Raw genomic sequence first — 115330 nt, forward strand, 5'->3', positions numbered from 1 at the left:
TTGGCTCAGGTCATGATCTCAGCATTGTGAGATGGAGCCCATGTTGGGCTTAAATTTTCCCTCTCCCCTTCTGTTTGCATCTCCAGAAAAATGATGCAGTTTGATGTCTACTAGAAAATCCCAGTTGACCAAGAGGTGATCTGCGGTGGACGGAGTAAGAAAATGAAGAGGTGTTGGCAGATGCCCAGTGGAGACAGAAGCTGACATGGAAACCACCAACAGCTCTGGCTAGCAAAGGTGCCCCTGCCCCTGTCTGGACCGGCTGCTCTGGTGCCGACTGTACTGCCTGGACTGTCGCCAGCATCAGATGGTCCTTCCCACTCAGTAACCTGGCAAGTGCTGTCTGAGCACCTGCTGTGTGCCTCTCACGGTGTTCTGAGAAACAGACAGTGGGAACAAGAAAGAGAGACCCCTTCTGATGGGCTTACAGGTCAGAGCAAAAGACAACAAACACAGACCAAAGGATGATTTCCATTGGAATCCATAAAAAATGGCACCAAAGAAAGGTAAAATAATTCTTAAATGTGTTATAGTTCCCAAATCCAGAAAATGCCCACTCCACTTTTTGGTAACTCCCATTTTATGGGGCACATAGTCACGAATGTGAGAGTAAGCCTAAGCCTGTTCCAGAGACCTGAGCACAAGACCATACAAGAAAAGCTATGAGCACCATTTGGAAGGAGAAGTTAATGTCCTTATTTAAATCTCAACGATAGAGTTTCACTTGTTAATAGGAAACAATATTAGGATTACCCCAAATCACCATGATTCAACCTCAGACCTGAACAACCTGAACAAAGGAATCCACTCTTAAAAGACAAAATTCTTATTCACTATATCAGAGTAATAACAGTGTATCAGGCACAATACAAGAGGGAGATTCTATTATTATCCTAACGTATTGAGGGGGAAAGTAAAGTACCAAGAGGTGAAGTTCCTTAACCGGTTACACACTAAGTGGCAAAGCTGGGATTAATTAAAAATTAAAAATAAAGCATTTGGGGATGTATTTTCTATATAGCATGGAGTAAACAAAGGGGTTTGTGACCTCTGGATTAGAATGCTGCCATGTTACCTACAGAGAAATTCCCAGCACCACCTAGGGCATTGCTGGCCAAAGTGTCATTCAGGAACTACAAGCATCACATCACCTGGGAGCTTGTTTACAAGTACAGAATCTCGTGTCCCGCCCCAGGTCTTCAGAATCAGAATGAGCATTTTATCAAGATCCTTAGATAACTGAACTTCAACATTTGAGAAGCACAAGACTAGGGAATTTGACAAGTGCCTGACATTCTACTAAAAGGCCATTATAGTTTAGAGCAATTATGGGTATTCCTGTGTTCCACAGTTTGCATTCACTTCCTCGGGTCTCCAGTTGCATTAATAGCATTTATCTCAATTTTTCCACATTATTATGTATCAGTCAGGCTATCATACTTTTCCTTTAGAGTCATGCAAACTCCGTGAAAGCCAATGGAAATTCAAATGGGAATCCTCTTAGATAACTTTTCTCTGGAAAGTGATATTAGTACCAAAACAAAAATATAATTAATACTTACACATTTTAAAGCACAGTTTTCCTGCTCTACAGAGTTCCAGAAATGACATCCTTGGATGCACTGCAAGAGACATAATAAGAGAAAATGGTGACTAGAGAAGGGTGACTTTTTCTTGCCACCTGATTAGTGCCACATAGTAACAAAATGTATCTACCCAGGAACCTGTGGACCTTTGCAATCCTAAGCAGACTTCTCCTATTTCCAGGCAGAGTAGGGCTTGGGGTGACTCACTGCAAGGCAGCGGCGTTGCTGAGCAGAGGTGGCATGGGCAGGCCTAGAACCCAGAGATCACCCAAACTTCAAGGAGTACCCCGTCCCCTGGGTAGCTGGCAGCAGAGAAAGTCCTGGATACCATGGCATCGAGCATATCATGGGTCCTGGCCATGTCCTCGCACAACAAGCAAAACTCAAAACTGGGGACTCAACCAGAAGGCAGCATACCAAAACCGGAAGAAGTCCACAGTTGGAGAAGTGTGTTCATTTTGAGTCACTACACAGTAGTTGAGTAAGTGGATACAGGTGCAAACCAGTAATAAAACCATAAATGTAATTGTTAGGAGAAACACTGGAGACCATCTCATCCAACCCTCTGAGACAACAGGTAATAAAACGAAGTCTCAGAAATATTAAGTAATTTGCCCCAAGCCACACAGCCAAGTAGAATCAAAATCATGGAGTTGGCTTAGTCCTGTGTGTTCCTTCTTCCTAGACACGCTGTGCCTGGGTTCATTTTTTGAATATTCTGTAATTTAGACTTCTTGCTATTTTCAGTTGAACTTCCTCCATCAAGGACAAAGAAATGAGACTCTACTTAGGAATTATTCTTATTGTAATAAAACCTGACCACGGTCCCATTCTTATCAAGGCAAACACTATAAACTTCCTGACAGTGGAAGTGCTTACTCACCGGTTCACTCAGATTGTACGGCGCGCCAACGTCAAGCTGCCGGCCCTGAAGTGAAGAAGGAGATCAGAAACACCAGCTATCAATCTTGTGTCCAGTACAACTACCATAGCTTTTTTTTTAAAAAAAAAAAAAAAAAAGCTTCCTGGAATAGTGTTTTCTAACTATAAAGTACAATGTTTTAAAGTCATTAAATCAGTCATGAAATCTGGTAAAATGTCAATGCACATTATAAGATGGAATGCCTGAGAATTCTGCAGAAATTATCAAGGCAGAGCAGGGGGGCCGTAAGGAGTGGTTAGGGACCATGGACATATTCTCTCACACTGTATGAAGTAAGCCTGTGACTTTAGTCAATTCATCAAGTCAAAGGATTCGGGGGTTAAAGATGAATTATGGTCAGGTTTTGTTTTTTTTTAAGCAGTCTAAGAATAGTGAAAAAATATAAATTCAGAATTTCACATATAGTAAAACATCAGATTACTCTGGTTTTTTTCTCATATTTTCATAAATTTTAAAAACTTTTTGTGCTGGAAGAATATAAAAGAAATAGGAACGAAGGGGGGAAAATCTTATAAATTGTCCATCCTCTCCCGGTTGTTACGTGAGTAGAGTCCTTGATAAACTGAAAGGCTTACAAAGGATGACAATATTGGGTCTATGATGATCAGGTATGTGTCAATAGTGTTCTATGGATAGATCTAATTGTCAGCATCCCTCACTGACTGACTTAGTAATATGAGTAGAAGATAACTAAGTGAATACTCCTAGTACCTCTAATTGGTACTGCTTGGAATATCCCCTGAAAAGTTGCAGGATTTGAAACATTGAATTGAAGAGATGATTAATCCAGCCAGGAGCATGCCGTCTGACCTTGGCTGACCCAGCACTATAAGCAAGATGTGTTCCAGGAGATAATAGAAAATCCAAAGGAGCCCTGGAGGTGTTTAGTTTCATTTTTGTTTTTTAAGATTTACTTATTTATTTCAGAGAGAGAGGGCACAAGCAAGCAGAGGAAGGCACAGAGGGAAAGAATCTTGATGCATACTCCCCACCCAGCAGGGAGCCTGGTGCAGGGCGTGGGGCTGGATCCTATGACCCATGAGATCATGATTCTTGAGATCAGGACCCAAGTGGAAACCAAGAGACAGATGCTTAACCGACTGAGCCATCCAGGCACGCCCCACTCCAGGTGGTTGAAGCCTCTCTTGAGGGCTTCTGAATAGCCCTTGCTTTTCAGAAGGAAGAGAAGATCCGTTGAACACTAAGTTCACTGAGCATTCTCTCCCCTTCAAGGTAAGAGCCATTCATTTCGGCCTTCACTCTGTACTTGGAACAGTCCAGAGGGATAAAAGGTCTTCAATAAGTACATACATAAGGAATAAACCCATGAACTCAAAATGGCCTATTACATAGGAATGCTCCAGAAGCCCTGTCTCTTGAAAGCCTTCTCCAATGGCCTTGCACTCTGGGGTTTCACTTAGGAAGTAATCAGTCACAGGAACCAAAGAACCAAAGTTGCTTTTTCCCCTGCCATTTGATGTGGGAATGAAGATTGCTCTTGCCTCCATTCCCTAATTACATTTGTAGAGAAAGAAGGATGCTTCATGTGTTTTGATTTTTGATAAGAAATACTCAGAGAGTCAGAACTGAATCTTTTAGATTAATTTTGCAGCCATGGGCATAATAATTCTTTGTTTCCAGGATTTCATTCAAAAAAAAAGCTTTTGATTCCCCTTTATATGATTGAACCACAATCATATACAATGAGGTCTAAGAGGGAATTTGCAACTAAATTTTTTCAGATCCCTTCAAAAATCCGTTAGCTCACAAAAACAAAAGAGAGGTTGCTGGGTAGTTTCTGCATTTCATTTTGAACAGCGGGCCAACAGAGCTGTTTCTTGGTGACCATAAAGTCACATTGTAACAGTCCTGAGTCCTTTCATTGGCAGCTCTCAAGACTAAATTTAACGGGCTGAAGAGAGAGCCACCACAGGGCCTTGAGCAAGGTAGCTTCAGGAGTCAGGTCTATGGGTGATGAAGAAGATACTGTCAACCGTCGTCCTCAACATTATTAGAGCTACCATTCAGCGAGTGATCCTATGTTCCGACAGGTTACCAGCTGTTTTACACTAAATCTTATTCAACCTCTCAACGGCACTAGTAGGTATGTATTATTACTAACCCCTTTGTACAGCTGAGACCCAGGGAGGTTTAGTGAATGGCTCAAGAGTTAAAATGTAAAGAAGTCTGAGAGTTGTCTCCAGACCCTGTTCTCTTAACCAAAGTACGATGCTCCCTATGATCTGCACCAAATCCACAGTCCTCCCTTTGCAGTGAGACTCCTCCTCAGTTTACCGTAGCACCACCTCCTCCAATGAGCTGCTTGAAACCCACAATCCCAGGCCTGGATCCTAAATCTTCTTAACCATTTCTGCCACTTGGCACAAGTTTGTCTCTCCCCCCGCCCACCTCAGCCGGAACTGCTTTCATTTCTTTACTTCCTACCCTAGGAAATGAAACAGAGCAGTATGGTCTGCATTTTAGTCCCATATAGGACGCTTGCGCCTGATGTGACATTGAAGTATTCTCATCTGACACATAAGTAAGATAGTATTTAGTGCATAAAGTTCTGTGAGGATTCAACTAAATAATGTACTATTAGAGTACAGTGCCAAGCACTGGGGATCTATTAGTAATATGAGGTGCAAACAACTTTCCCAAACTTATCTCTGCTGAGTGATGCAATAATCTCTTCAGATATATTTCTTGATGAGCATGAGAGCACTGGTTTATCCCACCTTTGCCGACTATGAATGTTTTTATCTTTGCCAATTTGATGAAAGCAAAGTCAGTCATTCTGCAATTCTGTGAGGCTGCATACTTATCAATAGGTGTTAGCCATTTCTGCTTTTTATTTTGTGAAGTAGGGCTTCATGTTCTAAACTTGTTTTATTTTTCTTTAAGATTTTGTTTATTTGACAGAGAGAGTGAGAGTGTACAAGCAGGGGGACCATCAGAAGGAGAGGGAGAAGCAGACTCCCCGCTGAGCAGGGAGCCAGTGAGGGGGTGAAGGCAGCCGCTTAACCAACTGAGCCATCCAGGTGCCCCTAAACTTAATTTAAATACTTTTTTATATATAAGGTTTGGTTAAAATTCTGTTCATCCCATGTAATATTTTTCCCATTTTGGGGGCTTTTTCTTGTGCTCTGTTTATTGTCCAATATTTTAAGTTTCTAAGTAGTTAAATTATTTATAATTTCTTGTAGGGATTCTGTATTTTTGAAACAGTCTTCTTAAGGCATTGCCACTCCAAGACTGTAGAAATATTCACTTCTAATTTATTCCAACGTATCTATGGGGTGAAGTCTTATTTCGTTTTGTTTTGTTTCTGTTGTTTTATCTAAATCGCAGTATTTTTAACAACTCCTGGAATATATGTGAATCTGATAGTATTGTTAAGGAGTTAGGTTTTTTAAAATTTGCCTGAACTTTAAAAAAAAAAAACTTTATTTTTGGGGTGCCTGGGTGGCTCAGTCGGTTAAGCGTTCAACTCTTGGTTTTGATTCAGGTCATGATCTCAGGGTCATGAGACTGAGCTCTCCATTAGGTTCTGCACTCAGTGGGGAGTTTGCTTCCCTCTCTCTCTCTCACCCTCTGCCCCTCTGCCCCTCCTGCTCTTTCTCTCTCAAATAAATAAATAAAATCTTTTTTTAAAAAAAAACATGTGCTCGCTTCGGCAGCACATATACTAAAAAAACAGACTTCATTGTCAGACCCCACACAGGCATAGCCACCCTCATTATCCACATCAGTCACCAGAATGGTAGTTTTTACCAAGGATAGATCTACGTGGACACAATAATAATCCCCTGAAGTCCGTAGTTTACCTTAGGGCTCACTCACAGTTGTATATTCTGTGGGTTTGGACAAATGTATACTGACATGTATCCATCGTGATATTGTACAGAGTATTTTCACCGTTTCTAACAATCCTCTGTGCTCTCCCTATGCATCTCCCCACCACATACAAACCTGCTCCTGGCAACCACTGATCTATCTCTTCATCATCTCCATCGTTGTGCCTTTCCTAAAATGTCATGTGTTTGGACTCATCCAGTATGGGGTCTTTTCAGGTCAGCTTTTTCACTTAGTATATGTCTTTAAGGTTCACTCCATGTCTACTTATGGCTCGAAAGCTCATGTCTTTTCAGCTCTGAATAATAGTTCACTGTCTGGATGTGCCACAGTTTACTTATTCACTCACCTACTGAAGGAAGGTGTTATTATTTTTTTTTAAGATTTTATTTATTTGACAGAGAGAAATCACAAGTAGGCAGAGAGGCAGGCAGAGAGAGAGGAGGAAGCAGGCTCCCCGCGGAGCAGAGAGCCCGATGCGGGGCTCGATCCCAGGACCCTGAGATCATGACCCGAGCCGAAGGCAGAGGCTTTAACCCACTGAGCCACCCAGGCGCCCCGGAAGGTGTTATTTTTTATGGTAAACAAACAGCCCCACTGTGGTTGGAACTGCCGTCTTTGTCATATTCCACACTTCCTTCTGTGCACAGCTTCCCTCCCACCCTGTATTCCCTCTTACTGATCTGCCCACCCCTACGCCAGTAAAAGCTATGCTAATTCCTGGATATTTTGTGGCATTTTTGGATTCTGGTTCTGTTCTATTATCTTGGTATAAAGTTATATATAGATATACAAGAAAGATATTGATGCTTGTTCTTTTTTAAATTTCATTTATTTATTTTTAAAGGTTTTTATTTATTTATTTGACAGAGAGATCACAAGTAGGCAGAGAGGCAGGCAGAGAGAGAGGAGGAAGCAGGCTTCCTGCCAAGCAGAGAGCCCAGGACCCTGAGATCATGACCTGAGCCGAAGGCAGAAGCTTAACCCACTGAGCCACCCAGGTGCCCCTTGTTCTTTTTTTTAAAAAACAGGATAACCTCTGAACTCTAGTTTCTAATGCCTTGCATTGAATTGAACTGATGCTTCTAACAGAACATTTCTCAACTCTAGTTCCTGAGTCGTTGGGACTTGCTACTCACAAAAAAAAAAAAAAAAAAAAAAAGGTTTTATTGCTGAAGAAGATCAGAAAATTATGATTAAACAAAGCCATTAATATGCTGCTGTGCCCTGTGAATCTACACAAAGCTGGCAAGAAGCATTCCCACAAACTATTTGACTGTTGATGTCATTTGTCTCTTTTTCACGAAGGCTGCCACCATACTAGTGTTCTGAAGAACCTTCATTCTTTTTTGTTCTCTGCAGCACAGGCACATATAACTCAAAAATATTAAGTCAGTTACTACATTCAACTAATACCTACAGATCCCTCAAATGATATAAATTGTTCATGCTCAGCATAGAACTATGATCTGTGTACATTAGGACAGCAGTTCTAAACTTTCCTTTGTATAAGACTCTGTGTTTCTTTTTAAAAAGTAAAGATGCCTCAGGGTCAAGAACCACCCAGTGAAATCAAAGATGACCTTCGCAGCGAACGTCCGGGCTTCAAAGAATGGCACACATGAAGAATGCGAACAATATCATAAACTCGAGCACTTTACATATGCTTTCCCTTGATCCATGGCTATATCCACTGTTCATTGACCTAGCTTTTGTCCCTCCAGGCCCTGTGTGGGAGGCCCAGATGGAGAACATTGATGAGAGGCGCTCGGCAAATTGGCAGACCATGTCTGTCCCAGTGGCCACCACATCGGCAGGGCCTGTGTCTGTGGGTGGTGAGCGGAAGGCAGTGCAACAAAGGAACAGAATGTCTGCTCCTACTGCCTGAAACCCAGGAGCCCACACAAAGATAAGACAAAACTAAACATAACTAAAAAATGAAACAAAATAAAACGGAGACTACAGTAATGGAAACAACCAACATCAGCTTTGACAGTAAGGGGAAACTAACAAATTATGGTGGACATTTATAGGATGGGAATATTTTAAATATACTGAAGATCCCATTTCCATAAAAACGTCAGGGTGTAGGAAAAACTTACAAAGTCATGTTAGGTGAAAAAGACAGATGCACAACTGTATGTAAAATTATATACATATTTGAAGAGAAAATGCATTTTTCTTTTTCTTCTCTACTTCTATATCTCATAAATATTTTGCAGCGAATATATATTCTAATCAGGGAAATTTTTAAATTATTCAATAAAGAATACAAATGGGGCGCCTGGGTGGCTCAGTGGGTTGAGCCTCTGCCTTTGGCTCGGGTCATGGTCTCAGGATTCTGGGATCGAGCCCCACAGCCAGCTCTCTGCTCAGCGGGGAGCCTGCTTCCCCCCTCCTCTCTCTCTGCCTGCCTCTCTGCCTACTTGTGGTCTCTGTCAAATTTAAAAAAAAAAAAAAAGAATACATATTATAGTCTTATTTTTCCATGTTTAAGTTTGGATTATGACTCTCAAAGCCTAATGCATACAATCCCACCTTAATGGCAATAAGGTCTTCAACAGTGATTTATATAAAATACCAAACTTTTTAAAAAACCGCTACTATCCATAGAAAGCTTAAGTAGGGGCACCTGGGTGGCTCAGTGGGTTAAAGCCTCTGCCTTCGGCTCAGGTCATGATCTCAGGGTCCTGGGATAGAGCCCCCGCATCGGGCTCTCTGCTCAGCAGGGAGCCTGCTTCCCCCCCCACCTCTCTCTCTGTCTGCCTCTCTGCCTACTTGTGATCTCTGTCTGTAAAACAAATAAATAAAATCTTTAAAAAAAAAAAAAAGAAAAGAAAAGAAAGAAAGCTTAACTAGTGTTTTAATCTGTAATTTAAATTAAGCCAGAAGAGTGTAACACAGATAATTAGCCCTTTTATCCGCCCGGGACTTCTACCCCCAACACTTTAGCATAACAAGGAGTACTTTTATTATTGGAAAAAGTAGGACTATAAGTAGCTCATAAGCTATCAAGCTATTTCCTTTGTCTCTAGATAAGAAGAGTACATCTTTCCGTGGGCTAGAAAATATATATATATATATTTTTTTTTTTACAATTGATTCAGGGGCTATTTGAAGCACAACCACGTCCCAATAACTGAAAGATATGGAACATTTTATAGGGGAAGAATATCCAGAAAACTCATTATTGAAAAAAAAATTACAAATGCACAGGTAGAAGTAAAGGAACTTAAAAACAAGTCTTGCTTTTCAAATAAAACGTTGTTTTATCTGCATCTGCTCCCTTGGGCATCCACCTCCCCATACAGCCCTCCATCCCCACCATAAATGCTACTGCCGTCTGCAACTAGGAGGTATGGCCCTATGGCCAACCCTATTTCTTGCTTCAAGAAAAACAAATGGTTTGGAAATAGACAAGTTTAAATTGATATTTTAAAAACGTGCACAGTTTACCGCATGTAAGCCTCTTTAAGCCAATTCCTATGCCCCCTCCCCCACAGGGAAAAAAAGAAATCTATGAGCAGATAACTTAAAGAAATAAAATAGCCCTCCCTAACTTCTGTAATTAAAAACATTCCTAACTTATTTTGGGGAGAAAAAAAATCTTTCTTGCGGTGCTACCACATCTCATGAGAAAATCATCCACTCATTTTTAACAAGCTGAATTCTACACAATCCAGTTCCTGCAAAGAGAAATATTAGAGCAGCAGAACTTACCAGGTTAGTTACACATGACTTTAGGCAGTAGTTTAAAACTGTACAATGTACCAGAGAAATCCATATGCCGCCAAGAGTCGCAACACTGACAAGTTTCAGAATCAGCCAGCGAATGTTCTTCATTACTTCACCGATGGCGATTTTTAGATGACCATTCTTCTCATTTTCTCCATCCCACTGTATCAAGTTCTTTTAAGTTTCTGTTGAAAGAGTGGCTGGTGGAGGTTGGAGTTTTGGGTGTATTTTTTTTTTTTTTTTTGACATGTGAGAATATCTTTGCCTTTTAAAATAACATTTAAACCATTTACTCTAGACCTTTAAATCCTAGATACCGTGTAATAGTCACATAAGAGCTATTTCATACTGAGTTTCCTTTTACTCAGAAAGCATCTAAAGGTTAGATCCTAGCAGTGAGCTTCGCATGGGAAGTAAACGATGTAGAAAAGGCAAAGTGCATTTCAGCAAGCTTGTGACACTTGGCACCGCCTGAAACTGGAGCTCTTCGGACCGTCCACAGCTTCACTTCTCTGGGCTTGGTTCAGCTCAGCAGGCAACTGGGTTTTTGACCATCTCTGCTGTAGCAGACAGTGGCACCATTATAATGAAGACCCATCCGAAAAACAGTCAAACGATGCTGCAGAGGGGAAAAACAGAACCCTTTGAGACCAATACATCTTTCAAAATTAAAAAGCAAACAAAGCCGAAATTAATAGACAAATACTCCAAGGGTACGTTACAGACAAGGAAGTTTGCTAGAGTACTTTGAGAACTTTGCTACATATTAACCAATATACCGCCTTATCAAGTCTATTGAGACAGAGAGCTGAAACTAGGCACCACAGACCTGAGACATGCGCAAGCGTAGCTGTCTGGAAAAGGAAATATTGTACAAATTTCAATTAGCCTTGCATCCAGATAAAGTTAAGGATTTGAAATCTGCAAGTTACAGAAGTGAGTCATTCTGGAGAGCTACTTTTTAGGTGGCTGAGGATTAACTCTTTCAGGCCAGATAGTTTTGTGTTGGTGTCCTTTTTTATGACTTAAGTATCAAATAAACTTCCATGTGGTCTTAAATAAATTATACTAATGGAACTTCAGCTTTCCTTATTGGAATGAGGTCTCATGTGAGCAATACAGGCATGAGTTTTTTGTGTGTTTTGTTTTGTTTTCTGAGCTGAGCATCTTCTAGCAAATGTTAACGAAACTGGTGTACAACATAAAGACAAATGGTATCGACCCCAAAATCGACCCCTAAAGCTTGGTTTCATGAAAAACTTTCCCCTTGTCCACCTAATCTTTGCTCATTTTCTGTATTTTTAGGATTGTAGGTTAAAGAATAGACAACTCTCCAATTTCTCGGTCAGAGGAATATGGCCATCTTTCTACAAAATATACATTTAAATCAGAGAATAAATGACCTAGCCTACAGGATGAAATTTATCTCCTTTGTTGTGCTACCAATGTCTTTTGCCTTTTTGGCACAAATAATGTATATAACTTCACTAACAAAATGGACTGCTAAGCACTTTCTTGTTGTAGCTTTATTGGTGGAATGTGAAAAAGAAATATCCTTCCAATTTCAAGATATTGTGCTGTTTCTGCTTTTTGGAATTTAACTGGCACATAGTTGCACTCATGAAAAATGCACTGTGTTCTAAGATATTGTTACGGAATTAATTATATCAAAAAATTGGAAACAACCTAACAGACCAATAATATAATACTGGGCCAATGAATTCATGCATTTCCTCCTCATGGTTTCTCCACATGGGCTTGTTTGGACTTCTTCCCAGCATGATGGTCTTCAGGTGATTGGAGAACTTATATGGTGGCTTCAAGCTTTGGAGGAAGTGTTCCAGTGTTAAGCTTAGTCATTGTCCTTAATGACTGAGTTTGAGAAATCACAGTTACTTTTGTTGCATTTTGTTGGTTGCCAGAGTCACAAAACTGCCCTGACTCGAGGACAGGGAAACAGGCCCCACCTCTGGATGTGAAAATAGCAAGGTCTGAGAAGAACAGGTAGGATGGAAGAGACTGTTGCACTACCTTTGGAAATTTCTAATCTGCCACCAAAGAGGCAGTCATCATTTGCATGGTTCTAAAAGGCAGAATTTTTTTTTAAAGATTTTATTTATTCATTTGACAGACAGAGATCACAAGTAGGCAGAGAGGCAGACAGAGAGCAAAAGGAGGAAGCAGGCTCCCTGCTGAGCAGAGAGCCCGTTGAGGGGATCCATCCCAGGACCCTGAGATCATGACCTGAGCCGAAGGCAGAGGCTTTAACCCACTGAGCCACCCAGGCGCCCCAAGGCAGAAATTTTATAATTTTTTTTTAAGTAACCTCTACCCCAACATGAGGCTCGAACTCACAACCCCAAGATCAAAAAGTCACATGCTCTATACCCACTAAGCCAGCCAGGCACCCCTGAAAGGCAGAAATCTTAGTTACCATAGTTTCATTAAATAACACCAGACCTCAAACAATACAATTCAAAGATTAATTACCATGATATATTAACTGTGAGGAATTTCATTAAGAACAAACTTCTCTGCTATTTCTTTATCAGAATGAGCTTTACAATTCATTAGCAACAGTATAGATTGGATATGATCAAATATATCTAAGATTATAGTTATTGAAAATACAGAATGTACATCCTCAGACTCAGTTGAACTCCATCAGTATCATATAACTCCAGGAAAATGAAACTTTATAGTCATCAAAACGAGCCCCAAACAACGCCCTTTTGTACTAGCAGACTAAAGAGGGGCCGTGCCAACCTTCAAGGCCTGAAGAATTTGTCATACAAGCGAATTCTTCCTCATGCACATATCTCTGCCATCATCTCTTACTGCTTATCAGGCCCACTAGAACCTGATCATGGTCTGCCATAGCACATAAACTGAACCTTGAACTTGGCCAAAAGATATATATTGGTCATTGCCAGGGCAATAACTATTTCTCTGGCGGGACATTTGATGGTATCAAGGGGGCAAGAGGGCATTGTCTCTCACTGTCTGTCATGTGCTCTTATCTCTTGCCCTCAGTGTTTCTCATCTTTATGTCTCAGGGATGGGATGATGCTACAGTAGGCAAAGAAGGAAAATATTAAATAATTAGCTTTTGAGTTTCAAGGGCCAAGGTTCCAGCCTAGAGGAATGGAAGCTAAAAGCACAAAGTTCAGTTTCTGGTCTGCAATTTGGTCTCACTACACTATTATTAAGTTAAAATTTTATTTCAGCCTGGAACCTTGGTGGTTGGGGAAATGCAAAAGCGGACTGCTGGACAATCTTCCCCCACGCCCCCAACATTCTTGTTCTCTGCATTCTTTCCCTGAGACTGGAAGATGGAAAAGGCATCCATCAGTGCGTGCCTTCCGCTTGGTATAATGAAAGATAAAAAGCACAATGTAAAGGTATAATTTGGGGTCTTTTTTTGGACTCTTCTCAAGTATTTATTTACCTTGAAGTGCTCCAGGGATTTCATGACTGTTGTTACTGTTACGATTGTGGTTCAGAGCCTTTCCCCTGCGGCGCTTCCACGTCTGGAGCTTTTTCAGAAGCCAGAAGTTCTAGAAGGCAGGTTTTAAGTGGTTGCTTTTTCTTTGTATGAGCTATTGAATAATCACTAAATATCATCTCGGGGCACCTGGGTGGCTCAGTAAGTTAAGTGTCTACCTTCAGCTCAGGTCATGACCCCAGAGTCCTGGGATGGAGCTCCCAGCTCCGTGCAGGAAGCCTGCTTCTCCCTCTGCCTCTGCCTGCCACTCCCCCTGCTTGTACTCACTCTTTCTTAAATAAATAAGTAAATAAATAAACAGCCTAGATTTCTGCAAGGAGAGTTGACCCTTGAACAGCATGAGAGTTGGGGCATGCCAAGCCCGCTGCAGTCAAAAATCTGCATGTGACTTTGAACTCTACAAAAACGTAATTCCCAATAGCCTTCTGTTGACCAGAAGCCTTACCAGTAACACACACAGTTGATGAGCACATATTTTGTATATTATATGTATTATATACTGTATTCTTACGATGAAGTAATCTAGAGAGAAGAACATTTTAAATATCAGCCCAATGAAGAGTTTTTAATGGTTTGAGGGAATTTACACCATAATAGTAGGCAGAAAAACGTGCATAAAACTGTATTATGTATTTGGAGATTGGCTCAACTATGAAAAATAAAACAGAAAAATAAAGGATAGAAATATCAAAGTATTTTTCTCTGAGTGGTGTTTTGGTTTTTTGATTTTTTGTTTGTTTTTTAAGGAAACCTGTTTCTTGATACTTTCTCTGTTCTACATATCGCCTATGAGCTATCCACTACAACAGGAGTGTATCACTTCCACCGCAGTCTTCAGAGGTTTCTTCCTAAGCATTTCACAGCACCCTCCCTTGTCTGCCCTCCTGACTCCCTGTGTCCATGGCCCCCAACTTCTCCCAGGTGAACTCTCAACAGCTGACTCACCTGTGTCACCAAGTTGGGCTCTCAGTCCTACCATTGGCTAGAGTTTAGGGCACCCTCATTCTGTAGATGGGGATCCCGTGAAGTCAACTTTTACTGGATTTCTCCTTAAATTTGTGAATTGCTTCCCATTTATTGAATTTCTGCCCAGAGTCTGGGGTTCCATAAACTTCAGACAGACATCTCTTAGTTTGTATTTTCATAAATAATATGCTCTTGGACTCCTGGTTCCCACCATGCAGTAACTGCTGGCTGGACGTCCTCCAGTCCCAGCCACCAGGCTCCAGGGTTCACATAAGTGTTCAGAGTGCTGACACTCCTAAGGTTTGTCCTGACCCTGCTGTCTAGCTTACCACCACTCCTTCCAGGCACCCAGTGCCTTAACCCTTGTTCTTAATAAAAACATTGCTTTTTATTTAATTCTCTCAAATGTTTGCATTTTTGAAACTTTTAATCTGATTGTAGGTTAAAAGACATTGGGTCTTCCTGGACAGTATTTTCAGTGACTGAGACCAGATACTGGATGACCACTTAGACATTTTACCTAAAGCCAACCATGGAGTGAAACCGCTTTAGAAATAGAGTGCAGAGTTCTTCAAATGCAAAGTCAGGCTCCTAAAATATTTTCTTCTCCCAGCCTCCAGATGTCAAGGAGCCAGAGCCAACAGAAGATTTTCACACTTCTCCTCCCTCAGGAGTGCTGTGACCTTTGTCCTAACTGCAGTTTCTCCTTCCTGTGGGGGTGCAGAGGCCCAGGAGTCACTTATCACAGGCATCACCAATGACCCTGCAGACCTCCCCCAACACTCCACCACCAGCCACCACCCTAGCCACCACCCTCTGGGTCTAGAATTGCTGTAGGCTCAAAACCTTACCCACCCCCTACCTCACCCCCTCCCCGACCTAGGAAATCTGGAACAGAGAAAAGAGCAATTGCCCAAGTACAGATAGTGGGCAGAGGTCTGGGGAAACACCCATGGAGAGTACAGAAGCAGGGAACTGATGGGAGATGGGGGCAGGGGAGGGGGGAACAGAGGTGGAAGGCTGGGACTTTGACCCAGAAGAGCCAAATCCCACAACTTTCTTTTTCTAATAAAGTCACATATTTTAGGAAATATGTGATCATAGTTGTAATTACTAAGTGACGTGAGAAAAACTCCAACATTGGTCTTTTTCCAGATATTGAGAAAATAATAAACCGGGGTGGGGGGGCACTAATTACATCACTTGTATTATTCTGTTTATGACTAAATAGTCAGCACAAAATCAGTTAACTTTGCTTCAGACTTAAAAACATCTTCCCAAGAATACATCAGAGTTCACTCAGAAAAGAGAAGAACAGAAATCTTTAAGATTTCTTTGCTTCAAAAATTATTGCAATGGTAAAAAGAGGTTCCTGGGATAGCAGGAAATGGTTCTTGACCTTCAATGTGCATGGAGAGTTTATGAGGGGGTAGCCTTGGTAATAGGTTCCAGTACCTTTTATTTCTCTTTCCCCCAACACATGTAGCTAAAGTCAAAGCCCTCACCCTTTCTGTCTTCTGGAAATAGTGCAGTAGTTAGAACACATACCAGCTATGCTGATGTCCAGTCCAGGCTCCACCTGCGAGCTAAGTGACCTTGGGAGGTCCTGTGGTCCTCCTATCTCAATGATCCTGTCTGTAAATGCAGATAATGGATTCAATCACAAAATTCTAATATCTACCCAGTAGTAAGTTCTTAATCAATTTCTCCATGTTTAAGAATCTTGTCGCTTAATATACTCAGGTTGTTCCAGTTAAATTAGCCATAATGATTTGTTGAACGAATACTCAACGGTTACTGAGTACCTACTATTCACCAAAGATCCTGTAAGACACTATGAAGACAACAGTGAACCAAACAGATAGAAATCCCTGTCCTTATTTGGATGACGGCCAGAGGTGGACAAAGCAGATGTTCACAGCTCAAACACGTGCTAAGTCATTACATGGTGATAAATTCCAAAGAGAAAAAAGCACAGGTTTGCAGGGATTGAGGGCTAAGTTTGCAAGTTGCTATTTTAGATACTATAGCATTACGTAAACTCTATATAATTTTATTTATTATTAAGTGAGATATAAAATTGTAATTTAATTGGAATGGTGAATGAGCCTTTGCTAATATAAAAGAGGCTATCTACTCACAAATTACAAATATTTGTACAAACATTTTCTTTAACGATATATAATAAAAAATGTTTCTCAATCTCTTCACCTATTTTCAATGAGAGTATTTTGATCACTTATGAGTAAAGATTACAGCTGAGAGCAAAGTGCTTTCTTGAAGCTCTTCATGGCTATTCTGCTGATAGACACACTATTTAAACTCAGAGAGGATGAAGAACTAGCAAACATGACTTCACATATAGCAAGGATCTACAGTTCCTCCTTAAGTCATCTGACCTGCATTTGCAAATATTATAACCCATATGTCAGACAAAGGGTCCAATTGTGTCCTTTGCTACAAAGAAAAATTTGACAATGCAAAATTATTGCAAAGCCCCTCCAAAATGGGGATTTATAATAATATAATTTTACATTGAGAATAATTGATAGCTATTTAAATTATTGTTATTCTTAAACTGTTATTGAATTTTTAAATTATTATTTAAATATTTAAATTAAAATTATTGAATTTTAAAATGTTTTCATTATTATTAAAACATAATTTATTACATATTACTAATTGTAACAACAATATATACTTAAGTATTAAATGTGTTAAATAGTATAATTTAGTAGTAGTGAAAATACATTTAACAATGTAATTTAAAATCATATAGTATTTACTTTCCTATTTTAAAGACTGGCTTTAGAGAAGGAGGTTAGTTCAAACCACCGGCCTCAGAATGTTGGTAGCCGACCGCGGAGAGACTGGGCGCGCCGCAACACGACCCAGCAAGCATGTGTGCAGTGCCATTCCCTGCCTGAGAAGAGAGAGGTGAACTGCTTTGGGAGCCTAAATTAGGGTTCCTGTTTAAAAGCTAATCATTAAGGAAAAGAGAGTCTGCAATTAGGGTTTTAAAGATATGCTATTTAAATTTTATATTTATGTATATCAGTTTAATTTCCCTCCCTTGAAAAACACGTATAATTCAGAAGGGTACTGTTTTCTACTGAACATTTTGAATTGACACAATCATAGCTGTTGTAAAACAGACATAAGACACGTCCTCTTAACCCACGCTTAATGAATAGTGTTCATGTACTACACACTGAGAAATGGTTCATGCGTATTATCTCACTCTATTCTCTTAAGACACAATAAAGTAATTATTGGCATTATCTATTTTATAGTTGAGAAAACTGAGGCCTGCAAAGTTTAAAAATTTCTTGGGTTTGCACAGATCGGACAGAGTAGAAGTGGGATAAAAAGCCGTATTTGTCTGACCTTAAAGTCCATAACCTTGACCTTGACCTTAACATTAACATTAAACTGCCTTTAACTAGGTAGAGTTTTCAGTGGACCTCCCTTTGTTTGTTGTTGTTGTTGCTGTTGTTTGGGTGGGTTTTTTGTTTGTTTTTTGTTTTTTTGTTTCCATTCCTCCCTTTGGACTGGAATATCTAACTAGAATCGTTCTAGGAGAGACATATTTTATTTAGCACTCTCAATTTGAATATTAAATAGCCCCCACCCCCTGTCAAAAACAAACAATAACCAAACATAGGAGAGAAACAATCCCTGAACTACGGAGATGGCGTTCCATATCTAATCATTTCTTAATTTTTTAAATTTTAATGAAGTTCTTGGGGGCAATGGCAATGTTTTAAGTCCATTATTATCCATTGGAATCATAATATTCCTTAAATAAATATTTATGCTGTACTAGGTATTTCTCAGAATATATGAAATATGCTACCTATTTTTCAAAGGGGTTACCAATAGCCATCTAAGACTGAATAAGGTTTGGGCAGCATACTAAGCTTTAGTTTGGAAATTAAAATTGTCCTTATGAGCTTGAACTTGGGTTTTCCTATTTAACTAAACATATGTCATTAGGTAAATCAGTTGAACTTATCAGATTGTTCTTCCCTGGTCTCTAGAACTGTGAAAAGTTGATCCAATTAAATCGCTTTAACATGCGTGAAATGACTAGATCTCACTAGTCTATTCTAATCATGAAGACCACCACATTCAGAAGAGCTCCCTGCCCTGTCTGTGGTTTTGAAGCTTCTCCCTGGGAGAACCCCCCATAGCAAAGCAGAATCAATGAGTTAGATGGGGATGATGGCTGTCACTGGACTTAGGCTTTGAGTTTTGAGCTTTGAGCTTTTCATGAGCTCAAATTTTCTTTGTGTCTCCAATTTTGGCTTTAAAATTCCTGCCTGTTTAGCATTTTACTCCATTACATGTTTTAAAATAAAAAGCAATGAAAAATTGAATGAACACTGGGCCCACCTATTTCCAGACTCTTTTGAGATTACGTTTGTGTTTAAGACATTTTCAGTTTCTTAGTCTGATTCTTAGTCAAGACCTTCTAAATAGATACACTATAATAAATGTAAGAAGAAAATAAAATGGTAACAGATAAAAATGAAGCCCTTGCTTCACCAGTACCTTGCAGATGATACAAAAATATTTGTGGGTGATGACTATGGGTATCAAATGGGAAAAGTTTTAATGTCAAAAATTCAAGCTTAAGAACTCCATATTTTCCCTGGTTGTTTATTCCAGCCACAAGGGAAGGATGGGTTCTACTTAAGCCTCAGGAACACAGGGCTGGTATTCACTAGCAAGATTTGTCCCAGATATTAAGCAGTCTTACCCAGCCACAGTGCACTGTCTTCAGGCAAGATGGCTGCGTGTTCTAATATTGCAGGTAGTGCGATTGCATAAAGCATATCAGCTCCTGTAGTCATTACTGTGCTTTTCCAGTTGAATTTTTCCAGAATTCTCACTAAAATATTCACTCCAAAACCCTGGCCCAATTCTTTTCAGGATTCTTCTGAAGAGCCAAGCAATCCACTGCAAGTGATTTATTTCAAGTGCATTACAAGAGAACTGTGATGTCTTCCTTATGAAATCTCCATTCTGAATCTCTACTTCCATATGTTCCTCTAAAAACAGAAGAGTCAGAGTTTCTCAGAGGAACAAGAGGGTCTGTCAGTGAATCTCAAGTGACCCAGCTGGGAGGACTATGGTAAGAGAGCTGTCTCAGTGGTCACCGGGACAAGTGCTGCGCTCATCAGGAGCGGACGCTCTTGTCTAGAGGGACAGGTGCACAGTTTCAGGCTTGGGAGCTGCAGTCCCAGTTCAGACTTGGGACATTTCATCCTGTTCAGATTTTATTGCAGCACTTGGAAAGGTCAACAAGACAGTCTACTGAAACTAATTCTATACCAACACACAGTGTGAAACTCAGTTGCTCCCCCTGCCTAACCCGCTTTGGTGCCTTCAAATTTCCCTTAGGATTATTAAATGAATTAAACAAGGAGGCCATTAGACGGAAGTGGCTCCAACACTTTAGTTACCTAAGTAAGCAATCCCAAGCCTAAGCCTGTAAATTCTTCAAGGTTAAGAAATCAAAACCTAAGGACAACCAATCACAAACAGCCAACGAGGCTGCTCCCAAAGAAGGCAACTGCTTAATCAAATAATTCCCTTGCTTTGCTTGTACACATTCTCTCTAGGAGTCTTTTCCCTAAGTCCTGTTAGCAGAGTGCTCCTTACCACTTCCGGTATGGCACTACCTGATTAGAATCCATATTTACTCAAATAAACTCTTACCTCTTAACAGTTAAATATCTAAAATCCCTAAAATGTATGTGTTTACAAAGATCACCTCAGCCTACCTGTTGAGCTTCTCTCCCTCTGCTATCCTTCTTCTACATCGCCCTCCAATCAGCCACAAGTCCCTCTGGTTTCTTCTCTTTCTGATGGCCCTTCCCTCATCAATCCTTACTGCCTGGAAGACCCACCCCTTTCTCCCCCTGACTTTTCCTTCTCATCCCTCATCTTGCTTTCCCAGACGCAACTTCACTGACCCCTGAAACCAGGTTTGGTATTTTCATCACATGGTCTTGTGGCTCCTTGTGGGTTTTGTTTTTGCCTACAGTTGGCACACTTGTAATTATTTGTTGATTGACTACTCTTTAATTATTTGTATAAAAGCTGTACTCCCTAGTAGATTACAAATCCCTTGAGAATAGGAGCACTTTCCCACTGCTGACTCCTTGAACACGTTGGCCATAGGTTCAACCATGTGGAATGGATGATATTTGAACATCTTGACTTTAAAAAATGTCAGTTTCATATGCTTCAATCCAATAACCTGTTCTATAAATATTTATTCTAAAATATGTTTAAAAATAATAAAATAAAATAAAATAAAAATAAAAATACGTTTAAAAACCATGCATGTGGTTTCAGGCTTTCTTTCTCTCACTCTCTCTCTCTCTCCCCCTCTCTCTCTCCGTGTGTGTGTGTGTGTGTGTGTGTGTATGTGTGAGAGAGAGAGAGAGTAAGAGACAGCAAGAAAGAGGCAGAAACAGAGAGAGACAGAGAGATCAGCTATTAGTATAAATGTTACTAAAACAATCTTTTAAGTTACACTAACTTTTAAAAATTTCATCGGGTTTCACAGAGATTTTGCAAAGTTAGAATGATAATAAATTCCAAAATTGGAACATTTGAAACACAACTTCAGCAGTTTCCTCAGCTGCTTTGATCTTAAGTCCATTTTCTACTCATCTGAGTTTTCTTCCTTCCATGAATTGAGCTCAAGTAGTCATCTCTTGCGCTCCCTGGAGCCTTGTAGGTGGGTTCTGCACGATTTCCTTCTGACCCATGGAAGCACCAGGATCTAGATTTTTGCACTGCCCTCCCCGATTCCCGTTCTGAGCATCAGGATACAGAGTGGTGGCCAGAAGCCCTTCTTTCGAAGTTTTCCCTCCCTGAGACTGATGTAACTGTTGAAACTCATGATTGCTTCTCTCATAGCTCCTCTCCAGAAATGCCTTGCAAATCTCCCTAACATGCAGAACTCTAGAGAACATCTCTGATTCAAGCACAACACAAACATTAGTGGTACTATGATGCTGAGTCTGAGGCATCTGAGTTACGGTCATTCTAAAGCATTTTAAAAAATGCTCCGTTTTAGTCCTTTCGAGATTCACCACCTCAGATACTTTGGATGAGGGGAATATTGAGAAAAGAAATCATTGAGAAGAATGGAAAAAGGCAGTAACAGGGGACACGCCAAGTACTGCATAGAAGTCTGTCACCCGCCCCAAAGGTCCACTATTATACATTCAGTGGTTGGCTCCCCTCAAGTAAGCACTCACGAGCACATCCTGTGGGCCAGCTCTGTGACAGGCAGTGCCCCGCCACACTGGCTTCCTACCTTAGGAAGCCCGAGTCTGGGAAAGTCAGGTAGAAAAAGATGATTTAATGATACTGAGAAAATAGGAACGGGTGCAAAAAAGGCAACCAAAACACCTTGGTATTAACACTTAAAATTAAACCTTTGTTGGAGACACCTGGGTGGCTCTGTCGGTGAAGCGTCTGCCTTTGGCCCAGGTCATGATCCCAGCTCCTGGGATCAAGCCCCAAGGCGGTCTCCCTGCTCAGCGGGGAGCTTCTCTCTCTGCTTCTCTCTCTGCCTGCTGTTCCCCCAGTCCTACTCTCTCTCTCTGTGTCAAATAAATGAATAAAAACTTTAAAAATAAATAAATAAATAAGTAAACAAACAAACCTTTGCTAATTGCCCAAACTTCGGCATACTGGAGAAATAATCACATTTTAAATATAAAGCAAGAGATAGTGGTATGAATCACAAAATAATACCTCACGGCAGACCGCAAAAAAACAAAGATGAAGGAAGAACAAATCCGTGCAAGCAGAAAGGAGCAGGCCCTTCAGGAGGAAGAGTCATGAGAACATCACACCATGTCCATCATCAGGCCTCAGGAGCTGCTCCTGCAGGTCTCGGGCACCCACGAGCCCCCACAGAGCTTAGGGTGAAAAGCTCTCCCAGGTCTCCCAGATCTACTGATGTGAATTTCTGATGAGTGGCAGCTCTGAGGAGCTCATCAGCCTGCTCAAAACGCAGCCACCCCCAAAGGACACAAGCGCTGTGTGGCCTGAAAGGGGAGGCTTTCCCCTCCTTCCCCAAGACGCAGCACTTGGTCATACCTGGGCTGACAACAATAGGAAAGGTAGAACGGATACCAATGACAGTCATGAGAATCCTGCCTCAGGAGCCCAACCACGTCACTCGATGAGATCCACACTATTTTACTCCTTACGACTCAACTCTGCAAACATGTGGTCAAACCCATTTCACAGGTGAGGAACTGAGGCTCAAGCAGGGAGGTGATGGAGCCAGGAGTCAAACCCAGATGTATCTGATGTTAAATCTCCGTACAGGCAAAAGTTGTATCTGAAACTGATGGCTTCTTTACTCTATTAAATCATTTACAAGTTAACTGATTCCATAGTTTATAGACCTGAAAGGAGCCAATCATGGAAACTTTTACATATAAATTGGTTTTCCATGTATTTCCATACCACTCAGCTTCCTTTTTGCTGATAGTCTCCTGCAGGAAAAGCCTGACAGCAAGGATCTATTTACTTAAAAAAAAGAAAAAAAAGTTTGACTGAGGAGCGCCTTGGTGGTTCAGTTGCTTGAGCATCCCATTCTTGATTTGGACTCAGGTCATGGTCTCAGGGTTGTGAGGTTGAGCCCTGCATCGGGCTCCATACCAGCGGGAGTCTGCTCAGAGTCTCTCTCTCCCTCTTCCTCTGCTCCTCCCCCTGCGCTCTCTCTATATATATATTAAATAAATATGTCAAAAAAAAATGCAAAGTGTGCCATTGAGTGGTTTTAGTATATTTACAGAGTTGTGGGTGTTCTGTAAAAGTGGTAATGTGAATCATTACCACTATCCAATCTGAGAACATTTTCATCATCCAACAAAGAAACTCCTATCCTTTATCCCTTCATTCTCCTTCCCTGGAGACCCTTTAGCAACCACTAATCTGTCTCTGTGGATTTGCCTGTTCTGAATATTGCATATAAATGGAATTATGTATGTGGCTTTTTGTGAGGTTTTTTTTTTTTCACTTAGAATACTGTCTTCAACGCTCATCCATTTTGTAGCATGTGTCAGTAGTTCATTCTTTTTTGTTGCTGAATAATATTCCATTTTATGAATATATCACATTCACTTACCCACTCAATAGTTGACAGACTTGGGATTGCTTCCACTTTGGGGTGATTATGAATAATGCTGCTCAAGACTTTGGCTCCATTAACTTTTAATTCATAAGACTCTCCTTTTACCCTCAAGAGGTTATTGTGAACTCCCAGAAGTCTGTGACAAATTACTAGAAACAAAGAAGGCTAAAATCCCTAGGCAAAACAGCAATTTGTGTGTCATACTTAGGGTGATCCTTTCTTCCTGGTCTCCCTGGAACTTCCCCAGTTTAAGGCTGAACATCCTGTGTCTTGGGAAAACTGTTGGTTCCAGGCAAACCGGGACAGCTGGCCTTCCTAGACAGGGACTTAGTTCAGAAGGCAGTTCTAGAAAAGTCTGTCTCCTGAGATGAGTTTTATGGTTTCTGGTGAAAATATAGTTATATTTTTTAAACTGGCTTATGCAGTAATGATCACTTTACATACTTTTATTTCAGAGGAAAACAATTATTCTTTTAATTTCTACACAATGAACAATGTCTGAAAATTTCGCAAATACTAATTTTAAGGGTAAAGCATTTATATATATATAAAATACCTCCCTAAAAGTGAAAAGCCTCATGTCCACAGGGTGGCAGTGTAACACCCATAAACCCAAATAAAACTGATGAAGAGGCTGTTATGTATTAATAAAACCTAATCTTTGCTTGGCACTGTGTGGTTTTATAGGAAACTGAATAAGCCCAGCCAACTACTTGTGAGATCCATGGCTTTGTATTCTGGCTAATGGCCTCCTATGGTTAACCACTGATGTCTCCAAACCACAAGTTTAAGACAAAAAATACAAATTTAATTGAATAGTTCAAAGGCTATTGATTCAAATATTCTTTAGGTTTTTTTTAAATTGCAACTGATAGAATTATAGAATTAGGAGCCTTAGAAATCACAAAATTCAATGTTTTCTGCCTTTTTTCCCGCAACAGGAAAAAAAAACCAACCCAAAAACATTGAATAGGTCACATTTTCAGATACTAGACATGCCCATGGCATTTCATGGAATGAAACTTTACCCCTTTTCCTTCTCTTAAGCAAGGATTTTAAAATTCAGGTGAGTGACAGGAATACTATAAGGATAATATCAAATCTTCTTTATTTTTAAGGTAGTCATTTGCTAGTTTCAATACTTGATTTTTAGAAATAAATTACTCAAAAAAAAAAAAAAAAGAAAGAAAGAAAGAAGAGATCACTTTAACATGCTCTATACCCAGTGTGGACAGACGTATGTTACCATTCTTAAACTGAGCAAACGTGATTCTAGTACAATTTTCCACTGAAGGCTGAACTCCCTTTCAGAATGTTGTCGACAGTTACCTATCTGGGAAATGGGCCCCAAAACAATTACCTTTAATTTCCCTTGGCTTCAGTAGCATAAACCCGATGTTTACAGGCCTGATATTTGTAAATTATGTATATTTCTGCATTCACATTAAAATAGGAACATAGAGGGGCGCCAGGGTGGCTCAGTGAGTCAAGCATCCAACTCTTGATTTTGGCTTAAGTCGAGATTTCAGGGTAAAGAGATCCAGCACCGCCTCCCGCTCTGTGCTCAACGGGGAGTCTGCTTGAGATCCTCCCTCCCTTTCCCTCTGTCCTTCCTCTCCCCTCAAAAAAATAAATTAATCTTATTTTTTTAAAAAAAAGGAATGTAGAAGAAAATGTCTACTTTTTCCTACAAATAGCAACAGCCTTGAAATGTGGAGACTGTTCTATTATTTGCTCACATCATTAAAGGTAAGGGTAAAGAGAAGTGTGGGCTAGTTTCTTTTGCATGAAAGAAAACGACACTTTCAGGTGCCTGGGTGGCTCAGTGGGTTAAGCTTCTGCCTTCGGCTCAGATCGTGATCTCAGGGTCCTGGGCTCAAGTCCCTCATCCGGCTCTCTGCTCAGCAGGGAGCCTGCTTCCCCCTCTTCTCTCTCTCTGCCTGCCTTTCTGCCTACTTGTGATCTCTCTGTCAAATAAATAAGTAAAATCTTTAAAAAAAAGAAAGAAAGAAAGAAAGAAAAAGACACTTTCTCTTTCATGAAAACACCGAAATTACCGAGAAAAACAGTTTTCCTACAACAGTATTCCAGTTTCTAACTGGCACTCTGGGCCAGTGTTCACTTTCTGTTAATAAGGAGGCAGTATAGACTGGAGAGCTGAATAAAGATAAATTAGCAAAGGAGGGAAAAAGAAAAATGCAGTCGAAATATGAGTCTAGTGACATAGATTCACAGACTCCTTCTTTCTGAAGTCAGGTCACAATGTCAATGAAATATAAAGCAGGCCGGTCTCTAGAGGCTCTTTATGCTGGAATCTGTCTCTTTCTAGGAGTCTTTGGTCCTAATCTTAGTTGTTTGTCTTCTGTTTGCCCACGCTGACTCTGTAATTCATCCCGCACTGCTGAAGTTCAGACAGAGAGACAGTGAAAATCTAACCTAAGAGAGAAGAAGATAGCATATGTTTACATACTTATCCTGTTCTAGAACTTTTTTTTTGAGACTCTAAACGCCCCCTTCTATGACTTTTCTAAACACAACCACCAATTAATTGTAATCGAATCGAACAGAGTCATTTTTGTTTGTTTTTAATACTGTTTTAATACTAACAAGTGCCCTCCAGGGCTGCAGTCCACTTGGTTGCGGGGGATCTTTGAGGCATAACACGTAGAGCCGGGACTGTGAAAGCTGCTTTCCTGGAAAAATAAAGTCTTGTCCATGTTGAAGGATACATTGTCTACATCATAGGGCCTGACACACGTGAAGCAATGGGCTGCTCTTTAGCTGACCCAGTTACTCTCTCTTGTACAAGAGGCCAGGGACTTCCTCTTCCAGAGTTTCTCAATAGATCCCGAGGTTTATGGAATAACTTCCTGTTTGACAGAATAGGCAGGACAAGCACTCTTCTGACATGAATGACGCTGTTGAGAGCTGAGTCTTTGAAGTTTCTTACAGGGGTGGCTGCTCACCTTTATGACAGATCTCAAAGGCCCTTTAAGATCAGTTGCCGGCTGCCCACGGCTCTGGAATGCAAAGCCAGCCTTCTGAGCTCATCAAGATTTGTCTCTGGCAACCGCTGTTCCGACCATTAGAGTCTGTGCTGTGTTCAGAGAGACCCTGGGTATCAAACTAGAATGGCCCGAAGGTGTCAGTCCTGACAGCACTCACTGAATGCTTGACTAACAAGGCTAGTCTCCTAATCCTCCCAGCACTGCCAAGCAGACTTTCTTCACAGTTGCGGCTGAAGAAACTGAGGCTGGGACACTCAGGGACCGACCCGGTGCAGAGCGTGAGTGCATTGATTCCAGGCCTGACTCCCCTGTAGCACACGGCTGTCCTGGAGCTCCTCCCACAAGGGATGAAGGCGGCTCATCTGGGAAACACTTGCTTCTCTGCCCCAAGAGGCAGAGTGGCAGAGGGTCACAGGTCCTGCTCTGCAAGTTAGACAGTGGGACTGCAGCCCCAGTCCTAGAACTACGAAGACAGAACACTTACCCTCCATGAAAACAAAATCACTGGGGATTTGGCTGTTGTAGGGTAACTGGGTTTCCCTTATTTACCTTGTTATTGTGGTTAAAAAAAAAAAAAACACTAACATAAAATTTTCCATCTTCAGTGCTTATAAGGGAAGAGTTCAGTAGTGTTATCTGTTGTACAGCAGATCTCTAGAATCTTTTCTTCTTGCAGGACTGAAACTCCATACCCATTAAACAACAATTCCCCCTTTTCTTTTTGCTCTGACCCCTGGCAACCACTATTCTACTTTCTGTTTTCTAAGAGTTTGACTACTTTAGACAACTCATACAGTGGAATCATGCAGCATTTGTCTTTCTGTAGTTGGCTTACTTCACTTAGCATAATGTCCTCAGGGTCCATCTATACTGTAATATGATAGGATTTCCTTCTTTTTAAAGGCTGAATAATATTCCATCGTATTATACCACATTTTAAAAAATTGGGATATAATTGACATATAACATGGTATATAATTGACATATAACAAGGTATACAACATGTTGATTTGATACATTTATACATTGTGGTATGATTTCCACCGTCATGTTAGCTAGTGCCTCTATAATGCACATTTTCTTTATCTAGTCATCTGTCCATGGACACTTAGGCTGCTTCCACCTCTTGGCTATTGTGAATAATGCTGCCATGAACTAGGCGTGCAAATATCTCCTCAAGATCCCATTTTCTATTCTTTTGGATACAGACTTAGCAGCAGGATTGCTGGATGATATGGTAATTCTGCTTTTTTTTTATTTTCTGAAGAAACTCCATACTGCTTTTTATAGCGGCTCCACCATTTTGTATTTCTATCAACAGGGTACAGGTTTCCAATTTCTCCCCATGCTCACCCAAACTTGTTATTTTCTGGTTTTGTTTTGTTTTGTTTTGTTTTTATAGTAGCGATATTATTCTTTATTATGGATATCCCTGACTCTTCTCCTTCTCTAGCCCTGCCCTAAGGCTTTTTCTATTTTACTCATTTCTATGTTGCTTGAATTTTTATAAATCTATTGCTTTTATAATTTTTAAGACAGTAAATATACTTTTAAAAAAATCTGCTTCAAAAAGTTTGCCCAAAACCAACACTGAAGAGGGTTTGGTAGTTTTAAGTATACAGGATGACGTTGAATTGTGGGTTTTCTGAACAGTCTGGGACTTAGATGAAGAGATGCGACTGTGATTCAGATATCCCTCCTGCTGTCATTGATCTTACCTATGGCCAATCCAGTCAGGCTAGCACTGTCGGGAAACCTACAGTCATTTAAGGCACTCATTAGAATACCAAGTGAAAGTCAGAATGGCTTCCTCTGTTAAATAGACAAATATATTCATTAATTGAAAGTAAATAAAAATAAGTATTGTACCATAAAAAGTGAAATTGTAGAACGTGAGCTGTAACCTACTGGAGAGATAAGAGTTCTCACAGACAGAGGGCCATTCTTGGAGAAGCAAGTGTGGTCAATGTGCTAGTGCTGGTCGCATGTTCTGGCAACATGTACCTGACCCCCACATACACCAGCCCCTCACTGATCCCGACACCAGGGTGATTTGGCCATTGGATGAGCCCCAGGTCTGTTGTACAGATTATTTAAAAATAAGAAAGGATAAAAGTTGAGCAATTTATCTTTTAGCATTCTAAAATGGCCCCATGTCAAACCCGCTTATGTCAAATTATTATATGTCCCTCCCACCAGCAAGCTACATGACTTTGACCAAGTCACTTTAACCTCTAGATACTACTTCTTCTTCCAAAAATGGGAAGAGTAGAGTAGATAACTGTGGTACCACTCTGCCCTCTCTCACTACCCACTCCTAGTTTCTCACCCTACATCCCAGCACCTCCTCTCCCATTCCTTCCCTACTCCCAGACCTCCCCCCACCCTACACTTGAATCAAATAGAAAGAATAGCTAGATGCAGACTTATCTTGACTCATGAAAATTGACTGACTACCTCGGAACTGAAAGCCATCAGCACTTAACAGTGTTTGTGAAAATCAAGAAAAGGGCTCCATACATCTGAAAATATTTTTACATCATTGTGTTACATTAAAAGTGACTAATACCTTGGAACTGTATTATACTGTGGAATTGCAGATGCTGTTGTGTGTAGTATCTCACTAAATAGTCCTGATAAGCTTGAGAGGTAGGTTTCATTATATCTCTATTATAGATGAGGAATTCAGCACTGAGAAATAGAGTGATCTGATCAAGAACTCATAATAACTGGCAGATCCAGACCTGCTTAATCAAGACCCTCCAGAATGGGTATGTAGATTTTTACCTCTAATTTTAATTTCTGAGACAATTCTCGTCAGGCCCATATAAATCCATTTTTTTACTTCTTTTTTTTTCTTTTTCCTTTCTTTTCCTTCTTTCTTCCTTTCTTTCTTTTTCTTTTCTTCTTTTCTTTTTCTTTTTTTTTTTTTTTTTGGTACAACATTACCCAAAAAATCCCCTCAGAATTTTAAACAGAATGTTGATGTTTAGCTTCCTGGAAATGTCATTGATGTTTTATGGGGCTTTTTCGGTCTGTTTTTTGGTGTTTTGTTTTTTTTTTTCCTTTCTATTCTCTCACAATGTCATCTCCAGAGAAGGTATTCAAAAAAGTATTTTTGGAGAAGACGGTGGGTGGAAAAGGGCTAGATGGATGGATGGTTGGGTGCACTAACCAAACAACAAATGAGTGACTGAATTAATGAATGAACTTAGAACCATTTGTCTTTTCAATTGTTGATGAGAAAATATTATAACCTTGTTAGAACCATTTATTCATTTATTTAATGAGCACTTTTATCCACTTATTTAGTATTTTCTTACTTCAACTGAGCATTGGTAATTAGAAGTATAGAATTGAAAATTACTCTCCTACTTACACTGGCCCGTCCCCACTTGATATGTCAAGAATTTTGGTTACAAATCAATAGAGATCGATTATCTACCTCTTTAATCTACTGAAAAGTATAACATGACAAACTGTTAAGCGTTTGTATCTATCTATCCAGGACTAAAAGAACTAACCATCCCCAAAACTTTTATTATTTTGACAATGGCAGCTGTTGTTAAGTAACAAGGTTAAGTAACTGGTGCCTGTCCTGACATTTTCCCTACACATTAGACAGGTCAAAAAGTAACTTATCCTAAAATTTTTATTTTTTAATCCTAGAATTTTTAAAAATAAAAATATAAAGGTGGTCCAAAGCAAGTTTTAATTGGGTATATAACAACTTTTGCACAAAGCTGGGTTGAGCAAATAAAAGATTGTGGGGACCTGAGAAAAACAGGCCTAACTAGCTCTTCTTGTACAAAGGAATGGGATCTAAAATGAGTCAAATCTAACACCATAAAGTGATTTCTCAAAGTCCTGATCGCAATTTTACACATGTTAAACCTGATTTTATCTACATTTGGAAATTTTTCTCTATGTGATGGTCAATACAGATGTGATATAATAATTATGCTTGAATAACAACATTCCTGTTGCAAAATCAAGGCTCAGTTTTGGAAGTTCTGAAGAAAGACACATGAAAATGTAACCACGGTTATCTGGTGAGGAAAAGAAATTAAGAAGACAGAAGACATTCTGTGCTATGTTTCTGAAATGTTTTATCTTTTCACAATAATCGCATCTTGCATTTTAAGCAGAAAAAAATAATCTAAAATTTTGTTTACATTTGGCTTCTGGAGTTTATGTGATAAATTATTCCCAGAAGATTTCTAGTCTATATTATAAAGATGTCTACTCATATTCATATCAATCCTTTCTCATTCATTGTGCGTAAAGACATAACCATCTCAATGAATATAAGACTGCAGAGATCAGAGCACAGACACTAGAAGCTGTGTGTTATCGCCATAGTGGAAACATTATTGCCAGCCAAAGTTTTCACAAGGTCACGGTTTCCTTAAACTGGAACTGAAGAAATTAAAGGCCATTATTATCATGAGTTGGAAAGCAATTCTGCAAACCGAGTTATCTATGTAATACAAATTTTTTAAAGATTTTATTTATTTGACAGAGATTACAGAGAGGTGGGGGGGTGGACAGAGAGGTGGGGGGGTGGACAGAGGTGGCGAGGGGAAGCAGGCTCCCTGCTGAGCAGAGAGCCTGCTGTGGGGCTCCGATCCCAGGGCCCTGAGACCATGACCTGAGTCCAAGGCAGAGGCTTAACCCACTGAGCCACTCAGGTGCCCCTATAATAAATTTACTACAGATTACTATTTAACTGTGTGTCTCTGATCGAAGTCTACAATTACATTCTACACAACACACATATTGCAAATTCACAACATTCTGTAAAGCAACAGAGCCTTCAAAATAATGGCTTGAATTAGAAACACTTCTGCATTTAAAGCTCTTACCTGTTTAACTAGTTTCAGAAAAGACCTTGGAACCCATAATAATAACTTGAGTTTATTGCTTAGATAACTGCAGAGAGGAATAAGGTGCACGTTTTTGAAGAGTACAAGAACTAGATTTTATGAATCTACTAATTATTTTAAAATAGTAACATCGGATCATAACTCATTTATCAAACACTGGAAATTAGTTGTGGCACATGAGCAATTTTTCAAATAGCCGAAGTTAACCATTTCAAATGTCTTTTATTTTCAACAACAATCTATGAAAATTGCGTCATTTTCTCACCTAGCTGAGCAGAATATATGGAGCAGAAATTACCTTTGTTCCGGGGGTCAGGGACATCAGTTATCACACTACATGAGACACTTCACAATTACTAAGGTTTTTAGAGGTGGTTTGGCTCCTCTGCGGTCTGTTTTTCCCAGCATGCTTGCAGCCTCCCTTTTCATTTTTTTTTTCTAATACGCCACACCCTAAGAACTTAGTAATAAATGAAAGTAACCAGTGAAACCTGATAAGCAAGCTTGCCTAATCTGTACACTTAATTTTACACTCAAGCCTGAGATGAAAAGACTCTGATAGGAAACTCTGATAAGGACTTCATTCCACTCAAGTGGTTTACCATTACCCCTCAACTCAGTACGCTGCTCTGTGTCAAGTCCAGGCTGTCCCTTGATCTAGGTGGGTGAGATGGTAGGAAAATCGGTCACCACATAATAAAAACAACCCAGTTTAGGTTATTCGTGTGCCTATGACAGCTGCAGTCGCCTAGAGTGGATCTCGATAAACAGGACCCCTCTCGCCCATCCAGCTATAAACAATTCAAGTAATAAAGGAAAAATGGAACCATTGCCAACAGGCGTTGGTTGGAAGTGTGAGACCCAGCCAGGTCTACTGATGAAACTACAGTATTAGGAAGATTTTCCCACTCGATCCTCAACAGCCCTGAACCTAAGCAGACCTGTGGGATAAGGGCTCCCTTCTAAGAAAAGAAGGAAAGAGCTGAGTTGTGCATTCCTAGTGTGTCTTAATTTACCATCCCACTGAGCAGATGTTTACAGCTTTAATTTCAAGTACCACCAGCCTTCCATTGCTTCATCTTGTCCTCCTCTGTCATTACAGATGCCGAGGGCTGAACTAACCCTACTCATCCTGAGGCTGAATCTCATCAGTGTCAAGAGTCCATAAAAAGACCCTTTTTGGTTATTTATTTATACACTATCCCTGTTTTCTTTCCTGCCACAGGCAACAACATGAATATAGTTTATATGTTTTCCTGAGTTTGTACACAACCGCGTGAAAAGTATCGTTGTTGGAGTATATATTTTTAAAACTTTAGATATATGCACATACTCATACTCATGGTCCATTCTGTGACTTACTTTTCTTACTTACCATGTTTTTAAGGCCTGCCTGTGCTATTATATGTACATAAGTTCATTACTTCTAAATGTTACACATTTCTCCAAGATGTGCAATTGTGACACTTCGCTCCTTATTCCCGGAAGTGATGGGCATCCTGATTCCTCCACAACCTCATGCTTGTCCCATTATGGTCCTGACCACATCACTGAGCTGTGGGTACCTAATTTCATCGCATACTGCCAAATCACTGCCTAGAGTGGCTGAGCCAATCTCCATTCCCTCCAGCAATGCAATAGGGTTCCTATTACTGAAAATCCCCACCAAATTTTATTTTATCTTTCTTTTTTTTGCCTTTCTCATGGGTGTAAGCTAGTATCTCATTGATTTAAAATTCACATTTCTGGGGCACCTGGGTGGTTCAGTGGTTTAAGCCTCTGCCTTCAGCTCAGGTCATGGTCTCAGGGTCCTGCTCAGCGGGGAGCCTGCTTCTCCCTCTCTCTCTGCCTGCCTCTCTGCCTACTTTTGATCTCTCTCTGTCAAATAAATAAATAAAATCTTTAAAAAAATAAATAAAATAAAATTCACATTTCTGATTACTGACAGTGTGGACAGCTCTTTATATATGTGTTAGGAACCTGGGTTCCTGTAAGTAGTGTGTCATATCCTTTGCCCGTTTTCTGTATGTTCCCTGGAATTTTCTGAATGATTTGTATATGCAGATGTATGCCAAAAGTTGGTCCCTTGCCTGTTGAAGAGTTGCAAATTATCTTTCTTTAGACTTTCATCTACTTCTAATTTTTATTCAGTATGTCCTTTGCAAAATAGAAATTCTTCTTTTTTTTTTTCAATTAAATTCCTAAATTATTTTGCTTTATGGTACTTTTGTTCTCACATCTAAATGAGCCCATACTTCTTCTTATGACAGTCCAGGGTAAACCAATCACAGGTACTGTTTCCCACACAACCAGGTTGGGAAGATTCATATAACCTATTTTATCAATATAAAAATAGCACCTTTTTGCTTCCAGTTAAAGTTGTTTTGTTTTAGTATTGGGGTGGTATGGGCAGACAGATTTATTAAGGACAGAATATAAATTGAACAAAAACATTCCTCTAATCCTACAGCGACTACAGACCAAATTACTCTGGACAGTAGGTTAACAAATGGGAAGAGAGGAAGTGGGCTGTCAACACCTGCCCAAAACTCACAAATTAAGCCCCTCCTAAATCAAGCCTAAGTCCTTGGGCACCTGGGTGGCTCAGTCAGTTAAGTGTCTGCCTGCAGCTGAGGTCATGATCCCAACGTCCTGGGATCAAGTACAGCATCAGGCTTTCTGCTCCGTAGGGAGTCTCCTTCTCCCTTTTCCCCCTGGCTCCTCCCCACTGCTCATGCTCTCTCTCTCTCTCTGGGTGTGTCAAATAAATAAGTAAAATCTTTAACAGCAACAACAACAACAAAAATCAAGTCTAAACCCAAATCTTGAGGGTGATGGTCCAAAATGATTGTCTATAGATTGACATGGAGTCCCCATGTTCTTTTACTGTGGACCTGCCTTATTGTGGGACTTCTGACACAGAAAAAGGTGTATCCTTAACAGGGGTTTTTGTTTTGTTTTGTTTTATTTAACTTTTTATTTTGAGAGAATTGTGGATTCATACACGATTATAAGGAATAATACCAAGAGATCGGGTATACTCTTTCCCCAGTATTCTCAATGGTAACAACTTGTACAAACAATTACAGTATACTATCATAATAAGCAAGATATTGACATTGACTCTATGTATGTATGTCAGTGTGTTCTCCACATCTCCAATTTTGTCATTTCAAGAATGTTATAGTAATGCATTTTTTCCACCTAATCTGCCACGAATCTGGAGATTCATCCAAGTTGTCCTGTGTCTATTCCCTTTTCTCGCTGAGCAGTATTTCATGGTATGGAAGTTGCACTATTTGTTAAACCGTTCACTCACTGCTAGACATCTGGGTTGTTTCTAGTTTTTGACTATTATGAATAAAGCTAGTATCAACTTCTGCGTGTGGGTATTTATGTGGTCATAAGTCTTTCATTTCTGAGGGAAATATGATCAGTAAGTTGTATAGTAGTGGTATATTTAATACATTAAGAAACTTGCAAAAAGGGATGCCGGGTGGCTCAGTAGGTTAAGCGTCTCCCTTGGGCTCAGGTCATGATCCCAGTGTCCTGGGATGGAGCCCCGAGCTGGGCTCTCTGCTCTGTGGGGAACCTGCTTCTCCCTCTGCCTCCCTCTCCCTCTGCCTCCTCTTCTAAGAAGAGAAAAGGAAAGAAAAGAAAAGAAAGAAAGAAACTTGCAAATGATTTTCCAGACTGGCTGTACCATTTCAAAATCCCACCAGGAATGTATGAGTGATTCAACCTTCCATGTCTTCACCAATATTTGGTGTTTTCACCATTTTTATTTCGCTGTTCTGATAGGTGTATACTGATAATTCATAGTTTAAATTTGCATTTCCCTCATAGCTAATGATGTTGAATATCTTCTCATGTGCTTTTTTATTATCCAAATATTCTCTTTGGTGAATGTTTCTTCATGTCTTTCCCATTTTCTAACTGAAGTATTTAGGTTTTATACTGTTAAATATTACAAGTTCTTTATTCATTCTACATACTAGTCCTGTGTCAGGTATGTGGTTAACTAGAGTTGCTTCTATTCTGTAACAGGGCTCTTCATTCTCTTAGCTAGCTTTTTTTTTTTTTTTTTTTTTTTACCTCAGAACAAAAGGTTTTAATTTTAAAGTAGTTCAACTTTATCAATTTTTCCTTTTAGAGATTGTGCTTTTGCTGCTACATGTAAGAACTTTCTATCTAATCCTGGATTCCAAAGGTTTTCTCTTATATTGTTTCCAAAGATTTCATAGCTTTTATGTTTGACATTTAAGACCATGATCCATTTTGAGTTAATTTTTGTATACGCTGTAAAACTTGGATTGAGGCTCTTTTTTTTTTTTTTTTTTTGGCCTGTGGATGTTCAGCTGCCCTGGCCTCTCCCCTTATTTAGATCCTCTTTGATTTCTTTCACCAGTGTTTTGTAGTTTTCAGCATACAAGTCTTATACATGTTTTAAGAGATTTACCCCACATATTTCATTTTTGAGTGGCTGTAAATGGTATTGTATTTTTAATTTTAACACCTGTATTCACTACTAGTATATGGAAACAATCAGTTTTGTATGTTTATATTGTATTCTGCAATCTTACTTACGTGTTCTAGAAGTTTTGGTAGATTCCTTGGGATTCCTTGGGACTTTCTTACAGAGACAGTCATATCATCTGTAAACAAGAACAGTTTTTTATCTTCCTCTCTGATCTGTATGCCCTTTATTTTCCTTTTTTTGCGGTATGAAATTGGCTGAAGTTTTCAGCATTTTGTTGAATAAAAACAGAAGAGCAGGGAGAGCAGACATTCTTATTTTGTTCCCAGCATCAGTGGGAAAGCATCAGGGTTTCACATTAACTACAATGTTAGCGGAATTTTTTTTGGTAGATGTTCTTTATGAAATTGAGGAACTTTCTATTTCTATTATCCAGAGTAATTTTCATGAGTGACTGCTAAATTTTTTAAATTAATTAATTAATTAATTTTGAGAGAGAGTGAGCCAGACAGAGCAGCGTGGAGGATCAGAGGGAGGGAGAGAATATTTTTTAATTTTTTATTTCTTAGAGAGAGAGTGAGTGAGTGGGGTGGGGGGTTGAGAAGAGCAGGGGGAGAGGGAGAGAGAATCTTAAACGGGCCCCATGCCCAATGTGGAGCCCTCTTTGGGCCCTGACCTCCTGACCCTGGGATCATGACATGAGCCAAATCAAGAGTCAGATGCCTAACCAACCTAGCCACCAGGAGCCCCTGCATTTAAAATAAGTTATTTACTTTTTTGATAGAGACTGGGGCAGAGGGAGAGCAAGAATCATTTATTTTTATTTTTTAGAGAGAAAGTGAGAGCACTGTGGGGTATGGAGGGGGGCAGAGGGAGAGACTCTTAAGCAGGGTCCCTGCTGAGCATGAAGCCGAAGCAGGGCTCGATCTCATGATGCTGGGATCATGACCTGAGCCAAAACCAAGCGTCTGACGCTTAACTGACTGAGCCACCCAGACGCCCTGTAACTGCTGAATTTTGTCAAGTGTCTCCTCTGCATCAGTTAATGAATGGTCTGTAATTCAAAGTCATACTGTTAATGAGGAAGAGAGTCAAGTAAGTTCCAGTCTTCAGGATATGCCTCTGGAATAAAGCCAACTGGGTTTACCTTCAGGTAGGGAGAGAACACACTGGCCAGAAAAAGTTGAATTGACGTTGCTGTTTTTCAAGAACTCCCCTGCTATGGACTGAGAAATACGGACAGGGTAGAAAGGGTAGAAACTGTTTAGCTAATATTTTTACCAAAGTCTGCCAAACTTGTATCCTTCAGGATTTGCTTTGGCAAGTTTTCGGAGGCAGCAGAGTGGCTAAGGGTAGGGAGGGGGCGAGGAGGGCCAGACTGCCTGGCTCTCCATGGCGGTTTGCTAACAAAGTGGCGAGTATCTTGGATTCCTTTTAACCTGACTCTCAATCTCATTCTATGTTCTCTGTTCAAATAAAAATTCCATTAACTAAGAGAATTGTTGTCTAAATAAAGACTTCAGAATCTAACCCATAAAAGGCTCTCTGTTTACTTAGAAATTTCTGTGCTCAGAAAAGATTACTCAACTTCTTAATTTCAAGACTTTTATCTCTCTTTTTTCCAACCTATGATCATCTCCCTGTGGTCTGGAATCACGATTTTTTTTTAGTCATATGACATAAACATTCAGATTTTTATGGAAAATGGAAAACATCCTCTTTGAACAAGCAAAGCCTGTCTCTTAAGCTGAAATTCAACCCTTCACCTATTTAACTAAACGTAGACCATCTCTTGAGACAAAGTTTGTGAAGTTAGAAGATAAAAGGCTTTAGAAAAGAAGAGTGGGTACTAGTTGTTTTTTTTTTTTTTAAGATTTTATTTATTTGACAGAGAGAGATCACAAGCGGGCAGAGAGGCAAGCAGAGAGAGAGAGAGAGGAGGAATCAGGCTCCCTGCAGAGCAGAGAGCCCGATGTGGGACTCAATCCCAGGACCCTGAGATCATGACCTGAGCTGAAGGCAGAGGCTTAACCACTGAGCCACCCAGGTGCCCCAAGTGGGTACTAGTTTTTAATAGGAGTAGTCCCATTTCCTACTCATCATCAGGACTTTTTATTTTAAACTTTGCTGAGTTTCTGCATTCAAGATGTTTATTGGGATACAAATTGGTAAGTTTGTATGGAATTTACAAACTGCTGTGTGAAGACAGGGCTGAAAGGATATTAGGGAAGGCCAGCTACCTGGGCAAAGGTCTTCCTGCTGTAACACTTACCTATTGCCTAAGAGAAACACATCTCCTGCTGAAATGGACTGGGGGCTGCAACGGTCTTTGTTTTCTTCCAACTATAAAGTGGAATCACATGGAGGGATGCAAGGGAAGGAAAGAAGATAAGCATCAGGACCTAATCTCTTAGCAGAAGTTGAGATAAATGGCTCTGACTTTTGAATGGAGAGCCCTCATTTGTCCCAAGCTTCCTGATTTCCCTCCCAGTCCTCACTGTGAGGTGTTCGTGGATGCTCTACTCTCCCCCCATCCACAGCAGATGCCTGTTCTTTGTAACACTCAGCCCTCGGGTCTGAGTACAGGAGAGTCATGTGGGCAGGCCGAAGCATGGGGCCCATTCTCCTTAAAAGTTGTTTTATGGGGCGCCTGGGTGGCTCAGTGGGTTAAGCCGCTGCCTTCGGCTCAGGTCATGATCCCAGGTCCTGGGTTCGAGCCCCGCATCGGGCTTTCTGCTCAACAGGGAGCCTGCTTCCTCCTCTCTCTCTGCCTGCCTCTCTGCCTACTTGTGATTTCTCTCTGTCAAATAAATAAATAAAATCTTTAAAAAAAAAAAAAGTTGTTTTATGTTTTCAGCTTCCAAGAATACTTTCCAGAGATCCCAAGGGATCACCTCCACTTCCCCAACAGCTCACATTAGCATCAAGACAGCATCCTGGATGTCCAAGCAGGAAATATCACAGACTGTCTAGTCTAGCCTGCTCCTTGTAGACAGGAGTAAACTAAAGCCAAGGCAGGCGGGTGGGAAGTGACTTTTACCAGGTCACTAGACCCAGTTCTCCTTGATCCCTGGGCAGGGTCTCCCCCTCATCCCAATATCACAAGGGCATAAAACTTGAGGGCAGGGTTGGGCTGTGCTGAAGACTGGTCAGTTCTCCTTTCTCTTCCTCTCAGCTTTCCCAGCTCTGACCAATTGGTTTGGAGTTCTCAGTGGTCAAAGCCTAAACGTCTAAAGGTTAGTTTCAGCCTCAGTATTGGGAGATCCTGCAGCCCGGTACTCTGGGCTCCCTCCACCTATAATGGCACCCTCTGATGCCTGTTGTCCTCTCCTTGTTAATTCTTTGCTCTCCAAGCAATCTCTCCAGCTCTTTCCCCTGGGTTCTAGGCTCAGATGGAGGCTCCAGGGGGGAAAAGGGAAGGCACTGGAGCATGTTAGCTGAGCCTGAAACTCAGCTGCCAGGTCTGATTTCAACACTCAAGTCAATAATTGTGTCTGTTACAGGTGAGTGGAAGGCCCTCCGCCTTTACCTTGGGGGTTCTGGATAATAGCTATTACAGACATACATAACTCCAGGAGGATATTCCCAGAGTACAAGGACTCTGGCTGGGCAGAAAGGAGCCTCCAAGTTCCCCTCCCTCCCCTCCTCACTCAGGCAAAGGGCCCAAGGTTCTGGGCTGCAGGTGGGAATTGTGAGGACAGCAAAGCTTGGAACTCTCTTCTAGTGCCTACACTTGACTGTTCCCTCCATCTCTGTCGCACACCAAGTTAGAGAGCGTGAAAATGAGCAACTGGTCAGCAATGGGCTCTTTTTTTTTTTTTAAGATACTATTTATTTGAGAGAGAGCACGCTAGAGAGATAGAGCATGCACGGGGGCAAGTGTGCACAAGCATGGGGTGGGGTGGGGGGGCGGGGGGAAGCAGAGGGAAAGGGAGAAGCAGACTCCGAAAGGGCAGAGAGCCCAGTGCCAGGCTCCGGCTCCATCCCAGGACTCTTCGATTCGGACCTGAGCTGAAGGCAGACAATTAACTGACTTAGTCACTCAGGCTCCCCTCAGTGATGGGTTGATGGGTTCTTTAAAGCCTGGGGGATGAAGCTGACCCACCATACCTCTTCTCTCTGCACTTCTCAAACTGCACTGTTTGGTAAAAACAAAATAAAAACTATGCATTTACCTACCTTGTGCCCCACACCACACACAACATAGAAAACAAAAATGGGATTTCAAGTGTGTTGGGAACCAAGGCTCAAATAAATACATTTCTTTGCTTCACAGCTTAGTGGGCTTTGTAAATCTCCCAGTGGAGTAAACATGTTTCCTGGGGACACAATTAGGAAACAGCTGTCCTAGAGCTGTCTTAAGAACTGATTCAAGGAAGTATGCAAACGTTCTTCAAGGACTACTTTTTTAAAACTATGCACATGTATTGCAGGCAACTAGAACCTGAAAATAAGGTTGCCCCTTGAAAGTTACACTATATCAATAAATAGGGAATTGGAAATAGAATTAGGGAACGTGGAGAAGGTCTGATTAAAACATTAGCATATCTAAAGAATAAATGGAAATTAGAGCAAGGCCAATTGAGGAGGCAAGTGTGACCATAATCACACTTTATGTGGGATTATCGACTAATAATCTCTGCCACTGGAAGAGGGTGTTGCCTGCGTAGTCCAGTTGTTTGGTGCTGGTGGCAGAAATACCCACATGGAGGTGACAAAGTCTCTCTCCTTGACCCAACCAAAGTCAGGTTTCTCTGAGCTCCTTTTCCAAGGAGGTCTCATCCTCGGGCTCTCTACTGCCTGCTAAGTCAGTTTAGAGAGAACCCTGTACCATATTGGAACACCATTGATATCTGATCAAATTTCTCATCCTCCACCTTTGATGTACCAGTCTTGACCTGTATTTAGCAGGAATCCTGTTAAGTGAACTTAGCAAGAATCCCCCTATCCTTGATGTCTCCTCTTAACAATTTTCCATCTGTTTGCTGACTGGAAATCCCCAGATATCTTTGCTGTATTCAGAGTGAAGCCCCATCTCTCTCCCCAGTTGCCATAGTCTTGACCCCTGTTGCAATATTCCCAAATAAAGTCTTCCTTACTGTTCGAATAAGTGTGAGAATATTTTTTTTGTTTTGTTTTTACTTTAACAGGGGTGAGGGATGGGAAGGATCCAGTACTCCTACTTGCTGCCTTCAAACGTTAGAACCACTAAAAGGATCAGCCTTGTTTTTCTTTCATGCTTGTCTAACTACCTCGGGTGGTCCCTACCTTCCAAAGTTGTTCTCATGATGAAGAAAATTCCCATCACCATTTTATAGTTCTCGGTATTAATAAATGGGCATTGATGCTGGTTTATATATTTCTGTGATTAAGTTAAGCACAGAGCGGTATCTCCAAGTTCAAGCACATTGACAAAAGTCAAGTTTCTAGGGCTGCAAAAGAGACAACCAGAAGGTGAGATCTGGCCACAGTGAGCTACAGCAAGAATCCATGCTAGAGCTGAGATGACACAGCTACCTAATGAACACCAGCCACCAGAAGTCAATAGGGAGTTAGAGACAGGAAATAATGTGGGTGATACCAACTATTTGGGCTGCTGCACTCAGAATCAAATCCTCTTTCTCTCTCACTGCCTACATCCCAAGACTCCATTATATCTTGTGTTTCTAACCTCTATCTCTCAGATCTACCAATGGCTTTATCCTGACTTGGAAATCTTATTAAAATGCAGATTCTGTTCAGAGGTCCAAGCAGGGGTAGGGACAGGAGTCTGCACTTCTAGCAAGTTCGCAGGTGTTTTGATGCTGCTGGTCCACTGATTCCAGTCCCCCCGCCCCCCGCCTTTGAGCACAAGAGGCAGGTGCCATCATCTTTAGTCTTGGAGTATTGCCACAAACTCCTAATTGGTTTTTCTGCCTCTTTCCAATCCATTCCCCACCCCACAGCCAGTGTGGTCTTCCAAAAATCAAATCTGAACAAGTTCCTCCACTTTTCCTTGTTTCCCATTGCCCTGGGCGCCCTCAGATCCTGCTCTTGCCTCCCACTGCACCTTCAGGCTCCCACTCCTATCTCACGCTCACTGTTCCAGCCCTGGTGAATTAGGCTCAGTTCCTGTGAGTACCGTGTGATCTGTGTTTCTGAACTTTCTCAGAAGTTCTTCTCATTTTACAAACATTATTTTCCTTCTAACTCCCATGTTCATCCCTCCCAACCCCTCCAGGCTTTTGCAATCCAGTTATATACCCTTCTGTTGTGATTCTATAATACCCTGGACTTTCATCATTGTACTTATGAACCTATATAATTGAAGTTTCTATCATTAGATTATGAATGGAGGAGAGAAAGAAGTACCTGTATTTTTCCATTGTGTCTCCATCCCATTGTTTTGCAGTATAGACATGTTTAAAATATATTTATTAATTTGAATTTATTGAATTGAAATGGAAAAAGGAGAGCATTCAGGAAATAGAAGCCTCCCTGGGTTTCAAACTTATATCCCATTTGGTCTTCTTCATAGTCACATCAAAGTTACTGCATGCTAAGGATAAAATTGATTAGGTTATCAAACTGAACCACAGTCTAAAGCTTTCTAACTACTTTAGAATAAAACCAGTCTTGCAGTTCTAAGTTCTGTCTTACCTAAGCAATACAGAGTACATATTTTATATATAAAACAAGGCAGCTCTGACCAGCTGTTCTTTACTTTTACAGAAGAGATAGCAAATGTAAACAAAAATGCAGTAAGATAGGCAAAGTAAGGAAAGACTGGATGGCAAGTGGGGAGACAGGTTAAATGTGAGGCTGCTCTGTGAGGGGCCCTTCCAGAGAGGTTTCACATGATAGCTAAGCAGTTCTTTAATCTTAGTATGTGAGATGCTGTAAATGAGTCTTACCTCATTTAATTATAATTTTTAACAAAATCTCCAAACTTTACATTACATTCTGAGATCTCATAATGTATCCTTTAAAAAATCATAATGGGGGGTGCCTGGGGGCTCAGTCTTTAAGTGTCTGCCTTCGGCTCAAGTCATGATCCTAGGGTCCTGGGATCGAGCCCTGCATCGGGCTCCCTGCTCCACGGGAAGCTTGCTTCTCCCTCTCCCACTCCCCCTGCTTGTGTTCCCTCTCTCGCTGTGTCTCCCTCTGTCAAATAAATAAATAAAATGTTTAAAAAAATTTTTTTAAATAAAAATTCATAATGGAATCTTCCCAAGAGTAAAACAGTGGCTCAGTTGGTTAAGCATATGCCTTCTGCTTGGGTCATGATCCCAGGGTCATGGGATCAAGCCCCCTGTCAGGCTCCCTGCTCAGCGCGAGTCTGCTTCTCCCTCTTCTCCCTGCTCCTGCTCTCTCTCTCACTATCTCTGCCTCTCTATCCAATAAATAAATAAAATCTTAAAAAAAAAAGAGTAAAACAGATACACATGCTTACCATAAAAGTCTATGTTGTTGGAGTATAGCAATGCAATGAGGTTGATTTATATCATTATATACAAAATTATAATTAGCAATCTGTTGTATTTTCATATTTTTTTCACTATGCTTTGCTTTTATTTTTTATTTTTTTTTATTTTATTTTTTTTAAAGATTTTATTTATTTATTTGACAGAGAGAGATCACAAGCAGGCAGAGAGGCAGGTAGAGAGAGAGGAGGAAGCAGGCTCCTTGCTGAGCAGAGAGCCCAATGCGGGGCTCGATCCCAGGACCCTGAGATCATGACCTGAGCCGAAGGCAGCAGCTTAACCCACTGAGCCACCCAGGCGCCCCTGCTTTTATTTTTTAAAGGAAGGAATAGCATAATGAAAGCACTAGGATATAGCTTGCCTTCTTGTTTTCTCATTGTTACCAGATCCTAAATCTCTCCTCTGATATGGCTCGGGACTCTGGTGTAGAATATATTACTTCATTCCCACGAAGGTATTACCTGACATGGAAAAGGTCACCTCTGGGAGCCCACCTGGCTCACTGGATGAATTCCTCACTAGTAAACAATACACTCATTGTCTTTCCTTGGTCCTTGTTCCAGAGCCATGCCTAATGGAGGCCAGCAGCAGCTGCCCAAACTCACCTTCTTGGAAGGAATGAAAAGAAAGAAGAAACAGAGAAAGCTGGAGTTAGGGAGTAATTCAATGTATCAAAGTATCTTTCATGTTTTCTGTGTGAGAATATTGAACATTTTCACAGGTGTGAATTTAATTTTAACACAAATATGATAAACCTATTTATTGAGTACCTCAGACATGCCTAAACTTTAAATATGTATTTTATTTTGTCTCTGTGACAGCCAGGACGATTAGGTATTATACGGCCCAACAAAACTGAGGCCCAGAGAGAATCAGTCGTAGTCAGTGGCTGATCTGGGATTCAGCCTTGGATCAGCCTCATTTCTAAAGCCCTAGCTCTTTCCTCTAAGCTCTGCTGCCTTTGAGAAAGCAAATCACCAAAGACAAACGCATAGTTAAAAAATAAAGACAGAGCTAAAAACGAATATGCAGGCATGAACACAGTCTATCCGAGTATCCAAAGAGCACGTGAACGCCGGGCACTGGACCCCTGCGGGATTGCTGTCCTCGCCGGGAAAGCTCCTCTCCGAACCAGCTGCTGTAACTGTGGCTGCGTGTTACTTAGGAAAACTGCAGAGCGCTGAGCGGAGGGAGCGCGAGAGAACTGCAACCGGATTTAAGATGTCAGTCTGTAAAATATGTATTTAGTTTGTCCAGTTCATTTCCACTGCCACTTCCCCCCTTGTAACTCTTCACTCTTCCAGCTTGCCCTCCCCGCAGCCCTTCTCTACACCCCCAGGAAATCAGATCCTTCGTCCTTCTGTGGCTGCTCGCTGGTTCAAGGATCAAGTTAAGCATCCTTTACGTGGCGTCTCAGGCCCTCCACGTTCAGGCCCCTGCTCTGCGCACAGGCTTCCACTTCTTGCCATCTAACCACCTGTGCTGCGCGCTCCTGACGCCCTGGCCTCTTCCTCCCTCGGCGTCTTCGCACACCGAGGCTGTTCTCCTGTCCCCCGCCTTTAGCTTTCCCAAGTCCCACTCACTCTCCCAGTCTCGGCTTAGAAGCCACTTTTTAAGGAAAGCCTTTCCTGGCTGATTCCTCCCCCGTGGTCTCCTCCCCCGCCATCTAATTAGATCTTCCAGACTGCGCTACCAGTACTTTTCATATCACCAACCGCAGTACACATTATACACTTGCCTGATTATTTTTAACGTCTGCAAGTGTTACAAGGGCTTAGCACTGTGCCTGGCTGCCACACTGCTGGACCTTAGTAACTTCAATGAATGAATGGAGAGACTTGAACTGGATTTTCATTGTCACCATCATCAACCTATCAGGCAATATTTCGCCTCCCACACTGCTGCTATCACCGGTATGCCCGCCCCTGTGGGGTTGGCAAAGCCCTGGTGGAGAGCAGCCCCCACCTCGCGCTCAGGAGCTCGGGGGAGGACCCGGACACAGCGGGGCTCGGGGTAGGTCTCAAGGCCAGGTGTCCTCCTGGCTCCCAGGTTCACATGCATTGGGGGAGGAGCGGCGGAAGAAAAAAGAGAGACTGAAACAGGGAACGCCCCGTACCTAGAGGGGACCGCGGGCGGCGCCTAGTGCGCCTCCGGCCTCAAGGCCAGCAGCCGCCGGGGACCTCGACTTCCTCCTTTCGGGGCCGGCGCGCGGGGCTGGGCGGGGCGGGGCGGGCGACGCCTCCGTCGGGCTGGGCTCCCGGCCGCCCCAATGGGATTCGGTGCGGGGCCGCGGCTGCGCCCAGTCCCGGCGGCGCGCTCGGCCGCGGAGGAGGCTGCCCGGCCGGGGCAGCGGAGGCGCTGCGCTCCGCGAGGGGAGGCCGAGCGTGCCAAGCTGGCGCCGGGCGGGGCCATGGTGGCCGGCTCCCGCGGCCTCCTGGCCCTCCTGTTTGTGGTCTCCGCCCCGCTCCGGCTGCAGGCGGGCGAGCTGGGTGAGTGGAGGGCGGGCGGCGGGGCAGGGCGGGCTGGGCCTGGAGGGACCCGGCGCGGGAGGAAATGGGTCACCGCCTGATCCCCGCGGGGTCCTGCTCTTTCTGGCGGACGGCGGCTCGAGTATAAAACAAGTTACAAAATTCCGATCGTTCCCCCACCCAACTCCTTCCTTCCCCGCTCGACCAGAGAAGCAACTTGACACCTCCCGCGTCCCCTCTGCTTTCCCCGCAGCCGGGCTGACTCTGCTTCCAGACTTCCTGACTCCGCCGGCCCCGTGAGAAGTGACATGGCCCCGGGGGTCGCGCGCTGACGACCCCGGCCGCCTTAGGGGAGAGTCGTGAGCGGGGACGGTGATCGCAAGCCTCCTTGACGGGGCTCCTCAGCAGCTGGGCGCCTGGGCCCTCCCGGTCCCCTGTCCTCCCTGCGCGGCTGCGACCCGAGGGTGTGCGTTTGCCGCTCGTAGGAATGGGGGGCGGGGGGAGGGGAAAGGTTCCCCCGAAGTTGGGGAGGAGGGCTGCCTCACTTGTGTGCTGCTTGCACCCCAAGTTGTCATGTGGCTTGGCTCTTTCCTGGGTGTTTGAGCGAGTCGATTCCCGACCAGGCTGGTCTTTCTGTGGACCTGGTCCTTGGTTTCAGGTGGGACGTGATTAGCCCACGACCGACTTTACTTCTGCATGGCCACCTGATTAAAGCAATAAACCGTTTTACCACCCAAGCAAATCCTTGTTAATTAGTTCTTTACTGATAGGGCAGCTTTCTGCAATTTTTCAGCTGTTTTTTTCCTTCCCTGCTTGTGCCCCTATACAACGGAGAGTATTGAATGGCACTAGCCAGAGTATTTTGACAGATTCCCCCCACCCCTACCTTGTGTTTTCTAATGAATCCAAATGCTGGCATTTTCTTCACTGAACCAAGTATCCATTCCCAGTCCGAAACATGAATAGTCAAGATGTCAGTAGTGGTTCCCAAGTTTGCTTACATACCAATTTGTTTGTTTGGTTGGTTGGTTTTTTTGTTTGTTTGTTTGTTTGTTTTAAGCTCAAGTTTAGGCAAAATATGTCTTGGCACTAACAGAATGCTACGCATATCGTAAAATTTTAATAAATAATGTATGTTTTTATTAAATGTAGGATTTTGATCATAGGTGTTTTAAACATTTAAAAAATGTTTCTCACCTCACTGTTAGAAGATGGAACCTCTATGAATGTGTCCAACAATGTTCCCCTGTCCTCGTCTTGCCACAACTGTCTCCCATTTTTCCAAACGAAGTTTCAGATGTTGGACCTTCATCTAGGCTGTTGAGTGGGCGCTTTGTGGAGAGAGCAGTTCTCTGGGAGCAACTGTGATTGCTTAGATCTTACTGAGTTTCAAATCTGAGACTTGGTAGCAGCTGACTGGCAGAAGAAAATGTTGTCATTTGAGTTTCCACAAAACATCCTATGTGTTTAGGATGTTAAAAGAGCCAATGAAGGCATAAGTATTCAATCACACAAAAAAAGCAAATCTTAGATTTGGGACATTTTACTGAAAAAAAAAATTCTAGGAACTCTGGTCTGATATCTCTGGAGTGATAATCAGTGATTTTTTTTTTTTTTTTTAAAGTATTTCTCACATCTGTGGTTTTCTCAATCAGCCCTTGGTCACTTGTTTTGCAAGTTTACATAAATTTAAACAGGCACTCCCATTTTAGGTCTTGAGATAGGCTACTGGCTACATTGTCGAAGGGTGGTCAGAAGTCTTATCAGCAATCTTGATGCTTAGAAGAGGGCAGCTCTAGAATAACTTTGGTGAGAAGTTGACCCCATTTATTATATTTTACCTTCATCATTCTCAGAGTCAGCTTAGTCTGTTCTTGGGTCCCAACCTGCCTCATCACCACTATCTCCGGAAGCTTTGTAAAGCCCCAACCCCATGCCATGAATCAGAATTGCAAGTGGGTCGGGCCTGGGAATAGGCACTTAAAAAAAAAATTCTCCCAGGTAATTCTGATTCTACTCAGCCTTGAAATGGTGGAAACATTTTATAATTATAGGATTATAAAATGCTACCATCAATGTCATAGACAATTTAATATTACACTTTTATTCACTGGATTATGTTTCAGGAAACAAATGTGACAATTTAAGTATTTATAAGCCTAGTCAATGAAATTATTCCAGTTTTTTATGACAGTCTGGGGAAGCTATATTGGTTCCTTTGTAGGGCTTCTGTTTACCTGAAGGTGCTTTTGCTCAGTTTATTTTTTAAAAAGTGGCCACCTCTTCTAGTATTTATAGCATGCCGGGCCCCAGGCCCCAGGACTAGATGAGCAGAATTTGGTCTGATTTCTGCTCCTTCTTATGCCCTTCCTCTGGACCAACTTAACTAAATTTAGATATGGTTTCACATGGTTTTTGATCTTATGTAACATTATGTATAAATTGATCTTTAGTATTAATACAATTAGTATAAATTCATAGGCTTGGACTTAGATCTTCATACGTTGATTCTAAGTTTTGAGAACAAAATATCCTAATTTGTGTGATGAATTTTTGCTAACTAAAAATCCCTGATTCTCTCCTCAGGAAAATATTCGTAGATGTATATTAAAGATTTCCTCCATGTGATTTAAGTTTTAGTGAAGAATAAAAATAAGCATTCAGTCTCTAAGGAAACTTTAAGCATAGAATTGGATACTTTAAAATTGCCTTAAAAATTCTGCCCAACTCTCATTTGTTATTATCAGAAGGTCTGATATATAAGATATATAAGATCTCTCCTACATATTTGGTTAGACATGGGACAGTGGATGTCTGATGTTCTGGGTGAGTGACTTCTTAAAAAGTAAGCCCAAGCTTACTCTGGTACCTTCTGTATCAGTGTGTATACTTGCCCCAGGCTTTCCATCATCCCATCACTGGGATTCTGTCTACCCTGTTGGACTGCCAGTTCCTGAGGGAGTGACTGGGATTGTCCTTATCCTAGCGCCTGACAAATGTGCTTAATAAATGTTTCTTGGGTTAAACTGAACAATCTTTTCATGTTTAGGCGATATCTTCAAGTTATTTCCTAATTAGTAGAAACTAAGTAATAGGGGTGCCTGGGTGGCTCAGTCACTTAAGTGTCTGCCTTCAGTTCAGGTCATGATCCTGGGTTCCTGGCATCGAGTCCTGCATCAGGCTCCCTGCTCAGCAGAGTCTGCTTCTACCTCTTCTACCTCTGCCTCCCCACCACTTGTGCTCTCTCTGTCTCTCTCTCAAATGAATAAATAAAATCTTAAAAAAAAAAAAACCCAGAAACTAAGTAACAAAGAGTCTATTGAAGGTCTTTATGAAGGTTTCTCTGGTGCTTCTCTTAATTAATTGTGTTTAGCAAGCCTGCTCTGTTGGCATACTTATTTCTACATGTCTCTATATATTTCAAATAAAAGGACAGCAAAAAGAAGGGAACGTGCCAGCAGACCAGAACGTACCATATCTTTTGGCTGTAGTAGATGTAACACTCAGAAACACTGAGTTGTATCATATAGTTCAGGAAAAAAAGATGTTAAAATGCTAAAGGCTTCATTAAACAAACCAAAGGATGCATTAGGATTTGAACTCTGAATAGTGTCTGAACTGAAGTTACTAGCTTTTTACTTTTAAGTTGAACTCTTTAACCTTGTGGCATTAAAACAGACATGAACAATCATATAGAGAACATAACTTGGAAATAACTTAGACATCTGATATTTACAAGGAATTATGGCTTTATTTTTAAGATGCATGGAGAGGTGAAATTAATTGCAGCATATAACAAAGGTTTTCATCATGTTAAGGCAGAAAAACAAAACAAAACAAAACTTGTTCAGGGAACTATTTCGTGTTGAGTTCTGAGTTACTGCTATGTGTCCTGAAGCGCAGAGTCAGCACTATACATGTTAGAGTAACCAGTTGTTTTGCATTTTTTAAGGAGATAATACACATAACCTATCTGGAATGGCACCTAGCCCGTAGGAAAACCTCAATAAATGCCAGTCATCTTCCTGTTCATTACTGTTTATTACGACTTATTTGACAAGTATGGGGGCCCCTTGGTTCTGCCTTCCCCACTTCCTCCAGGACCTTGTTTTCTACCATGCTTCCCCATACTCCCAGGCATTCTGGCTTTCTTACTCTTTCTCAAAGATATCAGACACTCTTTTCTACCTCCCAGCCTTTGCATGTGTTGTTCCCTCTGCCTGGAATAGGCTTGTCTCAAATATCTACATGACTCCCTCCCCCTTCAATCTTCTTGGGGAAAATGGCCCTAACCGCCTGTAACCCTCCTGCTATCCCCCAGGACTCCTTATTCCCCTTTCCTGCCTTCAGTTTTCTCTGGAGCACTACCATCTTCCACCAGAGTGTATCAGTTACACTTTTATTTTATATGCCTCTCTTCCCCCTACAAGAATGTAAGGTCCAGGAGGAGCTTTGTGCTTTGAACAGTGGCCAGCCCATGGTGGGTGCTCAGTCGGGAATGTGTGCTCAGTGAGGATGGGGGAGAAGGCAGTGGAGACCTAGTTCCTGCCCTGTTGAAGACTCAGAGCTGACTCGAGCTGAGAATCAAAACCAGAACAAGACAAAGTAAGAAAATAGTATGTCTAGTCCGACTGTTATTTATAGACAGAAAGTCTGAAAAGGTGGATTTAAACTAGAGCGATTCGTTCTGATATATTTAAAGCTTGGTTTTGAGGACAAATGCAAAAATATTGCCAGACTCTCAAGTTTTTATTTTTCATTAGACTATGGTGTAATTTTGCCTTTTTGCAACTGGAGAGTCATGTTGGTGTCATTTTCCAGATGTTTGTTCTCTGCTTTGTATATAGTTGTTTGCCTGGAAGGTGGGGGAGTGGGAGAGACTTAACTGGTGGAAAAAAACCCACATGGTGATTTCTAGCCCAGTGTAGAAATAAGTTCTCTCTGTGAGCCCTTGCATGCTGAGTGCAGATCAGCTGTCAAACTTGACTTCTGGTGACAGCGAAGAAGAGAGGGTTTTGTTTTGTTTTCATTCTTGTTTTTGTTTTTTGCGGGGGAAAGGGAGGAAAATGAGGGAGAGTAGAGATGAAATGAAGCCTTTTAGAGTCTCTACTAGCACTTGGTACAGTGCCTGGTAAGAAAGAACTCCAGGTAACTATTTCCGGCGTCCGCACATGAATGGTGTGGCTGAGGTTTGAGAGAATGAGGTGAAGGGTAATGTTCACTAAGTTGTTTTAAACAGAATTGCGTGCATGACTACCATGATGCCTTAGGAAATGTTCTCCATGTGTTTAAGAAAATAGCTAAATTCAGCTCTGAGAAGTTTGGGAATCTCTGAGACTCCTTTGCAGGCAACACCAGGAAAGCTGCCAGGAGTCAGGAGCTGGCAGTCTGGGGAATGATAGAGCAAGTGGTATCCTGATTTGGATCAGGTGAGTCAGTGTCCCCCAAGATCTCCAGCTGCTTGGGGCGCCTGGGTGGCTCAGTGGGTTAAGCCTCTGCCTTCGGCTCAGGTCATGATCTCAGGGTCCTGGGATCGAGCCCTGCGTCGGGTTCTCTGCTCAGCGGGGAGCCTGCTTCCCTTCCTCTCTCTCTCTCTGCCTGCCTCTCTGCCTACTTGTGATCTCTGCCTGTCAAATAAATAAATAAAAATCTTAAAAAAAAAAAAAAAAGATCTCCAGCTGCTTATACATTGAGGGTGTCAGGGGCCCCAAAATCACTGGGGATAGTGTTCATCCATTTGTGACATTAACATTGTATTAAGCCATATTGTCATCTATGCCTTGACTGTTCACTGACATTTCAATTTGATCTATTAGTCTGGTTTTTATGAACTGTCTTTCTGGGAGTTTTATGCTGTATGAAATTATACCCAATACTTACAGAAATGTCTTATGTCTTCTCTGTGGTAATTTTAGCTTAGGTGTTTTTTTTTTTTTTTTTTTTTGGTAGGAAAAGCTGCAAAGAATAACATTGAAACAAGGTAATAGCTAAGTGATTTTGTTTTATCCATTTTCCCCTAATTTTTTATAAAGCCATATTGGAGCTTTTTCTTTTCTTTTTTTTTTTTTTTTTAAAGCTAAATTTCACTTAGGGCTTTCTTTTCTGACTGCTTTCACAAACATATTTCCTAATGCTTACAAGGCAGAACAGTTATGGAACAAAGCAGGATATTGATAAATAATGTTGTACTGACATAGCATAATCCTGAAAGGAAGATGTTACATGGAGAACCACTAAGGACAAGCTTATGACACTCACACACATGCACAAATACAAGTATATATCCCTACAGCTAATGTACGTATACACATACACTCATATACTGCCCACTATTCGCTTTTACTAAATATCAAGTAGACAAAACTACATATGTAAAATATGTATAAGGTGTAAAGAACAATAAAACTGATGCCTGGATACTCCCTCTATGACCTAATCTCTATATGCTTCGATATTCTGCTTTTTTTCAACTTAACATTTTATTAAAAGCTTTCACCATACTAATTGGGGAAAAATTCTAAGTTTATATTTATTTTTAGGATTAGCCTTCAGGTTTTAAACTGAAAACACATTTTCTAGTCATTTATTGCTACTGAGGAATATCTACTAGGAAAATGGAATTTTGTCTTGGCCAGTCGGCTATGGGTCTTGTTGAGATTTTTGTCTTCTGTGTGATTCAGATAACCCTTCTTTGCTTTTGGAGTCAGAAGTAAGTTGCTTGTCCATACCGTATTTGGAAAAAGTATTACTTTAAATGTACTAAGTGTCAGATGGTAAGGTAATTCCATTTTACAAAGATGGTAAGTACATCTTGCAAAGATAAAATGTATTTCTTGGTCCTTCTTGGATGAGATTTATTTTTTTTTAAGGTTTTATTTTTTTATTTCTTTGACAGACAGAGATCACAAGTAGGCAGAGAGGCAGGCAGAGAGGGGCGGGGTGGCGGGGAAGCAGGCTCACCGCCAAGCAGAGAGCCCGATGCAGGGCTTGATCCCAAGACCCTGGGATCATGACCTGAGCCCAAGGCAGAGGCTTTAACTCAGTGAGCCACCCAGGTGCCCCTTTGGATGAGATTCTTAATTTATACATACAGGTGTCTACCTTGTCCATGATTAGACTACTTGGAGTTTATGTTTATTGATAACTGCATTTGTTTTATATGGTTTTATAGTCATCATTTTCCAACTCAAATCATTGTAGCCTTTTAATGCAATGTCCAAAATATTTACATCTTACCAGAAGGGAAAAGAACAGTCTCTCTTTCATTACAAAATTAAAATCTTTGGAAATTAGAACTAATCTGGCTCCATTTCATGATTGAGTGTGTTTAGTGGATGCGCCCAAAAGTTGTATATAAATGATTTTTCTTCTTCTTCTTCTTCTTTTTTTTTAGAGAGGGAGGGAGGAGGGGGAGTGGCAGAAGGAGAGAGAGAGAGAGACTCTAGCAGGATTCCCCACCCACCCCCGCCCCTCCCTCTTCGCCCAAGCACAGAGTCCAACTCAGGACTCGATCTCACAACCTTGAGATCATGACCAGAGCTGAAATCAGGAGTTGGACACTCAACTGAATGAGCCACCCAGGTGCTCCCAAATGATTGTTTATAGAACACTGTATTCTTGAAAAAAGGGAAAAAAACCTAAAACTTTCTTTCACTATTATATCTGACAAAGAACAAGGCCAGTGGGTATTAAAAGTTAAGAAGTCCAGTAAGTTTGAATTACCAGTGCGTAAAACTTCCTACAGGGAATATAGGTAAACATCTCTGTGGGTCTCACTTAATTTTTTAAATGGCTAAGTGGATTTAATTCAGCCTTTTTACGGCTTTTCACAAAAGCAAGTTTACCTCATATTGAAATGTAGTTGATTAAAGTCTAAAGGAGGAAACCTTTGAGACTTGCTAGTCCATAGGACCACTGAAACATGAAATCGGCTTATTGAATTGCTTCCACCCTGAAGACTTTAGAACAGAAGCTCCTTATTCTGAGAATTACATGTACCGTGACTTGCCTTTTTCCCCCCCTCAAAAAGCCCCTGCTTTACCAACAGATTAAAATTGAAGAGAGTCCACAGATAGAGAAATGGGCCTGTACTGGCTGTTTCTGTGAGCTCCAAAGGGCCTAAAAATCTTTGAAATCCTCTTGCCTTGTGGGTAGGAAATTCTTTTTTCTTTCTGTTTTTCATCTTCTTTTTTCTTTTCCCTTTTTATCCTTTTTGCTACAGTTGCTGTGCTATGTGACCAAGATCTTTTTATTTATTTATGTATTTACTTTATTATGTTATATTAGTCATCATACAGTACATCATTAGTTTTTGATGTAGTGTTCCATGATTCATTGTTTGTGTGTAACACCCAGTGCTCCATGTAGTACATACCCTCCTTAATGCCCATCACCGAGCTAACCCATCCCCCACCCCCCCCCCTCCAAAACCCCCCGATTGTTTCCCAGAGTCCATAGTCTCTCATGGTTTGTATCCCCCTCCGATTTCCTCCCCTTCATTTTTCCCTTCCTTCTCCTAATGTCCTCCATGCTATTCCTTATGTTCCACAAATAAGTGAAACCATATGATAATTGACTTTCTCTGCTTATTTCTCTAAGTGTAATCTCCTGCAGTCCCATCCATGTTGATACAAAACCTGGGTATTCATCCCTTCTGTTGGCTGAGTAATATTCCATTGTATATATGGCCCACATCTTCTTCATCCATTCGATCAAGATCTTCACAGAAACACTGTTTTCCCCCTGAGGTATTTAAAAATCTATTAAAGACTTAATGGCATTTCTCTCCTAAATATTTCATTTGTGTCTCTAAATATTCTCTTGCATTACCATGCCATGAGCACACCTGAAAATATTACTAGAACCATCTTAATATCATCTAATACTCAAGTCATATTCAAATTTCCCCAGTTGACCTAAACCTATCTTTTTACTGCTGCTTTGTACAAAGAAAGATCCAAACAAGGGCCACATATTACAGTTTGTTATTCTGTCTCTTAAGTCACCTGTAATGTACCATTAAGCCCTGCCCACATGGTTTTTATTTTCCTGGGAGGACATCAGTTGTAGTGTGACACAGCTCACCCTTAAATTCGACTAACTGGCCTCTCCATTTCTTATCTTTTCCTTGGGGCACTATCCACTGTATTTCTCTATAAACTTGAACTTAGACCTAAAGACTTGATTAGATTCAGGCTGATTTTTTTTTTTTAAGTACCACAAAGGAGTCATATGCTGCTAACCGTATCTCAAGATGCATATATCATTGTTGCTATTTTTGGCCCACTTTTCACCACACTGAAAATGCTCAGTGAATTCAAGAAGTAACAACTCTACCTCTTCATTTTGAAGTTTCCTTTTTCCCTTATGACCTGAAAATAACCTATGAAATAGTAGCCACTTACTCAGTAAAGCTACTCTTCCTCATCAAGTTTTCATTCAGTGGTTTAAGCATCCATGGAGTGTTCCTTGTCCACCCAGGTTTTTTTAATGTAAATAAAAATGGAAAACCCTACCCCTCATATGTATTTTGATTTAGCAAGTGTTTTTGCATCTAATTCAATCCCAAGAGTTCTGAGCGCTCTGAAGAGAACTGAGATTCAGAAAGATTGAATCATTTACCCCAGGCGCACTCACCTTGAGTGTCCAGAGTCGGATACAAGTGCATGCATGTCTTAGAATCCTAGATGCCTTCTAGGATGGTCTCCTGCCCTTCATCTTAGACGGGTGCTTGTGTCCAGGGGAGATCAAGTTAAAGAAAAAGAAGCTTTGGAGAAACATAATTTCAGGAGGTTATTTATGCAGTAAATTTTTAAATTAATAGTCTTTGATTTCTCATAGAGGTCTTCTTATAAGACTTTTTCAAATCCCAATTAGTAGCTAACCATGTGCTTCTGTTGCACTGTGATAAACTCAGTGATGCCCAGTGTGCCATGTGCAAAGGCAGTGTAATTTTGGGGACTATGCAGTGTGATAGGAGTTTTATAAGGTTTATTTCTTCCTCCATCAGCTCTTCTGTTTCATCCTTCAGTAGAAGCATGTTAAGATGCCATCTCTTTCCTAACTGAGATTTGCTTTTTTCTGGTCAGTAAACATTGATTGCTTTTTCTTTGTATATGGGACATACATGTATGCTCCCAGAAACTTTCTCCTCCTATTTCTTCATATATTTTCCACCATATGCTCAAATAATTCCTAAATTGATACTTTTTTCCAAAGTTCAGAAATGTCACTCTGGCTTAAATGTAGGTCCTAAAATTTATTATTGCCTGTCCTAGACTTATAAATGAACTGTAGATGAAAATCAGTGCCAAAGAATTGAGAATATAGACTTGTTCTAGTTTTAGGAATAGATATTAAAATAAAACCATATAAAAGTGGTATCTCAAAGGTTTGTCTTTTTTTTAATTTTTAAAAAGTATTTATTTAAGTTCAATTTAGTTAACATGTGATATATTGTTAGTTACCAGGGTAGAACTTAGTGATTCATCAGTTGTATCTAACACCCAGCACTCATTACATCAATTGCCCTCCTTAATGCCCATCACCCATCTAGCTCATTGCCCTTTCCTCTCTCCTCTCTCGCAACCCTCAGTGTGTAGCCTGGAGTTCAGCATCTCTTATGGTTTATCTCCCTCTCTATTTTCATCTTATTTTATTTTCCTTTCCTTCCCCTATGTTCATCTGTTTTGTTTCTTAAATTCCACATATGAGTGAAATCATATGGTATTTGTCTTTCTCTGACTGACTTTGTTCAGCATAATGCCCTCTAGTTCCATCCACATCATTGCAAATGGCAAGATTTCATTCTTTTTGATGGCTGAGTAATATTCCATATATAGCTCTCTGTGTGTGTGTGTGTGTGTGTGTGTGTGTGTGTGTGTGCACGCGCACCACACCTTCTTTACCCATTCATCTGTCAGTGGATATCTGGGCTCTTTCTATATTTTGGCTATTGTGGATGTGCTGTTATAAACATTGGGGTGCATGTACCCCCTCGAATCACTATGTTTATATCCTTTTTGATAAATACCTAGAATGTAATTCCTGGGTCCTAGGGTAGCTCTATTTTTAACTTTTTGAAGAACCTCCATACTGTTTTCCAGAGTGGCTGCACCAGCTTGCATTCCCACCAACAGTGTAAGAGAGTTCCCCTTTCTCTACATCTTCAACATCTGTTGTTTCCTGAGTTGTTAATTTTAGCCATTCTGACTGGTGTAAGGTGGTATCTCCTTGTGGTTTGATTCGAATTTCTCTGATGGCAAGTGATGTTGAGCATTCTTCAGAATTTTAAAAAAGGATCTAATATTATCTGCTGAATATGATCATCTTAAGAAGATTAAATAAGATAACATAAAATCCCTTAGAACACACCTTTTACAATAAATGCTTAGTAAATGCTATGTATTAGCATTTTCACATTTTCATTTTTTTTTTAACATTTTGGTTCTTACTGAGTTTTTGAAAAATGTATCTGGGAAAGTGAAAAGGTGTGTGTGTGTCAATGAGAGGGAGAGAGAGAGAGTGAGGAGAGAGAAACGTTTTAATTTCTGAAACTCAGGTTAACTTTGTGTATACTTGGTGATACTGGATTTTTTCTTAATCCAGAGGGAAAAGTCAACATCCAGTTACACTTTATCTGAATATTGGTAATATGTTTATTTACTATGGAGCCGAGGTTAGACAGCATAGCACATTGTAGAGACAGGAAAGATTTCTTGCATTTGTCTTCAGCTCCAGCAATGGCAGCCTGGACATTACATCAATATCCTGACATTATTAGTAAAGGTCAATGGCTGCTTTTCTCTGACTTCCTTATCCTGAGCATCTATTTGACAGAGATAAAATAGTCATCTTAGACAAGTTTTGCTGCACAAACGCATTTTCCCCCCTTTCATCTGTGAAATTAAGAAACTTCTCTGAAACAATGCACCTTATCTGTTGCCAGTTCCCCCAAAGCACTTGTAACCTAGCAACAGTGGGAAGAGTCTACCTTCTGAATATCAGATTCTCATAGTATAATTTCAGTATTGTTCTTAGAACTCTCAAGGCCAATATCCACTTCTCTGCATCTGAGCCTTAGTCCCAGAAGCCCCATCATGGGGATCTCCCTAGCCCGGGAGTTGGCTGGTCCAGAACCCTATGCCCAGGAGACACCCACTGAGGAAGGGGTTCCCTAGGAATATGTGTCTCCTGTGAGAGCTTCACTGTGCACTGCAAGGGCTTCGAGATGTCCAACAGTAAAGAAGAAGGTGAGATTCTGCGAGCTTATTTATCTTGCAAATCTTTTTTGGAGATGAGGGCTTGACTTCCTTTTAAGTCTCCCCAACACTCAAAAGCACACAGTGCCCGCTTTGGGAGATGCTGACTCAGCTGTTAGTGGGCCCTAGATGCATACTGGGGGCCGGGGACATGCTAGTTAGAGTTTCTGGCAGTTTAGACTTTCCAGTGCTTAACACAGCCTCATTCGTCTATACCACATCCAGTTGTAGTTGAGATTTTTAAAAAGATGAGGAAAACTGATACACACAAAATGGTAATTTCTTATGATCATAGAGCCAATGAGTGGGGGAATTTGGACAAGGTCAGCAAATCCAAAACAATATTCTTGGTGCTTTAATATATATAATACTTTTAAGTAAAAATATGGCAGTTAAAATATTTTTAATTCTTATTGGATACTAGTCTCTGTGCTTAATACTTTCCTAGCATTATCTCACTTAGTGCTCATGATAACACTGTGAGTTGGGCACTACCATTGTCCCTACATTACAGATGATGAATCATAGCTCGGAGAGGTAAAGGGACTCACTCAAGGCTACACGCCAGTTCAGGGCAGGAACTCAGTGTCATAACCAGTGTGCTCTGTCACCTCCCAAGTATGTGGAAATAATTTATGAAATTAGAAAAGCAGTAGGTGTGCAAAGCCTCTTCCCCCAGCCTCATAGCCTTGTCAGTGATCTTTAACTTTTCCTTAGGAGTCACAGGACTGGAGAGTGACCAAGAACCAAGAACCATGGTTTTATCTACAGCAGATTAAAGGGTAGCATTAAATTAGGCTTCAGGATTTTTTTTTCTCTTAGGTATAAATGATGCTTCTTATGTGGACATTATAATTTTTTATGTCTTTTTAAAGATTTATGTTTATTTGAGAGAGAGAGAGTGAGAGAGCACAAGCAAGGGAGGAGGGGCAGAGGGAGAGGGAGAAGCAGACTCCCTGTTGAGCAGGGAGCCCAACACAGGGCTCGATCCCAGGGTCTGAGCCAAAGGTAGATGCTTAACTGAGCGAGCTATTCAGGCGGCTGATTTTTGACATCTTTAAACCCTTATGGAAACAGTCTCACATTATCTAAAGAGTCTTGGATAGGACCTCTTGAAATGACTTGTTTCGTTTTCATGCATTCAAATGGATTTATTTTAAGTGAATCTTTTAGCTGATAGGAAACACTGTGTTGAGAGGTTACATGGAGAGACTTTTGACAATAAGTATCTTGTGTTTCCTTTTATTTTACTGCCAAATATCTTTCATCGGCTGTGCCAAAGGTATCATCTTCATTAAGGTCATTAGTAATGTCATTAGCATCTATTTTATGCATGGTGACAGGGTTTAAAGAGATTCTACGACAGTTTTGCCAAAAAATTGGTCCATGTGCTTTGAGTTTATCACTGTAACTTCTCTCAGCATAATATTATCCGTTTTCCTTTTGAGAATACTAAAGATTTTGAATAATTGGAGTTTCATCATCATAACTTCCGTTTTACTGGTTTTATTCTCACGTAACCACATAGACCCTGCTGTCCTGGTTCTTCCATTCCTTTTCAGTCAACATACAGCATAAAAAAAGTTAAGCACAATGGGAGAAAAGCAAAGTTTATGGGAGAGTATGACAGACAGTGAAATTAGTAATACCTTGAGAAATCTGTTCACATGGCCATCAGACAAAGAAGTCTGTAATAATTGCAGGCTCTTCTTTGTGGCTGAAAAGATTGTAGTCATCAAGAGCTCACTTGATCTTAGACATGGGAAGAAATTTTCTCACACCCACACGTGGATGATTGTATATGCGTTGAGACCTGTTGTAACTTGAATATTAGAAGAGCAAGGATCCAACTGTAATGAAATCATTCTTCAAGAAATGGTTTTCACTCATGAGACATTTCAGAGCACTGTTTCCCAAATTGCAGGTTGTGACCCATCAGTAGGCAGTAAAATCAATTCAGATGACAAAACCAGCATGCTTTTAATTAAAAAGAAAAATGCAGTAGAATAGAAAATATCACAGCACATTACATACGATAGAAAGAATTATAACATTAGACTTTTTTTTTCTGTTTCTGCATGTGTATGCACGTGTGCTTACTTAGACTGCAATGAAAAACCTATGTTCTAACTATGGGTCATAATTTTTAAAAAAAAGTTTCCCATCTGTTGTTTTATTGTATGGATTAGTTAATAACTGAAGGAATTTTTGCATTATTTATTTCATGTCATCCAAACAATTTTCCACAAGTGCAATTCAGTTGGAAGTGTTCTTTGGAAGCCTCAATCATGCTTTGTAGTGTTACAGAACCTAGTTCCTCCTAGATATATCTTAATTTCACTTTTCTATTAGTGGAACATGATTTCTTATCAAAAGGGAAATAGTCTTTTAAGGAAGTTATTGTTTTCCTTTCGTAGTGGGTGGAATTAGGGTAGACTAAATAAACGGTTGATGTGTGTAAAAAGCATCTAGGATTTGTTTTAAGTTTATTTAGAAAATACTGTGGATATCCATACTTCCGGAACAGCTGACATTAAAAGCATAAAGAGGGGCGCCTGGGTGGCTCAGCGGGTTAAAAGCCTCTGCCTTCGGCTCAGGTCATGATCCCAGAGTCCTGGGATCGAGCCCCGCATCGGGCTCTCTGCTCAGCAGGGAGCCTGCTTCCTCCTCTCTCTCTCTGCCTGCCTCTCTGCTTACTTGTGATCTCTGTCTGTCAAATAAATAAATAAAAAATCTTTAAAAAAAAAAAAAGCATAAAGACATATGCTTTCAGGCATTTGGAGAACAGATACTGAGCCCATACTCTGTTTTGGACCTGTCACTTTAGTCTCAAGAATTCCTTGTTAACATACCCCTCTCCTCTTCCCTGTGAGCTTCTTTAAGTGGGAACTACACTGTACTAAGTTTCCAGCTGTTTGTTGAGTGAGTTTTTAATGACAGTTTGTGTTTACTGGCCCAAAGGTACTTTTTCCAGTCCATACCTTAAGGCTAATACTGAAAGTAAACTATGTTACCAAAACTATTAGGTAAATATGGTATTTTTAATTCTATTGTTTTTCTGATTTATACATAATGTTTTCATATTGTAGAGAATTTAGAAAATAAATGTATAAATAAAATGAAAATCCCTTGTAATCCTGCATCATAGCACTTCAGACACTTTCCCTTTATATCTATATGTGTGCATGATACTCTGTTTTTAAATTAAATAGAACTCTAAAACATGACTTTAACTTTTCCTTAATAGCACATTGCTTAGAGATACTGTAGTTGCACCAGCCTTTTCTAATGTGGAGTGTTGGCAGATGTTCAGAGTTAAAATACTTAAATTTTGAGTAGAGATCACTTCAGGTGTAGTACCAAGTACCAAGTACCTACAGCTTTTTCCAAAATGTAACTTTCATCCAGTTTTGTTTGTGCAAGTTCTTTTAAGAAGGGGTTTGGTCAATCTCACAAACCAGTTGGGGTTCCAAGAAGAGACCAAGATTTATGCCCATCATGGAGTGACCACCCTTCACATACTCTGCAGAGGAGAGGAGCTTTCAGCCTAAGGAGAGAGGAAATGACGCATAGTTTAGTCATCATGTGTTTTGACGCTTTGGCAATTAAATTACTGTTCAAAGGAAGAAAAAGATAAACATTGCACTGTGCCACTTTTGAGGAGTAGACAGGTTCCTTGTGGCAAAGCTTCCTCCTTCCCCCTTATATCCACGACCTCCGTAGGTAGGTGGCCATTGAAACTCGCTGTCTCACGCCACGCCACTGTATCACTGTGGCTCATTGCCCATCAGGGCTCCCAACACCATGTGGAGCTTAATCCTCCAAACCAAGGTTGTATTGTTTACCCTAAAGACTGACCTTAGTTTCTTTTCATTTTGGTTTAAAAAATAAAAACAAAAACAAAAAAAAAAACAAAACCTGTATGCCCTCAGGGCACTTGGGTGGCTCAATGGGTTAAGCGTCTCCCTTTGGCTCAGGTCCCCATGCCAGAATCCTGGAATGGAGCCCCTCCTAGGGCTTCCTTCTCAGCTGGGAGTCTGCTTCTTCCTCTCCCTCTACTGCTCCCTGTGCTTGTGCTCTCTCTCCCCCTCTTCCTCTGTCAGTAAATAAATAAAATCTTTAAAAAATATATAAATAAAATAAAAATTTAAAAATGTGTACACCCTCTTTAATCATAGTTTCAGTAACCATCAACCTCTCCCTGTCTCTTTTTTCTTATCTTGCTTCCTTCCTCTTATATCTTAAGGCAAATCCCAGACCTCATGTCATGTCATTTCAACCCAAATATGTCATTAGTCCTCCCTAAAAAAAGACATTTCTTACATAACCTCAATACCATTATCATACCTAATAAGATGAATTAATACTTTCCTGATAGCAGTAGCTCACTCACCTTCTTTAAATGGTTTTGTAAGGTTGGTTTTTCAAATCAGGACCCAAACAAAATTCACTTGGTTGCTGTTTATTTAACTTTCCTTTAATCTGACATAAATACTTTCTTTTATGCTTCTATACAGTTCATTGTTGAAGAAACTCGGTCAGTTGCACCTAGAATGTCCCAGCCTAGATGTGGCTAATGGCTTCCTTGTGGTGTCGGTAAACTTGTGCATTTCCTATAGCTTGGAAGTTAGATCTAAAGGCTTGATGAGATTTGGAGTTAATTATTGATTCACAATCTGCTCTTTGGCAAGAGCGTTCATGGATGTTGGTGCCTGGAGCACATTTTATCCTACCAGGAGACACATAGTATCTGACTACCTTACTCTTCGTCATGCTAGGATCCATCAGTGAGTTTACCTGGTAACACACCTGTTTCTTCGACTTTGAAGTTCTTCCTCAACCTTCTACCCAGTGGTTTTCCATCTGTTTATGACCATTTCAGGAGTCACTTACCTTTCATCAGGGAACTGTTCATTTTAATAGGAGAATGTCATGAAGGTATCCAAAGGAATGTCTGATAGGGCAGCAGTTCAGATTTTTTTTTTTTAAGATTAAATACAAATATTTGTCACAAAATCGGATAAAGAGAGACAAAAATGTTTTTAAAATCCTAGAGCCATTTCTAAATCCCCACCATCAGTAAAGTAACCTAAAGGAAAGCCAATATAAATTGTATTTTCTTATCTGTAAACTGGACCATGTATGAGAGCCCCCCCAGACATGATACCCCATGCTCCTCAGACACATATGAGAAATGTGGGTAATAAATTTGGTACAGAGAGATTTTTAGAATAAAAGTGGCCTCCTTTATTGATTGTCATTCAATATATACCTTTTCAATGCAAATGTGGATAATGTTTTATTTAAGCATACTTTAAATAGTTTATACAGAATAACAAAATCCAGATAGTATAGAAAAGTATAAAACAGAAAATGAAAGCCTCTTCATTTTCACCCCCTGTCAGCCAAACTTAACCAGACTAACACATTTTTTTAATTAAACTTTTTTCTGAGACAACTGTAGAATATATACAGTTGCAAGAAATAATAGAGAGGAAAGTTGTGTACCCTTTACTTGGTTATCCTCAATGATAACATCTTGCCAGTCAGAACCAGGAAATTGACATTGATACTCAAGAAATGGAACAGGAAGTGATAGATTTTTAAGCAACTTCTGTTGCCTTCCTTGTCAGTGATTCTTCACTAGAGCTAGGTGATGAGAGTAAGCTACCTAAGTGTTTGGATAAGGTCTTAGGAATATTGCTTCCCTACTGTTAATCATTTGCATGCATCTGCCTTATACAGTCCATGGTATGGTGGGCATTCTCTTTCCCTCCCTCCCAGTTCTCCATTTTCCCCTTTGGCATATTTCTAGTCCTTTTTTTCCTCCAGCTTTATTGAGGTATAACTGACATATGATGTGTTAGTTTGTCTACAGTGTGTTGATCTGATACACTTACATATTGTGAAATTATTACCTCCATGATGTTAGCTAACCGCCCCATCACCTCCTGTAATCCCCGTTTCTTTTTTGTGGTGAGAACATTTGAGATCTACTCTCTTAGCAACTTTCAGGTATCTATTACAGTATTATTAGTATATCTAGTTTTTTGAATTCATCAAGACCATGGAAGGACAATAGGATGAAAATTCCTAATGTAGTTAATACCATGGAATAAATGTATTATATTAGTGCTTGCCACAGAAAACTTCCTAAATAGTCTCCTTGCACAGACAGGGGTGAAATTACAAACTTCTGATGACCGCTTGCTTTTTAATAAATTAGGACTCAGCAGTTCCTTTCAGGTTTTTTGGAAGAACAAAGACTCCTAGAGTATCATTCTGATAGTTAATGGAAAAGAGAAATTTTTCCAAGGAGGCACTGATCACCCAGGCAAAGTAATGATGGGAGAGTTGAAGCCAGACCTGCTTCCCTTCTGCTGGTATCACTGGGTGAAATTAGTTTCCTCTAGGGCTTTAGAGTAAAAGTGATTGGAAAGAAGTATAATTACAGGATTGAATAAATGTGATACCCAGGGATTTTCCTTTGTCATGACATGTCACTTAAGTAAAATCAAGAATATAGTGATCAAATGGAAGTTGATTCGCATATAATTACGCCTCATTTAATATTTAGCTGTGCTTTCCAGAAAGAGTTCACTTTTTCTTCTCTTATTAAAGGAGAGAATTTCCCCATAAGAAGAAAGGTGTTCAAATGTTTGACCAGGTGATATCTTGGTGGGTTAGAGAGGGTAATGTGTGTATTAACACTCATGATTGTTTGTACGCTAGTTACCGTAGCGTTGCCCTGTCAGGATGCTCAAAATCATGGCCTCCCAAGGTGGGGCATGTCCTAGAACAGCTAGGATGGGGTGGGGACCTAGGGCACTTTTCTCCTTTAAAGGGGCAGTGTCACTAGCTGGGTGAGATCACCTGCTGCCATTGTTTCCACATCTTCCAGTCTTCAAGAGAAACTATAAATTGGACTTTTTAATGAAAGACTTTATAAACAGGCAAATAATTCAAATTTTAAATCAAAGCCTTGTGCACTATGTGCTTCTGCACTATATGCTTCCCTCTGGTATAATTTTCATTTAACTTTCAACAATTTTGTACTTACTGCCAGAGATGTCACGAAAGATAGCTGTCACCTCAGCCTTAACCAGACTTACAACCTTTGCCCCCAAACCTGCTCTCTCTCTGGGCTTCTAATTCTCTCTATATTAGCCTTAGTGTTGCAGTCATTTCTGGACTCAGAATCTCAGTGGGGTTTCGTTTTTTTGTTTGTTTGTTTGTTTGTTTTCTTCTCTCGTCTTCCCCATTAAACCAAAACCTAAGTCTGTTTTTTTTTTTTTTTTTTTAGATTTTCTTTAAATTCGAGTTAGTTAACATACAGTATATTATTAGTTTCGGGGGGTAGAATTTAGTGATTCTTCAGTTGCATACACCACCCGGTGTTCATTACATCAAGTATCCTCCTTAATACCCATCACCCAGTTACCCCATCCCCCCACCTGCCTCCCCTCCAGCAACCCTCAGTTTGTTTCCCAGAGCTGGGTCTCTTATGGTTTGCCCACCTTTCTGTTTTTACCTTACCCTATGTTCATCTGTTTTGTTTCTTAAACTCCACATATGAATGAAATGATATGGTATTTGTCTTTGACTGACTTATTTTGCTTAGCATAATACCCTCTAGTTCCATCCATGTCATTGAAAATGGCAAGATTTCATTCTTTTTAATGGCTAAGTAATATTCCATTGTATATACATCTTTATCCATTTGTCAGTTGATGGACATCTGGGCTCTTTCCCTATTTTGGCTGTGGTAGTAGTCACTTCTGCTATAAACATTGGGGTCCATGTACCCCTTTGAATCACTGTTTGTATCCTTCGGATAAATACCTAGTAGTGCAATTGTTAGGTCATAGGATAGTTTCTGGGTTTTTTTCTTTGTTTTTTGTTTAAGGGTTATTTGTTTATTCAAGAGAGAAGGAAGTAGAGAGTGAGAGTGCAAGCTGGGAGATGGGCAGGGGGAGAGAGGATCCCAAGCAAGTGCCACGCCCATTGTGGAGCCCAACTTGGGGCTCAGTCCCAGGACACCATGATTATGACTCCTGCTGAAATGAGGAGAAGAGTCCGAGGCTTAACTGACTGAGCCACCCAAGCACCCTACGGTAGCTCTATTTTTAACTTTTTGAGAAACTTCCATACCGTTTTCCAGAGTGGCTGCACCAGCTTGCATTCCCACCAACAGTATAAGAGGGTTCCCCTTCTCCGCATCCTCACCAACACCTCTTGTTTCCTGAGCCTTTGATTTTTTTTTTCTTGTGAATTTCCCTGTTTTTCTTTCCTTTCCCTTTCTAGCTGCCCCATTCCTAGCCCTTGTATGGCTCTTCTGATCCAGATTCCCCCCACATTCTAGGTCCTGTAGCATTGCCCTACCAGGTTGATCATCCTTTTTTAAACCTTTCTTTCATTATCTCCCTTCTCAAAAACGTCTGTGGGTCTCTATAGTCTTCCATGTAAATTCCAAAGCTTCTCCCAGATGTGCAGGTGTCCAGTGGTTTTATCTTAATATCATCTACATTTCTGCTCATGTTCTTGGTAAGTTAACACTTATCCCCCATCCATCCATCTGGCCAGAAGGGTTGGGAATCTTGTGGCAGTTTCTGGGTTATGGGTAGATTCTTCTTCTTAGACTTGTCTGCTGAGATGGGGTATTTCTGGAGTTCTATGCCCTGCCCACCCCCGCCAGGGTTTTTTATTGTTGTTGTTGTTGTTGTTGTTTTTAAGCCTCCATTATCATTTGGGCTATAAGCCTCAGGGCCAGAGAAGAGTGGGATAAAGGAAAGCCCCAGGCCAATCCTTCTCCAGCTCAGGAAGAGGTTGGAGGAGGAAGAAGGCTGCCTTGGGCTTAGATTCCCACTATGCCCAAATTGGGGCTTCTTTGTGGGAGACTTTGGGATGCAGAGGCCTTGTTTTATTACTCAGAGAATTCCTTTTCCAACCAATTTCTGCTTTGTCTCCCTCCAGTTAAGGACAGAAATTCTTGCTTTTATGTGAAGCCATACTGGCCACAAGAATTTTGCCATTTGAACGCAGTGCATGCTCATTTACCTTGCAACCCACCCAGCTGTGCGTGCCATTAGATATTTGAGTGAGTGACTCAGTCACTTTAATCTACTAGAACAACGTGTCGGTCCATTGATGAACTTCCCTATTCAGAAAAGTCTTAAGGAAATGTCTTATTTTAGTGAAGTAGTGATAATTCACTGAAATAGTTCCTTTCCTGCCTTCCTCGGTGCTTTAAGCTCCTGGTATGACACACAGCACCCAGTATTAGAGTTAGCTGAGCATATAACTGTCTCCCATTTCACTCTGAGTTCTGCGAAGCTGCCATTGCTGCTTTTTTGTGTATCCATCTGTACCAGTTCTGGTATGCACCAAGCACTCCATACACTAGACCCTCCACATTCCCTAATGACACATCCTGGGTCTATCAGGATCCTTCCAGTCTGTGACTGTCATTAACCGCGACATGAATGTCGAACAGTTGGAAATCTCCAGCTGTAACAGGCCCTTACTCTCCTCTCAGCCTACATCTCAAATTCTACCAGCAGCACGCGGCCCACGCTGTCTTGTTTAACTATATGGTGACCCTCTGGAAGTTAGACGATTCTTTTCTTCACCACAAATTATTGCACGGCGTTGCCTTGCTAATAGATGAAACCACAAATGGCAAATCTGTGAATGCGAAGGGCCTACTCTGCAAGTTTCCATGGTAGATAAATAGATGATTAGAAAAAGTGGTATGATCAAATGAGGTATTTGCTGAGGGCTTTCCATTCTAATATGTGAAACACTTTGGTCCAAAATAGTCAGAAGATTAAACTGGGAGACAGATGAAATAGCCTGAAATAATATAAAATTTAACCTCCTCGTTCTGCTGCTTCTTTTCCTCCTCTTCCTCCTTCTTCTTCCTCTTCTTCCTTCCCCCTCTTCCTTCTTTCCTTTCCTCCTTCCTCTTCCTCCCCCTACTCCTCCTCCCCCTCCTGCTCCTTCCCCTCCTCCTCCTTCCCCTCCTCCTCCTCCTTCTCCTCCTCCTCCTCCTTCTTCTTCTTCACTTTTCCCTCTATGAAGAAGGAATAACATACATGACTTGGAGATTGTACTAGACTCTCTCAATCCTCAGTAAGAATTAATGTCACTCCTCTCATTCTCTTTTTCTTTACCAGGTGATGGCTGTGGGCACATAGTGACCTATCAGGACAGTGGCACCATGACGTCTAAGAATTACCCAGGGACTTACCCAAATCACACGGTTTGTGAAAAGACCATCAGAGTACCAAAAGGGAAGAAACTGATCCTGAGGCTAGGAGATTTGGATATTGAATCCCAGACCTGTGCTTCTGATTACCTTCTCTTCACCACCAATTCTGATCAGTATGGTAAGAAAAGAGGTCTAGGTTTCTGTGAGCATGAAGTAATTTGAAGCTTGGGAGGGAGGGCAAGTCGTGTGTTGATGAGTGTTATAGCCTGGGAAGATTCGAAGAGAAGCTTGCCTTTTGTCAACTCCTAGGGTAGCTCACATGGATACACTTGCTTCCTAAGCTGTGGTAAAGACATCTGAGAGGATTCAGCATTGGCCTCCTGTGTGCCCCAGGAGCACTGGTTGAGTGTGTATCTCGCTGGGAAGAGAATTGGAGATGTATGGCACTTGACTAAACATCTACAAGTCATTCATTCATGTGACAGATATTTATTGAACGGCAAGCGTGTATTCAGGAACTCTGTAGGATACAGCAAAAGAACTAAGTTCCTCCTTTATGGAGCTTGCATTGGTGGGGAGGGGAGATGGAAAATCAAATGTATCTATCATAGGAGAGGCGGTGAAAAAGAAGGATAAGAATAAGAAAAATAGGGCATCCGAAGGTTGTATAGAGCCTGTTTTTGAGTGGATTTCTACTGCTTCAACTGGGATGGTCAGGAAGACTTCTCCAGTATGGGAGCATTTGAGCAAGAGACCCGAATGACTCGAGGGAATGGACTGTGTACATATGTCTGACATCGGAATTTTCTGGATAAGGGAACAGCAGATGCAGAGGACAGTTTCCAAAATAATCTTTTGAAATCAAGCTTTTTTGTGCTTTGGGGTGTGCAGTTAGCACCCTGGAGTCTGAAATCACTGCAACAGTGACCCTGTGATCCTGGGTCCAGGGAAAGAACTTAGGTTTAGACAATCCAAAAATAAAGACAAAATCTTATATACAGGTTCTTTTGAGATTAGAGGTTTATGGAAATACTCTATACGTACAGCTCCAAAAATGATACAGGTTTTATCTGCCTACTAGCTCTGCAGGCAATTTCTCAAACACACATACCTTTCAATGTTGTCTTTAGCTTTGCGTGCAGACATGTTTCCTCTCTCCTGGTGCCTCCCAGCATGGAGCCCCAGACTAGCCCGCAGACCATTCAGAGGTCTGTGCTTATCCAGCCCCCATGGGAAAAAAAAAATCTGGAATTTTGTATCCCTGGGATTTTATGTCGTTTTAATGATGGCTGTATTACTCTGACAGACTAAAGACAGTTTATTTCATATAATTGGTTGCAACTTTTAAACTTGATTCAGATGGGAAAAATGAGCGTCGCCTGGGTGGCTCAGTTGATCAAGCATCTCAGTTTGGTTCAGATCGTGATCTTGGGGTCCTGGGATCAGCCCTGAGTGGGGCTCTGTGCTCAGTGGGGAGCCTGCTTCTCCCCTCTCCCTCAGACCCTCCTCCCACTCATGCTCTCTCTTTCTCAAATAAATAAAATCATTATTAAAAAAAAAAAAACGAATGAGAAACATGAGAATTCGAGGGATGCTGGAAGCCCTGGGAACGCTTACTGGTGATCACATGTGTATTAATTTGTGGAAGGACTCTTCAGGGAATCCCTCATCAGCCAGGAAATGTCATTCACATTCAGAGGGGAGGACTGTGGATCAGAGAGAGCCCTCCTGTAAGATGTGAGGCAAAACACTGAGGGGCCAGAAACAGCTTTCCCACACTGGTGTCTCCCAGGGACTGTCACCTTTCCTGGAAGGGGAGCAGTTAATTCCGTCTGCTGACAGAGAAGCTGAGTAGTCGGCTCTGTTGCCGTCAGCCTCTCTCAAATCAGAGGTGAGGTGAGAAAAACAAGAAGGGGGAGCAAATCATCCCAAAGCAGGATTGGAGAATGGATGTTGCTTTCCCACACTGTGAATTTACTTCATCGTCTCCCACGTATATTCACAAATGTACAGAAAAGAGGAAACACATAGGATTAATGACATGGTAGGAGCTAGGTTCTGAAGTGATTGTCGTTGGCTTCAGGGCACTGACCCCTGTATGTCTAGATTTCTCGAATTTTCAAGGCTTAGAACCTTCACTGGGAAATGGGTAATGAATTACAATTCACCTGTAGAAGTAAAGCCAAGTAAATTAATTTTTCTCTTTATAATTTTTCCATATACCAAGTTAGGTTTATCTTTTAAAAACAGAATTTGTGCTCATTGTAGAAATAAACATGTTCAGTGTCTGTATTTATGCCAGGCATATGGTTGACCCTTACATAGATTTTCTGGAATCCTTATATCCACCTTGAAGGTAAATGTTATTAATTCCTTTCTACAAGCAAGGAAACTAAAGCATAATAAATCGGGTTTTTTTGTTTTTGAGTAACACTCCAAAGATCATACAACTAGTTAAGATATGAAAGGAGAATTTGTATCCATATCTTTGTGGCTCAGATACCTGTTTCCAGATGTCTACTCCTCTGTCCCAGTCCCACAACTCAAAGAAAACCACAACACATTCTTAGCCCAGTACTATATTATACAGCAATTTTGTCTAAAATGTAGGAAGAACTAATAATACTTTTGGCTAGGGATGTTCTTAAGATAAAATATTTAATGATGCTCAGAATTTTTCTTTAAAGATTTCCATGCCTAGACAAACCCAGCAGACAAGTGTAAGAGAAATAGCAATAAAAGAAATATCTGGAAAGAAAATTAGGGCATTTTAGTCCCATAAGAATATTTTTTAAAAATTAAATGCTTATTTTAAAAAATTAATTAGTTTTTAACATTAAAAATTAATTAAAAATTAAAAAGATTAAATTAAATTAATTTTTTAAAAATTAAATGCTTAAATATTTTTTAAAAATTAAATGTTTTTTTTAATTAAATTAAAAATTAAATGCAAGATATAGAAAGTGTACACTGTATATGTTGTGTGTGTTGCATATATATGTTTGTGTCTTTTGTCATTTTGAAGAGCATTCTGAGAGGACCCACTTACTCATATACATGTACTTATAATATTTAATCCAGTGGGGTTTTTTTTGTTTTTTTTTGTTTTTTTTAAAGATTTTATTTATTTATCTGACACAGAGAGAGAGATCACAAGTAGGCAGAAAGGCAGGGGGAAGCAGGCTCCCCGCTGAGCAGAGAGCCCGACGCGGGGCTCCATCCCAGGACCCTGAGATCATGACCCGAGCCAAAGGCAGTGGCCCAACCCACCGAGCCATCCAGGTGCCCCTGATCCAGTGTTTTGAATGTCGTAGATCTACTCAATGAATAAATGATTTTTTTAATAAAGTGAATCAACAAGTTCAGTGACGAACCAGTTAACTAAAACATGTTACAATTACTTGGCATATGAAACACGTATTAGTTTAAAAGATTATTAAGATGGGAAGCTGCTTATGATACAGTGTTAGGTAAAATATGAATATATGCTAATGTTCTGACAATAGGAAAAAATCTTCCAATAAAATAAGACAATGTAACTTCAGCAGAATCTTATAGTGAGACTTTAGAAGTTTTAACTATTGGTATTGTTATGTCTTCTCTCTATTTTCTATTTTTTCCCTCACAAACATAAGTTGATATGTTGTTAATACAGGATGCCTGGGTGGCTCAGTCAGTTAAGCATCTGCCTAAGGCTGGGGTCATGATCCCCAGGGTCCTGGGATCCAGTCCCACATCAGGCTCCCTGCTCAGCGGGGAGTCTGATTCTCCCCCTGCTCCTGTGCCCTGCTCATGCTCGCTCTCTCGATCTCTTGCTCTCTCTCCCTCTCTTGCAGAAACAAAGAAATAATAATTTTTTTAAAAACTAGAAAAAAGAAATGTTAATACAGAATAGATTTCCTTTGTTAACTTAGTTAAAATAGTCCCCTGGTCAATTTGAACTTCCCTAAGGAGCATGGCCTCCGAAGGAAGAGGGGGAGGTAGGAGTGTTTTGCCATCCTGTGCCCCAGCTCAGGGTGGGCGTTGCTGTGGGGCTGTTGCTCAGTTCCTGGGACAGTGGGAGGCCATTCTGCAGCCAGTGTAGCCACAGGACCTGGCGTGCCTGCAGAGGGGGAGCCCTAGTGTTCGTCCAGGGTCCTAGGGATCCACAACACTAGTCTGGGCTGGCGGGGGTGGCGGAAAGTGCCCACAGCGGTGGGGAAAGAATGTTGTGGAATACCTCTCTGAAATTCCCGTCTATGATGGTTCTAATGATTACATGTGTGGCTGAGATAGCCAAATAGTTTTAGTTTATCCAACTCAATTTTTTTTATTAACCACTTAATTATTAAAACCCATGCCAAGAGATTTTAAGACTCAATGCTATCACAATTTTGAATATGGAGTTAATGTTTTGAAAAAGAGTAATGTTTTTTGGCATTAGTGTTTGTAAGCTCTGCCAAGAATGGAAGTACTTGGAATGTGATTGCATTAACAATTGTGAATATGCTGGAGTTGTACGCTTTTAATCATCGTGCAGTTCGTGTGTAATGGTTCATCCCGCCTGCCAGTTTTCTTTTAAATGTTTGGTTCGTATACTTTTGGGCGCTATTCTGATCCACACTCAGGGTAGTAAAATGCACTGTAAACAAGTGTAAGCCATACCAGCTTTCCCAGTAATCAGGCAAAATATACACTTGATCTCATTGCTTTTAAAAGGCCTGATACAGACAAGGTGGGATTATTATTCTGTTTGTCAGGTATTATAATTATAGTTGATATTTCAGATTCAACATCGGGTAGAAGGATTACATATATATTTATTACTGAGTGAAGACATTGACTCTTCCTTTCAAAATACCCTTGAAACAGCCAGGAAGCAGCAAAGTTAACAAAGTAAACAATATCAACCTTACTTTGGAAAATGTGGGTTTTTTTTTTTTTTTTTTTTAAGAACAAAATGAGTTTTGGGGGCACCTGGGTGGCTCAGTCAGTTAAGCGCCTGCCTTCAGCTGGGATCTTGATCTCAGGGTCTTGGGATCGAGCCTGGCATTGGGCTCCCTGCTCAACAGGGAGGCTGCTTCTCTCTCTCCCCCCGTCCCCTGCCACCACTGCTTATGTTCTCTCTCACTCATTCTCTCTCAAATAAATAAATAAATAATATCTTAAAAAAAAAAAAAGAACAAAATAAATTTTTAAAGATATTTTTAAACACAAATTTTACTTTTAACAAAACATTTTGAATCTAAAACACAGGTACCAACATGTGTGCTTATATCCTGGCTTAAAAAAAAAAGTCTGTAAGAAGTATCATAGTTTGCTTAGTAGAGGTTGTTTTTACTATAACTGAGGGAATTCTGGGCTTTTGTTTGTTTAGGAGACCAAAGAAGCTGAGACTACCTTCCAAAGAAACATTCATGTCTCTTTTATGTTCTAGGATTCAAGCTAGGGTCACCAGCATTTTGCTGTCATGACTCCTCATTCTGCTTTAACCTGGGAGAGTTCTTCGTCTTACTTTGTCTCTTTACATAGTTTTGAAGAGTTTCAACTGTTTATTTTGCAGGATGCCTGTTGCTTTGGATTAGTTCAGTGTTTCCTCATGATTAAATTCAGATTATGCGTTTTTGGAAAATAGAACATGATCCCTTTTTAAAGTGATCTTTGAAAGGCTTGTTTGCAAAAATGTCCGGCATTAAAAATTGTGAGGTCCCATGTCTCCTGAGGAATGCGAAGTAAGTCTGCATTGTTTTCTTTGGTTCCCTTTTCACGGCTTTCCTCAGGTGGACTTTTTTTGGCTTTCGAAATTACATTCATTTAAGTTACGTCAGGTGTCTTTCCCAAACAGTTCTGCCTTGTTCAAAGAGGTCAGTGTAATATGAGACTGTGAAAAAATGTAAATTTAAGGTGCTACCTTCTTTACAGAGTTCACCTTATATTTGGACACATGAGACCAAAGAGACTTGACTGAGGATAGCCAATGCTATCCTAGGATTGAACAGATTCATTTTAAGCCTGAATTTGAAGATTAAAACAAAGAATCTATTTACATAATATATCTTAAGATTTAAAATTATTGTATAATATAGTTCAGATTGCTGCTTTGGTACTGATTCTCGGTTTCTGGCCTTTTATAGTCATGATGTAAAATAATAACGCGTTAATTATAAACATTAAAATATCTTAGGGGTGCCTGGGTGGCTCAGTGGGTTAAGCCTCTGCCTTCGGCTCAGGTCATGATCTCAGGGTCCTAGGATTGAGCCCCGCATCGGGCTCTCTGCTCAGTGGAGAGCCTGCTTCCCCCTCTCTCTCTGCCTCCTTGTGATCTCTGTCTGTCAAATAAATAAATAAAATCCTTAAAAAAATAAAATAAAATAAAATATCTTAAACTTGGGGGAAAAGCAATGCTAATTTAGACACTGTGTCGTACCAAAATACTTACATTTCAAGTATAAAATATCTAACTTTTATTTATGACACTGAAGAGGGAGGGCTGTGAATTCATACTGAAGGTCATTATTCTCAACTCTAAAACTCTTTATGACTCATCCTACGGTTAAGTTTCATTTCCAGTCATGCTAACCAGAAAGGGCCTGCTCTCAGGGTCCCCCAGAGGAATTGTCATTTCTGTTTTCCTGATATTTCAAGAAGATTGACTGGATTCCAGTTTCCCCTGAAAGTTGGCCTTCCCTTGATGTGTGGAGTTCAGGGTTGTCCCTGGACCCCCTGAAGGACTTGCTGGAAGAATGTGGGTGGAATCAAATACTGGCTTCTCAGACTCCCCAACCTGGGTCACTGAGGATCAGTGAAAACAGGCTGGCCTTCAGGATGCGTTGAGATTGGCACTGTCATTTCTGCCGGCATTCTTCACTTGTGCTGAAGAGTGCAGACTCTGGAATTAGACTGCTTGCCTTCAGATTGCTGCTGTATGCTCAGTTATTAATTGCTTAACCATGAGCAAATCATGTTATCTTTCCATATCTCCATTCCCCTATCTTTAAAATGGGCAAAATGGGGTGCTTGGGTGGCTCAGTCAGCTATGCATGTGCCTTCAGCTTGGGTCATGGTCCCAGAGTCCTGGGATCAAGTCCTGAATTGGGCTCCCTGCTCAGCAGGCAGCCTGCTGCTCCCTCTCCCCTTGCTCCTCCTCCCTGCTCGTGCTCTCTCTCTCTCTCTCTGTGTCAAATAAATAAATAAATAATCTTTAAAAAATAATAAAATGGGCAAACTAGTACTATCTACCATCTTTGGGTGATGGAGGCACATACGTGTAACTTAAAAGAATGATGCCAGGCACAAAATAAGCACTCAGCAAACGTTGGCCATCATCACCCTCCCTCCTCTCCACCTCTCCTTCCTATCGCTTTCCTCCCCCCTTCCACCCGGCCCCCCCGCTCCTCAGTGGCCTTGCGCACAGCTTATTCTTTGTCTAAGAGGTCTAAGAGTGTAGAAACACATTGGTCCCCTCAGTACCCTGAACACTTCCCTGCCACTGAGTAGAGGCTGAGCTGCAGCAGCACACCCTGCCCTCCCCGTGCATTCCTGGTCACCTGAGTTTGCCTGAATCATTCCAAGCACATGGCAGGGGTTCCCTGAGCTGGAAATAGCTCCCTGTACAGATCTTCTCCATCCAGCCTGGTGAGATGAGCAGAAAACACATACTCTCCAAGCCCACAGATCGTTTTGCTCAGTTTGGCTTTTTTATTTCACTGCCAGCCCATGTCTTTGTATCTCTTTCTTATGGAAAGAGCCTCCTGATGTTTCCCTCTCTCTTTTCGCCAGTCTCTGGTCCTGCCAGGCTGGCCAAGGTTATCTCGTTGAATATAATTATAATTTCTTTCTTTCCTTACTTCAAAAATTATTAATTGTACCCTCCTATCTGCAGAAACTTGTCAGCGTGGCATTCAAGGCTCCCTGACTCTTCTCCCCATCCCCATTTCCAGCCTCATTGCTGAGTCTCCCTGTATCTGTGCCTTTTCCTGGACATATCATACATACAGCTTCCTGCAATGGTATTTTTATTGACAGTGTTCCTCCCATAGGTCTCTTTTCCTTCCCCTGTATTTCTTGCCCCTTCTAACACAGACACACATACATACACACAAACCAGATCCATTGCTACTTACCCCAGAGCCCCAGAGCCTTATTGGACGTCCAGCATGATCAGTTACTCCCTCTCTGGCACTTGTGTTGATTCTCTAAGCCTTTGCTACTGGAGACCAATCTCAGTTTGAGATCATTATGTTAGCTTCTCTACCAGATATAGGGTTCCCTGAGCAAGGAATTGCATTTTATTCATTTTTTCACTATCTGGAGTATGCTTAGCACACTCTTGCATTTGTACATGCTCACTGAATTAATTCATTAATTCATACGATTCATTAACGAATCTGATTGCATGTAGCTTGATTTTGGCAAACATATATTTTTAAAAATCTGCATTTTCGGGGCGTGTGGGTGTCTCAGTTAAGTGTCTGACTCTTGATTTTGCTCAGGTCATGATCTCAGGGTCATGAGATGGAGCCTCATTTGGGGCTCCCTGCTGGGCATGGAGCCTGCTTAAGATTCTCTCTCCCCCTCTCCCTCTGCCCACCCTACCCCCACACCTGCATACGCATTCTCTCTCTCTCTCTCTTAAAAAAGAAATCTGGATTTTCACAAAAGATAAAGTATCTTTATTCACACTGTATTCCTTGATCTGTAAATATCTCCTCTGATTTAAAAAAAGACTTGATTTACATAAAATTTTAGGATTCTACTTGTTCTATAGAAAAGACCTTGAAGAGCTGTAGAAGGCTCTTACACTTGAGCATTCAATATATGCTCCACACTGGGCTTAGTTCTTGAGACTAACTAACCCATTTGACTGTCCTGATAGCCCTGAGGTTGGGCCTGTTATTAACATCCACAGCTAAGAACACCGAAGCTCAAATAGGTCAAGTAACTTGCTTATCACTTTCCTAGACCTGGGATGTGAGTGTGGGCATTTGATTCCAGCGATTCCGCTCTTAAACCCAGTAATGTCCCTGAAACCATCTGACCCAGCAGCTTGTGTATAAGAAGACCTTAGCTGTAGTTTTGTCTGTCATTTGCTGGAAGAGATGGAAACTTCTCCAGGCCTCCCCATCGGGGTATCCTGAGAATAAGATGGAGTTCTGAGAAATCACTTACATGACAAGTACTAGTGTAAATATAAGCTTTCAAAGAAATGCTTTGTAGCCAAAATGCTTCAAGAGGCATTGTGGTCAGGGATAGGAAGAAACCAGCTTGCCACGGTAACCTAATGGTGAATTGGTTGAATTGGTTGAATTGATCTGCCGCGTGATTTGAGACATAGAAAAACCAGGAAGTTCAAGAATTGTTCTCTTCCACTTCCTGTACTTCCACTTCCACTCCCAGTATTTTTTTAACCATTGTCAGTGATCTAGAAGTACAGCAGTGTGAAGCCAGCCATTACATTACATTTTACTGGGAACAAGAGAAATGGGGAAACGAGGCTAAGTGTTTTGATTACAACAAGTTTTCTGTGATAATTGTTGGAATGATACATATCAGGCACACTGCATTAAGATCTAATCATTATGCCTTGTCTGTTGATTTTTAGAAAAATCCTAAATAGGGAAAAAACACAAGATTGGTAGCGTCTATTTTCTAAGTGGTTTATGTCTCCCAGACATATTATGAAGAATGCAAAATTTTCACAACTTTTAAAAATAATACTAAAAAACAGCCTTTAAAGAAATTCCTAGCTTGTGCAAAGTTGTTTTGGGCCTCAGAAGTACATTCATTCTCCTCCAATTGGGTCTACTTGAGAAGGACTGCTTTTTGTTTATTTGTTTTTGTTTTATTTTGTTTTGTCTTTTATGCCATGATAGAAGTCAGAAAGCATCCTAAACTTCTATCAGCCAGACCCTTCCACACAAGGTATCTCATTGACATAACCATAAGCCTCAAGGAGAAAAAGCTATGGGCCTCCTCCTCCTTTCTGCCAGACCCTTCCCTGAAGACACTGTCATTTAGTGTCAGTTGCCATCTTTTGTTGGGAGAGGAGTAACAGCCTAGGTGGGTTCTGAGCGCTAGCTTTTTTATTTATTTATTTATTTATTTGACAGAGATCACAAGTAGGCAGAGAAGCAGGCAGAGAGAGAGAGAGGAGAAAACAGGCTCCCCGCAGAGCAGAGAGCCCGATGTGGGACTAGATCCCAGGACCCTGGGATCATGACCTGAGCCGAAGGCAGAGGTTTTAACCCACTGAGCCACCCAGGCGCCCCTCTGAGCTCTAACTTTAAGGCGTTTCTTGACCTGAGCCCCGGAGCCTCAAGGAAAGCCACACCTTTGTCTTGGAATCTGCCTGATTCATTTATCATCTGTCACTGATTTTTGTCTGGGAACCAGAGACCAGAACTCTCCAGGGATGCCACTTACATTCTTACGTGACTATGGTTTTAATAGCACCATCCAGGAATATCCTTTTTTTATGCTAATTCCCCTCCTTTTCGAAGAAAATGGCCCTGAAAATGCTGTAATTTTGTACGATGACCCTATTTCAGTCTGCGAGCAAGGACAAACCTTGCCGTTTGACTGTAATGAAAAAAGCAAGTGGGAAACGGATACCAGTATAAAGGCGTTTGCAGCTTCAGCATTCTAGAGATTGCCTCATCAGCACGCCTCCCAGCACAAACGTGGGCCGCGCCAGCGGCCACTTTCCTGGCCGCCAGTTATGTGCCGTGTGGCTGGGACACTCGTGGGACGGGTCACTTAGGCTCATCAGCAGGCTCTTATCTCTCGTGAGAAATTACATGTGTGCTGCAGAGGGTGTTCATAAGGTTGATGAAAGTTTTTAGGACGTTGTCTTGTTGTTGTTTAATTTGATTTATGACAGATCTCTCAAGAGTCAGGTGTCTTGTTTCTCACCACTGAGAGTGTGCATCGGGATGGGGAGGCGGTCCCTGGGTTTGTGTTTATTTTTGCTTCTTAATGGCATGTACCCCAGTTTTTAAGCACATCCTTCTCGCAGACGAAACAATTACTTAGTGTCATCCGTTTCAAGATGAAAAGCACACAGCCTCCTGACATGGCTTGGAGCAGTCATTAGCCAAACTGTTATTGCCTTGTAATGTGGCGTCTGCGACAGTCCACAGAGAATGTCGTCGTGGCATAAATCGCAGTACGGAATGGACTGTCAAGACTGCCAGAAGAACAAGAGAATTTGGGCTTGGCCGGGGCAGACAGTTCATTCTTCCTTGTAGGACAGTTTTCTTTTATTCACACATGGAAAGATGAAAGGTTTCCCCCACAGCTGCTCATGGAACAGTAGCTCCAAACAAGGGATGTGTTGAGAGTAACTGGCCTACTGTGCTCAGTGAAGGCAGCTCCTATGGTTCCTGGCCCTTTCTTCCTTTGTGCATGGAATCAGTGCATTGTCTGCTAGGTCTTGGTCTCACGTGCAGTGCCAAATGCCACAGCACTGTTCCATTCAGCATCACTGAGGGCTCTTCCCACAATCCAGGGCTACCAATTTTATTGCACAAAAGGTAGAGGTATTTATTTTTCCTGATTTGTCTGCCTGCTTGATGAACTGCCTTTCCCTGGTGCCCCAGTCTGATGGGAACTGGGGATGGCAGAGTAAGATGGAAACGGCCTCCCTGACTGGGACCGAGGGGAGGGAAGACGGAAGTTAGCAAGTCCAAGTGCTGCAGAACACACAGCACGGCCAGGTGTGAAGCACACACGCATCCAGAACTGGGAGTCCTCTGTTCAGGCCTGCTACTGTTCTGAAGACCCCTTCTAGAAAGACGGGGGCCCGGGACGGAGACCACAACCATGATCCAAGTTAGAAGTCACCAAGCTAATATTGGGTTTCCTTTGGAGTTGTCTTTGGGAATGTAGAAATACAAGCTAGCCCCTTTTTAAAAGACTCGATGGAGAATACTAACAGAGAAATACATTGTATGGCCAGGCGTGGGCGGAGGATGGCTTTGTCATAAGAAGAGCTATAATCCTCCATAGAGTTTGGCTGAAAACTGAAAACGTTGATTGGGACAGACTGGTCAGTTCCTTCAGTGCCTTCCCATTCATTATTTTTCCCTCTTACCGCCAGTCAGTCACATTTTTCCATTTTCGTCTCTTTTCCCTTGTAACTCGAAGAATGCAGTTATTAACTTCCATTCTGTAAGAAGGAATCTGTCTATCTGTCAGGACTTCAGACAGGAAATAATGGATGTTCTGCCACAGGCGATACAACAGGAAGCGTTGGACTTGGACTTTGAGCCTCCCTGCTTGCCTAATGCTGCCTCTGCCCCTTGTGATGGTTGAGCAGTGAGGACCCTAACAGAGTAGCTTATAATCTTGCGTTGATACAGAGAGGGTATATCCCATCCCATCTAGGGCTTACTTAGAGTGGGAGAGAGATTGGTGCCTGAGGGGGTAAAAGTGATTGAAGGAGTGTGTGTGTTTACATTTTATCTTTGAACTTCTTCCAGGAATATTTACATTCCTATCATGACTGTGGGAGGATACAACCAAATTAGAGTTTTACTATATTTTTGTGTTTTGGGGGGGGTAGGAAGTTATATGTATTGTGTAACAACCTAGCATGATGACATGCGCTCTTGTCTCTTTGTGGAAGATATATGCAGGGTTGCAAGCTTTCCTTTCAAATGTTCCATAAAAATCCAAAAAAAACAAAAATTCCAGTTATTCAGCCATGAGAAAGAAGGACATCCTGCCATTTACAACAATAGGAATGGACCTTGAGGGCACTATGCTAAGTGAGATAAGTCAGACAGAGAAAGATAAGTACTGTATGGTATCAGTTGTATGTGGAATCTTAAACAGCCAAGCTCATAAAAACAGAGTAAAAGGGCGTGGTTACCAGGGGACCGTGGTGCGATGGGGTGGGTAGATTGATGTTATTTAAGGGTACAGGCTTGCAATGAGGAGTAAATATGCCTCAATCTAATTCACAGTATAGTGAATATAGACCGCAGTATTGAAATTGACTGTTGAACAATGCAGGTTCAAATTATGCAGGTCACTTACACATGAATTTTTCTAATACAGTACTGTAAGTGTGTTTTCTCTACCTTATGATTTTCTTAATGCTTTCTTTTCTCTTTATTTTATTTTTATCTTTATTCTCTTATTCTACATTATTATAAGAATACAGTATATAATATATATAATATACAAAATGTGTGTTAATTGACTGCTTCTCTTACTGGTAAGGCTTCTGGTCAACAGTAGGCTGTTAGTGGTTAAGTTTGTGGACAATCAAGAGGGACACCTGGGTGGCTCAGTCAGTGGGGTGAACAACTCTTGATTTTCAGTCAGGTCATGACTTTGGGGTCCTGGGATTGAAACCCCCCACCCCCCACCCGCCATTGGGCCCCATCCTCCGGACTCTGCCTGAGAGTTTCTCTCTTCCTCTGCCCCTCCCCCACCTTCCTAACCCCCTACCCACCCTCCCCCACCCCCAAGTGGGCCTGTGCTCTCTCTAAAATGAATAAATTTCTTAAAAAAAAAAAGTTTGGGAAAGTCGAAATTTATCCATGGGTTTTCAGCTACACGGTCAGCTACGCGGGGGTTGGCATCCCTAACCACCACATTGTTTGAGGGTCAACTGTATAATCGCCAAACTTACTAAGAGACTAGACCTAATTATTCCAACTACAAAAAGAAATAATTATGTAACATGATGGAGGTGCTAATTATCCTTATAATGACAATCATATTAAAGTATACCAGTGTATCAAATGAATATACAGTACACCTTAAAATTACATATATAATTTAGTTTAAAATGTATTTGAACTAGAGAAATCCAAACAAGTTCTCACTGATCATCAGTTTAGATTTGCTTCCCTCACTGTTTTTATTAGGACTCATTGGAATGCTACAGAAACTGGAGGAGGGATTTGTATCGTTATCATGGTTTGGAGAGGAGTATATAAGTATATACACTATTATTTCCTCCTGGGAAAGATAAGTGTGGTTAGAAAAATATTCTGATTTACCAATAGCAACACGTTACTTGTTATTTCATTTTTATTCTTAGATTTGCACTGATCTGTGCAGAGAACAAAGGAATTTCAAACATATGTAAAACAAAGTTGCAAAAGTCAAGTATAGCAACCTGACTCACTTTAATTGTGAAAAAATGTTTATTCTACATAACTCTACCAAAAAATGGATTTAATATAAATTGCTTCTCTACCATGCTGCAAGCACTGTTAAAGTTTACAAGCAGCCATATATTTATTACACTAGTGATTTTCTTCCCTTTCTTGTTTTTCCACATTTCTCTTCCTGACTTCTTCATGATTTTTTATAATGCCAGGATTAAATCTTTCATGCATCTTTATAATCAGGTTTGGCTTTTCAAAACTGTTACAAACAGAAGAACATTTAACTTTATTCCAATTCTAACAATATTTGAAAGGCCACCACATACCAGGTCTTGTATAAGCTGCCGGCGATAAAGTGATGGATAGAAAAGTTTCTCACCCCACGGAACATAGTCTAAAAGGAAAATAGAAATTATTTATTTGTTTCTCTTAATGTATTCATTCATTCATTCATTCATTTAACTACTTATACTAATTACTAAGTACTTCTGCAGCTTTCTTTATATGCTAGGTGCTATTCTAAGCAGTTTGCTACTATTTCGTGTAAACAATTGTACATGATGAGTAATCTCTAAAGAGGTAAGTCATCATTTTTAATTTGGATTGCACTATAACTTAATAATAGGGAACAACAGAGAGTTGAGGCATGAAAATAAACACACAACATTTCTCTTTTATTCAATTACATCTTCCAAATGTGAGACCTGGACAGGACAAAAGAGAAGTCCGGTCCCATATACAGGAGAGAGATGCTTAGTGGAGGGTTCCTCATCCTCTTCCAGACCTTTTTCTTTCCCTCCTCCTTCCTTAGCCTGTTCTCGACACTGCTGTCACTGTGGACTGTTAACCCGATGTTGCTGTTGACTCCTTCCGTACTATTTTATTTGGGGAGAAGTTAATGAAGAACCCCTGTCTTCAAACTTCGCTTGTTAATCCCTATTTTCTTAGAATTACTATGTCTTACATACATGATTTTCAAGAGGACTGTTTACAAACTAAACTTAAACTTGAGTAGTTTGAGGAAGGTCTTTTTTTCTTTTTTAGTTCCAAATCTAATTTTGTCCTTTGAAAGTTCATGGAGCTTCCTATTGCTTTTCAACTAACTTATTCTAGAAATGATGTACTGTACTCTTAATTGCATAAGTTATACTACAATATTTCAAAAGCCTTTAGAAATTTCTTCTGGTTTTTTATAAACTTCATTTTGCAAATCAAAATAAATTATATGGGTTAACCAAAAGGTACTGTAAGAGAGAAATAAATGTGTAAACTGCATGAGAATAAGATTGTTACCATGCATTGAACAGTCTTTTAATTCTGAAAACCTCCTTGAAAAAAATATTTGTGAGTTTCTTCTAGCAAATTCAGAAGACCCCTAGAATATCACCTCTGTGAAAACGTTTTCTTGACTACCTAATGTATTTGACCTTTGTTAGTCTTCTTTTACAAAAACTGAAACCTATCTCTTGGGTCGTTCACAATTAGCTAGTTCATCCTATTGCTTATCTAGATTTAGCCATACCCCCACCCCTTAGCTTGTCAGTATCATCAAGTCCACATTTAGGCACTAATTATAAGTTCTAATAATAAGCAAAATTTCAGTTGGGTAACAACTGCAATCTTAAATATGTGTTGTCTTCTAAAATTCACCTTTAAGGAAAAAAAAATACCATATACCAATTCTTTGTGCTGGTCTAAGTTTTGAATTTGCCAAAAGTGTGCTTTGTTTTTAGGACCATATTGTGGAAGTTTGCCTGTCCCCAAAGAACTCCTGTTGAACACGAATGAAGTCACTGTTCGCTTTGAGAGTGGATCCCACATTTCGGGGCGGGGATTTTTGCTGACCTATGCCAGCAGTGACCATCCAGGTATAGCAGAAGATCTGGTGGTACAGATCTAGGTGACCAGATCTGTCAACTTGTGTCTGTCTAAGAATTCCTCTTGCTCCTTTTATCACCATCACGGGACAGAATTGTGACCTAGTATAGAATATGTGAAGAAAGAGAAGGATGCAGTGTCTTTGTAAGCAGTTAGGTCTGAACTTGGAATACTTTTATCAAGCATGTTAGATTGATCAGCTGACCTATGTGAGAGAGGTTGATCTCATTTTCCTAGAAACCTTGGATGATGCATCTTTGGGGCTTTTTTAAGGTCTGGTTATTCTCTGGAGCCCTCCCCAACATTTCTTAGCCTAGGGAACAAGCCTTTTAACCAGTGGCATCTCTGCCCTCCATGCCCTGCATCCAGTCACATACACCAGTGCACCAGCATGGAGGAAGCATGGGAGTGTGAGTCACATGTGAAGTCACTGTCACAGTGTGCTTTAACCTTGGAGCTGACACTTGAGCAAGAGAGAAGGGGAGTATAAAAACTGATGAGGAAGGAAAGCATGACCTCTTGTGCTCCAGGGTGATTTCTGTACCCACACTCCATGGCTGCCCAGGGTCACAGAAGTACCCAGAGTTTCTGCTCTCGGTCCCTGCTGGCAGAAATGTTCTAGAAAGGGGGTGCACCTTCATTTCCCTCTCAGCCAATCAAATCTGGCCAATCCCAACAGACCCCAGCAGGTTGAGCGTTCACCATATGTTGCTCCCTAACTGAATATGTTAAGGAAAGAAAGAATTTTTGCGGCTAGTGTGGAATATTTTGGAAACTATCCTAGGTTGATCTAAACGCATTAAAATCCATTGCATTTTAGCATGCCCATTGCTGGGTGTTCATTCAGTTCTGTTTTCCAAAGAGCATTCTCTTTTTTTAAGTCCTTGGTCCTGACTGATCAGAGTGGAAAGGTTATATTCTCAATAAACATGTGGTTCCATGGTCACTCAGATGCCTCTAGCTAAACTGCTAAGTTAAAATGTTCCCAAACCTTCTCTATGAACTACATCAGGCTTTTGAAGTTGTTTTCCTCTTGCCAAGGGAAGTTATTATACACATGATCTTTGTAGGCATGTGGTGGACAGTAATGAACCAGTGTTGGTTTTTCTGTTTGAAATAATTCCTGTTACCCTTCACTGGGCAATTGCTGAAAAACCATGGTTGGTGGTAGAAATGAGAAATGGAGGAAATAGGTTAAATCCTGAAGACAGTATTCTCAGTTTTAATTTATTTTTTAAATGGACAAATTCAGATAATAACTAGATAGTGAATAAATGCTTTTTAAAAATCCATTTTTAAGCCTGAGTGGCTCAGTCAGTTAAGCTTCTTCCTTTTGCTCAGGTCATGATCTCAGGGTGCTGGGATCAAGTCCCACATTGGGTTCCCTGTTCAACAGGGAGTCTGCGTCTTCCTCTCCCTCCACTTCTCCCCCGCCACCCCCCACCTTGTGCTCTCTTACACCTCGCTCTCTCTCAAATAAATAAAATCTTTAAAAAAAATTTTTTAAATCCTTTTATTTAAAATTACTTAAAATTCTTTTTTTTTTTTTTTTGAGCATGAGTATCCTTCCGTTCAGTTTCCTTATTGCAATTATCTTTTTTTATGACAGATTTGATAACGTGCTTGGAACGCGCTAACCATTACTTGAAGACAGAATACAGGTAAATACAGTGTCCAGGCTGTGCTGCAGGCATATGTTGCTGGACATTATGTTTTCCTTCACATTAAACCAAATAAAGTACCTTATTTGTATTTAATGTTTTAAAAATCATTTATTTTGTAAGTAATGAATACTTGAAATGCTTTCCTGTACAGCAGAGATCAGCAAACTTTTTGTCCAGGGCCAGATAGTAAATATTTTCAATTTTGCAGGCAATGTAGTCTCTTTTGTATCTATTCATAGTTTCTGTTGCTGCTGTGATATGAAAGCAATCATGGACAGTATGTAAACAAACGTGTATGGCAGTGTTCCAATAAAACTTTATTTATAAAAACAAACAGCAGTGTGGATTTGGCCATAAGCTACAATTTGCTGACCCCTGAGTTCTACTATGAGTACCAATGAGCCATAGTGGAGTCTAGAATGTGCTTTTTTTTTTTACCTGGCCAGCATTTGGAAGTTACTTTTGGTAATTCCTTAATGTTCAGAAGGAGTTCATTTTGTCTTTCTCCCAAAGCAAAACTTACTGAGAATAGGAGATGAAATTTTTGATTCCAGCTTTACTTTAACTGGAAAAATTACTGAATCTCTTTGATGTACCTTTCCTTGTCTATAAAGTAAGAGCAGTCTGGAGCAGAATTTCTCAGTCATGCCACCATTGTTATTTTGGGTTAGATGATTCTTTGTTATGAAGAGCTGTGCTGTGCCTTGCTGGATATTCACCGTCACCAATATCCCTGGCCTCTACCCTCTGTGTGCCGGTCGTGATAACCAAAAATGTCTCCAGATGTTGCCAGATGTCTTCCAGGGCAGGCAAAATTCACACCCTGTTGAGAATCACTGGTCTAGAGGGGACTGTCAGTAACACCACTAACAACAGCTAGAACTCCTTAGAGTGCTTTCTTCATGCCAGTCACAGCTCCCTAGACTTTGCATATAAATAACTCAAGTGAATGTTCCAGTGGGCCTGCAAGGTAGGTTCTGTCAGACCCTGAAACAAGCACAAAGCAGTTAGGTAGCTCTCCCAGGGCTACACACTTCATGAGTATGCCCAGACAGTCAGGCATGAGAGTCCATGGTCCTGACCATCTCGGATATGCTAGTAAATGAGATTATTTTATATGCAGAATCAAGTCTAGTGTTAACTAATATTAAGTCTAGCAGATAAACAAAAAAGAAAGTGGCCAATAATAGAAATAATTGGACAATAATTAAAATGACCAATAATTACATTTGCCCTATAAACTCGCCGTTCATTCATCATGGACAAATGCCAGCCTTCTCTGAGATCTTTCCAGCCATACCTACAGAGTCCCACTGGCCATACGGCCTCTGGACATCAGTGGTCCTTTCCTGTCCTACAAAAAAGAATATACTCAGGTCTGCGGGCTTATGATGCCAGACCATATAGGCTACAGCCCAGCCATTTTGTAATGTTTAGGTAAGATGAGGTGCGTGACTAGTACAGGTCCACATTCCCTCATCTGTGATTGTGAAATGTAGAAAGCTTTAAAAGTCAAAAGATTTTGGGGCGCCTGGGTGCAGTCGGTTAAGCACCCAACTCTTGGTTTTTGCTCAGGTCATCATCGCCAGGTCATGAAATTAAGCTCTGCCCGGGTTCTGTGCTCAGCGTGAAGTCTGCTTGAGAGTCTCCCTCTCCTCTGCCCCTCCCACTCATGTTCTCTCTCTCTCTCAAGTAAATAAATAAATCTTAAAAAAAAAATAAGTAAAGAGATTTTTGTAACTCATTTGATGGCAATACCTGATCAGTGCAAACCTAAATTCATTTGACAGCAAAACTGAACTTAATTGAGTCTATACAGTCTTTATGCATTGGCCTTGATATGACTGGTCATGTATCTGATACAGAGATATTAATATATGCAGCCATCAAGTGAATAAGGTCTGAAAATCTAATGTGTACCATGACTGTAGCAGATAACACTGATTTCTATACCTGAAATTTGCTGAGAGTAGAACTTAAATGTTCTTGCCAAAAATATATGTTATATGTGTGTGTGTATATTTAAATATATACATTTATATATTAATATATATGAGGTGATGGATATATTAATTTACTAGTTGGGTAACATATACCAAATCATCATGATATACATTTAAAATATCTTACAGTTTGCAATTATATCACAGTAAACCTGAAAAATATATGTATACCTTCTATTCTGATTACACAAATAATTTATAACTAATGTAGACCATCACTAGCCATGTGTGGCTATAAAAGACTTATAAACTGTGACTAGTCCAAATTCAGATATGTTATGGGTATAAAATAAACTACAGATTTTGAAGACTTGATACAAAATGAAAAGGCTGGGAATATCTTGTTGAAAAACTTTTGTTCATTACATGTAGAAATGGTAAAATTTGAATATATTGGGTTAGCTAGGATATTTTATTAGTTCTGCCTTTCTTCTTTGCCTGTTTAATGTGGCTACTAGAATATTTAAATTTACGTATGTGGTTTCCATTAAGTTTTTATTGGAGAGTGAGTGCTAGTGGACTGAATCAAGATATTACAGAGTCAAAGGGCACAGAAAGTGAAAGTTTCTCAAAATACTGTTCTTGGAGAGAATCCAGAGATAATCTTCCTTGTCTTCTTTATATTCATGAAAAACACAAGTTGTTATTTTACATATTTTAAGCATATCTTTTTATAAAAACAAGATCATGCTATGTATAGTGTTTAGAAATTTGTTTTTAAAAATTTTATCTTGGAGGGGTGCTTGGCTGCTCAGTCCAAAGGGCATGCAACTCTGGATCTCCAGGTCATGAGTTCAAGCCCCATGTTGGGTGTGGAGATTACTTAAAAAAAAAATAAATAAATAAATAAATGAACTTTTAAAAAGTAAATAAATAAAAATAAAAAATATATCTTAGACACCTTTGAATCAATTAAGATGCATTAGGGAAGCTCGTTGTTTAATAGAATTAATAATGAATCCTTATATAAAACAAATAATTATTGTGTAAAACTTGCCTTCAGGTTTACATTTTAGATTAATCTGTGTTTTCATAAGTCAGTTTCTGATTTTTTATTAAAACAGAATATGCCTGGGGTGTCTGGGTGGCTCAGTTGGTTAAGGGGTTGACTCTTGATTTTGGCTCAGGTCATGATCTCTGGGTCCCGGAATCAAGCCCATGTCAGGCTCTGCACCCAGTGGGGAGTCTGCTTGAGGATTCTCTCTCTCTTAAATGAATGAATCTTTAAAAAAAATTTTAAAAACCCAACATATTCCCTCCTGCATGTTCTATGGAGGAGAGAAAATACATTTAAGTATAATTTATACTTTTTAGTTTAAGTGTAATTTAATAAAATATCAATTCTTTATTTCCTTTTTCCAGCAAATTCTGCCCAGCTGGTTGTCGAGACATTGCAGGAGATATTTCTGGGAATCTGGTGGATGGATACAGAGATGTAAGTAATTGAGGGTAATTATAGGGCAGGAAGGAAATTTAAAAAAGTGTTTATTGCTCTGCCTAAATTCATCATAAAGTCACGTCAAATAAGATCTAAAACTCTGTAGGTAAATGCACAATTCTCTTTTTTCTGAGAATAAATGAAATAAGTATAAAAACCAAGGTTTATTAATGCATGCATTCCTATTTTTAGCATTTACACTTAAGTATGGTGTAAGTGAAATGGTAAATAAAACCCTTTTCAAAACCTATGAGTATAATTCCATCTATTTTTTTAATAAGAGGTCATCTGGTATTTTTTTTTTTTTTTGGTATTTTTTTTGTAATTTATTTCTTTATTTTAATGCTTCCTTTGGTCCTTGTAATAGCCAAGGACATGACCGTTCACATCACAGAGTAACAACATCGCATCTGGGACCAGGAAAGCCAGCAGCCCTGCACTTCTGTACTAGTCCTTCCTTCCTTACACCCACAGTTTCTTCTGCAGAACAAGACTCTCCAGTTGTATATGTTGTTCCCAGAGAAAAATACATTCTTAAGAAGTCATTTGGCTAAAGTATATATCCTGTCTCCAGATACACAGTCCTTCATTTCTTACTATTTACGGATCTTAATCCTGGAAATTTGGTATCCGATTTTTGAATATTAACATTGCTACTTAAACTAGTTGAGTTTCTAGCACAAGAGAATTAGCTTGAGTTATTAGAAATGTGAAAATCTGTGTAGTGATGGAACTTTTCTAAGAGTTATTGACATGTGTCTTCATGCATCGAAGAAAACATACATATTCCAGAAGATGGATAATTTCATCTCCAGTAGGCAGGAAACAGACCTGGCTTTAATTTTTGCTTTTAATAGATCCTGATTCTGGAAGTAGCGTACTTTGCTATTTTGCTCTTTGTTTTCTTTTTCATGTATTGTCTTTATTTGCAAGATTGACATAGGATATGCATTTGGCCTATAAATTGTTTGAATCTTAAAATGATTTCTCATACCTCAATTTGAGATATACTTGGCACAGGCTATTTCAAAATGACTTCAGAAAATTAAGGGAAATAAACAGTTGAAGTATAGTTTTCTCCTCAGCAACAGAAAGTCTCTTTGTTATTTTTGCATCCACACAAGAAACTTCAAAATTATGTGCAATATTCTTGCTTTAGTTGTTTATCTCGCTTGCTCTTGACAGAGCTCTGTGTTTTAGTACAGCAGGTAAATAAACGACCTCCTGCATGGTAGACCTGAGTACGTGATCCGTAAGTGCTAGCAAACAGGTTTCCTATTCGACTCGAGTTGGTTTTTCATATCATTTGCTTTCAGAATGACTTTACCTGGAGGGAAAATTTGTATTTTGAAAACTCGTCTTTTCCAAGAAGGCTTATTGGTGCCTTTTCATATATGTTGATATCGTGGCTGTATGAGTTACCTGTTGCTACATGACAGTATGACTCCAGACTTCAATTAAAACAACCCATGTGTTATCTCTTGTGTTCTGTGGGTCAGGAGTTTGGGTACAGCTTAGTTGTGTTCTCTGCTTCAGGATCTCACAAGGGTGCATCCAAGATGTCAGCTGGGGCTGCATTTCATCTGAGGCTCCGCTTTGCCTCTCAGCTCACGTGGTGTGGGCAGCACTCAGTTACTAATGGATTGTCGAACGGAAGACCCCGGTTTCTTCCTGGATTTTGGCTGGAGGCTGTCCTCCGCTCCTTGCCATTTGGGCCTTCCTGACGTCCCTTCTTGCTTCTTCAAAGCCACCCAGGCAGACTCTCCTAACAAGGGAGCCTTCTAGTAAGACAGGTTATAGCCTTATGTAATGTGATCCTGGGAGTGGCATCCCATCACCTTTGCTATGTGCAATTAGTAGAAGAAGGCAGCGGGTCCCACCGACACGGAAAGGGATTTCACGGTGGGAGAATGCCAGGAGGCGGGCATCCTGGAGGGTATCTTAGAGTCTGTCCTCCATGGTGCCTTCATCTTCGGAAATGTGTTCAGTGGTGGCATGTCCTTCCTGGAATCATCTTTGCAAAACCAAAGCATATTCTGTAGGTCAGGATGACAGAATCTGTAAAACAAGTTACTAGAGAAGCTGTTAACAAAACAGGTGCTCCATCTCAGGAAAGAAATACATTGTCTTAAAGAACAATGACAGAAAGGGGATTGGTTCATTCTATGTTGTTATAAAAGGTAGGACTAGGATCAGAGGATGAGAGTTATAGAGACGCCAGATTCAGTTGCATACGAGGAAGAACTGAGCAGTGTAAGGTGGGATGAGATGTCTTAAGAAATGGTGAGCTCTAGTCCCTTCAAGTGTCAAGTGTGAGTGTTACAACCATTTGTCCAATATGGCCCGTATATGTCTGGGAAGGTGCTGTGGGGCGGAGAAAGTAACTGTCAGGAATATCAGTAGAGAACTTTAACGGTCTTTTTGAATTCTTGAGGTTATGTGACTCTGCCTCCCTGACTTCTATATTAGTATGTGCTTCCCATGCCAATTACGTAGGATGGGCTTCTCTTTGAGACCTGCCTCACCTGGAGACCAGAAATAACAAGCCCCCAGGACAGTTTCTCTCTTGGCACCTTCTCCCAAGCCTGCTGACTGTACCGTCTGGTTTTAAGTGGAAGACATCCCTTAATAAGTTGTTTTAGTAAATTCTCCATTCACCCCAAATATTCAAGAAGTACTTTAAAATAAAGGAAGACAGTGCACAGTGTGCTCCTGGCTTAGGAGGAGAAGAGGAGAAGCCAGGCCTGTTGTACACCCACAGAAAGCCAGAGGGAAATACATTATAATCGTGCATGACTGTCTCCAGGTGATGGCAGTATGAGTGACTTTTTAAAAATATTTTCCAACATTTCTACAGTAAATGCATGTTTTGTAAAGAAAATGTTGCCAATATGGTAATTACAAAGACTGTAGCAACATAGGAACAATTCATATGATAGAATGTGGAATTACATTTTTATAATTTAACTTTTTTTTAAAAGATTTTATTTATTTATCTGTCAGAGAGAAAAAGAGAGAAAGTACAAGCAGGGGGAGAGCAGGCAGAGGGAGAAGCAGACTCCCCGCTGAGCAAGGAGCCCAATGCAGAACTCCATCTCAGGACCCTAGAATCATGACCTGAGCCGAAGGCAGATGCTTAAACGACAGAGCCATCTAGGTGTCCTATAATTTAACATTTTACCATCATTTTAAGATATGTGCTTTATTCATGTTTTATTAAATGCAAGCTAAATTATTTAGTCTTACATTAAACTTTATTTTAATACTGTATTAATACTTTTTAGTATAAGTTGACTTTTCCTAAAGGAAGATAAGAAAATGCTCCAGTTTTGGGATGATTTGATAACTTTTTTGAAAGTTGATGCAGTCTTATTTCATGCTGATTATTTGGCCATCTTTTATGGCTTAGTGAACTTCAGAAGTCGTTCATACCATCAACCTGAAATTTCATGAGCCAGGCAGGTGTTCTTCTCAGTGTCTGTTGCGTTTCCTTTCCTACAGAATTACATTTAAATCATTTCATTTGAGTGCAGTTCACTAATTAAAACAGACCAGTGAGGGGCGCCTGGGTGGCTCAGTGGGTTAAAGCCTCTGCCTTCACCTCGGGTCATGATTCCAGGGTCCTGGGATCGAGCCCCATATTGGGCTCTCTGCTCAGCAGGGAGCCTGCTTCCCTTCCTCTCTGTCTGCCTCTCTGTCTGCCTCTCTGCCTACTTGTGATTTCTGTCTGTCAAATAAACAAAATCTTAAAAAAATAAAAAAAATAAAACAGACCAGTGAGATGGCTTTCCTATATTTACATATCAGCAAGGCTTGGACCTCGAAAATAGCTAGAAAATCAAAGTATAAATTCTGCTGCTCTTCAAAAGGGAATTTTTAAGGGTCAAGTTCAGTGAGAGTAAATTTTTAAGATTAATAACAAAAATCTCCAATTTAAGTGAACATCAGTTTTATTTAAGTTGGTTGGCTAAGAGAGGGATTTTTTTTTTTTTTTAAGGAAACAATCCTGGGAAGGGCTAATAATTTTATCATAATACTGTAAAAGCCAGATCTGGTGGTTAGTCTCTTGAAGTTGTATCCTATGGCCCACGTTTGATATTACAGAAAACATGAGCTGCAATTGAATAAATTCCATGAAAAGGTTATATACATACCATTGGGGTCCCTCAATAGTGGTCACTGTGGAGAATGGGAATGTATGTTGGCCCGTGATGCTTGTATTAGGTCCTATTGCTTGTTGACCTGTGAACCTGGCCTTTTGTAACCAAGGAGGCCTTGGACATGCCAAGTCCAGTGAAAGCTACCCACTAGGCAGGGCTCCTGGGATAAAGACCATCCCATCCCCAGAACAAATTCCAAGGAAGATGGATGATCCCAGGGACAGTGGGATTATCTGCCCAGTAGACCACTGGACCAATTTGTTTTTCATTTTGGGGCTGAGAGAGCTGGGCAGGTGTGTGTGGACCCTATAGTAGGTACATAGGGGGCCCATTAGAATCACAAGATGACACCCACTAGAAAAGATACCAGACATCATGCAGTCCAGCCTTTTTATTATACAGAGGAATTGGGAAGCCAGGTCCAGAGTAGTGACATGACTTAGTCACACTTGGTAGAGTTAGAGGCAAAGCCAGGATGATGAGCTAAATTACCAAATTTAAATTCAGAGCTTTTCCATTACAATTGGCAGCTGCATTTTGTATCCCAGGAATCTAAAACAATGATAACAAACCTGTTTAAGAAAAGAACATTCCAGAAAAAAACAAAAAACACCCACAAGCTGCCTACTTAGTTTAAAGATCATTATCTTTTTTGCATCTTCTAATTCTTTTTTTCTCCAAAATCAAGGAGGGTAGTATCTGCATCTTTCTTTTAGCATTTTCATATTTCTTTTCTGTCTGGAACTCTTCCCCTCTTTTGGCTGTGATAGTCATTATTGCAAACCTGACTCATTTTCCAGATTTAATCTAGTTTGGGAAATATATGCTCTCTCAATTAAAGAACACAGAAATTTTCAATTTCATTGCAACCATGTTATTACAAAATATGGTTGGTCTCCTTGGTGCCCCAGATATTATAACCTTAATCCAAGAGAATTGTTCTATGGCAAATTAAGGCAACAGTGTTATCATTAACACAAAGAGAAACTCCCAAGTCCACTTACTGAGACACAATTTCATGAGCTGCTTTTGTCAGTTTGGCATTAGCCATCATGGAGAAGTGAGGCATTGCTACAATTTATTTAGAAAATGCTGGGACGCCTGGGTGGCTCAGTTGGTTGAGCAGCTGCCTTCGGCTCAGGTCATGATCCCAGCGTCCTGGGATCGAGTCCCACATCGGGCTCCTTGCTCGTCAGGGAACCTGCTTCTCCCTCTGCCTCTGCCTGCCATTCTGTCTGCCTGTGCTCGCTCTCTCCCTCTCTCTCTCTCTGACAAATAAATAAATAAATAAAATCTTTAAAAAAAAAAAAAAAAAAAAAGAAAATGCTGTTCCTCAGCTCCTCAGTCCTGGGCTGACTGCCTAATCACCTCCCCGCACAGGTCTGTGCCCACAGGGACCTCGGGGCCTGGGCACCTCATGAACTAGTTCCAGTCCTACCCCAGCCCCACTGCCAGTGGGCCAGTTCCAGTCCCAGGGTCACCTGCTAACCAGCCGGTCAGGTGCTCCCGCTTGCTTGGTCACTCCAGGCAGCAGTGTTGGAGGACTGAGCAAATGCCAGCTGTTTGACGCTTCCAGAAGAGACTCGGGAAATGAGATGGAGGCTGTGGGCTCTGGGTTGCTCATTCTCATAGCTCTAAGACCTTTGTGAAGTTTTTTGTTCCATTTAATATTCTGTGGTTGACATCACTGTTTTGTTTTTTGGTGCCTTGTTCAATCTCTGAATTAATTATAAAAGGAAACTGTGGTATGGAAGGTTCACATTCTCAAATAATCCTTGGTGTATCTGGGAAAGCAGATGTAAGAAACTGAGGAGTTATCTGTTCCTGCTTAACCAGCCACCCCAAAATTTCATGGCTTAAAATTGCAGCCATGGGGGTGCCTAGATGGCTCAGTTGGTTGGATGCCTGCCCTCGGCTCAGGTCATGATCCTAGGGTCCTGGGATGGAGCCCAGCATGGGGCTCCCTGCTCAACTGGGAGCTGCTTCTCCCTCTCCCTCTGCTATTCCTTCCTCAGCCGTGTTATTTGCTGATGAGTGTGTGGGTCAGCAGGTTGGACTCGTCAGTTCTTAATCTCCCCTTGTCTACAAGAGCTCCTGCGGTCATGTGGCACATCAGGTGGGGCCAGAGGGTCAAAGGTGGCCACGATGACATGTGTGGCAGTTAGTTGGGCTGTGTCATCTGCAGCAGAACCAAGCAAGTTACGAGGTCCATGCCATCAATTGGAGTACCTACACGGGGGCGTGACGGTTGGGAGGCGTTATTTCCTGGGGGGGCCACCACGACTGTAAATTACCTACTTCCCTCTCTAGTGGATGGGTGCCCAAGTTGGTGTAAATGTGGGAACTCCGAAGTCATTTTGAGATGGCCATACAATAATTTTTCCCCTCCTCTTTTACTTTTTATTTAAATGAATTATAATGTAGCAATGTCGTGGGTCAAATAAGGATCCTGACCACATGTTATAAGAAGATGGAAACCTCCCACCATATTTTAAATGTGTTCTTGAGTAGCCGTGAGTGATGACGTTGCTGTATTTCAGACCTCATTACTGTGCAAAGCCGCCATCCATGCAGGAATCATTGCAGACGAGTTGGGCGGTCAGATCAACGTGCTTCAGCGCAAAGGGCTAAGTCGATATGAAGGAATCCTGGCCAACGGTGTGCTCTCAAAAGAGTAAGTACTTTGTCTTTTGTTCTGAGTAGAAGGTAACCCCAAAGGCATAATTTATCAGCTCACAGTTTGGAAGGGACAGTGGGCTTATGATACCAAGGGTTCGTCAGCTGCAAAGAATGTGTGTGAGTGCTTCAAGCAGCATTTACGGTGTCTTTGTGGAAGATCAGCCCAACAGTAAAGACGCTCACTGGTTATGCAGACAAGTGAGTTGAAATGGCACATCTCTGAAGGTCTGGAGCAAAGGAATGTTTCTACTCTCAGGTTCTTTGGGAGGAGAAAATAAAGGCAATCAGTTTTCAGTTTTCCCAGTTTTAATAAATTACTGGTTATCTGCAATATTGCCAAAGGTACTGAAGGAGACGGGGAACTAAAATAAGCCTCCATAGAACTGCCAAGCTCCCCAGAAGATCCCCTAGAGACAAGCTCCTAGTGATGAGTAATAGTTGGGAAGTGAAAAAAAAAGAGGGCTTTTGTTAACATACACCTCTCTGCTTGCTGGTATCCTCTGCTCTTTCAGCTTCATGAGAAAAAAGTATGTCAATTGTTCAATTGTTTTAAACACTTCAACCTGAGCTTTTAATGCTTTTAGGTTTCCTCAGCTTCTGGAGTAGAAAACAAGAGCTGTTAGAACTAAATACAAGCCTGCCTTGTGGTCCAGGTTGTCTACCCATAGAAACAGGCAGCTTGGAATGGGCTAGAGGGAGGCTGTCCTCGGGTGGATGCCTTGTGAGAGAATGGTGATCCTCAAGCCACTATGTTTACCTCTCGCTCCCTCCCTATCGGCCCCAGAAATGTCTTCCTGCTACCATGACCCCGTGTTTTTGGACAGGTTGTCACATAGTCTTGGTCCCAAAAATACGGCACAAGAGAGACCACAGGCATTTCAGGATCCAGAAGTAAGAAAAAGGAAGTCAGGGCCTGTATCCTCTACCACTCCCTAGACCATGTGCAGACCACCAACCATCCCCACTCTAACCCCCTACCCTGCCATTTTGCTGTGGTCCCTGCTCATGTGCAGAAAGAACACAATCATGTTTCTCTGTTCTGTTCTCCCAGTGGGTGTGGACCATCTCAACTGGTGAAAAGAAATTACATAAGGGGGTTGATAGCTTCCCTGGTTAGCATAAATACAGTGACTCTGATGTCATTTTGAGAAAGTTATACAGTAGGGTTTTTTTCCCTTCCCCTTCTGCTTTTTATTTAAATATATTACAGCTTAGTTTAGTAATATTGTAGTTCAAATGGGGATTCTGACTCTAAGTTATAATACTGTTTTTTGGGAAAATGTATCTTAAGTTCCAAAGAACCAGTTGATGAACTCATAAGTGAACTTAAGGACCAACACCCATATCTGGATTGAGGTTTTGTCTTAAGTTCACAGGAGAAGGGATTTGGAAGCCATGGCTGAAGTTGGGGGAGAAATTGGTTAGGTTACCTTCATGAAAGAGGCAAGTCTTGGGTTTGGTGGGAGGCAGGAACCAGGCATATGGGGACACGAGAGCAGAGTCAAAGCCCAGAGAGGGACACAGAGGAGTTGTGGCAGTGAGTGCGCCACGCGTGCGTCCAGGGCCCTGGCTGGCGGGTGGCTGAGGGAAAAGGCAGAGCTCCCATGGGCATTCCTGAGTCGGGGCTGCAGGTGGGGTAACTGGACAGGGTTTTCCAGTCCATGTCTTTCAGAAGCCACGCAAGCGATGCTGTATATAATCTATAGAAGGCAGCCATCCACTAAGGACTGGGTGCATGCGGTCTGCCCTCTGATGGGCAGGCTCACCGCTCTGTCTTTGTGTTCCTTGTTTACAATGGGTAGGACTCCCCTCTCCTTTCCCCCTGGATAAGACTTTTAGCTTTGAGAGGCCCCAAAGTGTTCTTTTCCTATTGTGTGAACATTCAAAGACAAATCAGTCCCAAATTTAAGATCTAAAAGCTTAGTAACAGAGTACCTTTAGAAAGTAAAATCCTTACTCAAATAAATAAAATGTATATATGTGTGTATTATATTTAATTTTATGTATGCACACATATATTTTATACATACATGTATGCGTTTATACGTTATGTACTATATATAAATATATGCATGTATGTATTATATATACATACGTGCCACATATGTACGTACATATATTTTTTCACTTATGTATTTGCCTCAAGGTTTTTGGAACATAAATATTATATTCCGATTTATAATAAAAGTGATGACTTATACACACTAAGCTGTGTCAGCTTGATCTTGACTTTTGAGGATCTGTTTCTGTTTACATTTTTTATGGTCTGATATATTGACACCAGGGCACTATTTCAGGAATATGCCGTGCTGTGGCCTGGATTTGTTGGGAACCGCATCTCCGGATAGGAGCAAAGAATTGCTCTGGTTTTAAATCTGTTTTTTAGGAATCTCTTGCCTATGTTTGTATACATTTCGATGCTTCTTTTGTAGAAAAATAGGATCATAAAAAGTTGAGCTTGTACTACTAGGATTTTATTTTACTTTTGAAAAAGCAATTATTTAAATAGTCAAAGAGAAGTAGACATATTCTTAATTACTTCTGGGCTTGATAGAGATGAAGTCACTTTATGTAATTGGAAATTAAATGTTGGTGCAAAGAGAAGAGTCCAGAAGTGTCCACCTTGAATGAATGAGGAAGAGTTTTACTTCACACTGCATGTGGTTTTTTTGAACAAATTGTTGGACTTTTGTTTTGGTGAGAAGAGAAAGTCCAGAATTAATTCAAGGTCCCTTCTTCCTTCTAGCTCTGATTTTGCTCTGGCTCTTTGTCCTGAGCAGAGAGGAGTAAGTGACATGTGAACACATCTCTTGCACTCATCCCAACTCCCAGGTTTTGGGGGGCAGCTGTTTTGATATGTGCTGGTTCGCTGTGGGGGAAGCAGTGCGCCTGCGGTCATTGAACTTCTGTTCCCACACATGATTGTTTGGTGTTCAGGAAAAAACACAGAAGGAAGCGCTGCCGCTGAGGAAGAAGGAGTCCCTAAAGTAAATATCTAGGGTTCTTCTGGGATTCATCCGGGTCGGGTCACTTCCTTGATTTGAGGAGACCAGAATGGAATCAGGAAGAGAGCCTGACCTCAGCCCGAGGGTGAAGGCTCACACCACCAGCAGGGAAGGCCTTTCTTTTGGTTTACATCAGCCTCCTCCTGATTGCTTCTGGAGAGCCCTCGGGGAAGGCTGGCAACTCCAGTAATCAGACCGAATTCATTCACCCTGATATGTGACTGCCTCAGAACCCCTTTGTTTCTAAAAGAGGAGGTTCATTTACCGATAGAATTCTCTGAGGGCTTGTACTTAGCTTACTAGAGGGCAATGGAAAAAACGTATTCCAGCTGATCACAGAGAAGAGCCAGGCAGAGAGCTGTTCCAAGCAGAGCCTTCCTTGGCAGTGTCTTCCCAGGGCTAACTCCACGGTTATCCTTCTTTCCCTAACTTCTCTTTTTCAACAACAGCCAAACAAATATTTTAGTGTCCTGTGGCAGTGGGAGCAAGTTGAGGTCCTCCAAGTTACCCTGATATCAGGTGACTTTATTTGGGTAAAATTTTAAGTGTAATACTTAGTGCAGGAACATGAGAAAAAATGGAAAAAGCAGTCACATAGAGGCTCTAAATAAATTAATGAAACTTCGAATGTGAATAAGGTGAACCTTTCTTTAAAACTTAGGAGAGCTGGATCTTCTCCCCAGCTTTGGTGCTATCGTGAATTGTGGCAAGTGCTGGGCCCCCCATGGGTCTGCCTTTTCCCGGGAGAAGTGATGGGTGGCTGCGCTTTAGTCAGTGCAGAGGTTATAAAAGAACCTTATTCAGAATGGTAGGGCTGTGGAGTCTCCACTGGAGAGTGGACAAGGAAGATGGATGAAAACGTCCATTCCAGGGAGTTAGATTGCGTGGTACTTTGAAACGACAACAGCCACAAGAGCTTTGATGGGAAGGTTCTTAGACTCTTGTCCAGACGCTTTCTCGGTTCTCCAAGGATTTCAACGTTAAGGACTCTTTCTGTCCATGGTTGCCGGATATAATTCAGAGTTAAACATTTAAAGAACAAGAAGTACTCTCAGATTGTAAAGTAATTGAGCACAGCAGTGACATCTACCTCTTGGGCTTTCTCTAGTATCAATATAGTGAGTACTATGCACGCAAGATTCATCTTGAGAACTCTGGATTTTCTACGTATTTTTATGCTGTTGAGTTGGTAAGGGATTTACAAAAAGGTAGATATGGTCTTGGGCCTTAGGAATCTCTTCCCCACAAAAGGAGACAGCGGCAGAACAAGGCCGATAGGATGTTTGCCTGTGAAAGTACCACACTCTGTAGAAATCTGAGTCCACAGGCCCAGGGATTAATGCCAGCTCAGCCATGGGACTGTACCCCAGCGGCGAGGCCCAGCTCAGGCCAGGTCCATGAGATGCTGTGAGTTTTCTCCCGCCGCACCTGTCATCCAGTATTGGGATGGCTCACGGCTGTGTGTCGCTTGCCACAGTAGGGAGCAGCGTGACTGGAGGGAGACGGAGCTGAGACTGCCCCAGAGTGGCACTGCTGGGGCAGGACCCCTCGGGGAAGGAGCAAAGTTTGTGGAGAAGGCAGCCTACAAATGACATGGTCATTCTTCAAAAAGTGGCCCGTCTTCTTCATTTCTCTCCGTGGTCCTTGACGATAGACTGCGGCCGGGGTGCATCAGGGCGACTACTGAAGCAAATGGGAGCATTCAGGGCTGTCATTCTTTCTGCCTCCAATGCCAGGGATTAATTAACTGGGTCTTAAGGTTGTTCCCGAGACTGTATGTGTGCACTTCCCTTCCCCACACAATGTGGCAATGATGGAAACCACGCAAGATGTTGAACCTACAGCAGTGACTCACAGTCCTGGCCACTTGCCACATGGGTGGCTTGAGGAACATTGCTTCCCTTCAATGGTGCTGAGTTTCTCTCTAGAAGGCCAGTGACAAAGAAGCTAAGAGCCTTGCCAGGGTGAGGCGAGGATCCCATGAGGTGCGGGAAGGTTCTGTGGTGCCTGGGCTGTGGTGCTGTGTCCGTCATTGCGATCCAGGTGAGCAACTCACCTCCTCCTGTTTGTGTTTATTGTTGCAGTGGTTCCCTGTCTGACAAGCGATTTCTCTTTACCTCCAATGGTAAGGATCCTGTTTCTCTTAAGAATTTGATATTTTAAAGTCTTCAGTGGTAGTGTTTCCTCCCAGGCCCCTCCGATGATATAGTTTAAAGGATTTTATTTCTTCTTCCCCCCACAGGTCACACAGCACCAAGTATGCTGTAACTTAAAAACACCAAGACAGGGGCACCTGGGTGGCTCAGTGGGTTAAAGCCTCTGCCTTCAGCTCAGGTCATGATCCCAGGGTCCTGGGATCGAGCCCCGAATCAGGCTCTCTGCTCAGCGGGGAGCCTGCTTCTCCCTCTCTCTCTCTCTGCCTGCCTCTCTGCCTCCTTGTGATCTCTGTCTGTCAAATAAATAAATAAAATCTTTAAAAAGAAAAAAAAACACAAAACACCGAGACAGTAACTCAATTAGCATGAAGTAGAACATATTTTTCTTTATAATCTAAGCTCTGTCAAACTTTATGCCAAAAAAGTAAAAATTCAAAATGCCATTTATGTTAAGATAAATGCCTTTCTATTAGATTTTAACAGGAAAAGCTTTTATTTATTTTTTTAAAAGACTTTATTTATTTATTTGTCAGACGGAGATTACAAGTAGGCAGAGAGGCAGGCAGAGAGAGGGGGAAGCAGGCTCCCCGCTGAGCAGAGAGCCCAATGTAGGGCTCTATCCCAGGACCCTGGGATCATGACCCGAGCCGAAGGCAGAGGCTTTAACCCACTGAGCCATCCAGGCACCCCAGGAAAAGTTTTTAAATATTACAGTTTGATTTATGTTTATCTTGAATAAAGTGATTGAACATGAGTGTGCAAAATAAAGGCTTTTTAGCCCCTCTGTCACAAAATACATTCTGTGGAAATATTCTCTCAACATAAAGTAAAATGTTTCCAGGAGAACAATATGAGTATATCTTCTTTGTCCAGGAGAGGAGTGTAGCCTTTATTTGCTAACCTCCGCATTGTCTTGGACATGGTAAAAGTAAGGTCCTAAGGACAATGTTGAGTACAATTTACTGATCTTCAGAGCACCCGGATGTCCTTTCTCTTCAAGGACACAGACAATAAAGTCCCCTCTAATCAAATGAGAAGAAACTTCGGTATTTTAAACCTTTAAGACACATTGTACTTTGCTGAAATGAGAGTGAATTTAGAGATCTCAAAAGGAAAATCTATAGTGGGAACAAAGAGATGTCATTTATAGGGGATGTGACTTCAGATGTGACTTCAGTGAGATCCATTAAAAAGAAAAGTAGCAAGTGGAAGGGACCATAGTACAAATGAGTCAGATGAAAAGTATAGGTTATTAAAAACTCATAATTAAACAGTTGATTTGATACCAGAATGGAAATAAATCAACTAAATGATTCTAGATGAGTTGGAGTACTTTTGTGTGTGTGTGTGTGTGTGTGTTTATATCTGAAATACTTTCTTGGCTTTTTTTTTTTTTAGGTTGCAGCAGATCATTGAGTTTGGAACCTGAAACACAGATCAGAGCTTCTTGGCAGTGGGTCAGTGAGATGGGAGAAGAGGTTCACTGGTCTCCTGGCCATGCCCAAGTTCAGGGCCAAGACCTGTCATGGGCTTCAAGGGACAGTGGCAAGAACCGCAAACAGCGCGAGTGGCTAGAGACTGATTTGGGAGAGAAAAAGAAAATAACAGGTACAGTTTCACAAATGCAAAATAACGGGCAGTTGAAATTATATTTCTGAGCTACATAGGTACCTCTTTAGTTACATCAAAGTATTCTGTGTCTTTTCTAAAAGTAACAGGCCTTCACATTGTCTTGATGGGAAGAGCCTGTGTGCAGATTTTAAGTGTGGATATATGGATTAGATTAAACTTTTTTTTTTTTTAAGATTTTATTTATTCATTTGACAGAGAGAGCACAAGCAGGGGGAGCAGCAGAGGGAGAGGGAGAAGCAAGCTCCCTAATGCAGGGCTTGATCCCAGGATCCAGGGGTCATGACCTGAGCCAAAGGCAGATGCTTAACTGACTGAGCCACCCAGGTGCCCCTAGATGAAACCTTTTCATGGCATGTTGTGGTCAGGTTTCAAAATGCAAATAAGAATAATTGGTCTGTAAAATGATTTAAGATTTCAAGGAGGAAACAAGAAAAAAAAAGAAAGAAAGAAAGAGAAAAGAAACCTGGAATTGTACTACATGCTATATATATTGTAAAATCTAACCTATCAGTAATATTTTCTTACAAGGAATTATGACCACAGGATCCACACAGTCAAATTTCAACTTTTACGTTAAGAGTTTCGTGATGAAGTTCAAAAACAACAATTCCAAGTGGAGGACCTATAAAGGAATTGCGAATAATAAAGAAAAGGTAAGAGAAACTGGAGGAAAGAACTGAGTGGGAGAGCAGGTCGCCAAATGTTTTATGTGTGTTTCCAGAAAACAGATCTGTAGCACTACCTTAGTTAGGTAACTCAGCCTTTGTTGGCAAAGCCTTATAGCTTCACTACCAAGTGTGTCTGCAGAACTACAGCAGACCTGGGTTCCTGGCTTTGGTGTCCTACAACCAGCTAGGAGTCAGGTGGGAAAGACAGAGGAGCTAACTACCAGCCTCTTCAGGTCAAAGTTATTTGATTCTACAGGTGTTTCAGGGCAACTCTAATTTTCGGGATCCAGTGAGGAATAATTTCATCCCTCCCATCGTGGCTAGATACGTGCGGGTTGTCCCCCAGACGTGGCACCAGAGGATAGCCTTGAAAGTGGAGCTCTTTGGCTGCCAGATCACACAAGGCAAGTCAGTGAGTTACTTGGCTCTGCTCGTGCCCTCTCACAGATGGTTGTTACTCATGGGGTTCTTCCAACATCTCCTCTGCCTTAGGTAATGATTCATTGGTGTTGCACAAAGCAAGTCCAAACACTGTCAGTGCCACTGAAAGAGAAGATGAGATGATCACAAAATCCGTCCCCTCTCCAGAAGTACCCACAGGTAGAGCACTAACTGTTTTGTGGTTTCCTCAGGAGGATAACCGGACTCTATGTGATGATTACAGTAGCTTCAACAAAAACTTTTTTCTCTGTCGTATGAATGTGTGGAGTCAGAGGGTCCACAGGTAGCTGGGTATGTGTAAAGTGATGTATAACCACAACTCTTCCGTACAATACTGTAAGTAGAAAAAGTAGTATTTGCCCTTCAAACACTGGGTAAAGATTTTATGGAAAAATCATTATCACCTCCATACAATGGAATACTCTGCTGCCATGAAAAATAAATATGTTTAGTAATAGGGGAAGCTCTGGGGTAGAGACAAACTTAAGGAAATTTGCAAAGGACAGGAAAATCCATGTAGCACTCTACCAAGTGTGCAAAAAAGGAAATGAGGAGGGGTGCCTGGGTGGCTCCATCTGTTAAGTGTCTGCCTTCAGCTCAGGTCATGATCCCAGGGTCCTGGGATCCAGCCCCACCCACATTGGGCTCCCTGCTCCACAGTGAGTCTGTTTCTCCCTCTTCCTCTGACCCTCTGCCTGCTTGTGCTCTCTCTCTCTCTCTCAAATAAATAACTTTTTTTAAAAAAGGGAATAAAGAACGAATATATATATAGATAATCATTCCAATATCTCTGGAAGAATGTCAAGAAACATAATCTGGCTTCCTGTAGAGGAGGAACAGAAGTAGGAGGGAGACTTCCATAAACTTTTTGAAGTCTGAATATGTAAACATATAACCTATTCAAGTAGTAAACATTAAAAGTACATTTATTTTTTTCAGAATATAAAATGATTTGTGTAATTTTATAAAATTCAGGAAGATTAGAGATCTAAATATGAGAGTAAAAATAAGCCATAAATTAGCATCCACAGATAATCACTGTATTCCACTGTATCCACTCAACCATATTTATCTATAACTTTGAGAAAAAATGGTAGCATACCACATATTTTGTCCTGTAGCATAGATTTTTTTGCCTAACATTGTATCATGAGCATCTGCCAGTGTTATTAAGTAGTTAAAAAACACAGTTGCTAATACATTTATAGTATTTTTTCCTATGGACATACCATCACTTAGTTAACCATTCCCCTATTGTTGGAAGTTTAAGTTCTTAGATTTCTCCCAAATTTCCACTCTGGTAAATAATAACCCAGTTATTTACGACTTTTGTTCCTTTTGAAGGTCCTTATATCCCTCCTCCACCCCCACCCCCCCCATTTCATGAACTACACATTTCCACTCCTGATCATCCCTTTGTTGATGATCCCTTCTCAGGGATCACAGATAAAGGGTGAAGAACAAATATTCCTCCTTTAGTTTGCATAGTGTGTACAAGCTTGGGGCCTGCTTTAGTAGCTGTTAAAGTGACTTCCTTTTTTAAAGTAGAAAGACGTGGTATTCCGTGAGCAGAGTGGAAATGCTCTCTGAGGTCATCGGGCTGCATTTCCTCTTAGCCCACTGTTCCAGAGCCCTGCTAAAGGGAAGCCCAGGGCTCTTCCCGCCTTTCCCCCAGCTCCTGTTAGTGCACACGTGCAAAGCCTCCCACCATCTAGGGGAACTGGTTTCTTGAGCTGATTACCTCCCAACCAGCAGGGTGGGCCAGCGTGAAACCTTCCCCTTCAATTCTGATTGTGAAGCCTAATGTTGTCCCAACAAGTTCAGAGTAAATGTTAATCCCTGAAGACCACCAAAAATTGCTGTTTTGGGAAAAAAAAATTATTTTCCTAAACTTGAGCCAGAAATTTTGTATCCTCTGTTTGCTTTCTGATATCAGGAAATGCCTAGCACATATTCATTTTCCCCGTATTAAACCGTTGAAGACCTTTCAAATCAATGTTGAGTTTTAGACTGTGAACTTGGGCTGTAGCTCATTTCTGTTGTAATATGGCGGCTTTCCCTCTTCCTAGGAATAAACATCACAGCTGTTACAATTCTGCCGGTGCTCCTTGCCCTGCTGCTTGGAATAGGAATCTTTACAGCCTTTAGAAAGTATGTGCCTTGGCATTTTTAAGTTTCTTCTCTAATTATGCAAATAATCACAAAACCAAACTGTTTGCTTTTCTGATATTCATGTGTAGAGAAGCAGCCTTACTTTGGCCAAGATAAAATGTTAATACATGTTTTAAAAACAAGTTGGAGAAAAAAAAAAAAAAACCAAGTTGGGTAGGGGTAGAAAGTATTCTTCTACTAAAGAATTCTTCTTCTAAAATTCTAAAATTCTATAAGAATTCTTCTACTAAATTATTCTTCTGAAGAATTCACGTATTCTTCTATAATAACACTTACCACTTAGGAAGCTTTTCAAGTAAGATTCTTTTGTCTCTATAGGAAGAAGAAGAAAGGAAATCCATATGGATCAGCTAAGGCCCAGAAAACAGGTTGGTTTACAGAAAACTCTACGGTTTTATTTTGTCTTAGGGAAGGGACAGGGTCTGCAAATTAAAAGCATGATTAGGTCTGTGGCCCACACTTAACGTGGTTAAAAAAATAAGCTCTATAGCCTTTAAGTTAGCAAGCCTAAAAGGGATGGAATATTGTATCCTATCTCTTTATTTCAACTGGAAGTTTTCATGGCCTGTTACTTTTACTTTTGTTCAGCATTATCCCATCATTTATCAACATTCATTTTTTTTGGAGGGAGGGTATTGGAGTTTAGGCCACCCCATTGCCTGTCACCCAGGAGAAGTTATAAAAGCCCCATTTTCACAAAGTACATTGTCAGGCCTGCATCTCCAGGCTTCCATGGTATTTCCCATCCTGGGAAAGCAAAGGAAGAACCAGGCAGGGTTCAGATTCAGTTGCAGAGAATCCTTAGGACTACAGGATGCCCATGCAATGAGTCATCTACAGTCGAGAGACAGCAGCAGGGCAGGACACCTCTGAATCTTAGGAGCCCTTTGGGACACCACCTCTGCAGAGTCTCAAGAGCCAGAAGTGTTGGTTCCCAAGACACGAGTGTCGCATCTGTGCAGATGATGGGAAGCCATGCCACCATGTGTAACATAGGGATAATCTGGGACACGAGGGGTACACAAATACATCGTGAAGGCAAGTGGAAAGCGTGGTTGGGATGGTGTTCACTGTTGTAACGACTGCAGTATGCTGTCTCTACTACATATATCTGAAGAGCCGTGGCCACTCTCTTTACACGTAAGGTCAGCCGGCAGGAGGTGGTCTGACCCCGACTCATCGAGAAACACATCATGGACAACGTGCATTATGCTTCTGAGATATTGGTTTGTTTTGTGTTATCTTTATTCCAGACTGTTGGAAGCAGATCAAATATCCCTTTGCCAGACATCAGTCCACTGAGTTCACCATAAGCTATGATAATGAAAAGGAAATAACGCAAAAGTTAGATCTCATCACAAGTGATATGGCAGGTAAGCGGCAACCCCCTGGGACGGTGCTCTCGGGTGGGAAGTGCTGCTTCCGGGAGAAGGGAGACCAGGAGGGAAATAAGCCCATTCAGACGAGGCCGGTACACTGACAGGGGCTAGAACAGACCTATAGCAGTGGCCCCAAGGTACCACGAAAATCTGGAAGCCCTGAATTAATCTGTTGCTAAGGTTTTGGTGAAGGGGGGTTAGGGATGCTGGCCCCCTGCTCAGTCAAAAATCCATGTATAACTTCTGACTCCCCCAAAACTTAACTACTCATAGCTTATTGCGGACAAGAACAACCTACTGTTGAATCCATCCTTAGAAATAACATAAACAGTCAATTAACATGTTTTATGCATTAGATCATATATATATATTTTTAAAGATTTTATTTATTTGAGAGAGAGAGAGCATAAGCAGGGGGAGGGGCAGAAGGAGAGGGAGAAGCTGACTCCCCACTGAGCAGGAAGCCCAATGGGGAGCTCAACCCTAGGACCCTGGGATCATGACCCGAGCCAAAGGCAGCCGCTTAACTGACAGAGCCATCCAGGTGCCCGTATATATTATATTCTTAGAAAAAAGTAAGTTAGAGAAAATAAAATATTAAGAAAACCATAAAAAAGAGGAAAACACATTTCCAGTACTATGCTGTATTGAAAAAAATATCCGCCTATAAGTGCACATACATAGTTTAAACCCCTGTTGTTTGGGGTCAACTGTATAAATTAGGGGAAAACATTTTTAAAAAGACATAACAAAATACAAAGCTCTAATTCTTTTATTAGAGCAGTGGACGTAAAGTTAGTCTTGAATTGCTGTGAGTTTCTAAACACTTGCTCTCAATTTGTGTACTCTTTCTGCAGACTTGTCTCGGTTCTCAGATACTTAGGCATCACCAACTGCACTCTAGGAGCACTGCTTAGCTTCTCGCTCCCCAAAGTACATTCTGAGGGCCAGCAGCATCAGGGAGCTTGCTAGAAATGTGGGCCTTCAGGCCATGCCCGGGCCCACTGGCCCAGAAGTTCCCAGGTGGTGCATGTGTGTATCAATCAGAAGACTACCACTGGAAAGGTTGCTTGAGCTGCTTCAGGGCAAAGAGAGCATCTCTCCACCTAAAATCCATCTTCTTATTTCTTACCCCTTGACCCCCACCAATTCTAGTACTACCTTGTAGATAAAACAAGAGAGGGAAGACCCCCTTGTCTGTCTTCTTCCTTTCATTGTTCTTTAGCTTCTGGTGCAGCCTGTCCTCCTCCCCCACTGTGTGGTCCTTCTTGGGCACCTTGACTATGAGAGCCCCCGGGTCTCGCTCTTCCCCCCCACTTAGCCACAGTCTCTCTCCTCAACAACTGCACCCCCTGCTCCAGAGCTCCCAATAGAGAGCCCTTCCTTGCATTTTTGTCTGCTCAGCTGCTAAGCCCCGACTTCACTCCCTGTCCCCCAAAAGTCAGTAATCTCACCTGCTGAACTATCTGCGAATGTCACCAGTTCCTCAGTGGGTCCAAAATTGAACCCATTGTTCCTAACTCTTCCCATGACTGCTCCATACATTCTCTTCTGAGTGGCTTCCCGACTGTCTACCTCAGGCGTCTGGGCTTAACATCTGGGAAGGGGCCTTGGTTCCCCTCTTTCCTCACTCCCCACATTGTTGGTAATACATATTGCCTGAGTCATGTCTCCAAGGGATAGCCTTCCCAAGGCTGCTGCTAGACCTCTTGCGTGTGACTTACACTTTTTCTTTTTTTCTCATTTTTTTGATCTTTCCCTCTTTAGTCCACTTCCTGGTTACCTTTAACTCTGCCAGTCTCTTCTTTAGAATCCTCAGTAGGTTTCTTTTATGGAACTAAACCAAACCTGCTAGTAAGGCACTCAGTGTTCTCTGTGTGGGCGTCTACAGTTAACAGTGTGCACTTGGGATCTGAGCTCGACCTCTGGCTCCACTGGGTGCTTAACTTTGTGATCTTGGAGAAGTTACTTCATCTCAGCCTGCTTCTGTTTTCCGTTTGTCAGATGGAGTAATAGTCACTACTTCATTGTAATTTTTTTTTTTTGAAGACTTCATTAACTGATACCTTAGTATCTTAGAATAGTGCCTGGCACAGAGTAAGGACTCAGTAAATGGGAGCTTCATTGGTATCATCGCCATCGTCATTAGTCCGCAACCTATTCTTTTGGTCTTGGTTTTCCATTAAAGTACCCCATGTCCCTCATACTCTGACCACATCAAACTCTCTTTCCATGGTTTTTTTAATAGGTTGTTTAATCACCAGTCCCGTTCCTCATAGTATTTACTGCCTCCACCTCCAAAATCTGGCATCCCGAGAGCCATTTTGAGAGCTCCATGAGGTATTTCCCTCCCGTCCCCCAGGTGTGGGGAAGCGTCCTCTGCCTTTTCCAGGTTCCCGCGACCCGATGAGGCTTCCTAAAGCACGAGTTCGGTTGTGTAAGCCCGTGTGTGTGGCACCTCCGCCTTTTACACCTCAGGCTTTCTCATCCTACCTGCTATGTGGTAGGCACTCAGGCAGGCTGGTTCCCCAGGGCGCCGCCTCCGCAAACAACCGGCTGGTCCGGGCGTCCAGGCGGCGCACACACGGCGTGTCTCCTGCGCTTCTAATTGCAGATTATCAGCCGCCGCTCCTGATCGGCACAGGGACCGTGACCAGAAAGGGCTCCACCTTCCGCCCGATGGACACCGAGGCAGACAAGGCCGCGCCGGGCGCCGAGGCCGGCAGCCACTACCACTGCCCCCTGTCGGCCGGCCGCCACGAGTACGCCCTGCCCTTGACCCACCCCGAGCCCGAGTACGCCACGCCCATCGTGGAGCGGCCCGCCGTGCGGGGGCATACCTTCTCCGCGCAGGGCGGCTACCACGTGCCGGGCCCGGGGCCGGCGCTGGCGCTCACGCCCTCGCCCTCCGCCGGCGGCGCGCCCTACCAGACGCCGCCGCGCCCCGCGCCCGCCGCCGAGCGCCCGGGCTACGATCAGCCCACCGCCGGCGGCCCGGCGGCGGAGCGCGCCCTTCCGGACTACCAGGAGCCGCGGGCGAAGCCCGCCGCCAGCGCCGCCTACGCGGCCCCCAGAGACTGCCTCCAACCCCAGAGCCCCACGGCCATGACCGCTCTCCTGTGAGCACACTGTGACAGCACCCTGCTGCGGTACAGAGCGGCGGGCTGTGTGCGGCCCTGGCAGACGGGAGAGGGGATCAAGTGTGCGTGTGTGCGCGCGCGGGTGTGCCTGAGATTTCATAGGATCCTGCGGTGGAGTCCTAGGGCCCACTTCCTACTGTTTACAAAGTAGTGCATCTGGTTTTGTTCTGACCCTTCGGGCAAGAGCCTGTTGGGTTTTGTTGGGCTAGGAAAATGACAATTTTCAGATGGCATTTTCATTTCTCTGTGACACTGAGCTGCTTTCGTATAAAATGTGCAATCTGTACAGAGTTGTATTTAACATGAATTAAAGTAACTTAAGTTCGCTCGATCAGCTTTTCTGCACAGAGGCTAAGTGGGAGAATGAAGCTGTTGCAGAAACGTGTGTAATAGTATGTTCGCCCGAAGTCTATTTTATCTGATAGTGTGTTCGCAGCAGGTCTGTTTAAACTTAATCTTGTTGTTATTGTGGCTCATTTCCTTTCCTTTGATAACCAGAACTAAAAGCATTGCTAACATTCTTTTGGAAGGAATGAAATTACTTGAAGCAGGAGAAACACACCAGGGTGGTTGTTAGCAATTATGATTGTAGATTAAAACACAATAGCACACAACCACCTCAGCAGCTGCCTGTACCTTGGACGCCACTTGGGTTAGGTTCCTGCGGGCCGCCGGCGGCTTCCCTGCCTGAGGGGCCTGGGTCTCCGAGGTACGGGCCTTCATCCCACTTGACTTTCCTCCTCACCTCCGCCCACACAGGCGGTCTGGCTTTCACATGCAAATCCACCTTTCCAAACTGTCTGCAAAGCCAAGTGCGGAGACGCAGGGGCCACCAAAAACTGCTCTCCCAACAAACTGAATGAAGGTGGCACAGTGATGACAGCCGAATTACTGTGACAGATGCTTTTGTACCTCAGATTAAAAATATTGCTGAGGTCAGACGCCCACATTTTGCATAACTTTCTTCAGAAATAACACATTGTCACTATGAAACAAAGTTATTTGAGGTGTGTTCTTGCAAAAGGGACAGCGGCCAAATCCACATCTAGCTTTTCTACTGAGATGGTGGGGAACTGAACTGATTTTGTTTCTTACAAAATCAGCGTTCTCTCTGATTCCAGATTAGCCCAGACCTCAGCTGTACCTCGTGTTCAGTGCTTTTTATCTGTTTGCATTGAGTTCACTGTGCAGAATTTGCCCTCTTTTGCCAAAGAGGTAAATGTGTGTTTGTTTAACAAAATATGGACCCAAAAAAAATCCTTTACCTAAAAAATATATCATGATTCTATTTGTATAACTATGACTTTGTGTGAAACTATAAATCTTAAAATAGGGTGCTGGAAGTTCACAGCAGACTTTTTGGTTATTTTAGGGTATAAACTGTTTACTTTGTGGAGTTTACATGGTTTTATATGCATACTAATTGTAATAATAAACTATGCCAAATCGCAGTGCCCCTGCCTCTCACTGGTGTCTGCTAGCCAAGCTGTTGAAGGCGTCTGAGGCTCAGTCTTCCTAAAAGGGCAGGTGGTTACAGTGGAAAGAGCTGGGTTTGGAGTTAGGCAGGTCTTGGTTCCAGACCCTGATCAGCCGCACCATAGCTGAGGGATCTGGAGCCAGTTAGTCTGGAAATAAACGAAGACCCGCCAAGCAAGTGAAGTCTACTCAAGCTAACGATAGCACGGGAGTCCGCCACGGTCGCTTGCATTTTGGCAGAGAAGCCGAAGGGCAGCAGAGGGGTGGAAAGCTTCATGTTGGAAAAAGAAGGGAGGGCTGCAGGTGTGCCTTGCTTGGAGGCTGTTGGCATGGGGAAGCTGTGGGATGGATTGACTAGATAATGGGTTAGGGATGTGTATTTGGCCTTCTCTGCTTGGCCCTAGGTTGGAAGTGCCTAAGAAAATGAGAGAGTCTATCAGTTAGTAATCACCATAGCAGACATTCTTGCTTTGCTTCCTGGTCCGACTGGCAAGCCTGACTTCTAGGGAGCTCGCCTTCTGGGCTGGCTCCTGTGGGTAATGGGTTGCTTTCCTGCGCTTACTGCTGTGGGGTGTAAATCAGAGTTATGTTTCTATGCATGGCCTGTGCGTTATCCATTTGTATATTCGGTCTGTCATATCTAACCCTTAGCCTCCGTTTCTTCTTGTGTAAAAATGATGTTAATGCGCCTTCCTTCAAGCCTTACAAGTAAGAATTAGTTGGAACAACATTTATCAAAGTTTTTGTTCTATAATTAGCTGTTTGTCTAATCCAGGCCCTCAGTGGGCTGCATGTAGCCTTCTAACATTAAAATATTAGTCCACAGGAATAGACTTGTTTACAGTGAATTAAAGTTATTTTCATCCACATTTCTTGCCCATACTCATGATCTAATCATGACAGAGAGAGAATAGGACTTGGTTTTGTAACAGCACTTCCCCAGGTGGACTTGCTGTGCAGATGGGGTGGTTGAGTGGAAAGGTCTGGTAAAACCCTACACTGCCTAGCCTAAAGTAGAGGATAAGAGTGGAAAATGCTATGTCCTTTTCAGTGTTTTGCAACATCAGCAACTGTGATAAGGTGAGAATGAGATCATTCTAACTGTCTGGTGTCTTCTGTTATCAAATCCCATTGGGAGGCCAAGATGGCATTCTGTCACTTCTTACAGTTGTGACTGCGACATATCTTTCCTGACAAACAAAACTACACTGACCACAGAAGCTGCTGAAATGGCACTGGGTTTTGTTCCTATTTAAAGTTTCATTAATATTTCTAATCAGCCTAGAAAACCTCTAGGAAGGATGCGATCTGTTTATTACGCTGGCTTTCGAATCTTAGCAGAAAATGAAATCACAGTTATGGACACAACTAGAGTCACCATGAATAATAGCCTTCCAAAAATATTTCCTGCGTGGCCTTTTAGAAATACATCAGCTCAGTGGTCCCAGTGCAAGTACCAGGTTGGTCTCACTTTTCTCAAAATGCCTCTCTCTCTCTCTCTTTTTACTATTTCTTTTTCATTTTTTAAAATTTTTTATTTTTTATTAACATATAATGTATTATTAGCCCCAGGGGTACAGGTCTGTGAATCGCTAGGTTTGCACACTCCACAGCACTCACCATAGCACATACCTTCCCCAATGTCCATAACCCAACCGCCTTCTCCCTACCCACCCCCGCTCCAACCCTATTTGTTTTGTGAGACTAAGAGTCTCTTACGGTTTGTCTCCCTCCGACCCCATCTTCTTTCATTTTTCAAAATGCCTCTCTTTCATTCGTACACCAAATAGTTGCTCAAGTTCTGAGAGCAACGTGCACGCTGTACTTACTTGAGAGAGCATGCCTAAGCTCGTTGGGATCTTGGAACAGCTGAGTCTTCGAATAGAGGCTAGGGCTGAGTACAGTCACGCTAGTGGTCCTCACCCCAAACAGTGCAGCCCAGCCCTGCCCAGCCTCTCCCCTGTGCTCTCCCTGCAGCCAGTCCCACCACTGTATGCACCGCCCAGATGTCTCCTCTCCCACCACGGGTCTTTCTCCCAGCTCTCCCTCTTCTAGGAATAAATTCACCTAGAGGCTTTGAAAGATGTCTGCTCTGCCTTTGGTGTGCTGCTGTTTCACTACTGTGTTGGACTATGAATTCTGTGAATTTATTTGTATTCATGTTACTTGGGACTCCTGCATCTTGAATCCTAGGATTCCCCTCTCTCCACCATAACAATTCTCAGCCATCCTATTTTGCACTAACTACTTGCCTCTGCTGTTTTGTTACTTCCTCCTGGAATTCCTAGTGGATGTTCTTTGGACCTCATTCCATTTCCATCCCCGTCTCTTGGTCCCTCTTCCTTATCGTCTCTTTATCTTCCTGTGCTGAGTTCTCTCCTGAGTGTCTCTCCCGAGAGACAATATGGCACAGTGGTTGGGTACACAGACTTGAGATTGCCTGGGGGAGAAGGCGTCACCTCTCTGCACCTGTTTCCTTGCTTGTTCTGTGGGGAGAAACAATACCATCCACCTGCCTACGCCTGGTGTGAAGATGAGTGAAGCTTCTTGAGCATTGCCTGGCCCACACGAAATACCCCAGTTTACTAATTCCGTCTTCTATCTCATCTGCTTAATTGAGCCACTAAGGTTCTAATTTGTTTTTAAAAAAATGTCTGCGTCTGTGGTTTCTTTTTCAGATCTGCCCTTTTTTACACTGTCTTGGTATCTTCTAGGGCTTTGATGCCTTCTTTTAATCATTTGAAACATATTCTTTTTTTTTTAATTTTCTTAAAGATTTTATTTATTCATTTGACAGAGA

The 115330-nt window shown here is 41.4% G+C and overlaps 2 protein-coding genes across 2 annotated transcripts in view; one reads left to right on the forward strand and one right to left on the reverse strand.

The window, feature by feature from the left end:
* LOC111147671 (ROS proto-oncogene 1, receptor tyrosine kinase) overlaps window positions 1–10227 on the reverse strand; it is a 123896-nt gene extending 113669 nt beyond the window's left edge. The window contains 3 exon segments of the mRNA XM_022503877.1: window positions 1563–1622; window positions 2470–2514; window positions 10105–10227. Of these exon segments, the coding sequence (XP_022359585.1) occupies window positions 1563–1622; window positions 2470–2514; window positions 10105–10227 (228 nt within the window).
* Window positions 10228–45419: 35192 nt separating this feature from the next.
* LOC111147594 (discoidin, CUB and LCCL domain containing 1) lies at window positions 45420–112483 on the forward strand. Its single transcript, XM_022503720.1, is given in 17 exon segments — window positions 45420–45556; window positions 45558–45809; window positions 45811–46088; window positions 68503–68715; window positions 84373–84507; window positions 86127–86178; window positions 89547–89619; window positions 96323–96456; window positions 101551–101591; window positions 103021–103230; window positions 103783–103907; window positions 104179–104326; window positions 104415–104522; window positions 106433–106514; window positions 106854–106903; window positions 107789–107908; window positions 110529–112483. Coding segments are annotated over 17 exon segments (2667 nt in total). The 3' UTR covers window positions 111038–112483.
* The last annotated feature ends 2847 nt before the right edge of the window (window positions 112484–115330 follow it).

Source organism: Enhydra lutris, unplaced genomic scaffold (assembly GCF_002288905.1).
Source record: "Enhydra lutris kenyoni isolate GAN:26980312 unplaced genomic scaffold, ASM228890v2 scaffoldscaffold17, whole genome shotgun sequence".
Lineage (NCBI taxonomy): Eukaryota > Metazoa > Chordata > Mammalia > Carnivora > Mustelidae > Enhydra > Enhydra lutris.